Source organism: Manihot esculenta, chromosome 7 (assembly GCF_001659605.2).
Source record: "Manihot esculenta cultivar AM560-2 chromosome 7, M.esculenta_v8, whole genome shotgun sequence".
NCBI lineage: Eukaryota > Viridiplantae > Streptophyta > Magnoliopsida > Malpighiales > Euphorbiaceae > Manihot > Manihot esculenta.
In genome coordinates, this window is record NC_035167.2 from 16,695,400 (window position 1) to 16,839,578 (window position 144,179).

The 144,179-nt window shown below is 39.8% G+C and overlaps 2 protein-coding genes across 2 annotated transcripts; both read left to right on the plus strand.

The window, feature by feature from the left end:
- The first annotated feature begins 37,322 nt into the window (after nt 1-37,322).
- LOC122724073 (cyclase-like protein 2) lies at nt 37,323-39,821 on the plus strand. Its single transcript, XM_043958562.1, has 6 exons — nt 37,323-37,818; nt 38,740-38,784; nt 38,955-39,027; nt 39,187-39,284; nt 39,369-39,439; nt 39,525-39,821. Exons 1-6 carry the CDS (start codon nt 37,401-37,403, stop codon nt 39,648-39,650), a joined length of 831 nt encoding a protein of 276 aa, XP_043814497.1. The 5' UTR covers nt 37,323-37,400; the 3' UTR covers nt 39,651-39,821.
- Nucleotides 39,822-41,496: 1,675 nt separating this feature from the next.
- On the plus strand, nt 41,497-116,098 carry LOC122723987. Its single transcript, XM_043958131.1, has 4 exons — nt 41,497-41,552; nt 83,115-83,268; nt 83,590-83,680; nt 115,623-116,098. Exons 1-4 carry the CDS (start codon nt 41,497-41,499, stop codon nt 116,096-116,098), a joined length of 777 nt encoding a protein of 258 aa, XP_043814066.1.
- The last annotated feature ends 28,081 nt before the right edge of the window (nt 116,099-144,179 follow it).

Sequence of the window (144,179 nt, forward strand, 5' to 3'; positions counted from 1 at the left end):
GAGAGGTTGGGTCTGATGATCTCTGGGTTAGAGTGTCCTCTCTGGGTCAATGGACCCAAGTGTGATCCATCAGTGGCAGAGTCAGTCTGCCAGTGCAGTCCAGTCTTTGTTGAGGGAAGATGCCTTTCCGCCGACCTTGTGGTTCTAGACTTGACAGATTTTGACGTCATTCTAGGGATGGACTGGTTATCTACCCATGGTGCTACCCTGGACTGCAGGGATAAGGTAGTCAGGTTCAGAGATCTGGATGGGTCAGAGGTTGTCTTCAGGGGAGACAGGAAGGGTACACCTAGAGGTCTGATATCAGCTCTTCAGGCTCGTAGGTTGCTTAGGAAGGGATATCAGGGGTATTTGTCTCATGTGAGAGAGCTCAGCAGTCAGGTTAGAGAGCCCGTCTCGGTGCCAGTGGTTAGAGAGTTCCTAGACGTCTTCCCAGACGAGCTGCCAGGTTTACCACCTGCTAGGGAGATAGAGTTCGAGATAGAACTGATGCCTGGAACCCGACCGATCTCTATCCCTCCCTACAGGATGGCTCCAGCTGAGTTGAAAGAATTGAAGGAACAGTTGCAAGAGCTGGTATAGAAAAGGGCTTCATCCGACCGAGCACCTCACCTTGGGGTGCACCAGTCTTGTTTGTCAGAAAGAAGGATGGATCCCTTAGACTTTGTATCGACTACAGGCAGTTGAAAAAAGTCACTATCAAGAATAAATACCCATTGCCAAGGATCGACGATCTATTCGACCAGCTAGCAGGAGCGGGTTGTTTCTCCAAAATAGATCTGAGATCTGGGTATCATCAGCTGAGGATCAGAGAAGAAGATGTGCCAAAGACAGCTTTCAGGACCAGATATGGGCATTTTGAGTTCCTTGTAATGCCGTTCGGGTTAACCAACACCCCTGCAGCATTCATAGATCTCATGAACAGAGTGTTTAGCCAATACCTGGATCACTTTGTTATTGTCTTCATAGATGATATCTTAGTGTATTTGATAGAGCATATTTTAGTCCATATTTTCATGATCTTATTGATGTTTATTTGCACCTATCCTACCTAATTTTGTGGTTTTAATCATGTTTTGCAAATATTAGGTGTGAAGAAACAATTTGAAGAAAATGCTCTTAAAAGTGCCAAAGAATGCCCAAAAACAGCCACTTTCGGAAGCACTTTCGGAAGCCAAAACTCAACCACTTTCGAGGGCACCTTCGGAAGCACTTTCAGAAGCCGAAAGTCACCCACTTTCGGGGGCACTTTCGGCGGCCTAAAGTCCAGTCCAGAGGCGAAAGTCACCCACCTTCGGGGGCACCTTCGGCCGCCGAACCTTGGCTCCAGAGACGAAAGTCCTACCCCCGAAACTTAACTTAGGCGGCCGAACTTGCCCCCGAACATGCTCTTCCCTATTTAATGAGCCAAATCTTGAAGATCACATGTTTCCTACATAGTGCCATGCTCATTCAAAATTCAAATCAAGGCTCCACCTTCCTCTTTAGTGCATGAATCTTCTTGGACACACCTTGGACATCAATCAAAAGACCAAAAAGGGCTTGCAACTCCACACATGCACAAAGAAAACTCAAGGGCACTATGGGGCAATCACTCAAAGATACATGGACACTAAAAAGGAAAAAGGCAGCCTCTCAAGATCTATTTAAAGGCCTCAAGAAGACCAAGAATCATAATCTTTCATCAAGGGATTGATCAAGGCTCTCCAAAGGCTCCTCCACCTTAGTTCTTCATCTTTTCTTCTTCTTTTCTTTTATTTTCTGTTTTGGTTCTGCCATGAGTGGCTGAAACCCTATTTCTAGTTGAAGTTTGGTTGAAACTAAGGTTGTTTAAAGGGTTGTGAGATCTGAACAAAAACTTTTGTCTTTGATTTTATTCAATATTCATGCAATTGTGCTTAATTCTAAAGATTGCTTTGTTGTTTTGATCAAATTAGCCACTTGATTCTTGATTGCAAAGTTAATTGATTGTTGATTAGGATATTTGTTAGTCCGTAATTGCTGGAAATATTCTGATCTTAGAACACTTGGTGTAAAAATCCAAGAAATTGCATGATCTAGCAACATCTCATGCGTTTGAGTAGTTAGGGTTTGGATCTTTCTTGTTCTTTATGCAATTGGCAATTATTTTGATGCCTATGGCCCAAGGACGTTCCTTGGCAATTTGTTGATTAGTAATTGGTTAGAGGACGTTCCCTAATCAATTTGTTCATAAGGAAAGACATGGTGGTGAGAAGCGTCTTCCACCCCCATAACCAACCTATTGAATCAATCAAGGTAACCATGTTTCAATGATCAACCCAAATAACCAAAGTGGATCCATATCTTCAACTAGACCTTTCTCTTACTGATTTCCTCTCTTATTTTAGATTACTTGCTGTTTCAATTACTTTCATTAGTTGTTAATCAAATCATCTCAAAACCCCCCTTTTTACTTTTCTTGCACTTTACTTTTGTTCTATTTGCAATCACTTGCTTTCACTTGTGCTTTCAATTGGTTTGATTGGTCTTGATTAAGATAAATAAATAGGTAATCAATTCTCTGTGGATACGATCCTTCACCACTGTCTACAGTTGTATTTGTAGGTAACCAAGAAGGTTATTTTTGACCGGCTTCGACAACCGCTCCTGTCAAAAATTGGCGTCGTTGCCGGGGAATTGATTTCACTTGTTTGTTTATTTTCTTTCATGACCAGATCTGATTCATGGATAAGGCTCGACGACTTCAGCAATCTCAACCATATGGAGGATTCTATGAACAGCCAAGACATGATCCCCACCATGGCTCATACAATCCATATTGGGGAGACCCTCAGAATTATGGCTATGCAAGAGATCAACCAGTTCATGCATATGGAGGATTCTATGAATAGCCAAGACATGATCCCTACCATGACACATACAATCCATATTGGGGAGACCAACCGAACTATGGTTATGCTGAGGCTAACAACTACCAGGATTATCAAGGATATCAAGCCCAACCAGAACCTTCAAATCCATATCAGCACCTTGAAAAGATGATGGAAACGATGATGGAAACAATGGTAAGTTCCATGCAAAGCGTGCGACAGGACATAAGACAGCTGACTGCGTCAATGAATGCACTCATGTTAAGAAGAGAGCAAGAACTTCAAGATATGGAGGATGATGAGGAAAGTTGGCAAGTACAAGAGCAAGCTGCTGAAGAGGCACAACCAGAATACTGTTTGTCCAAACAAACGGATCAAACAGAACTCGTTGATAATTCAAATATCATTGATTGTTTGAGCAAAGATAATTTTGATATAAAAGATGATATTCTAACCAATGATTCATGAAGCATCCAGCAGATTGAGGTTGTGCAGACAGAAGACATTCGGCCGCCGAACATGGACAACTTTCGGCCGCCAAACCCTACTGCCCTTCAAACACCAGATTCTGTTGCACCACCTCAGGAACACATTGAGCAAGACGTCCTTCGGCCGCCGAACTCAGACACTTTTCGGCCGCCGAACCTTGTTCCACAGATTCCAACACAGATCAATCTTCCACTTCAGTTAGGTCCTATGCAAAAGGAGGATACTGAACCCAATTACACAATTCATCCAATGCAAACAGCCCATGCTCACAAGGAACAAATGGCGTTCCAAGAGCCAAAACCAAAGGAGCATGCAGATCAATGTCTTCCCAAACCCCCGGATAAGGTAGAGTTTGTTTTGCCAGATTTTAGTACTAAATTACAGCTACACATGGAGAAACATGAATTGGAATTCAAAGTTTTGCCCAATCATCTCCAAAGTACAAACATAAAGGCTAGAGGCACACCTCATCTAAAAGAGGAGAAGCTAATCATGTTACTTCATGAGTACATGGAGAAAATAGGATGGTTCATGACCAAATCAAAAAGAGTGCTACACTTTTTGCTCAATGAAATTGGGACTCTTTTCCCTTCCCCAATTACTTGAGCCTTGATCAAGAGGATCGCACAATGCACACCACACCCAGGGAAGTACTCAGTTTCCTTTGTTCTTTTATGTTTCTTATACATTGAGGACAATGCATGATTTAAGTGTGGGGGTGCATATCTCTGAATTTTTACTTTTAAGTTTATTTTCGCTTTAATCTTTTTTAAGTTTATTTTTCGCTTTAATCTTTAGTTTGCTTGCATTAGGCAAAAATTTTTTCATTTTTGTTATTTTTATGCTTTCAATAAAACACACACAACCACAACCTTCTTCTTCCTTTTTGTTTTGCTCTACTCAACTGATGAACTATGTTGGATGAGTTTTTCTTTCCATGACCCCATTAATGTGATAACTCTTTAAACTTATGTTGAATCAATTGCAGTGAGTTGTATTCATGTTTGAGAATTGCCTTTTGAATTGAATCTTTGAGTTTGCCATGGTGAAAAATATATTGATGACCCTCAATCGATTGAGAAAAATTAAAATTGTGTGAATAAACTTAATGTGACTTGATTTAGCAATTGGTGTTAATTTGCCCAAATCATTGAGAGAAAGAAAATTCAGCAAAGGCAAAGACCTCAAAAGCACAAATTGAAAATTGTTCTAATGGTCAAAAGACTATGAACAAGGCTAGTAGCCACTTGGATAGGGGACCAACTGAAAATCTAAACCTTCAAATCAAAAAAAGGTTAGTGACCTTTCCAAGCAAAATCTAAAGTGCAAAAGACTGAATAAAAGTACTTCAAGGTAAGGGCAAGTCAATCCAAAAGTTAGAAAAAGTCTTAACAAATTAATGTGCATGTCTCTCTTGAGGAAAACCATTCCTAGCCATGGTAAGCAAAGGGAAACAAGGAAAAGAGGTAAGTAATCTTCATGCATATATTCTTCACTGCAATGCTTCAAAATAAGGGTCTAGAGTATGAGCTTAAGTGGAAATAAGGATCTAGAGCAAAGAAAACTTATTTGACTATGTTTGTTTGCTTGAGGACAAGCAAAAGCTTAAGTGTGGGGGTATTTGATAGAGCATATTTTAGTCCATATTTTCATGATCTTATTGATGTTTATTTGCACCTATCCTACCTAATTTTGTGGTTTTAATCATGTTTTGCAAATATTAGGTGTGAAGAAACAATTTGAAGAAAATACTCTTAAAAGTGCCAAAGAATGCCCAAAAACAGCCACTTTCGGAAGCACCTTCGGAAGCACTTTCGGAAGCCAAAACTAAACCACTTTCGGGGGCACCTTCGGAAGCACTTTCGGAAGCCAAAAGTCACCCACTTTCGGGGGCACTTTCGGCGGCCTAAAGTCCAGTCCAGAGGCGAAAGTCACCCACCTTCGGGGGTACCTTCGGCCGCCGAACCTTGGCTCCAGAGACGAAAGTCTTGCCCCCGAAACTTAACTTAGGCAGCCGAACTTGCCCCCGAATATGCTCTTCCCTATTTAATGAGCCAAATCTTGAAGATCACATGTTTCCTACGTAGTGCTATGCTCATTCAAAATTCAAATCAAGGCTCCACCTTCCTCTTTAGTGCATGAATCTTCTTGGACACACCTTGGACATCAATCAAAAGACCAAAAAGGGCTTGCAACTCCACACATGCACAAAGAAAACTCAAGGGCACTATGGGGCAATCACTCAAAGATACATGGACACTAAAAAGGAAAAAGGCAGCCTTTCAAGATCTATTTAAAGGCCTCAAGAAGACCAAGAATCATAATCTTCCATCAAGGGATTGATCAAGGCTCTCCAAAGGCTCCTCCACCTTAGTTCTTCATCTTTTCTTCTTCTTTTCTTTTATTTTCTGTTTTGGTTCAGCCATGAGTGGCTGAAACCCTATTTCTAGTTGAAGTTTGGTTGAAACTAAGGTTGTTTAAAGGGTTGTGAGATCTGAACAAAAACTTTTGTCTTTGATTTTATTCAATATTCATGCAATTGTGCTTAATTCTAAAGATTGCTTTGTTGTTTTGATCAAATTAGCCACTTGATTCTTGATTGCAAAGTTAATTGATTGTTGATTAGGATATTTGTTAGTCCGTAATTGCTGGAAATATTCTGATCTTAGAACACTTGGTGTAAAAATCCAAGAAATTGCATGATCTAGCAACATCTCATGCGTTTGAGTAGTTAGGGTTTGGATCTTTCTTGTTCTTTATGCAATTGGCAATTGTTTTGATGCCTATGGCCCAATGACATTCATTGGCAATTTGTTGATTAGTAATTGGTTAGAGGACGTTCCCTAATCAATTTGTTCATAAGGAAAGACATGGGGGTGAGAAGCGTCTTCCACCCCCATAACCAACCTATTGAATCAATCAAGGTAACCATGTTTCAATGATCAACCCAAATAACCAAAGTGGATCCATATCTTCAACTAGACCTTTCTCTTACTGATTTCCTCTCTTATTTTAGATTACTTGCTGTTTCAATTACTTTCATTAGTTGTTAATCAAATCATCTCAAAACCCCCCCTTTTTACTTTCCTTGCACTTTACTTTTGTTCTATTTGCAATCACTTGCTTTCACTTGTGCTTTCAATTGGTTTGATTGGTCTTGATTAAGATAAATAAATAGGTAATCAATTCTCTGTGGATACGATCCTTCACCACTGTCTACAGTTGTATTTGTAGGTAACCAAGAAGGTTATTTTTGACCGGCTTCGACAACCGCTCCTGTCAGTATTCAAGGAATGCAGAGGAGCATGCCCATCATCTGAGGTTGGTTCTGCAGACCTTGAGGGAACATGGCTTGTATGCCAAGTTCTCCAAGTGCGAGTTCTGGCTGAGGAGCATTTCATTCTTGGGGCATGTGGTGTCAGAAAATGGGATAGAGGTGGACCCCAAGAAGGTAGAAGCTGTGGCTAACTGGCCTAGACCCACTTCAGTGACAGAAATCAGGAGTTTCTTGGGTTTGGCAGGTTACTACAGGAGGTTCGTTCAGGACTTCTCAAAGATTGCAGCTCTTCTGACCAGGTTAACCAGGAAGAATCAAAAGTTTGTGTGGACCGACCAGTGCGAAGAGAGTTTTGAAGAGCTTAAGAAGAGGTTGACTTCAGCACCAGTGTTAGCTCTGCCATCTAGTGATGAGGATTTTACAGTCTTTTATGATGCGTCCCATGTGGGACTGGGTTGTGTACTAATGCAGAATGAGAGGGTGATTGCTTATGCTTTCTAGACAGCTGAAGAAGCACGAGTTAAATTACCCCACGCATGACCTAGAGATGGCAGCAGTAATCTTTGCACTCAAGATGTGGAGGCACTACCTCTATGGGGTAAAATGTGAGATCTTTACAGATCATAAGAGCCTGCAGTACATCCTGAGTCAAAGAGATTTGAACTTGAGACAGAGAAGGTGGGTAGAGCTGCTGAGTGACTATGATTGCAAGATTCAGTATCATCCGGGTAAGGCGAATGTCGTGGAAAACGCCCTAAGCCAGAAGTCACTAGGCAGTCTATCCCACATTACGGCAGAGAGGAGACCAGTGGTGAAGGACTTTTACAAGCTCATTGATGAAGGTCTACAGTTGGAGTTGTCTGGTACAGGTGCTTTAGTGGCCCAGATGAGAGTGACACATGTGTTTCTGGAGCAAGTGGCTCAGAAACAGCATGAGGACCCAGAGTTAATGAAGATTGCCAGGACTGTTCAGTCAGGCAAGGACAGTAAGTTCAGATTTGACAGTAAGGGGATCCTCCGCTATGGGAGCAGACTTTGTGTACCAGATGACATAGGGCTAAAAGGAGACATTATGAGGGAGGCTCATAATGCAAGATACAGCGTTCACCCCGGAGCCACCAAGATGTATCAAGATCTGAAGAAAGTTTATTGGTGGCCAGCGATGAAGAAAGAAGTGGCACAGTTTGTGTCAGCCTGCGAAGTGTGTCAGAGGGTGAAGCTGGAACATCAGAAGCTGGCTGGAATGCTTAACCCGCTACCTATTCCAGAGTGGAAATGGGAGAATATAGCTATGGACTTCGTAGTGGGGTTACCGGCGATGTCCAACAGATTGGACTCCATATGGGTGATTGTGGACAGACTCACCAAATCTGCTCACTTCATCCCTGTCAGGAGTGGCTATTCTGTGGACAAGTTGGCGCAGGTGTATGTAGATGAGATCGTCAGGCTACATGGGGTTCCTGTTTCAATAGTGTCTGATAGAGGGCCCTAGTTCAACTCCAGGTTTTGGCGGAGTCTGCAGAATGCCATGGGTACCAGGTTGGATTTCAGTACTGCCTTCCACCCCCAGACGGACGGACAGTCCGAAAGGACCATCCAGACTATCGAGGATATGCTCAGAATGTGTGTGCTGGATTTTGGCGGTTCTTGGAGGCAGCATCTACCTTTGGTGGAGTTTGCCTACAATAACAGCCATCATGCTAGCATCGGGATGGCTCCTTATGAAGCTTTATATGGAAGGAAGTGCAGGTCACCTGTTTGCTGGGAGGAAGTTGGAGAGAAGGCCTTAGCAGGGCCTGAGCTAGTAGAGATTACCAGCAGGGTGGTACCCATAATCAGAGAAAGGATCAAGACTGCTGCAAGCAGACAGAAGAGTTATGCAGACATCCGCAGACGGCAATTAGAGTTTCAGGAGGGAGATCTGGTATTGCTCAAGGTGTCTCCAATGAAAGGAGTGGTTCGCTTTGGGAAGAAGGGTAAACTAGCCCCAAGATACATCGGACCCTTTGAAATCTTGCAAAAGGTTGGGAATGTGTCGTACAAGCTGGATTTACCTGCTTCAATGGAAAGAATCCATCCGGTTTTCCATGTTTCAATGTTGAGGAAGTTTGTGTCAGATCCGAGCAAGGTTCTTAGTGAGCCTGATGTGGAGGTCCAAGAGGATCTCACCTATGTTGAACAGCCAGTACGGATCATAGACACCCAGATCAAAAAGCTAAGGAACAAGGAAATCCCGATGGTGAAAGTCCTGTGGAATCACCACAATATGGAAGAATGTACTTGGGAGACACGGGAGTCCATGCTCCAGCAATACCCTTATCTTTTCTGAGGTTTGTTCCTTGTGAGTTTTATGTGCTTTGTATGTATGATATGTGTATGCCATGCTATGTGTTAGTTGAGGAACATTCGGGGACGAATGTTCTTAAGGGGGGGAGAATGTAATACCCGGCTAGACTCCAGTATCGGGATTCCTACCGTCCGGTGGAATCTCGGATGTCGGAAACCTCTAGAAGGGGTAAAACCATGTTTTCATAAAATGTTTTAAAGTGTTTTATGGTTTTTAAGAGAAATAAATCCAAGTTTTTTAGTGTAGAGGGCTTTGGAGACTTTGCCAGGTTCGGCCGCCGAAAGTCATGATCGGCAGCCGAACATGGGGAGGTTTTGGGAGCGCTTTTGGCCTCCGAAAGCCTTGTTTGAATAAGCCAAGGTTCGGCCGCCGAATCTCATGTTCGGCCGCCAAACTTGCATGCGTTGTGGGGGCACGTTAGGCCACCGAAAGGTGGTAAGGACAACCCTATAAAAGGACCCCATGGCCGAAACGGACAAGCTTTTCTTCCCGTTTTCGGCCAAGGTGAGTTCTCCACCGCCCTTCCTCTGTTTTGAGCTTCTCCCTTCGAGTTTTCATGTTTTTCTTATGAGTTTTCACCTTGTTTTGAAGATTTTCGAGTTTAAAGCAAGTTTTGGAGCTTTGAGGTTCAAGAACTCAAATCTCTCCCATCTCCAAGCTAGGGTCGTTTTCCTCTCGATCTACAAGAGGTAAGGGTCGATCTTGAGCTCACTACATGTTTTTAACAAGTTTTAAGTTGATTCTTGAAGTAGAAATGCATGTGTAGGGTTTTATGAGTTTTTGGGTTGATGTTGGTTTATGGGCAATGTATGTTGGATTTGTGTTGTTTGATGTGTTGTAGATGGGGTTTAAGATAGTTTGAAACCCCTAGGAGCTTGTATGCTTGAGTATGTGTGTTGTAGAATAGGATTATGCATGTTTAGAAGGTTTGGGAGGCATTGGAGGCAAGAGGAGCCAAGTTTCTGCCCTTTGGCAGAAACTAGGTTCGGCAGCCGAAGGACTTTCGGCCGCCGAACATGGCTGGGGAGGCAAGCCTTTCGGCTGCCGAAGCCTGCCCCCGAAAGGAGACTTTCGTCTCTATCTGGGAGTTTCGACCGCCGAAGGTGCCGCCGAACCTGCCTGACTTTTCGGCTCTGGAGGGACTTTCGGCCGCCGAACCTGCCGCCGAAAGTGCCCTGTTCAGCCTTCCTTTGCATGTTTTTGCATGATTGTTTTGAGGTATTTTAGGGGGTTTTTGGGGGATGTTTTTAGAATTATGTTCTAGTTGTTTGGTCCCTCATTTGAGTCCACCTGTGTAGGTTCGGACCTGAGGAACCGAGGACCCCAGCAGTGAGTCAGCTGCTTCAGTCATTGTCAGAGCTAGCCAAGAGGTGAGTAGAACAAACCTTTATGATTGAAAGCAAATAAATTATAAAGTTTTGAGCATGTTCATGCATCATGAATGCCATGTGATGAATTAGGTTGTTTACATTAGAATTCACGAATATGTTGCATTGCATTTATGATATTGATGTGGATTGGTTATTGGATGATCCTCTAGTCCTCATATGATATGATGATGTTACGGCATGATACGGTATGGAAGTCTAGGTTGTACCCATTCTACGTCCCTGGCACGATGTAAGAGAAAGTCCAGGTTGTACCCATTCTACGTCCCTGGCACATTGGAATGCTATGTTATGTTATGTTATGTTAAGAGAAAGACCGATTGACCCATTCTACGTCCCGGCACTTTGGAATGTAAAGGACCATTGGGGACAATACCATCCGAGATGTGATTTGTTGTGATGTGTTGCATTACATGATGGCATGGGATTTTAAATGTTGTTTTTCATTATTCTGCTCACTGGGCTCTTGTAGCTCACCCCTCTCCCTTAACTTCCAGGCTTGCAGGTACGGGCTAGACAGAGAAGTCAAGGAGAGTAAAGTCATGTATTTGTAATAGATAGGAAGTGGACATGATAAATTGTAAGATGATGTAAAGTTGAATAGTCATGTTATGTATAATGATATTGAGGATTAGAAGTTGTGCTTGACTCTATGGGTATTGTTATCCCCTTTTATTACATGATCTCAGATGTTTTATGATGTATATGTGAACCAACTCAACGCATGTTATGTCGCCCATTGGGGCTTTGATGAGATCCCACAGAGGGGTCAATGTTATGGTTATGTTTATGTTTAGTGCATGCACAGGTTGAGATTGGTACATGAGAAAATGAATGAAAGAAAAGTTTTAATTTTTATGTATATTGTCGATCATGTATGGGATTAAACAGATTAACAGGATGCATGTTAGGCTTGCTACGGGTCCCGGCGGCCTTAAGCCGACCTGGATCCTAGCGCCGGTAGCGGTCCGATTTTCAGGTCGTTACAAACACATAAAAGAGAAAAGAAGAAAAGTAAAGAGAGAGCTGTTGTGTTGCTGCCGAAAATCTGAAGGTACTACTGTTTGGTTGATGTCCCTCTTTATCGGTGAGAAGTCCTAATCCTTCTTGGAATTGTAATCCTATTTTGACTTGGTCTTTTGATGGTCTTTTAATTCCTCCTTTGCATTTGTATTTTATCATGAATAAAACTCCTTTGGTGAAAAACTTTCTTTAGCGTGACTCTTGGAGTTGTCATAGGATTAGTCTTGTGGTGTTTGAAGTAGGATAGGACTCTAACACTTTTGGAATTTTGATTTTTCTACTTTTCCCGCACTGCTATAATTTGCTGGAGTCATTTTGATTTGCACAGTTGATTTGGACAAATCACTTGCCCAAATCATTTCTGCGAGTTACTTCCAGTCTTCAGCTTTCTTCAGGTGATTTGGCCAGTCGATCTGGGCAAATCGTTTTGAGCATATCAAGTCTTGAGTGTGAAGCTTCCTTCTCCTGCAGCTGCGTCAGTCATCCTTTGGGCTTGATTTGACTAAATCACTTTGGCCAAATCGATTTTCTAGCTTTTCTGCAAATTTTTCTCTAAGTATTCATTTTTCTATTTTTCTCCAAAAACATCATAAAAACATAAATTAGACTAGAAAATACATATTTAAACAGTAATAAAGATAATAAAAATGTGGCTAAATTATGCTTGATCAAATACCCCCACACTTAGCTTTTTGCTTGTTCTCAAGCAATGAATAACTTAGTTAATTAAGCCCCCTTTTATTTTGAGCCTAAATACCACTTAATCAGCCTTTCCTAGACTCACAAATTAAAACACCGCAGTGTAGAATACATGCACTTAGGTTGTCCTCTCCTTTTCTTGTCTCCCCTCACCTACCGTGGCCAAGAGAGTGATTTGATCATGCTCTTTCTTTAGTTTTTGGCGTTATGCAACCCTAAGAGTGACTTGCCCTTCTTTTTAAGCATTTTTATTCAGTAGTATTTTTTTGTTCTTACTTGAAAAAGTCACCAACTTTTTTACGCGAAGATGCATATTGGTGATATCCACCCCCGGTTGCTCAATTGATCACTTGTTCAAGTGGCTACTAGCTCTGTTCATAGTTTTTGACCATTGGAATAGTTTTATGTTTATGTGCTTTTTAATTTTGCAGAGTTTCTCTTTTTTTTTTTCATGACAGTTTGGACAAATCAACTCACAGAGTGCTGCACTAGCTTTCTTTCCTTTTACATGCATTTTTAGATTTTATTTTTCTTGACCACAGCAAATTTAAAGATTCAATTCAAGAGAAAAATGCCCTAAGTAAAGGTAACCCACAGCAAATGATTCAATTTAGGCTTAAAGGGTTGGAAAATCAATGGGGTCATGAGATAAGCTCTTTCAACTTTGTCATCTATGCTAAGTAGAGAAAAAGCTAAAACAAAATCTATGTGTATGAAATCTATGTGTATGTGCATGTGTGCAGAAGTAAATAGGTGCGCAAAAAGAATTGTGTGAGAAAAAAAATTTTGGTGTAACAGGGTAAAAGGATGCAAAAAGGGGCGAAAAGATAGCAAAAGATAGTGCAAAAAATATTTCCCCAGTACCCCCACACCTAGTCTAAGCATTGCCCTCAATGCAAAACATATAAAGAGAAAACTAAGAGAGAAAGGGACTTCCTGGCCAGTAGGTGATTTGTCAGTGATTTGGGCAAATCACTTGGCCAAATCACTGGTGGTGATGGTCTGTGGACAGGTAATTGTCCACCAACAGTTGCAGCAGGTGTTCCATGTGTTGCATCCAGTCTTCAATCTTGATCAGACCAGCCTCCACCGAATGGTCTTGAGGTGCTTCAGCAGGTGCCTCGTCTACGGCTTGTTGTGGGGCTATTGGTGGGGCAGGCAGCTGAGAAGTTGTTTCCTGATTGGCTGCCTTCTTCCTGAACACATGCTCATTATGTGGTATTATAGGTCTTGCAGGTGCAAGAGAGAAAACTCCTTCCATCTTGCGAAGTAACCCCGTATCATCCCAAGTGTGAAGGTCCAGGGGGGTTAGTTCGTCAATGGGGGTAAGGTCAGTATAGGTAGGATGCAATAATTTCAAATTAACTGCAATGGAAGTGATCAAATGCCCAAGGATCAAAGGGCGGTGGTATGTGATTGTGCTAGAGAGCTATGTGGAAACCCAGTATCCCAAGTGAATTTTCTGTTTTGTGGACATGCTCCACAGGATGTATAACTCAGTTTTGGTCAGGATGTTGGGTGCATCCTTCCTCCCAAAAAAGGTATATTCTAGAAACCTGTGTAAGTACTTCATGCAGGGGTCTTTTAGGTACAGGTCCTTGGATTTGGTGGGTGAGTATGTGTCGGGTGGGTTATCACACAATTCTACATAGGCAGTGCTAGGATTGAACCCAGTAGGGAAATCCCAAATGGAGTCAGGGCATTCACAACCTAGAGTAGCACCGAATTCGTGCAGGGACAAGCGAAATCACTATCCTAACAGCCTAAAACCCACAATATCTGGTGTGTGCTGGGTGGTCAGGGTTGCTTTGTCAAAATAGAACGTGCTGAAGAACTCATGGGTGAGCTCAGTGAAGGCAGGCATGTGTAAGTAAAAGAAGGTGCCCCACCTAATTTCATCAACAAGATATCTTACTTCTTCCCGAAGTCCTAATGCTTCAAGGGTGCAATGGTGGAGGATCTTACCTGGGTGGTATGGTAGAGAAAAGACCTTGTCCAACCTGGAGCGTTCGGATTGCTTATTGAAGGTCAGTGCCTTTGTTACATGGTCTGGGTTTGCTGGTTTGGGCAAGTCACTGGGCAAATTGCCTTCATTGTGGTTCACTGGAGATGTGTCCGGTGTATCGATGGGGCTTTCTGTCCAGCGCTTTAGGCTCGACAGTGGTGAGGATGAAAGCATCATTGGCCGTTTCTGTCCATGGCTAGTGGAAGGGGTAGCCTCTGGAAGCGTTGCATCCCCGGGGCTGTCTGTTGCAACTGTCTGAGTTGCAGGTGATGGAACCATCGTCGATGCCCTAGTTCATCGGTGATAGGTCTGGATGTCTGGTCTTTCGATGTTCCTGGTCTCTGTTTCCTCGGCTGTCCCTATGTCGGTGTCATCGGTGATGGGGGAAGGGTTGTTCATGACCTCCTTGTCACTGTTAGTGGGAATGTGTATGGGCCTGGGCATTCCTTACTTCCGCCACATGCCAGGCTCGAAGGTGGCTACTTTCTTGGTTCTGGCCATGGTGATTGATGTCGTCGGTGAGGAAAGCTTGAGGAAGAAGGAAGAGATGAAGTAGACAGAAATAGCGTGAGGAGGAGAAAAAAAAGAAAAAGGAAAGAAAACCATTTAAAGTGATTTGGGGAAGTTGAACTACCCTGATCATTAAATGCAAAGTCTCTGAGCAAATCACTTGGCCAAATCAAATCCTTGATGTAATTGCTCTATTGGCCCTAGTCATGCCTTTTCTATTGATGGTCGAGTCTTGTCGATTTGGCCATCGATTTGGGCAAATCACTTGCCCCAATCACTTGCGACTATGGTACAGTCAATCAATTTGCCCAGTGATTTGGGCAAATCACTTTAGCTGGACTGCCTCCCAGTAGTGCCCTAATTTTCTGTTGTGGCCTGGACTGTTTTGTCTTGATCAGCAGGATGAGGAAAGGGGATCCAAGGGTACCTCCTCCACAAGGTGCACAGTAAATCCTTCATAGAATGGCTTTAGCCAATGCCTATTAACTTTGAAAATCTTGCCTGTTTCCGGACTGCGTATATCCATAGCTCCATGTGGATAGACGTGCTCCATCAAGAATGGTCCAATCCACCTAGACCGTAGCTTTTCTGAAATTAATTTAAACCGTGAGTAAAAAAATAAGACCTTATCACCAACCCGAAACTGTTTTCTGGAGATATGTTTGTCATGGAAGGCTTTGGTCTTTGCTTTATAATCCCACGGGGCTTCATATGCATCACGTCGGATTTCCTCTAACTCTTGAAGTTGTAATTTTCTGTGGGTTTCAGCTTCTTTTTTATCAAGATTACAGCTTTTAATAGCCCAATAGAAAATAAAAATTAGATAAAGAGTTATCTAACCAACAAACTAAAATGATGTAATATCCTTCCACTCAGAGCTTAATCTTATTAATTGATGTCTCTACCATTAGTTTCTCAAAGTTCGTTATTTATATCTCTTTGAAAGATATAGTTGTACACAAGTTATCAATTTGACAAGAGTTGTCAAAATTAAATTTCTTAATATGGTATTAAGAAATATATAATATTGAAAATGTTCCAATAAGTTTTAGCTAAAGGGATTCTTAGAGTTCTTAAAATAAATTATAAGAAACTAAAATTATTATCTAATATAAAACCATAAAAGTTTATTTTATGGAATTATCAAGAATGACAAGGTTCTATGATTATATTATAAGGTTAGTGGGAGCTACATTATAGAATGTACAAAAGATATATTTTATTAATAAGATATGACAATGAGCAAATTAGTGCTTCTAAGAAAAAGTAGCTTTGTCTTTTTTTATTAAGACCTAAGGATTTAAGAATTAATTATTAATTTCTTGTGCCTAATGAGTTAGAGCAAAAATGAATAAAGATTTTGTCTTAAGTGCCCGTTATTGAGTAGATATTAAAAGGTACAATGTGTCTTATTCTTGATAACGCATCATGTTTACTAGTAGTGACTAACATATAGAAATAACACCTAGGTTTGGAACTGCGAGTACTTGTTTAGAATGTCTATAAATACTTTGGAAGTATTTTGTAATATTATTGATATAAGAGAAAGGAAGAATAACTACTAAAACTTATAACTTTGAACATTAGTTATATGATTGAATTAGAAAGTTTATTTCTGATTTTATATGCAATATGTAATGGTAAAGCAATCTGTTTGAAAAGGTTCTAAAAGATTAATGATTGTACACTCTAATACAAAAAATCAGGCAATTTATTGCATGGGATGCTTCAAATAATCTATCATGGATTCAAATGTCCCTAGTGAAAATCTATTAATGTCCTTGATTGCATCAACATTTTTCTCTTAGTTATGACAACAATGTCTTGTCTAAGACAAACAAACGATGGTCTCACAAAATGAGTCCAAATATCTAGAAAAACCTAAGCTCATTATTAGAATATCATTTGGAAATAAAGAAGAATAACTTCAGCTATGAAACAGATGTGACATGACTATTCCATTCACTAAAATCATAAAATTACCATAGTTATACTGTCATTTTTGGAAGATGGACACCGTATATTTTTATGATGATGGCTCTAATACAAGTGGGAGTTTGTTGGAAATATGTACTCTAGAGCGATACACTATAATATTGATTTAATATAACCTTACATCCCTATATATAAATAATAGATAATTTAATTAATTAAATATAATCTATTGTCCATTAACTTTTAGCAGTAATTTCATGCTCAAGGAGTTGAGACGGGACATAGTTGTACAAAATACTATAAACATTCACAATCGTAGGATGTCTCATTGGGAATGATTCATCTAGTATAGACTGTCACCTCTATCTATCTCTACTAATTAGTATAACAATATTATGAAAGTAGAGTGGTGAATCTCATACCATAAGATACGTGATGTCTCGTATATGGGTGCTCATAGTGATGAGTGGACCGAGCTAGTTGTACTTAGATGAAGAACACATGGAGTTTACTCCTATCAATGTTTGTTCATCTAGATCATATACTGCATATAATCCTTAGATCTGAGACTATGCTTATCTTATGTGCAGTTTTGAGTTTGATACCGCTTACATACTTATACAATGCGTGGTATATAGCGAGTATTAACTCGAGTTAGCTGTACATTGAGGTAAGAGGTCAGTCAAGATGAGATCTTCACCCTAAGTAAAAGGGCAGAGTCCTATGACTGAGTTAATCATTCTTGATAATAAGCCATTGACCGAGGCAATATGATTTAATTAGAAAGGATTTCTTATGTAAGTCTTACTAATTAAGAATTAGAATTAAATAAGGTCATATGATCCATAGTATTGGGGTTTGACACTTACCGTGACCCCTAACTTGGATTGGGATTATGTAACGTAAGGATTCTAGTGCGTAATAATTTATAAACATGGTTTGTATTGAATGGAATAATATATTTGTTAATTGGGTAGCCATAGCGCGTTATGCTAGACACGAACCATGATTTATGAGAACTGATAATGCATGAGATGTTAGCCGAGATGTGGGAAAAGACTGTTTCCATTCCCATTGCCAATTGACTATGGACCTAGAAAGTCACACATAAAAATTAATCTTGGCAAGATTAATTAATTGATTAATTAATTAAATGTCTTTAATTAATTACACTAATTAATAAATTTAGTTCATGACTTAAGTTGAAACTCCCTAACATGATTTTAAGTAAATTCAACCATGACAAGTTAAAATCATTAAGATAATGAATTCATTTGATGAATTCTATCCATGAAGGACATGGATCTTAAATAAGAAAAATAAATTTATATGATAAATTTCATCCATATAGGAAATGGATCTTAAAGAAGACAACTAATTCATTTGATTAATTAAAGCCATGTAGTAAATGGGCTTGGAAAAAGATAAAATATTTTGTTGGATCATATTTGATATGGACTTAATTTAATATGATATGAGTCTTAAATATATTTTGATGGAATTAAGAGATTAAATCTTATTTTCTTAAAGGACCTAAGACTAAATATTGATCTAGTCCATATTCAATTAATATGATTAATTGATAAGAGAATAATCAATTAAATTAATATGATTAATTTAATTAATTTAGATTTAATAATAGATATGTGTGTGACATATGCAGAAATCATCCAAAATTAATATATAGGCCAAACTCTTATTCAAGTGGGTTTAAGTTATTTGATAGATATTTGTACTCTAATAATTTATTAATAGTAGTTAATGGATTTGATTAATTAAATTAATACAAATTAATTTTATTATTTATAGTTATGAGATTGATTTACTAAATTTATGAAGATTAATTTAATTAATTATGATTAAGCGATTAATTGATTAATTAAATAATAGAGATTAATTTAGTTAATTAAATTAAAGAATTAATACATGTATGTGATACATGAAAAATTCACTCTAGCCTAGAATAATATTATATAGGGTTTAAGTGTTAAGAAATTAAATCCCTAATTACTACCCATCCATTCTAAGGCTATATAAAGGGAAAGAGGCAAGGGAAGAGAGGCATGGCCTCATTTTCCTCCCTTGACCAAAATTGAAAACTTTCCTCTCACCTTCTTTTCTCTTCTTCCATTTTAGGTTCATCTCTTTCTTTAGTTGGGAGAAATCTTTTTATTTATGAGAGTTAATTGTTAGCTCTCCAATTCATTCCACCTAGCCTATGAGGAAAATCTTGATCTCCTATTTTCTTGCATTTAAGAGAAATTTGGAAGCGAAAGATTTCGGTCATGGTGGATCGTGCCGAGATTGATTCTTATAGATGGATAAGAGAGTCTACTTTTGGAGACCTAAATTCCACCAAGCAAATATTAGATCTGTGCTATAAGAGATAGTATCCTATCTTTAAGATAGTTAATCTCTATTTTTCTCCATATTGGTCAATGAATTAATTTCTTAGACATAATTATTGTGTGATAATTTATTTATATTGATACTTGAATTAATTAAATAAAATTAGAACTGAGCATGAAATTATAGTAATTAAGAAAAATTTTAAAATTCTGTGGTTTTGCCCAAAACTAATTTTGCTTTCGCTGTAGATGTTGGGCAAGGTCATATGAGTCTTTCAAACTCGACCCAAGTTTTCTTAAATTAGTTCTGAATACCAAGAAACTCTTTTAGGCCTTTAATACATTGCTAAAAATATTGCAACAATTTTCTCCATATTAAGTGCATTTAAGTATAGAGTACAAATTATAAAGTCTCAAGTTCTTATTTTTATTTTTATTTTTTTAGATTACTTGTAACGACCTTAAATTCGAAAGATCATTACCTAAGATGAGAGAATATTCTAGAGCTTGAGAAATGATTCATAAAAAAAAAAATTAAATTTCAACCAACTTGGCCTCACAGTTTCCGCAAATTTTTCTTCATCAATCACCCAAAATTGAGTAGAGATCAAAGGGAAAGAGAGCATGTGAAGGTTTGGTAGCAATTAAGAGAGCAAGGAAGGAAGAATTGAAATGAAATTGAAGCTTTAGAATGAGAGAGAAATTCAGCTAATAAAGGGTAAGTGACTTCCAACCTTCCTTGAGCTCTTTTCTTCTCTTCTATGTTTAGAGATGAGGAGGAATTATAAGAAAGATTAGGGAAAGTTAAAGATCAAGCAATTGAAGGAAAGGCAGAATTGGAAGTCTAGTGTGGCAATTATAAAAGAAACAACTTTGGGTAATTGAAATTTATATGGAGAGTAAGTAGGACTTGTTCCCTAGCCTTGCATGAATTGAAAACAACCTTGAATGGAGTTTAATATACTTAAATGTAATGTTTCAGTTACCAGAATTATAAAGAGAGAAGCTTCCCAAAGCTCTAAGATAAAGGGGAAGGAGAAAGAAGTCAACGAGGAGCAACTAGCTACTTTGGTTTATGCTCACTTAAACTCTATTCTTATATATGCTAATTAATTGTTAGTTTTCAAATGTATATTATGTTGTAATTGAGTGATTGGTGTTGAATTAGAATGAAAATGTCATAAAAATATGAAGTTGAGTTAAGTTGCTAAAATTGGTGAGTCTATTTTGATCAGTCCGTGTTTTGCTTGCTATAGCTAGTGCTGGAGGTGCCCAATTGCTATGAAAATATACCAAACTAATCTAGAGACATAAGGCTAAAAGTTTCATGAAGACCAAAGTATAAAATTCTAGGATTTAGAGATCGTAAAAATAAAGTTAAAATTGACTTAAAGAACCATATCGTTATTGAACCTGTTTTAAGTTTTCTGGCAGCCTAGGTTAAAATACTTATAAGTCAAGTTTTAGATGTCCAATTTGAGTGATTCTTAATGCATTAGAAAGATAAAACAATAGTTAAAAAAATTTATAAGGGGATCTAATTCTAGTTATGTATCAATTATTACATATATTAGATTTAATTTACTATTAGTATTGTATTTTTAACTTGTTAGCAGTAATTGAAAAATAAAGTATAATTTGAGCTAAAATTGCCTGAATAATCTGATACTTATACCAAATGAACCTTAAGACGTTGTATTACAACTTTATAGAATGACATTTGGCCTAATTCTTCTTGCAATTGCTCTTTAAACTAGAATGTACAGTATATATAAACATTACAAAAACAAAAAATTAAGTTTGATGATGATGGGCAATTAAGAGATAAATGAGTACAACTAGAGTCAGGAATACAATTAACTTTCGATTTGTCTCAAACAAAAGCTAAGAAATAAGAATAAAAGCTTGTAGAAGGCCAGTTTACCAAATTGCATTTTTAATCTTGAGTTTAGAACTCTTTAAAATAGAACTAATACAAGAACCATACTAGGGCGGTTAGTTGCATCATTAGAAGCCTAGAGAAAGCTCATTGTAACTTGAGTTTTAATTATCCAAATGAGGTAGTTTTTTAGAAAGATAAGGCACAGAGGAATAAATTTTATGAAGAAAGTATGAGCTAAATATGCCTCAAATCTTACTAAATCTTAGTTATAAAATTGGTTAGAAATCTGCCTATAGGTCAAAATGTAAAGTTGACTTATTGAACATATTTAATTGTTGTTCTTTTATACTATGCTCTATTTATATGCATTATGAATCATATTCTTATTGTTAAAACTATAATAATATTATTTGTAATGCTAAATTGTGAATGAAAATTCGAAAAGTATTAATTATATTATATGTTTTGTATTGTTAAATAGTATGTAAGCATAATGTACCAATGTAAATGATTAGTGTATAAGTAATTTGACTATAATTTCAAATACATATATAAGTATCTTTAACATGAAAATTGATAAAAAGAAATTGGCGTGCTAATTGTAGATGAAAAATACAAAGTATTGAACATGCAATTATACTCATTTAAATTAATATTTTAAATAAATATTATTGGCTCTAAGAAGTTTGATAGGAATCGAGAGTTAGTACAATGATATGGCATGCCATACATATTAATAATACTACGCTATAGTTTATATGGTTATAGGGCCAAATTGAGGTACTTTCTGGTACGACAACAACGCCTACCACTATACTTAGAATTCACCAATTGGCCCCACAGTTAGCATACAAATATATATATTCCTTATCTACCTATTCGAATCTATTAAATTTGTAGGGGCTAATATTTAAATAATAATTATATTGAAATATTAAGTTTTAATTTATGCCATAATTTATCTTGATGATTAATGTGACTTAATTTACGTGTGGTGTATTTGTGACTAAAAGGATTTAAGTATTTGGATTTGCTTGTTAAAGTATGGTTAAGCATGTCTTCTATTATATGCTTGATATATGTCCTATTAGGTATTAAGTGAGCACCACTAAGCAAATAATTTAGTGCGTGAAATATTTTCTTTTCCTCACTCCAGGTTAAGTTAAACTTACAGTCGAAAAAAAAAGTGATATACTAACTATTTATAGTTACAATAGTAAAAACCTTGTATTATTAACTTTATAATTTCTTTTGTAACCTTTTGTATAGAAGGCATGTATATATGCATATGCTTAAAATAGGGATAGATTAAACCTTTGAGATTTAAGATAAGAGGTAAGCCTAATCTGTAAATTTATAAATATACAGTATATTTTTTATGTGTATTTTATATTAATTTGGACCATGTGAAAAATATAATTTTTCTTATAAATGAACTTGTAATAAATATTAATATGAATTGTGAAGAACTGGACCATGTATGCTAATCAATAAACTTCATATATTTGTTAATTAATTAATAGTAAAAGAAGATAGTTTACCAATAATAGCATTTGAATATAGAATGTAATTTTCCCAGTTTGGTTAAATATGTTAATCAGGCTAGGGGTGTAATATTACTACAACAATCAATTAAATTTTTCAATCTACTACAACAACATCTACTATAGCATCAATTTTTTTGATAAAAAAGAAAAAAGAAAAAGAAAATCAATTGATCTACTATAGTTTCAATCTCGACAGCAATGAAAGCTAAGAAGGGAGGATTAAGATTACTTGTAACAAATTGCAATTGAGGCTTCCAATCTTGCAATTAATTAACTTAACCTCAGAGGCTAATAATAAATTACTGAAATCTGTCTGCCAAGAGTAATCCGAAGATGAAGATGATTAACGGTTATGTCGTCAATCCTTAAAGTTTCAAGAATCCCAAATCTCAATCTCAACAGCAGGTGGAGGCTTCCAAGATCTCCACAATTTCTGACTTACAATCTCGTTAGCAACGAGCAATTGCTAAATGCAGGTTTAGGCTTTGATTTTCGGTGAAATTTGGTTATCTATAATTTGGATTTTGTAAGCTTTGATTATCTACAATAATGGAAAAGAAATCAATGGAGAACACTAAGGAAAGGAGATTATGATTCCTAAAGAGAGAAGATTAAGATTATAATAAAAAATAATGATAATTAACAAAAGTGCGAAAAATAAAAATTTATATTTAACCATCCTTTTTATGTAATGAAATTATAAAAATAAAATTTTATATTTAACAACTTTTTATTTTTAATAAAATAAATATGATAAATTATATTACTTGAAAAATTTTTAATTTTATCATTAACTTTAATCGTTAAAAATCATATTTGTTGTAAGAATTATATATAGATCATACGTCTTTAAGATAGATCTCTTTTAAATCAGTTCCTATCATGGATCAGGAACTAGAAGCAATAGGAACTGATTTAAGTTTTTGATTCAGCCCCAGGAACTGAAAGTCAAACTCCACTCGTATTTGGTTTAGTCTTTTCTAATGTAAAATAGTTAATATTAGTTTATTGAACTTTATAATATAGTTGAAAATCAGTTAAATTGAACTTTTCTAAATAAATATAAGAGTTAAATCGAATACTGAATATCCTTTTAGTATTTTTTTAAGTATAAAACTTATGTATTCAAATAAACTTTTAATATATTAACAAAATATTTATAATTGTAAAATAAATAAATATATAATATTATATAAATAATTACATTAGTTATAATATTTAATTTTATATAATAAAAAATATATATATACACATAAAAAAATAAATTATATTTTTAAATTTTATATATATTTTAATAATAAATAAATAATATAATATATACTTTTTTTTTGAATCAAAAATAATATAATATATACTATTATTTATCATTTTACATATTTAACATCAAGCATTTGATAAAGTTTATTAAACTCTTAGAATACCTATGCGTTTGATAAACTCTTTAAAAAGATAATTGATAATTGATAGATACCTTAACATCTGTTTTTTCAATCAGACACTATTTTAAATTTTTTATTATTATTATTATAGGCTAATAGCTTATGAGACTTTATTTTTCTATTTAGATTATATTATTTTTTTAATATTATTAATTGTAAAATTTTTATAGCAAAATAAATTTTAATATATATTAATAAATTATTTATAAATATAAATTAAATACAAATATTATAAAATAGCTATATTAGTTATAATGTCTATTTATTTTAATACATTTTATTAATAATTATACTTTTAAAATTTATACATATTATGTAATAAATTATTAATTTATATATATTTCAATAATAAACAAATGATACGATATATATATCTTTATTTATCATTTAACATATTAACAATAACTATATATATAGTTTATAAAAAATTTGTAACGTTTGAATTATAATTAGAAATCATTTATCAGTTATCAACTATCAGTGCATCTAACAGTTAAAATAAACACGCCTTTAATTTTTTATATGTTTTTCTTTAGATTTACATTTAGTTATTTTTGTTTATTTATTTATTTTAATTTTATTTTTTATTTTTAAATGTTTACTTAGTAAAAATGTATTATTTAAGTGATATTTTGATACTGTCTCTATATATTTTAAAGACGTTTTAATGATATTTTATAAATATTCTATTTAGAGACGATATCACTAAAATTAATCATTTTTTAGAAATTATTTAGATGAATTCATTTTTTAGAGATTATTTAGATGAATGCATAAATAAGGTGCTCTTCAAGGTTATGTTGATGTTGTCTTTAAAATTTTCGAGAATAGTTTAGAGGAAGGTCACTAAATAAATTACTTTTTGAAACGGTTTTATGATGTCCGTATTGATAAATATTTTTATAAATAAAATAAAAATATTATTATAAAGCTTAGGGTCAATTCCAAATCGGTGAAAAGAAAATTAATAATTTTTATGTGATGATTTTGCAAAATATCATAAATAATGTACTATTGAGGCATATTTTGATATTATTTCTAAATTTTTCAAGGACGGTTTATAGGAATATATAAATAAATTACTATTTATAAATTTTTTTATGACGTTATTGCCGGTAAATATTTTATAGACAAAATGAAAAGTCGCTATAAATTTTGGTGTCAATTCTAAATTAATGGATGGAAAATTAATCATCATTCAGAGATATTTTAATATTGTCTTTAAATTTTTCAGAGATTTGTACTGGTCAGCTACCTGCTTTCACTGCGGAAGCCATCCTATATGGGAATATTATAGAAAATTAGAATTGTATATAATAGTTAGCACAAAACTACTAAATGACTTGAGTTAACTATTTTGGACCAAGTAAAAAATGAGTCCAAAAATTATTTGGGCCAGTTTAGACCGGACTGTTTCAATGGATATCAGAGCCACCCTGAGTTAAACAAATTGTGTAGAGTTAGTGGGCCTGCGAGGAAAGGGCTACCTGTGAGAGACGAGATAGAACCCCACCCGAGATACTAACAAACCACAATACTCGAGGGTCCGATTTTGATTAACAATTGTATCCAATTCAGTTGCGACGAGGACGTCGCAAATTTAGCGGGTCGGGACCGAGTGTTTCTGCTGCGGAAGCCGTCCCACATTGGGAAGTTATAGAAAATTAGAATTATATATAATAGTTATCACGAAACTACTAAATAATTTAAGCTAATAATTTTAGACCAAATAAAAAGTGAGTTCAAAAATTATTTGGCTGAGTTCAGCTATTTCACAATTTACAGAAACATCACCAATAAATTACTGTAAATATTTTATAAACCAAATAAGAATATGTAAAACTTGGCGCCAATTCCAAATTTGTAGAAGAAAAATTAATCCTCTTTTAAGTGACATTTTAGAGAAATATCACAAAGAAAGTAGCTAATTAGAGGTATTTGGATGCTGTTTTTAAAATTTTCTAAGACGATTTATAGGATTATCCAAAATAAATCACTATTTAGAGATTTTTTATAACATTGCTATTAGTAAATATTTTACGAATAAAATAAGAATATCGCTATAAAGCTTGGCATCAATTCAAAGGAAAATTAATAATCTTTTAGTTATATTTTAGAGAAATATTATAAATAAGGTGTATTAAGAGATATTTTGATATTCTCTCTAAATTTTTTAAAAATAATTTGAAGAAATGTTTTAAATAAATTAGGACATTTTGGCGCTGCTATGGATAAATATTATAAATGAAATAGGAATGTTAGACGTAAAACTTGGTGGTCAATTCCAGACTAGTGGAGACAAAATTAATCGTCTTTCAAATACATTTTATACAAATTTCATAAATAAAGTGTCATTTATAGATATTTTTATACTGTTTTTAAGTTTTATAGAGATGATGTGGAAAAATATTACAAATAAATTATTATTTAAAAACGTTTTCATAACGTTGCTGCCGGTAAATATTTTATAAATAAAATAAGAATGCCACTGAAAAGCTTAGCGTCAATTCTACAATGGTGAAGGGAAAATTAATTGTTTTTTGATGATGTTTTAGAAAAATATCACAAATAAAATACTATTTAGAATTATTTTAGCACTGTGTTTAAATTTTTCAAAAATAATTAAAGAAATATTATAAATAAATTACTATTTGGAGAAATTTTTCAAATAAATATTCCTGATTAACTTTTCCGGTATTTTAAAATTTATTACTTAAAAAAAAAATTCGTTTTCTATATAGTTTATAAAGGTAAGAGCCTCTGCTTCTATATAAATAAAGAGGCAAAAGCATAATTAATCTACTTATGACTTAAGAATTATTATTCTTTCCTTTGGAATTAAGAATTTTACAACAATTCAATCTAATTAATTTTTTTTCTAAAAGTTCTCTTATTTGATTGGAAAATTTTTAATTTTTTTTAATATTAAAAATTTTTATATTAAAAAATCTTGAAAGCTTACATGTTTTTACAAGAATTTTTTTTTTAAATTTTTATCTTATAAAATAAATAATACCAAATAAAGAAAGATTTTCAAAGATTACTAATAGAATTTTCTGCTAGTGGTCCTTCAAAATCTGTTTGATAACATCTTATTCTATGACCTTATTGGTATTTTTCATTAATGGATTTAATATCCATTGATAATTACTAACAGAATTTTAATCTATTACTAAATTGAGTGAAAAATGAAAAAGGAAAAACAAAATATTATTGGCCTTTGGTAAATTCATTGATAATTTTACCATTGGTAATTTAAAAGATTAAAAAAAATTATTTTCAATTTGTATACTGAATTTAATTATTATTTTTATATTAATTGTTTTGATCTAATTATTTTTTTATTATAAATATATTTTTATTTCTGATGAAATAATTATTAGAAATACAACAAATGAGTAGGAAAATAGTATTTCAAATTTAAAAGAAAAAAGAGATGATGAAATGATGATAAAAAAAATAGAGAAAATAAAAAAATAGAAGAAAATGAGATTAAAGAGAAAAAAATAATATAAAATAAAAGGAAAATAATATAAAAGGGAAGAAAATAAAAGAAATAGAAAAAATAAGAGAAAAGCAATTAAGAGAAAATAAATAAAAAATGAGGAAGAAAAAAAGGAGAATTATAGAAAAGGGAAAGGCAATAATTTACATGGTATTTGTTAGGGGTGAGCACTGTTCGGTTTGAACCGAAATAACCGACCAAACCGATTTAATTTAATAGTTTGGTTCGATTTTAAAATAAAATCGGTTCGGTTCGATTTTAATTTTTAAAAATTTCGGGTTGGTCGGTTCGGTTCGGTTTTGGAGACAAAATAGTTCGGTCGAACCGAACCGACCGAATTTAACGTTAAACGCTCCGTTTTATTTTTCTAGAATTATTTTGTAAGTTCCTTTTGGTTATATATCAAAACTGTTAAACCCACATATTCAAAGCTGTTGTTGTTTTCTTATTACTATATTTCTGAATGTGGGAGCTCCTTTATTATAAGAAATTTATGGGTCGTTGCAAGATTGTGGTGAGCAAAACGGTAATGTGCAATAGAACTGTAATTTAGTGCAAAACCTGAATCGTCATCTGTTGGACAGTGTAAGGAGATACAGACAAAAATCGATTTCGAACCGAACCGAACCGAACTAGTTCGGTTCGGTTCGATTCGGTTTTCTATTTTATTTGGTTCGGTTCGATTTACAATTTGAAATAATTCGGTTAAATCAGTTTTGGCCGATTCGATTCGGTACCGAACCGAACCGACCGATGCACACCCCTAGTATTTGTAGGTGATGGGTAGGTGAAATATCAATTCAAAAATAGTTAATCTCCCTCTAAAAATGGGCAAATAATTTATTTTTATTCATAAAGAATACTCTTAACAGTGATGTTTGGAACTCAAGCATATTAATAACCTGAAAACACCTTTCATTCATTCTACTGCTAATCAATACAACTTCCATTTTCAAGGAGAAAAATGTTATTTGCTTTATAAAGTGTTCTTGCCGTTTAAAACATTATTTAACTTAAAACTATGATACTCAGATTTCTAATTTTATTCACTCTTATCTTTTTTAATAACTCTAATGATTGTTACACTTAAAAAAATGGCATAACAGAATTTTTTTTAAAAATGTCTTTTTATTTTTTAAATTTAATATTAATTCTTTTTTTTGAAGGGTGAATTAGAATTGGAAAAATTTAATATTAATTTCTATATTTCAACTTTTATTGTTCTTTCATTCAATTTTTTATTAATTATATTTTTTTTTTTTGAAATGAGAATTAGAATGAGAGAAATAGATTATCAAATTTTTCGGATACACTTATCATCAGACTAAATTTTATGAGTGTTTTTATTAATTGTATTTAAAATTATCAAAATACTCTTAAATATATATAGTATTATTTAACCATTGAATTATGTCAAAATTAATATTTATATCTCTAAATATTTTAAAAATTAAATAATTTAGTCTATGTATTATAATTTTATTAAACTAAAAAAAGATGCTATGCTGATGGAGGAAACTTTAATTTGATGAAAAAAAATATATATTGAGATGAACTGTTGAATGTTATAAATAAATAAATATATATATTAATTTTGAGAGGGATGTAAATATAATTTTTCCAGAAAATCAATTACAAGTTAGTTTTTAGATCAATTAGAAGTCAATATTTACATTTTTTAGATATCAAATTGTCAAAATTGATTTGAAATAATTATTTATTCTTAATCAAATTTTAAATAATTATAATAAAAAAGTATCCTGTATACACCACTAATCATATTATTGAAATATATAATTATTAATTAAATATAAAACACTAAAATAGTTTATTTTAAAATAATTAGTTTAAATTGAAGTGCAATGCACGTCATCATAATCATTTATTTTTTTTATCAGTAATATTATTTAATATTACATATCATTATGTTATTAAAAATTCAAAAAATAATATAAAGTAATAATATATTTTTATTCTAAATAAGTATAATAAAGCATAATAGTCATATTAAAGTAGAACAATTTAATTTTTGTAATTAAATTGAAATTACACGTAATAATTATATTATTTTTAAATGATTTGATCACACACTATGTTTGGATACTGAACCCATTGATTTTCCTTTATTTAAAAATTAAAATAATTTACTTGAAAAATACACCTAAAAGTATGCAATATGCATATAAATTTAATATTACATGTTTCCATTAGCACAATAATATTACATATAAATTAAAATACACCTAAATCTAAACTTTATATTCCATATATATTTTTTTGAAATTTTAATTCCATATAAATATTAATAAATAATTAAAGTACATTTTAATTTAATAAATATTAGTTAGTATTAGAATATAAATTAGATAATTTTTCATGTTTAAATAATAATTGTAACGACCCGAAAATCGGACCGCTACCGGCGCTAGGATCCGGGTCGACTTAAGGCCGCCGGGACCCGTAGCAAGCCTGACATAAAACCTATAAACCTGTATAATCCCATACATGATCAACAACATGCATAAAAATTAAAATTTTTCTTTCCATTGAACATCAACCAAACTCAACCTGTGCATAACATAAACATAATATCGATCCCTCTGTGGAATCTCAACAATGCCCCCAAGGGGTGACATAACATATGCTGAGTTAGTTACATAAACATCATAAAAATCTCTAAGATCATGTATTAAAAGGGATACAACATTCTATGGTCAAGCAAACCACTAACATCCATGAACCTCATTACATAACTATACTGTACTTTTACATTACAATCCGATCATGTCCATTGCTAGCTATTACATAAACATGACTTCTTTACTCTATCCGGACTCCCGCACTATATTGTAGCTGCAAGCCTGGGGGAAAGGGAGAGGGGTGAGCTAAAAGCCCAGTGAGCTGAACTATTAAAACACATTATTACTATGCTCTATGAAATGCATCATAACACAGACAATTCACATAAGGGTTGGGTGAACTTGTCACCAATTAGTCCAAGTTAACTCTGTGCCAGGCCTGTAGAATGGGGCCCTGGTCTTTCCTGTCAGAACATACATTACTTACCATTTTCCCAGGGCCTCCTCTGGCTCCTGGTCTTCAAGTCCCACAACCGTACTAGACCATAGGATGGGATCCTGGTCTTTCCTTACTCTGTGCCAGGCCTGTAGACTGGGGCCTGGTCTTTCTTACTCTGTGCCAGGCCTGTAGCATGGGGCCTGGTCTTCCTGTCATGGACTAAATGGATCATCCGACATTCACCCACATCAACAACAATTTATGCAATGCGGCATATTCGTGAATACTAATGCAATCATCCTACTGCATAGTCATGATGCATGAAACATGATAAAACATTTAATTTAAAAGATTGAGTTTAGTTCCACTCACCTCTGGCTGACTCTGACAACACCGAAGCAGCTGAACTCACTGCTGGGGTCCTCGGTTCCTCGGGTCCGAACCTACACAGGTGGACTCAAATGAGGGACCAAACACACCTGAGCATAACTATAAACTACTCCCCAAAAACCCCCTAAAACATCATGAAAACATCATAGAAGAACATGCATGAAATGGCTGAACAGGGCACTTTCGGCGGCAGGTTCGGCGGCCGAAAGTCCCTCCAGAGCCGAAAGTCAGGCAGGTTCGGCGGCACCTTCGGCGGCCGAAACTCCCAGACAGAGACGAAAGTCTTCTTTCGGGGGCAAGCTTCGGCAGCCGAATGCTGCCTCCACAAGGGGGTTCGGCGGCCGAAACTCCCTTCGGCGGCCGAACCTGGTTTCTGCCAGAAGGGCAGAAACTTGGTTCACATGAACCCCTTGCCTCCCAAAACCTCAATTCATGCATAAATCTCAACCAAAACATGCATACAAGTTCCTAGGGGTCTCAAGCAGTCATATACCCCAACTACAACACTTCAAACACACAAAATCCACACACATTGTTCAAAACATCAACATTAATCCATAACTCAACATATAACCTAACATGCATTTCTACCCATAGATCTTGCATAAAACTTATTTAAAACACATAAGGAGCTTAAGATCGGCCCTTACCTCTTGAAGATCGAGAGGGAGACGACCTAAACTTGGAGATCCACGAAAATGAGCTCCTGAGTTCCCAAAGCTCCAAAACTTGGTTTAAATGCTCAAAACTTGCAATGTGAGTTTAAAACTCAAGAAAAATGGAAGAGATTTGGAAGAAGAACACAAGAGTTGCAAAGGGAAGGTCGGAAGCTTGCTGTGGCCGGAAATGGGAGAAAACTCACCCATTTCGGCTAAGTGCCTCTTTTATAGGTGGCTGGCCAGGCCACGTTCGGGGGCCGAATGTGCCTCCGCATCCATGCAATGTTCGGCGGCCGAACTTGACTTTCGGCGGCCGAAACTGGACTTCCCCAACTCATGCTTTCGGGGGCCTAACGTGCCTCCAAAACGCATGCATGTTCGGCGGCCGAACTTGACTTTCGGCGGCCGAACCTGGGTTTTCTTCCAAGGACTTTTCATGCAAAAACTCATTTAATTTCATACTTAAAATCATAAAACACATTAAAACATTTTACAAAAACATGATTCTACCCTTCTAGAGGTCTCCGACATCCGAGATTCCACCGGACGGTAGGAATTCCGATACCGGAGTCTAGCCGGGTATTACATTTTAATTTAATAAATATTAGTTAGTATTAGAATATAAATTAGATAATTTTTCATGTTTAAATAATAATAAAATTTTAAATTTTAAATTTATTATATGATATCTTAATATTATTCTAATAATCTAACATTTAATATATTTTTATAAATTAAATAAGTTTATTATTTAAATTAGTTAATATTTTATTATTGTCTTTTAATAAATTGAGTAATACTGTAAATTCTATTTAATAAATATTACATTATTTTTTAATACTATAAAATTAAATTTTAAAATTAATAGAGTAAATTTTTACAACTTTCTATAAGATAAATAGTGAATTTTATTGCACTTAAATTATAGATTCATACATTCTTAGTTAAAATTATTAATATTTAAAATTAAGTTAATTTTTGATATAATATATAATTTTTTTATTTTAACATTAAATATATTATTAATAATTAACACAACAATATATTATCTAAAAAATCTATATTATCAAATTATTTATATTTTGGTTTTCTTTTAATTATCAAATTATTTGTAACATTATTTAATAATTTTATATCATCAAATCATCATTTTAATAATTTATAAATTTTTTTCTTACAGTTTGATTGAATTATCAGCCACTTTAAAATGTAAATATCATTGTTAATAATTTTAAAAGTATATATATATATATATATATATATATATAAAATTTTAATCTTATAAATTTAAATATTTATTTATAATAAATATTAATTTTTCGCTTTAATATTCAAATATAAATATTGATAATTAAAAGAAAATTATATTATTTAATAATTTTATATTATCAAATTATTTATATTTTCATAATATTTAATCTTTAATTTAAAATTAAAATATTTATTAAAAATTATATTTTAATTAAAATTAATAATATATAAATAATCTAAATTAAGATGCAGTGCAAATCAACAAATAAAAAGCTCATCAAATCATTGATAAATGAGAGCCGAAACTACTAAACACTTATCTAATTATTAATCACACTCCCTTACAAATATTATTGATTATAGAATAATTAAAGCACTAAATTTATTAAAAATTAAAAAATTATGAGCTTTTAGACAGTTCATATAGGATTAATAGAATATTATTTTATTTAAAAAATATATATCATTAAATTATTATCAGTTCAATTTTAATTTAATAAATATCTATTTAAATATTTTTTTGTATTTTTAGTCTCAATTTTAAATTCATGTATTTATTTCATCCATTCATCAAAATAAAAATCAATATAAATGTAGTTATTTGGACGATTTCAATTCTTATTAAGTATATAATTATATTTTTAAAATACTTTGCATGATAATAAAACATAATTTTGACATTATTAAATTTATTATTATTACTAAATAATAGTTCAATTGAATTTTTTAAATGTTAATATTCATTCAAATTTAATAACTTATTATCATAATAAAAAAAATAAATTTCATAATTTTTTTAAAAATAATAATAAATATTTATCTCACTTTTATTTATATTATAAATAACTTCTATTCTAAATAAATATAATAAATCATAGATAAATTAAAAATAAATATTAAATAAATCAATTTCATAATTATTAACTATTAGAATTTATAAAATAATATTAACAAGAGCTTTTATATAGAAATTCTTAAAATCTTTAATTGTACATAGCTCTATTAATAGTGTTATTAATATTCTTTAAGTTTATATGATAAGAAAATTAATAAAAAATATATATTTTTTAATTTTAAGAGAGAAAACATTACTCGAAAAGATATATATTTAGAATTTTGATTATATAATTTTTTTTAAATAATTGATGCGGTCAAAATGAAAGTTATGCTTTGATGAGCTAAAATTGTAAGAAAGAGAATGTTAGGTGGTTGACACCGATTGTAGTCATTCCGACGCTCAAATCAATAAATTGGAGAATAGAGCGAGTATAAAGAATAGCTTAGAATACTAGAATAGTTAGTATAAAAATTGCGTCTCTTTATCTCTGTGATAGTTCATTTTTATACTATAAAAAGATAAAATCAATATAGTATTTTCTGAAAATTCAGCTATGATGTGACCAGCTATTTAATAAGGGATTATGCCAGTTAATCAGTTGATGATCTCGCGATTACTAGCGTAATAAAGATACGTTGGCTTATGCCTGCTAACGATAACTTTATGCTGAGCCTCGATCTCTTCAGGGAAGAGCGAGTCTTGGTGAGGAACCGGGTTCAAATCTTCTTTTTCTTGGGTGAAATCGGGTACAAGCTTATTAAATTCTCGCCACATGACTCTATCTTGCAGTGACAATTCATATTGCACTTTGGGTGATTCTTGTGTAGGATTAGAGGTCCCTCCGTTGATACTTGATTCTTCATATTCGAAGGTGATAATTATCTCCATAATCTAGGGCACGTGGCTAACTTGGACTGGCCTTACCTGCTTAGTCACTTCGCCTGCTTCTATACATTAATAACTGCCATGTTTCTTGAGCAGCTTTTAAAGCCTGCCGTCGAAACCATCATATATGAATCCTTTTTCTTCCCCAAATATCACTTTTACTTGTAACCATAGTTTCTGCTTTTAGGAAGACTCGGTCTAATCCTCTTTTTATTCATTCCTCCTTGCTTTCATGGTAATTCCTACTTGCTTTTTCTTTAAAGATGAATAGGGATACTTTTTCTTCTTCTCTTACCTCTAGTGAAAGCTCTGCCTCGAGTTCCTCTTTTGACGGCTCCATTTGCACCCTGCTCCCATTATTCCATCGAGGATGGCTCGCGAAAACAAGGGCAGTCAGATCAGCAACGTCCCTTTCATATTAACGGAGCAAGATGTAGATCATCTTCACGACTAATATCAAATTTCTCAAGAGACTTTTCATGTCTTTGCTCCTTCCTTGGATTTTCGCGTGAATGATCAAATCCCTACAGAGAATACTATCATAATCTACGAAGAGCAGTTGAAGTTGGATCTTCGGTTCCCCATGGACTCATTTTTTGCTAAGGTCCTACGGTTTCATAAACTTTCGATCGCTCAGCTGCACCCCAATAGCTGGAGAATCCTGGTAGCCTTCCAGTTTGTTTGTTGTATAATAACATCTAGTGTGGCCCTCTTCTCTCAACTGTACTAGCTGAGCACTCATAGAAACAAGGAATTCTGATTTTTCAATGGGAGGAAATGCCAGATGATATTTGATCGGATACCTTCTTCTTTAAAGCGATAGAAGAACAAGTTCTTTTATCCTTCATCACTGGACGTTCGAAGGTTTTGGACACCTCTGGACGAGCTGAAACATGTGGGTGGAGTTGAAGAAGGATGGAGTCTAGTCGTGGAGGGATGAGGATGAGACTTTAGACTTTCTTTTGATTATGGCTAAGTTCCTGTAGAAAATGGACATCACCAAAGTGGTGAGGAACACCGTCTTATCTTGGCAAAGCTTTTCTCAGGCGAACCAGGCTCGGGTTTCTCACCTGCCCAGCCTTCCCTGTCTTGGGAAAGTGCCTCCCTAGTAAGCGAGCAAGGCATTTTTCTTTCCATCCTACCTGACTTACTAACTTTTTATTCTATGTAGATATGGCTGGAAAGAAAAATAAATTTGTTGAAGTAGCTTGTGCTGCCTGCAAGGGCAAAGCTGTTGCTGGAGCAACCGGTCCCCCTCCCAAATGTGCTTGTCAAGCTGAAGAAGTAATCACGCTTCCTCCTCTTCCTCCCCCACCTACGATCAAAGAGTTGGCTCATTCACTGCCTGGGTGCCTCTGCATCTGTCCAAGTCTCCGAGCCTTTTGCTGTAGTCCCCACTTCTATTGAGCCCATTCTTGCGAACGTGGGGGTTGATTCCTCATGGCCTTCTAGCATCCAATGCCTAACGCTGGTCCTCACCTGAATGCCCTCTCTCCTTGAAGATCCCAGTCTAGCTGTCCTATTGACTAAGAATGCTCTAAGGCTTGGAGACTGTCGTCGCTTGAGCGAGGTCGAGAACGATGAGCTTTTTGACAACATTATGCATTTTGCCTTAGAAAGTGCCCTCTATGCCTATATGGCTAAAGAGCGTAATAAATTTCTGAAGTGGGAGTTTGGTGCTCAAGAAATAGACAGAAGGCTCCTAGCAGAGGAATGCTCAAGGCTGAAGATTCGAGTTGATGAAATGGAAGGCATGATGAAAGAGACTATAGAATCAGTAGACAAAATCCAGGTAGACCGGGGTGAGGCCGATGCTTCCTGACTTGCCCTTGAGAATCGAGCTAAAAGTGCTGAGGATACTTGCAACTTTCTAACGTACTAGAGTATTTTCTCAATGCTTAGATTTTTGGGATCTGTTTCGTTGACCATAGAGGGTGTGTTTTGTCCACTGTTAGAGGTGAAAGAAATGATAGCACCTTTATTAGTAGCAACCTTAGTAGAATTTTTAACCATTTCAAGAGAAAAAGGAGAGAATTTTTTTTAAGAGAAAAGAGAATAAGAGACCGATTTTAATCCAAATGAATAGAGAGAATTCAATGGATTTTCCGGCAATGGAATCAAATGATGCGGCCGAAATGAGAGTTGTCCTGTGATTGGTTAACCTTGTAAGAAAGAAAATGTGAGGTGGTTGGCATTTACAGTAGCGACTTTGACACTCAAATCAGTAAACTGGAAAATAGGGCGAGTATAAAGAATAACTTAGAACACCAGAGCAGTTGTGTAAGAATTACGTCCCTTTGTCTTTATGATCGTTTGCTTTTATACTGTAAAAAGATGAAATCAATATAATATTTTTTGAAAATCCGGTGATAATGTGGCTGATTATTTGATAAAAAATTACGCCAGTTAATCGGTCGGTGATCCTGCGATTACCAGCATAATGGAAATACATTAGCACAATTGTGCCTGTTAATGATAACTTTATATCGAAACTCAACCTCTTCAGTAAAAGCGAATCTTGGTAAAAAACTGAGTGTAACGGTGTACGAATTTTTCTTTTTTCGGATGGGACTAAATACGAACTCATCGGCTCTATTTTATGGTGACAAACTCATGATTCACTTTAGTCGATTCTTGTGAAGCATTAATAATAAAATTATATATTTAATTAATAAAATTTTAAATTTTTATAAAATAAAATTTATATTAAATAGAAAATATTTTAAACCAATTAAATTAAAATTTTAATTATAATTATCAAATTTAACTAAATATTAGAAATTTTATTATTTCTTCTCTTTTCACTTTTATACAGTCATCTCACTTATTTTTTTTATTAATTATATTTTATGAGATAAAATAATTTAAATCTGAAGTAAAAGTATTAATTTAAAATATAGAACTAAAATATTAAATTTTGAAAATAAAACTAAAATATGTGTTAATTTTAACATATTTCAGGAATATAAAAGAAACTTTCCTTAATCAATTACTGGATACATCTATTCTTTCTCTATACGACTCTATCCTCTGTATATAGTGCTGCATAGTTGCAGCTAAAAGCAGATAAACACAAATTTGCTTGATACTAAAAGAAGCCATCAATCCTTCCAATGGCTGGAAACAGGAGAGATGTCCTCCAACTCATGCTTCTGTTGCAAATATGGGCTGCAGTTTTAACACTGGCAAAGGCAGTGCGTTCTCTGGATGAAGAGGTACTAACTCTGACAACTCCGGCGAGCTCAAGGGACTATCCCAACCCGCCGGCGAGAAGAGATGTTTATTCTCATGGTAAAATCCATGACATCACCCATTTGATCAATCCTAGAATGCCAAAATGGGGGAGTCCTGATGGAATGGGAAAAGTGGTAACCATTATTGACGACATGAAAAAGGGAGCAGTAGCTTATACTTCAGAGATGGATCTTCCTTCTCACACTGGAACACATGTTGATGCTCCATCTCATTTTTTTGAAGAATACTTTGAACGAGGCTTTGACACTAGTACTCTTAGTTTGAAAACTCTCAATGGTAATTTCTCCTATTTTTTTTCTTTTTCTTTATATTTATTTTGAGTTTCCTATATTAATAAATTGCTTATTAATGGTCTATTTATTTTCTGTTGAAACCTTTCGATGATTTGGCAAAGCATACAAGAGAGTCTCTCCCTATCCAGGATTCAACTCCCATCACCCAACTTACTGACAAAAAAAAAAAATTCTTATTAATTCAGTCCTTTTGAATAGTAGGTATATAGTTTTTGTGCAGTCAAATACGCTTTGCTTTTTCTTTGCCACTTTTAGTTAACTAATGTCAAAATTTACTTTAAGAAAAATTATAAAAAAAATATTTCCTAGTATAAAAGTGTCTGAAACTCAAAATTCGAAATGGTTATTTTTTGATATTATTTCTTAAAAAATTATTTAAAAATACTGTATTATTTCAAAACCAATTTGTTACGCAAGTTCAAGGGTATCCTAAAACCAATTTTCACATTCTTAAAGACGCATTATTCTTTCACATTGGTCTGATAAATTAACAATATTGTTATGCTTTTAACTTTGTCAAATCCTAATTAATAAGGAAGCAGAATTTTCATCCTCAAAGAAATAAAGTTGTGAAGTTGTAATAAAAATATTTTTATAATATTATCTAATGTTTCAACAAAATAATATTAATAATCATAATAATATCTTAAGAATAAAAGTTTGCATTTAAAAGAAAAGAATTTTGCACACTGGTGAAGGCTAATGCCATAGTTATCTTCAGCGTCTGCCTTTAATTGATTGAATATCCATTAACTTTATATTGCATATTGCACTATTTCAAGAAAAAAAAAAATTGTCTCATTTGCATTATTTTAAGGAAAAAAAAATATTTTCTTGCTATTATAATCTAATCTAAATGATAACTAATTATGTGCAGTTTTTGTGTGTAATTTTGTTAAAATAGGTCCAGCGCTGGTAATTGATGTTCCTAGAAATAGTAACATAACTGGTACGTTTTACTTTGTTTTCCTTTCTGCATTAAAAAAAAAAAAAAATTCTTTAAATTAAGTAGATGTAATTAATATATATATATATATAGCTTTTTCTTCAGCCAAGAAAAGGCTTAATTCCTACAGTATTATATTAATTCTACTAAATATACTATACTTGTTATTACAGCTGAAGTAATGAAGAACTTGCAAATTTCTCAAGGAATACATCGTGTTCTTTTCAGAACTTTAAACACTGACAGGTAAATTCTCAAATTTTTTATTTTATAACCTGAAATAATGTCTAATATGTCCAGATAATTTTTTTAATTATTGTTATTATATGAAAATTTTTATTATTTTTAAAATTCCCAAACGCAATTTAGTTTATTTTTCAATTTTTTTTAATTACTCTTTCTCAGGAAGCTTATGTACACAAGGAAGTTTCATTCGGACTATGTTGGAATCGTGAAGGATGGAGCAAGTTGGATTGTTGATAACACAAACATCACGCTTGTTGGTAAGATTAAATTAGATTCTTTTTAGAACATATGAGTATTCATGAATGTGCTGATTCTGATGAATTTTCTATTACAAAATGTAGGCATTGATTACTTATCTATTGCTACCTATGACGATGCCGTTCCGACACATCAAACTTTATTGAAAAGCAGGGTAATAAATCTTATGATACATGAAGAATTTTATTTTACTTTTAAACTTGACATATAGCTAATTAAATATGTGAAAAATATTTCAGAAAATTGTAATTGTGGAGGGGCTAAAACTTAACAAAGTTCCAGCAGGAATATATGATCTCCATTGCTTGCCTATAAAGGTGCTTGGTGCTGAGGGAACACCTGCAAGATGTATTCTCATGTCTTAAAATTTATGTGGAAGGACTTTGTTCCTTCATTATAGAAATAAATTAAGGAGTTGTGTGCCTTTATTACCAAATTCGACACATTACCAACTATGTGATATTAATAATACTTTATATATATGGACTGGCGTATAATGCAAGCATGTTGCTCCATGCTGGTTCTACTAATCTCCATCAATTTCTCTTGGCCTTTTTTTTTTACCTTGCCAAATCTTTAAATCTCATCACATTTGGCATACCAAGACGAGATCACATAGAAAATAATTCTAAGGCTTTTAGATGAATAAAAGTACGGCCTAAGGAAATGATTTTAACTACTTTATAATTATAACCCTTTGAAGTGAAATAATAATCTATTTTATTATTCCATTCCCCAAAAGCAAATAAAGGAACCACAATTATATTAATCTACTAGTCCACGTCATTCAACAACTTCAAAATAAAAGCATGACGTAAATTATAAATATTTTCCATAAACATCTCTTGTTTGTAATATATTCAATTTAAAATATATCATATTTCAAAATAAATAAAATGGATATACGATTAGGGGTAATCGAATCGAGTCGAACCAAACTTTATAAAACTCAAACTCGTTTATTAAAAAAGTTTGAAAGCTTAAGCTCGAGTTCAACTCGAGAATTAAATATTATAATCGAGTTCGATTCGAGTTTGACTTGTGAAAGGCTCGTTCAGTATAATAACGAGCTTAATTTGAAATCCTACCACCAAGATAATATGACCTCTTGAATATCATCTTTATCCTTTAATAATAATAAAAGAATAAAAAAAAGTTAATTACATATTATTATTTGGAGATAAAATAATAATGTGTTATTGAACTTACCTTCTTTTTTCTTTTGATGCTATAAAAGGCTCGCAACCAATCAGCTCCACCAATTAAAACTTGAATAGTTTCTGCTCTCAATAATACTCTATGTGGATCGATAATTTTACCTCTAGTACTAAAAGCAGATTCTGAAGCACCAATCGTTATAGGAATTGATAATATGTCACAAGCCATATTTGATAATATCTTAAATTTCATGTTGTTCATCTTCTACCATTCTAAGACATCAAAGTTAGAATCATCTTAATAAATATAAACACATTCTTCCAAATACACATTTAATTCAAACTTTACTTGCTCAATCACAAAATCAACATTCCTAATATAAATATAAAATTGTGCTCTTCTTCTGATTTTCCTTTTCTCACTTATAGTACAACTAGATTCTTTTTTTTTTAAGTTTCATTACTATTAATTTGTGATCCAATACTTTTCGCTTTACGAGCATTTATATAGTCATTATAGCGTTATAGAGGGCATGCGCAATGTCTCCGTCATTGTAATATGTTCATCAGAATCAAACTTGAAATATATTTTTGAAAAACACCATTCAATCAATTTCATCTTATTCATTGGATCTAATACAGCTGCTAGAGAAATCAACAAATTACAATCACTCCAATACTTGTCAAATTTAGATTTCATCTTATCAACCAAGGCTTTCATATAAATATCCCTTCAACAAATATTACACTTGAATAAGCTTACTGGTTAACTGCAGAGGTGTGGGCATGCGGCGGGACCGCGGGGCGTGGCTACAAACGACAGTCACCGGTGTCTCATGAGCGCGAGATGCAACAGAATGGCAGGGCGTGGCTGCAAACGACCGTCGTCGGTGGCTGAGGAGCACGAGATGCAAAGCGAGATGCGGCAGAATGGTGGGGCGTGGCTCACAAGCGGTCGTTGAAATGCACGATGCGGCGGTGGAGCTGTGATTTCAGGTTGTTGACGGCGACGGGCCTCCAGCGATGTCGACAGGTCTGTAGGAGGCAATGGTGAATGGCGATGCGGCAGCAGCAGAGGGTGATTCGGCAATTGGGTGATTTGGGAATTAGGTTATTATTATTAGTTAGGTTACTATTAGTTACACATCAAAACTATTTTAATGAAAATATATTTATTTATAATTAATTAATTACATAATTTAATTAATGGATTATAAAAGTATTTTTTTTATATAATTATAGGATTTCATTTAAAATTATATTATTTTAATTAAAATTATAAATTTTAGTAATAATTATATAAATATATTACCAATGATTAATTAGATATTTATAGTAGTATCTAGTTTAAAAAGATTTTTATAATTATACTTTAATTTTAAAAAGTATCTAATTTTATAATTCAATTTATCATATAATACTATTTGAATAATAATATTAAAAGTGATTATATTATTTGTGATTTCTACAAATTTGATTTTTAATTATTTTTAATATTGATATACGACTGATTAGATTTCGTTAGAAGTTTTAAATTAGACTTTTAATTAATAATACTTGGTTAATACGAAATTTGAAAACAAAAGTTAGAAGTTAAAAACTCTTATTGATAATTATTATTTTTAACCAATAATGTTTGGTGGAACATTTAGATATAAATCATATGTCATAACCATTATGTCTTTAGTGGACCATTTCTTATTGATTATTTGACAATTCAAGCACAAAACATAAACTAAAGTAGGTTATCTTACCTTTTGAAGTAAAAAATTGAGAAGCCTTTCTTCATGTTAGACTCCTAAGTATTAGTCCTCTAGATTGCCTACACGAACCTGACATACAAGAGATCCCATGTACTCCTTTATTCTTTGTGCTCCCTTAAGCATCGATCATCAAATTGCCCAATATTAGAGTCTCACTCTCAACAAAAGAATAGGGTACTTAGGTTCGGAGAAACAATTCCTCTAGCTTTTGAACTGAAGGATAAAAATTTCTAATTTCCTTTGAGCTTTAGAAATAAATAAATGAAAGGTACAAGGAGAGAAAAGAAGAACATGAAATACATACTTTACTCATTCATGCAAACCTCCATTGATGGAGCTTGAGATTAAGTAAAAGAGAATACTACTCTATGTGATGAGTGTCGAGTTCACCAAAAATATATCATGTTCTTTAAACAAATATGAACTATAGATATGACAAGTGAGGTAGAATCTACAACAAATGATTTAATTTTAATTTTTAGGAAAACAAATCAATGACAAAGAAAATTAAATTTTAAAACAAAGCGGTTTTAAATTGATAAAAATTAATTAAAATAAAAATGTAAACTAATTGATCAACAAATAATTAAAGTGATTAATCAAATTAAGAAAACCTCTAATTTCAGAAATATCTTGGCATTAATTTTTAGGATTGGTTATAGATGCAAATATTTCTATTTTAATTTCTTATTAGCTATAGTCATTGATATAGTCTAACAACCTAATCTTCTCTTAGTTAATAGACTAAAAAGGATCAGCTCACTATCCAGTTCTAATTGATAAATAACTCTATAATCAACTCTATAAGATTTAATTTGCCAATAAAGTTGGAAAATTAAAAATATTTGACTCTAACTAAGAAGTTTACATAAGCTGACTAATAAAATTAGAATATATTATTCCAATAATATCTAAGCTTGCTTGTCATAAGTATCAAACTAATTAAGTGATTACAGATTTAATAAATTCAAATGACAATATATTTATTACCCACTCAATTGAACAATTGATTAGATTGAATTAATCAAATAAATAATAATTTCAAGAATCCGGACCAGCCCAAACGCAGCCATTGGATGGCAAAAAGCGTTGTGCCTATAACTTTTGCTATGGGTGTCAGAATCATTGTTAAAAACCTAATTCAGAAAGCTCGTTCAAAGATCTACATTTGTTATATGCCTTTGAGGTTGTAGTGATCCACACAGAAATACCAACTATAGTCTCTCTTTTTTACTAGAAAGACATGGTTAGCAAATAGACTCGTGCTAGGACATATCACTCTTGCTGCCAACATTACCTCTACTAAGCATTTAATCTCAATCTTCTGAACTAAACCATATTGGTAAGACCAAGTATTTACAGGATTGGTATAAGGCAGTAAAGGAATTAATGATCAATAGGCCAAAAAGGAGGTAAGATTGCACAATCTTCAAAGACTAATTAAAAATTATGGAGGAAGTGTAGAGGGGTTGGAGGGTGGTGTTGGGAACTCAATTTGAAAAAAGAGAACAACATTGAACTAAACCTCAGTAGTTTTAAGGATGGAATGAAGGGAAACAAGGGTATGTTGAAGGGATGAAGGGCTGGTAAGGGTGAAAGTCCGGTTGTTGTATTGGAAGGTTATGGTTAATTTCTGCCAAGTTAATTAGACATCTCCCAATGAAGCCAACCATGATACACCTAAAGTAACATCAACACCTGCAAGGGAAATGACATAGCAATATGGATGGATAAAAAGAGAACCCATATCCATTGATAACTGAAAGCAATACTTGACAGATAATGAATGGTGGCCATCGCTTTATTTAACTCTAAATGGCTCTGGCATTGTAATTGGTAAAAAGAGCTGAGAAACAATGGCATGTGAGATAAAACAATGAGTACCTCCACTGTCCACCATTAATACAATCTTTTTGTTGTGGGTCTAACTTTTCAGTTTTGGCATTTAAAGATGGGTAATACCACCTACAGCATAAAAGGGTAAGTCAAATTGATCGAAATGGCCCTCAAGAATTTCAAATGAAAAGGATGCAGTATCAGTGGAATTTGGGGAACTTAAGTTAGGAGGGTCACTAGTATCCTCATCCTTAGTGGTGATTAAAGATCGCAAGGTTTTGAGTGGGCCTTCCAGGAGAGGAGAATAGGGTTGCTTATAGCAAAAATAGAAACTCTTGGCTTGCAAATCTTGGTGCTCTTAGTGGGAATAATGGTAGAGAGCTTGTGCTTTAGGAGCCTGAAGGGAAGTGGGTTTGTGGGAGGACAAGAGGAAGAAAGGTCTTTTAGGGTGGAGACAGAAGATGGAGAAGACGATGATTGAAAGGCAGTCAATGATTTTTGTTGAATGGGCTGGGCTTGTAACACTATAGCCTTAGGATGGGAATGGGTAAAATAAGAGGAAGAGGTGGGAAAGGTTTTGGACTCTAGATAAAATATTTATTCTCCTCCATAATTGTGAGGCTAAAGCCCACCGGTCAAATGAAGCTCTCTTTCCATTCTTATGCCAAATTCATTGCATGAAAAACCTCAGTGGCCTCATGGTATCTAAGACGAAGTAAAATTTCATTTTTGAAACAGTTGAGAAAATAACTCGAGTAGTATTGCTCTATTAATGGTGGGATTCGTGATGCACAAGCTACAAATTAGTCAATATATGTATCCACAGAATCAACTTGATGAATGGATGCCAACTATTCAAAAGGATTCTCCATCGCATTTGGGCTATAATGTGCCAACAACTCATGGGAAGCTGCTTCTAAGTGAGCGTGGGGTAACACTGCCGAAGCCACCACAAATAATGGAGAGCACCTCCTTTCATAAAGATTAAGGCCATTGGAACTTTTAAATCTATTTTAGTATAATTTACCTCAAAATATTACTCCACAAGAGCAAACCATCTCACAATATCGGTACCATCAAATATAGAGAACTTTAAATTCTTGGAAGGAAGGGTTGTATCATCGATAGGGAAAAGTGTTGATATAGGCATAGGGGAAGAAACAGTTAGAGGAAGAGGGCGGATAGATGAATGACAGTGAGTTTGGCCTACATATGCTCATTTTCTAGATGAAGTTTAGCAACCCCATCATCAATAATAGCTAGGTTCTTCTCCATCATTTCCACACATGATTCCGTTCTGGTATTTAGTATTAGACAACAAGTCGAACTAATATGGTAGAGTAAAGAACTTAAATCTCATAAGCAATGAAAATTAGGGAAAATAATTAAGAAATATAGACAAAGAGAAGTGGAATTTGATTAATGCCAAGGAACTCTCTTATAAACAGGAACTAAGAATCCCCAATCCCCACAACTTAAAAGCTGCAATTACAAGAATAATTCCTTTCCCCTAAGCTATATGTTGGAAATACAGAGAATAATCCAGATATCATATATCTCCCATACATTTCCCTTTCTTGATAGCGTATATTAGTGTGCTACTCCTATTTTGTATTCATTTGTAACTACCTTCCCCTTCATTGATCTTCTAGAATAGACTTTCCATTTAAGCCTGCATGATTGGCCTTGGGTAGCATTCGTATCAGACTATGAGATACTAATCTATGAATTTATGTCAGACAAAGTCTTAGGTTCTTTTCTATTCAATTTATCAACTTTAATACTCTTTAATGTCCTCCTTTAACTTCCACTACTTATATAAATATTCAAGATTAAGAATAATTCAGTAAGCATCCTTACATAAATAGTAAGAATTCTCATTCAATTTGACATTATCTATAAGTTTATAAGATTTTTCTTCATCCTACATGTGCATTGTGCAATTTAACTATAGACATTGCCTATGCTATTGGGAGTTATTTTTGGCATGGGAGCTATGTAGTGAATACAGTGATAGATGTAACGCCCCGGAAATCCGGACCGCTACCGGCGCTAGGATTCAGGTCGGCTTAAGGCCGCCGGAACCCGTAGCAAGCCTACATGCATCCTGTTTACCTGTTTAATCCCATACATGATCAGCAAACATACATAAGAATTAAAACTTTTCTTTTTCTTCATACACCAAACTCAACCTGTGCATGCACTATATTCATCATATACATAAACATTAATCCCTCTGTGGGATTTCATCAAAGCCTCAAGGGCTATACATCATATGGTGAGTTGGTTTACATCAATATCAAAACACAAGATCATGTACATACCAAGGGATTAACATATACTATGGTCAAGCACAACTCTATCCTCAATAACATAGTTACATAAACTTTACATTACATTCTTATCATTTGTCATGTCCACATACTCTAGCTATTACATACATATGACTTTTCTCTTCTTTTCTTCTCTATCACTCCCGTACCTGCAAACCTGGGGGTTAGGGGAGAGGGGTGAGCTAAAAGCCCAGTGAGCAGAAACTAAAAACATTATATTAAAATTCATACTTTCATGAAATGCATCATATCACAGACAATTCACATCAAGGGTGAACCTGTCACCAATTAGTCCCAACATAGTCTCGTGCCAGGCCGTAGCATGGGGTCCTGGTCTTCCTGTCATAACATACATAAAGTCTCGTGCCAGGCCGTAGCATGGGGTCCTGGTCTTCCTGTCATATCATGTATTAAGCCTCGTGCCAGGCCGTAGCATGGGGTCCTGGTCTTCCTGTCATAACATACATAAAGTCTCGTGCCAGGCCGTAGCATGGGGTCCTGGTCTTCCTGTCATAACATACATAAAGTCTCGTGCCAGGCCGTAGCATGGGGTCCTGGTCTTCCTGTCATAACATACATAAAGTCTCGTGCCAGGCCGTAGCATGGGGTCCTGGTCTTCCTGTCATACATAAAGTCTCGTGGACTAATTGGATCATACAGCATTCACCCACAACCACAAAATAAAATGCAATGCGACATATTCGTGAACTAATGCAATCAGCCTATTACATGTCATCATGATGCATGAAACATGCTCAAAACATTTAATTGCTTGATTTAAAACATTAAGCTTGTTTCCACTCACCTCTGGCTAGCTCTGACCAGACACTGAAGCAGCTCACTCACTGCTGGGGTCCTCGGTTCCTCGGGTCCGAACCTACACAGGTGGACTCCAATGAGGGACCAAACATATATAAACATAACTCTAATATATCCCCCAAAAACCCCCTAAAACATCATGAAAACATCACAGAAAATATGCATGAAACAGCTGAACAGGGCACCTTCGGCGGCACCTTCGGCGGCCGAAAGTCCTGGACAGAGACGAAACTCAGCTAGGTTCGGCGGCACCTTCGGCGGCACCTTCGGCGGCCGAAAGTCCTGGACAGAGACGAAACTCAGCTAGGTTCGGCGGCACCTTCGGCGGCCGAAAGTGCCAGACAGAGACGAAAGTCTCTTTTCGGGGGCACCTTCGGCAGCCGAAAGCTGCCTTCACAAGAGGGGTTCGGCGGCCGAAACTCCCTTCGGCTGCCGAACCTGGTTTCTGCCAAACGGCAGAAACTTGGTTCAAATGAACCTCCTGCCTCCCAAAACCATAAATCATGCATATTTCTCAACTAAAACACACATACAAGTTCCTAGGGGTCTCAAACATGCATATACCCCATCTACAACACTTCATTCACACACAATCAAGCTACATTGCTCAAACATCATCAAAACCCATAAACTCAACATATGTCCTAACATGCATTTCTACCCATAGATCTTACTTAAAACTTGTTTAAAACATAAAAAGGGTTCAAGATCGACCCTTACCTCTTGAAGAAACGAGAGGAAAGCGATCCTAGCTTGGAGATGGAGAGATTAAGCTCTTTGAACCTCCAAGCACTCAAAACTTGCTCAAAGCTCACAAATCTTCAAAACAAAGTTATAAACTTGTTAAAACCATGAAAGATCTAGAGGAAACACTCAAGATCGAGGGAGGAACGGTGGAGACTCACCTTGGCCGACAATGGGAGAGAAAAAGCTCGCTCGTGCGGACCAAGGGGACCCTTTTATAGTGGCTGGCCAGGCCACGTTCGGGGGCCGAATGTGCCTCCGCATCCATGCAATGTTCGGCGGCCGAACATAAGGTTCGGCGGCCGAACCTGCACTTCCCTCACTTAGACTTTCGGGGGCCTAACGTGCCTCCCAAAGTCCATGCATGTTCGGCGGCCGAAAGTGAGTTTCGGCGGCCGAACCTGGGTTTTTCCTTAAAGAATTTTCATGCAAAAACTTATTTAAAATCATACTTAAAACATTTTATAAAAACATGCTTTTACCCTTCTAGAGGTTTCCGACACCCAAATTCCACCGGACGGTAGGAATTCCGATACCGGAGTCTAGCCGGGTATTACATTCTCCCCCCCTTAAGAACATTCGTCCCCGAATGTTCCTCAACTAGTACATGCATACTATAAACATAACATACACACATATAGCACATGGAACACATCTCAACTAACCTTAGAAGAGGTGGGGGTACTGCTGGAGCATGGACTCCCGGGTCTCCCAAGTGCATTCTTCCAAATTGTGGTGGTTCCAAAGGACTTTCACCATCGGGATTTCCTTGTTCCTCAACTTTCTGATCTGAGTGTCAAGAATCCGCACTGGCTGTTCAACATAAGTGAGATCCTCTTGGATCTCCACATCAGGCTCGCTAAGAACCTTGCCCGGATCTGACACGAACTTCCTCAACATGGAAACATGGAAAACCGGATGGATTCTCTCCATAGAAGCAGGCAAGTCCAGCTTGTACGATACATTCCCAATCCTTTGCAGGACTTCAAAGGGTCCAATGTACCGCGGAGCTAGCTTACCCTTCTTACCAAATCGAACCACCCCTTTCATCGGAGACACCTTGAGCAATACTAGATCCCCCTCCTGAAACTCTACCTGTTTCCTGCGGATGTCTGCATAACTTTTCTGCCTGCTGGTGGCAGTCTTTATCCTTTCTCTGATAATGGGCACCACCCTGCTGGTGATCTCAACAAGCTCAGGCCCTGCTAAGGACCTCTCTCCAACCTCTTCCCAGCAAACGGGTGACCTGCACTTCCTCCCATACAAAGCTTCATACGGAGCCATCCCTATGCTAGCATGATAGCTGTTATTGTAGGCAAACTCCACCAAAGGTAGATGTTGCTTCCAAGAACCGCCAAAATCTAGCACACACATTCTGAGCATATCTTCTATGGTCTGGATGGTCCTCTCTGACTGTCCATCAGTCTGTGGATGGAAGGCAGTGCTAAAATCCAACCTAGTACCCATAGCACTCTGCAGACTCCGCCAAAACCTGGAGGTAAACTGGGGCCCTCTATCTGACACTATAGATACCGGGACCCCATGTAGTCTGACAATCTCCTCAACATACACCTGCGCTAACTTATCCACAGAGTAGTTGCTCCTAACTGGAATGAAGTGAGCAGATTTGGTGAGTCTGTCCACAATCACCCATATGGAGTCTAGTCTGTTGGATGTTGCCGGTAACCCCACTACAAAGTCCATAGCTATGTTCTCCCATTTCCATTCTGGAATAGGTAGCGGGTTAAGCATTCCAGCCGGCTTCTGATGTTCCAGCTTCACCCTCTGACATATTTCGCAGGCTGACACGAATTGTGCCACTTCCCTCTTCATAGCTGGCCACCAATAAACCTTCTTCAGATCTTGATACATCTTGGTGGCTCCAGGGTGAATGCTGTATCTTGCATTATGAGCCTCTCTCATAATGTCTCCTTTAAGCCCGATGTCATCTGGTACACATAGTCTGTTCCCATAGCGGAGGATCCCCTTATCATCGAATCTGAACTCACTATCTTTGCCTGACTGAACAGTCCAGGCAATCTTCACTAACTCTGGGTCCTCGTGCTGTTTCTGAGCCACCTGCTCCAGAAACACGGGGGTTACTTTCATCTGTGCAATCAAAGCACCTGTACCAGACAACTCCATCTGTAGACCCTCCTCAATGAGCTTATAAAATTCCTTCACCACCGGTCTCCTCTCTGCCGTGATGTGGGATAGACTGCCAAGTGATTTCCGGCTTAAGGCATCAGCTACTACATTAGCCTTACCCGGATGGTACTGTATCTTACAATCATAGTCACTGAGCAGTTCTACCCATCTCCTCTGCCTCAAGTTCAAATCTCTCTGACTCAAGATGTGCTGCAGGCTCTTATGATCTGTGAAGATCTCACATTTTACCCCATAGAGGTAATGCCTCCACATCTTGAGGGCAAAGATAACTGCTGCCATCTCCAGATCGTGTGTGGGGTAATTCATCTCATGCCTCTTTAGCTGTCTAGAAGCATAAGCGATCACCCTACCATTCTGCATCAACACACAACCCAAGCCTACTCTGGATGCATCACAGAATACTGTGAAGTCCTCATTGCTGGTTGGCAGAGCTAACACTGGTGCTGAAGTCAACCTCTTCTTGAGCTCCTCAAAGCTTTCTTCACATCGATCGGTCCACTCGAACCTCTGATTCTTTCTGGTCAATCTGGTTAAAGGAGCTGCAATTTTGGAGAAGTCCTGTACGAACCTCCTGTAATAACCAGCCAAACCCAAGAAACTTCTGATCTCTGTCACTGAGGTGGGTCTGGGCCAGTTAGTCACAGCCTCTACTTTCTTGGGGTCTACCTCTATTCCATTCTCTGACACTATATGCCCCAAGAATGATATGCTCCTTAACCAGAACTCACACTTGGAGAACTTGGCATACAAGCCATGTTCCCTCAAGGTCTGCAAAACTATCCTCAGATGATGGGCATGCTCCTCTGCATTCCTGGAATACACTAGGATATCATCTATGAAGACAATAACGAAGTGATCCAGGTATGGTCTGAATATTCTGTTCATGAGGTCCATGAATGCTGCAGGGGCGTTGGTTAACCCAAACGGCATTACAAGGAACTCATAGTGCCCATATCTGGTCCTGAAGGCCGTCTTTGGTACATCCTCTTCCCTGATCCGCAACTGATGGTACCCCGATCTCAGATCTATTTTGGAGAAACAACCCGCTCCTGCTAGCTGGTCGAATAGATCGTCGATCCTTGGCAATGGGTACTTATTCTTGATGGTGACTTTGTTCAACTGCCTGTAGTCGATACAAAGCCTGAGGGATCCATCCTTTTTCTTCACAAAGAGTACTGGAGCACCCCAAGGTGAGGTACTCGGTCGGATGAAACCCTTGTCCACCAGTTCTTGCAACTGTTCCTTCAACTCTTTCATCTCGGCTGGTGCCATCCTGTAGGGAGGGATAGAGATCGGTCTGGTACTAGGCATTAACTCAATTTCGAACTCTATCTCCCTAGCAGGTGGTAACCCTGGCAGCTCGTCTGGGAAAACATCTAAGAACTCACTCACCACAGGCACTGAGGCGGGCTCTCTAACAAGACTATCCAACTCCCTCACATGAGCTAGAAACCCCTGACATCCCCTCCTAAGCAACCTACGAGCCTGAAGAGCTGAAATTAGACCTCTAGGTGTACCCCTCTTGTCTCCTCTGAAGACGACCTCTGACCCATCCTGATCTCTGAATCTGACTACCTTGTCTCTACAGTCCAAGGTAGCACCATGGGTAGATAACCAATCCATCCCTAGAATGACGTCAAAATTTGTCAAATCTAGAACCACAAGGTCGGCGGAAAGGCATCTTCCCTCTATGAAAACTGGACTACATTGGCAGACTGACTCTGCAACTGACGGGTCACACTTGGGTCCACTGACCCATAGGGGACACTCTAACCCAGAGACCATCAATCCTAACCTCTGAACGGCTCTCGGTGCAATAAAAGAGTGAGATGCACCCGGGTCCATTAATGCATACACATCAGAACACCCAATGATGAGATTACCTGACACCACGGTGTTGGATGTGTTAGCCTCCTGCTGCGTCATGGTGAAGATCCTGGCTGGAGCTGACGGACCCTCACCTCTGAACCCTGCTGAAGAAGAGGCTGACCCTCTCCCTCTGCCTCTGCCACTGGCCTGTGTAGCAGCTGGAGCTACTGGCTGTGCCACACTTCCTGAAGCTGTCTGCTGTGTCTGTGCCGTAGGAACTGCTTTAGGGCATTGCCATGACATATGCCCCTCTTGCCCACATCTGTAGCAGGTCGTCGTCCCATACCGGCATAAACCCCTGTGTGGTCTACCACACTTCGCACAAGCTGCATTATCTGCCCCAGAACTAGAACCACTGCCAAATCCCAGACTAGACTTGACCTTGTTCCAGAACTTATTCTTCTTACCCTTGGGCTTACCCCATCTCTTACTGCCTGAAGCTGCTGCACTCAAGGTAGAGGGATCTAACCTTCCCCCTCCCGGAGTTTTAGAACCAGAAGCTTGTGCCACTGTCTGTTTGACTGTCCCCTGAACGATGGCACTAGCCTCCATTCTCCTAGCCATGTCTACTATGGCGTGAAAACTCTCTCTATCTGCTGACTGTACCAAGGAGGAATACCTGGGATGGAGCTTCATGATATACCTCCTCGACTTCTTCTGGTCTGTGCTAAGGTCTTGCCCAGCAAAAGGCAGCAACTCCATAAACCTGTCAGTATATTCGTCTACACTCATGTCATCGGTTTGCCTCAACTGCTCGAATTCTATCATCTTTAATTCCCTTGAACTATCAGGGAAAGCCCATCCTGCAAATTCATTAGCGAACTCCTCCCATGATAGGCTATCCACCCTCGGCTTCACATAGTTTTTGAACCATTCACGGGCCTTTTTGCATTTCAAGGTGAAACCAGCCATCTGAATGGCTCTACTATCATCAGCTCCGATCTCCTCTGTGATCATCTTGACCTTCTCCAAATATACGAACGGGTCATCACCTGACTCAAACTGGGGAGCACCCAACTTCATGTAATCTGTCATTTTAGCCTTACTTCCCCCAGATGAGCTAGGCTGAGGTATCTGGGTATCTGGGCATGTAGGTGCTGGTGGTGGTGGAGGTACAGCATCCCCCGGAGTGGGGTTTGCTGGATTTGGATAGTATGGTGGAGGTGGGTACACTGGGTACTGTGGATATGGTGGGTAGTATGGTGGGTATGGCATCTGTGTGGGGTAGGGGTTAAAACTAGGGTTGTAACAGCCCGCTTACCGGACCATCACCGGCACTAGGATCCAGATCGGCTTAAGGCCGCCGGGACCCGTAGTAAGCCTACTGTCAACTCTGTGTACCTGAGAAATCCCATACATGATCACACTTAAACTTAAAACTGTTACTTACTCGTCTCTTTTATTTTCTTTTCTTGAAACTTTTCTCATCCACTAAGCCTGGACTATGCATGCTCTGTCTGTATGCACTCGAAGAGTGATACCTGCTATGGTACCATACAGTAACTACAGAGATAGAAAGACTACCATGCACCAAGCCTAGCACATCATAACAACATTATCTCAATCATACATAACATAAAAGGATCATGTGCAAAGGGATAACAAGCACTAGGGCCAAGCACAACACTATAACTCACTATATAACTTGCTATTACATCATTTCTATACATTACATAAACTCTGTACTGTACATCATTATCATGTCCACTATTCTATACTATGACATATGCCTTTACCCTTGCTTTCTCTTTCTCTTTCTCTTCTCTGAGGCCCTGAAAAATGGGGTTAGGGAGAGGGATGAGCTGCTAAAGCCCAGTGAGCGGAATCTATAAAAAATCACATTTAAAACATGCTATCATATGATGCATCACTGCACAAACATTTCACACTCGGATTGGTCATGATCCCAAAACTCCCTCTGTCAGTGCCCGGCTCCCAAAGGAGCTCACACAGGTCTTTCACTAACTACTCATGGTGCCCGACCCTATAAGGGCTCTCACAGGACTCATCCAAGGTAAATGCCCGGCCCCAAAGGAGCTCACACAGGACATACAATAATGACAGACTTATGGGCTATTGAGATCGCCTCGGTCCAATCCACATATACAAGTAATAATGCAATGCATCAACTTGATGAATACTAATGCAAAGCCTCGGGCAAAAGGGGCTTTTGTGGTGGCCAACCGACTCTTCCTTCGGCGGCCTAACATGCATGCAAAACCATGCAACTTTCGGCGGCCGAACTTCACCTTCGGCGGCCGACCCTGGCTTTTGTCCCCTTGGCCTTTTCATTTCCAAAACTCAATTTCCTTAACTCAAAACATGCAAACATGGTAAAAACACTTAAAAAACCTCTTAAAAACCTTTCTTCTACCCTTAGGGCAAGCTCCGACATCCTCGAATCCCGACTTCCAACGGAAAATCCGCCGGAACGTAGGAATTCCGATACCGGGGTCTAGCCGGGTATTACATTCTCCCCCCCCTTAAGAACATTCGTCCTCGAATGTTCCTCTCTAACTCAAAACAAAGTACAAACAGAACAGAACATAAAGCACATAAAGAACAAAAGAAGCTAACACTCACCTCAAAAGAGATGGGGGTACTGTTGGAGCATAGACTCCCGTGTCTCCCAGGTGCACTCTTCGATGTTATGGTGGTTCCAGAGGACTTTCACCATCGGGATCTCCTTGTTCCTTAGCTTTCTGATCTGGGTGTCAATGATCCGCACTGGTTGTTCTACATACGTGAGATCTCCTAGGATCTCCACATCTGGTTCACTGAGAACCTTACTCGGATCTGACACAAACTTCCTGAGCATCGAAACATGGAAGACTGGATGGATTCTTTCCATAGACATAGGCAAATCAAGCTTATACGACACATTTCCGACCTTCTGCAAAATCTCAAAAGGTCCAATGTACCGCGGAGCCAGCTTACCTTTCCTCCCAAAACGAACCACCCCTTTCATTGGAGACACCTTCAACAAGACCAGATCCCCCTCCTCAAACTCTATGTGCTTTCTGCGAACGTCTGCATAGCTCTTCTGCCGACTAACAGCAGTCTTGAGCCTCTCTCTGATAATGGGCACCACCCTGTTCGTGATCTCTACTAACTCAGGCCCTGCTAGGGACCTTTCTCCAACCTCTTCCCAACAAACTGGTGACCTGCACTTCCTCCCATACAGAGCTTCATATGGGGCCATCCCTATGCTAGCATGATGACTATTGTTGTAGGCAAACTCCACTAGGGGTAGATGCTGCCTCCAAGATCCGCCAAAATCTAGCACACACATTCGAAGCATATCTTCTATGGTCTGGATGGTCCTCTCTGACTGTCCGTCAGTCTGTGGATGGAAAGCAGTGCTGAAGTCTAATCTTGTGCCCATAGCCTCTTGCAGACTTCGCCAAAACCTGGAGGTAAACTGGGGTCCTCTGTCAGACACTATAGAAACAGGAGCCCCATGCAACCTCACAACTTCCTCAAGATACACCTGCGCTAGCTTGTCCACAGAGTAGCCGCTCCTGACAGGAATGAAGTGAGCAGATTTCGTCAGTCTATCCACTATCACCCATATGGAGTCTAGTCTGTTGGACGTCGCCGGTAAGCCCACTACAAAATCCATGGCTATGTTTTCCCATTTCCATTCTGGAATCGGCAGTGGGTTAAGCATTCCAGCCGGCTTCTGGTGCTCTAGCTTCACCCTTTGACATATCTCGCAGGCTGACACAAACTGTGCCACTTCTCTCTTCATTGCTGGCCACCAATAAACTCTCTTCAGATCTTGATACATCTTGGTGGCTCCAGGGTGAATGCTATATCTCGCATTATGAGCTTCTCTCATAATGTCTCCTTTCAAACTGATGTCGTCTGGTACACATAGTCTATGCCCGTAGCGGAGAATCCCTTGGTCGTCGAATCTGAACTCTTCGCTCTTGCCTGACTGAACAGTCCTGGCAATCTTGACCAACTCTGGATCCTCATGTTGTTTCTGAGCCACCTGCTCCAGAAACACGGGTGTAACTTTCATCTGTGCAATCAAAGCACCTGTACCAGTTAACTCTAACTGTAGCCCTTCCTCGACTAACCTGTAGAAGTCCTTCACCACCGGCCTCCTCTCTGCTGTAATGTGAGATAAACTGCCTAGTGATTTCCGGCTCAAGGCATCGGCTACAACATTTGCCTTTCCCGGATGATACTGGATCCTGCAATCATAATCACTAAGCAATTCCACCCACCGTCTCTGCCTCAAGTTTAACTCTCTCTGACTCAGGATGTGCTGTAGGCTCTTATGATCTGTAAAGATCTCACATTTCACCCCATAGAGGTAATGCCTCCACATCTTGAGTGCAAAGATAACAGCTGCCATCTCAAGATCGTGTGTCGAATAGTTCAGCTCGTGCTTCTTCAGCTGTCTAGAAGCATAAGCTATTACTCTGTCATTCTGCATTAACACACAACCTCATCCCACTCGGGACGCATCACAGAACACTGTGAAGTCTTCATCACTAGTAGGCAGAGCTAACACCGGTGCTGAAGTCAATCTTCTCTTTAACTCTTCAAAACTCTCTTCACATTGGTCAGACCATGTGAATCTCTGGTTCTTTCTGGTTAATCTGGTCATAGGAGCCGCTATCTTGGAGAAGTCCTGAACGAACCTCCTGTAGTAGCCTGCCAAACCCAAGAAACTCTTGACCTCTGTCACTGTGGTGGGTCTAGGCCAATTGGCTACAGCTTCTATCTTCTTGGGGTCCACTGCTATACCTTGATCTGACACTACATGCCCCAAGAATGAAATGCTCCTTAGCCAGAACTCACACTTGGAGAACTTGGCATATAAACCATGCTCTCTCAAGGTCTGCAGGACTATCCTCAGATGATGGGCATGCTCCTCTGCATTCCTGGAATACACCAAGATATCATCTATGAAGACAATAACAAAGTGATCTAGGTACTCTCTGAAAACTCGGTTCATGAGATCCATGAATGCTGCAGGGGCGTTAGTCAACCCGAACGGCATCACTAAGAACTCATAATGCCCATATCTGGTCCTGAAAGCTGTCTTAGGGACATCCTCTTCCCTGATTCTCAGCTCTGAGTGCATACCTACTATGGTACCATACAGTAACTACAGAGATAGAAAAACTACCATGCACCAAGCTTAGCTAAACATAAAATGATCATGTGCAAAGAGATAAACATACACTAGGGCCAAGCACAATTCTATAACTCAATACATAACTTGCTATTACATCATTTCTATACATTACATAAACTCTGTACTGTACATCATTATCATGTCCACTATTCTATACTATGACATATGCCTTTACCCTTGCTTTCTCTTTCTCTTTCTCTTCTCTGAGGCCCTGAAAAATGGGGTTAGGGAGAGGGATGAGCTGCTAAAGCCCAGTGAGCGGAATCTATATAAAAAATCACATTTAAAACATGCTATCATATGATACATCACTGCACAAACATTTCACATCTCGGATTGGACATGATCCCAAAACTCCCTCTGTCAGTGCCCGGCCCCCAAAGGAGCTCACACAGGTCTTTCACTAACTACTCATGGTGCCCGACCCTATAAGGGCTCTCACAGGACTCATCCAAGGTAAATGCCCGGCCCCAAAGGAGCTCACACAGGACATACAATAATGACAGACTTATGGGCTATTGAGATCGCCTCGGTCCAATCCACATATACAAGTAATAATGCAATGCATCAACTTGGTGAATACTAATGCAAAGCATCCTACATAAACATGGCATTAATGATGCATGAATCATGCTAAAACAGTTCTTAACTTTTAAAATAAAGTTCTGTTCCACTCACCTCTGTCAACTGCTGGGCAGTCTCTGTAACTCTAACTCTGTGGGCCTCCTTGGTCTCTCGGGTCCGTACCTACACAGGTGGACTCAAATGAGGACCAAACTTACTTAAACATAACTCTTACTATCTCCCCAAAACCCCTCTAAAACATCATAGGCATGCATGGAAAAATGGGCAAAAGAAGGCTGGACTGGGCACTTTCGGCGGCTGGTTCGGCGGCCGAAACCTCCCTCCAGAGACGAAACTCATGCATGTTCGGCGGCACCTTCGGCGGCCGAAAGTCTCGTCCAGAGACGAAACTCATGCACTTTCGGCGGCCGAACTCCCTCTTTCGGCGGCCGAAAGTCTCTTTCTCACCCAAAAGCCTAGCTTTCGGGGGCAAGGTTTGGCAGCCAAAACTGCCTCCACAAGGGGTTCGGCGGCCGAACCTTACTTTGGCGGCCGAACCTGGATTCTCCAGAAAGGCAGAATCCGAGCACAACTTATGCTCTCAGCCTCCCAAAATCCTATCAAACACCCATAACATGCATACCAACACTTCTCAACTCACAAAGAACATAACTCATGCATATAGGGGCCTAAAAACTAGCTCAAACCCCAAAAACAACAACAAAACTCATACTAACTCATATGATTAACATATGCTCAAACTCATGTTTATACCCCCAAAACATGCCATAAAACTCTCTAAAACTCTTAAAACTTGCTTGAAACATAAGGGGAGGTGAGGATCCATGCTTACCTCTTGAAGAACTAGAGGATTGATGATCCAAGCTTGGAGATAGGGAAAAACTCACTCAAAATCTCCAAGTGCTCAACTTTGCTTCCTTTTGCTCAAAACTCTAAAACAAAACTCAAATCAAGTTAAAACATGCAAGATTTGAGGAAAACATAAGAAATCACACCAAGGAGAGCTTGAACCTACCTTTGACCCAAAAACAGAGTGTTTCACACTCAAGTCTCGGGCAAAAGGGCTTTTGTAGTGACCAACCGACTCTTCCTTCGGCGGCCTAACATGCATGCAAAACCATGCAACTTTCGGCGGCCGAACTTCACCTTCGGCGGCCGAACCTGGCTTTTGTCCCCTTGGCCTTTTCATTTCCAAAACTCAATTTTCTTCACTCAAAACATGCAAACATGGTAAAAACACTTAAAAACATCTTAAAAACCTTTCTTATACCCTTAGGGCAAGCTCCGACATCCTCGAATTCCGACTTCCAACGGAAAATCCGCCGGAACGTAGGAATTCCGATACCGGGGTCTAGCCTGTTGTTAGTCGATACAAAGTCTAAGGGATCCATCCTTCTTCTTGACAAACAACACTGGAGCACCCCAGGGTGAGGTACTCGGACGGATGAAACCCTTGTCTACCAACTCCTGTAGCTGCTCTTTCAACTCCTTAAGCTCTGCTGGTGCCATCCTGTAGGGAGGAATAGAGATCGGTCTGGTACCAGGCACTAACTCAATCTCGAACTCTATTTCCCTATCAGGTGGTAGTCCTGGAAGCTCATCTGGAAACACATCTGGGAACTCTCTGACTACGGGCACTGAACTGGGGTCCCTAACCTGACTGTCTAGCTCTCTCACATGAGCTAGATACCCCTGACATCCCCTCCGGAGCAACCTACGAGCCTGTAGGGCTGATATCAGACCTCTAGGCGTGCCCCTCCTGTCTCCTCTGAAGACAAACTCAGATCCATCCTCATCTCTGAACTTAACTACCTTGTCTCTGCAGTCCAAGGTAGCACCATATGCAGATAGCCAATCCATCCCTAGAATGACGTCAAAATCTGTCAACTCTAGAACCACAAGGTCAGCTGGAAGGCATCTACCATCTATAAACACTGGACTATGTCGACAGACTGTCTCTGCCAACGATGGATCACACTTAGGGCCACTGACCCATAGGGGACACTCTAACCCAGACGTCATCAAACCCACTCTCTCTATGGCTCTGGGAGCAACAAAGGAATGCGAAGCACCAGGGTCTAACAAAGCATACACCTCAGAACACCCAACGAGAAGGTTACCTGACACCACGGTGTTAGAAGTGTTTGCCTCCTGCTGTGTCATCGTGAAAATCCGCGCCGGAGCTGACGGACCTCCACCTCTGGGACCTGCAGATGAAGAGGCTGACCCTCTCCCTCTGCCTCTGCCCTGTGTCATAACTGATCCTGGTGGCTGTGGCATGCTAGCTGGAGCTGTCTGCTGGGATGGTGCCGTGAAAGATGCCTGAGGGCACTCACGAGCCATGTGTCCCTCCTGGCCGCACCTGTAACATCCTGTAATCCCAAAGCGACAAACTCCTCTGTGCGCTTTACCGCACCGACCACACACTGGAACCTCTGAGCCTGAACTCATGCCACTGCCTAATCCCAGACCTGCTTTAATCTTGTTCCAGAACTTATTCTTCCTCGACTTCTGAGTGGAACCACTCCACTTCTTACCACTGGAAGTTGCTGCACCCTGTGAAGAGGGATCTGACTTACCCCTACCTGGGGTCTTAGAACCAGAAGACTGTGCCGGCTGCTGTTTCACTGTACCCTGTATAATGGCACTAGCCTCCATCCTCCGTGCTAAATCCACCACGGTGTGGAAACTCTCCCTCTCGGCTGCATGGATCAAAGAGGAATACCTGGAATGCAGTTTCATAGCATACCTCCTAGCCTTTTTCTGTTCAGTATCATAGGCCTGTCCTGCATACCGCAGCAACTCTATAAACCTATCAGTAAACTCATCAATACTCATATCCTCAGTCTGCTTGAGCTGCTCAAACTCTATCAGCTTTAGCTCTTTCGAACTATCTGGGAATGCCCATCCGGCAAACTCATTAGCAAACTCCTCCCAAGACATGTTATCCAACCTAGGGTCCACATAGACGCCAAACCATTCCTTCGCCTTCTTACATTTTAAAGTGAACCCTGCCATCTGAATGGCTCTGGTATCATCTGCCCCTAACTCATCTGCTATCATCTTGACTGCTTTAATGTACTCAAACGGATCATCTCCTGATTGGTACTTAGGAGCATCTAACTTTAGGTAATCAGTCATCTTTACCTTGCTCCTCACAGATGGGCCAGGTTGAGGTGTTTGGATAACTGGGGCTTCTGGTTGTACCACTGGTGGTGGTGGAGGAGGTGCAGAACTCTCTGGTGTAGAGTATGCTGGACTGGGGTAAAAAGGTGAGGGTGGATACATGGGATATGGTGGATATGGGGGGTAATACGGTGGATAAGGCATATATGTGGGATATGGGTGAAAACTCGGATAATCCGATGTACCTCCCATCGAATATCCTGGGCCCTGTGGGTAGGGCTGATAGTGGGGTGGATAACCATACCCTGAGGCCTGACCGCCTCCCTGTGATGATCCCACATCCTCCTCTGTAGTGCCAACACCTAACCCTCCATCCCTTCTTGGATCCACATCCATCTCTTCCCTTGTATCACTCGATCTTCTTCTCTGTTCTGTCTCCCTCCTGCTTTCATCAAACGACCTTCTAGGGTCCCTTGATGATCTTTCTCTGCCTGCCCTTTGGGACATAGCTCTTGGCAAAGCAGGGGGACGCCCTTCCATACCCTCATTCTCGGGCGGAGCTCCAGTCAATCTAGCTGATCGACGGGTTCCTCTCATTTTAGCTTCTGAAAACATAACATACACTTTAGCATCATATGATCCATGTAAAAACATGAACCCAACTCATAGCATAGCATGTCATAGCAAGCATTAAATGCACATGCATAAAATCATGGCATTACACATCAAGACAGGACTCAACATCCTATCCTAGTGGACATGATCTTCCTATTGTGCTTGCCCCCGCTAACACAACCTCTTTCCGATGTGAGATATCTCTAATCCCTGAGCATCTTAGCTCAGCACACCGTACTCTAGAGGCCCTATGCTCTGATACCAATCTGTAACAGCCCGCTTACCGGACCATCACCGGCACTAGGATCCAGATCGGCTTAAGGCCGCCGGGACCCGTAGTAAGCCTACTGTCAACTCTGTGTACCTGAGAAATCCCATACATGATCACACTTAAACTTAAAACTGTTACTTACTCGTCTCTTTTATTTTATTTTCTTGAAACTTTTCTCATCCACTAAGCCTGGACTATGCATGCTCTGTCTGTATGCACTCGAAGAGTGATACCTGCTATGGTACCATACAGTAACTACAGAGATAGAAAGACTACCATGCACCAAGCCTAGCACATCATAACAACATTATCTCAATCATACATAACATAAAAGGATCATGTGCAAAGGGATAACAAGCACTAGGGCCAAGCACAACACTATAACTCACTATATAACTTGCTATTACATCATTTCTATACATTACATAAACTCTGTACTGTACATCATTATCATGTCCACTATTCTATACTATGACATATGCCTTTACCCTTGCTTTCTCTTTCTCTTTCTCTTCTCTGAGGCCCTGAAAAATGGGGTTAGGGAGAGGGATGAGCTGCTAAAGCCCAGTGAGCGGAATCTATAAAAAATCACATTTAAAACATGCTATCATATGATGCATCACTGCACAAACATTTCACATCTCGGATTGGTCATGATCCCAAAACTCCCTCTGTCAGTGCCCGGCTCCCAAAGGAGCTCACACAGGTCTTTCACTAACTACTCATGGTGCCCGACCCTATAAGGGCTCTCACAGGACTCATCCAAGGTAAATGCCCGGCCCCAAAGGAGCTCACACAGGACATACAATAATGACAGACTTATGGGCTATTGAGATCGCCTCGGTCCAATCCACATATACAAGTAATAATGCAATGCATCAACTTGATGAATACTAATGCAAAGCATCCTACATACACATAGCATAATGATGCATGAATCATGCTAAAACAATTCTTAACTTTTAAAATAAAGTTCTGTTCCACTCACCTCTGTCAACTGCTGGGCAGTCTCTGTAACTCTAACTCTGTGGGCCTCCTTGGTCTCTCGGGTCCGTACCTACACAGGTGGACTCAAATGAGGACCAAACTTACTTAAACATAACTCTTACTATCTCCCCAAAACCCCTCTAAAACATCATAGGCATGCATGGAAAAATGGGCAAAAGAAGGCTGGACTGGGCACTTTCGGCGGCTGGTTCGGCGGCCGAAACCTCCCTCCAGAGACGAAACTCATGCATGTTCGGCGGCACCTTCGGCGGCCGAAAGTCTCGTCCAGAGACGAAACTCATGCACTTTCGGCGGCCGAACTCCCTCTTTCGGCGGCCGAAAGCCTCTTTCTCACCCAAAAGCCTAGCTTTCGGGGGCAAGGTTTGGCAGCCGAAACTGCCTCCACACGGGGTTCGGCGGCCGAACCTTGCTTCGGCGGCCGAACCTGGATTCTCCAGAAAGGCAGAATCCGAGCACAACTCATGCTCTCAGCCTCCAAAATCCTATCAAACACCCATAACATGCATACCAACACTTCTCAACTCACAAAGAACATAACTCATACATATAGAGGCCTAAAAACTAGCTCAAGCCTCAAAAACAACAACAAAACTCATAGAAACTCATATGAGCAACATATGCTCAAACTCATGTTTATACCCCCAAAACATGCCATAACACTCTCTAAAACTCTTAAAACTTGCTTGAAACATAAGGGGAGGTGAGGATCCATGCTTACCTCTTGAAGAACTAGAGGATTGATGATCCAAGCTTGGAGATAGGGAAAAACTCACTCAAAATCTCCAAGTGCTCAACTTTGCTTCCTTTTGCTCAAAACTCTAAAACAAAACTCAAATCAAGTTAAAACATGCAAGATTTGAGGAAAACATAAGAAATCACACCAAGGAGAGCTTGAACCTACCTTTGACCCAAAAACAGAGTGTTTAACACTCAAGTCTCGGGCAAAAGGGGCTTTTGTGGTGGCCAACCGACTCTTCCTTCGGCGGCCTAACATGCATGCAAAACCATGCAACTTTCGGCGGCCGAACTTCACCTTCGGCGGCCGACCCTGGCTTTTGTCCCCTTGGCCTTTTCATTTCCAAAACTCAATTTCCTTAACTCAAAACATGCAAACATGGTAAAAACACTTAAAAAACCTCTTAAAAACCTTTCTTCTACCCTTAGGGCAAGCTCCGACATCCTCGAATCCCGACTTCCAACGGAAAATCCGCCGGAACGTAGGAATTCCGATACCGGGGTCTAGCCGGGTATTACAAGGGTAATCCGATGTACCTCCCATCGAATACCCGGGATTTTGGGTGTAGGGCGGATAGTGAGGTGACTGAACAAATCCCGAGGCCTGAGTGCCTCCTTGGGATTCTCCCATACCCTCTTCTGACATACTGACGCCCAAACTGCCATCCCTCCTTTGATCAACATCCATCTGATCCCCCATATCCTCTGACATACCTCCCTGCACTGTTCCTCTGACTGATCTGCTTCTTCCCAGATCTAAAGACCTTCTAGGGTCTCTCACTGCTCGGTCCCTGTTGGACCTACTTGACATTGCCCTAGGCAATGTTGAAGGACGGGCATCAGTGCCCTCGTCCTGAGGTGGTATTCCAGTCAATCGTGCAGATCGACGGGTTCCTCTCATCCTGTTTTCTGAGAAACAGTAAACATCACATAAACATCAGCATTAAATGGTTCATGTCGGCAAACATGAACCTACCAGCTACATTACACACATAGCATATCATCATGGCATATCATACAATCATAGCAAGACAGGACTCTACATCCTATCCTAGTGGACATGATTTTTGCCTATTGTGCTTGACCTTCTATAACTTCTATGAGCCCGACACTCTAGGTCCGACCATATGAACCTAGGGCTCTGATACCACTCTGTAACACCCCGGAAATCCGGACCGCTACCGGCGCTAGGATTCAGGTCGGCTTAAGGCCGCCGGAACCCGTAGCAAGCCTACATGCATCCTGTTTACCTGTTTAATCCCATACATGATCAGCAAACATACATAAGAATTAAAACTTTTCTTTTTCTTCATACACCAAACTCAACCTGTGCATGCACTATATTCATCATATACATAAACATTAATCCCTCTGTGGGATTTCATCAAAGCCTCAAGGGCTATACATCATATGGTGAGTTGGTTTACATCAATATCAAAACACAAGATCATGTACATACCAAGGGATTAACATATACTATGGTCAAGCACAACTCTATCCTCAATAACATAGTTACATAAACTTTACATTACATTCTTATCATTTGTCATGTCCACATACTCTAGCTATTACATACATATGACTTTTCTCTTCTTTTCTTCTCTATCACTCCCGTACCTGCAAACCTGGGGGTTAGGGGAGAGGGGTGAGCTAAAAGCCCAGTGAGCAGAAACTAAAAACATTATATTAAAATTCATGCTTTCATGAAATGCATCATATCACAGACAATTCACATCAAGGGTGAACCTGTCACCAATTAGTCCCAACATAGTCTCGTGCCAGGCCGTAGCATGGGGTCCTGGTCTTCCTGTCATAACATACATAAAGTCTCGTGCCAGGCCGTAGCATGGGGTCCTGGTCTTCCTGTCATATCATGTATTAAGCCTCGTGCCAGGCCGTAGCATGGGGTCCTGGTCTTCCTGTCATAACATACATAAAGTCTCGTGCCAGGCCGTAGCATGGGGTCCTGGTCTTCCTGTCATAACATACATAAAGTCTCGTGCCAGGCCGTAGCATGGGGTCCTGGTCTTCCTGTCATAACATACATAAAGTCTCGTGCCAGGCCGTAGCATGGGGTCCTGGTCTTCCTGTCATACATAAAGTCTCGTGGACTAATTGGATCATACAGCATTCACCCACAACCACAAAATAAAATGCAATGCGACATATTCGTGAACTAATGCAATCAGCCTATTACATGTCATCATGATGCATGAAACATGCTCAAAACATTTAATTGCTTGATTTAAAACATTAAGCTTGTTTCCACTCACCTCTGGCTAGCTCTGACCAGACACTGAAGCAGCTCACTCACTGCTGGGGTCCTCGGTTCCTCGGGTCCGAACCTACACAGGTGGACTCCAATGAGGGACCAAACATATATAAACATAACTCTAATATATCCCCCAAAAACCCCCTAAAACATCATGAAAACATCACAAAAAATATGCATGAAACAGCTGAACAGGGCACCTTCGGCGGCACCTTCGGCGGCCGAAAGTCCTGGACAGAGACGAAACTCAGCTAGGTTCGGCGGCACCTTCGGCGGCACCTTCGACGGCCGAAAGTCCTGGACAGAGACGAAACTCAGCTAGGTTCGGCGGCACCTTCGGCGGCCGAAAGTGCCAGACAGAGACGAAAGTCTCTTTTCGGGGGCACCTTCGGCAGCCGAAAGCTGCCTTCACAAGAGGGGTTCGGCGGCCGAAACTCCCTTCGGCTGCCGAACCTGGTTTCCGCCAAACGGCAGAAACTTGGTTCAAATGAACCTCCTGCCTCCCAAAACCATAAATCATGCATATTTCTCAACTAAAACACACATACAAGTTCCTAGGGGTCTCAAACATGCATATACCCCATCTACAACACTTCATTCACACACAATCAAGCTACATTGCTCAAACATCATCAAAACCCATAAACTCAACATATGTCCTAACATGCATTTCTACCCATAGATCTTACTTAAAACTTGTTTAAAACATAAAAAGGGTTCAAGATCGACCCTTACCTCTTGAAGAAACGAGAGGAAAGCGATCCTAGCTTGGAGATGGAGAGATTAAGCTCTTTGAACCTCCAAGCACTCAAAACTTGCTCAAAGCTCACAAATCTTCAAAACAAAGTTATAAACTTGTTAAAACCATGAAAGATCTAGAGGAAACACTCAAGATCGAGGGAGGAACGGTGGAGACTCACCTTGGCCGACAATGGGAGAGAAAAAGCTCGCCCGTGCGGACCAAGGGGACCCTTTTATAGTGGCTGGCCAGGCCACGTTCGGGGGCCGAATGTGCCTCCGCATCCATGCAATGTTCGGCGGCCGAACATAAGGTTCGGCGGCCGAACCTGCACTTCCCTCACTTAGACTTTCGGGGGCCTAACGTGCCTCCCAAAGTCCATGCATGTTCGGCGGCCGAAAGTGAGTTTCGGCGGCCGAACCTGGGTTTTTCCTTAAAGAATTTTCATGCAAAAACTTATTTAAAATCATACTTAAAACATTTTATAAAAACATGCTTTTACCCTTCTAGAGGTTTCCGACACCCAAATTCCACCGGACGGTAGGAATTCCGATACCGGAGTCTAGCCGGGTATTACAATAGAGGCATAGAGTTGATGGATCCAACTTTGGATGAATCGTGCCCTCATATTGAAGTTCCCATATGCATTTTATAACGACCTGGAAACCGGACCGCTACCGATGCTATCAGATCGACTTAAGGTTGCCGGAACCCGTAATAAGCCTACCATGCATCCTGTATACCTGATAAAATTCCAAACATGAACGTACATTTTCATAAAAAAACTTTAAACTTTTCATATACCAAGCTTGACCTGTACATACATCATAACTGTATATATAAAAACCCCATACTAGAGCCCTCATCAAATGCTCCCGTATGGTCAACATCATAAACATCAAACTTGGTTCAACATATCTCATCATTAAAACTTTTACATAAAAACATGTTCATTGGGATTTACAACATAAACTAGGGCAAAGCACAATTCTAATCCATTACATATTACATGTCCACTACTAACTATTACAAAAACATAAACATCACCCTTGCCGATTTCCCGTGCTATCTCTGACCTGCAAACCTGAGGGTTAGGGAAAAGGGGGTAAGCTACAAGAGCCTAGTGAGCAGAACAGTAAAAACAGTTTAATAAATTATGCTCATATGGAATGCATCACAACACAAACAACACACATCAAGGATGGACTTGTCACCAGTAACCCTCTACATATCCAAATAATGCACGGCCCTCGATGGAGCTCCTCAAGACTTCCTCTTAAACATAACATAACATGTCCAACTGTGCCAGGGGTGTAGAATGGACAACCCTGGTCTTTCCCTTACATCGTGCTAGGGGCGTAGAATGGGTAACCCTGGACTTCCATATTATATCATATTGTATCATGTCATATCGAGGGCTAGTGGGTCATCCAATATCCATCCACATCAACAGTAAAATATGCAATGCATCATATTCATGAATTCTAATGCAACAACCTATAAACATGGCAATCGTGATGCATGAACATGCTTAAAAGTTTAGTTACTTCAAAACATAGTTCAGTTTTACTCACCTCTGGCTGACACTTAACTGACTCTGAAGCAGCTTACTCACTGCTGGTCTCTTCGGTCTCTCAGGTCCGATGCTACACAGGTGGACTCAAATGAGGGACCAAACATACTCTATAAGGACTCTAAACATCTCCCCAAAAACCCCTCAAAACATCATAAAACATGCATCGAAAGCAGGCAAAGGAAGGCTGGGCAGAGGACTTTCGGCGGGAGGTTCGGCTGCCGAAAGTCCCTACAGATCCGAAAGTCAGGCACTTTCGGGGGCAATGTTCGGCGGCCGAAAGCCTTCACAGACCCGAAAGTCACTAACCTTCGAGGGCAAGTTCGGCGGCCGAAACTCCCCTCCAGAGCCGAAACTCCTTGCTTTCGGGGGCAGTTTAGGCGGCCAAAGGCTGCCTCCCCAGGCAGGTTCGGCGGCCGAAACTGGCTTCGGCGGCCGAACCTGGGTTCTCCAGAATGGCAGAACCCGATTCCGCCCTATGCATTTCAGCCCCAAAACTCTCCAAAACACATACTTAGCTTCCTAAAACATGCATTCTCACACCCACATGCATAAGGGGCACAAAACTAACTTAAGCCCTAACAACCAACAACAAAAACATCACAAGGGCATACATTTAGCATAAAGCTAACATAAACCCTAAAACATAGATCTAATCAAAACACGCATTAGAACCCCTTAAACCTTCATAAAACTTAATTAAAAACATGAGAGAGGCAAGGATCAAGGCTTATCTCTTGGAGATCTAGGAGTGACAGCAACCCCAACGTGGAGATGAGTCAAACGGTCTCCAAAGCTTCAAAACTTCGATTTAAGCTTTAAAACTTCAAAAACAAGATAAAAACTCATAAAAAACTTGAGAGATTTGAAGAAAAAACACAAGATCACCAAGGGGTGGTGGAGACTCACCTTGCCCGAAAATGGAGAGAGAAAACTCGCCTATTTTCGGACAGAGGGCCTTTTATAGGTGGCCGACCAGACCACTTTCGGGGGCCAAAGGAGCTTCCGAAATCGCCCCATGTTCGGCGGCCGAACCTGGGCCTTTCCCTCAATCTCTTTTCTTTTCTTCTTTAAAACTTTTAACTCAAAACCAAACAATAAAACCATGAAAATCATTTTGTAAAAACATATTTTACCCTTCTAGAGGTTCCGGTATCCTAGATTCCCGATCCCAACGGAGATTCCGTTGGAAGATTGGAATTTCGACACCGGAGTCTAGCCGGGTATTACATTCTTCCCCCCTTTAAGAACATTCGTCCACGAATGTTCAAACAACACACATGCAAACATAGACATCAAGAAGCACATAAAGACATAACAACACTCACCTTTGGAGCATGGACTCCCGGGTCTCCCAGGTGCACTCTTCCATGTTGTGGTGATTCCAAAGGACTTTCACTATCGGGATTTCCTTGTTCCTCAGCTTTCTGACTTGTGTGTCAATGATCCGCATTGGCTGTTCAACATAGGTGAGATCTCCTGAGATTTCTACCTCTGGTTCATTAAGAACCTTACTCGGATCCGACACGAACTTCCGTAACATGAAAACATGGAAAACTGGATGGATTCTCTTTATTGAAGCAGGTAAATCTAACTTGTAGGATACATTCCCAATCCTTTGCAGGATTTCGAAGGGTCCGATGTATCTTGGAGCTAGTTTACCTTTCTTTCCAAAACGAATCACCCCTTTCATAGGAGACACCTTAAGCAATACCCTTTCCCCCTCCTGGAACTCTACATGCTTCCTGCGGGTGTCTGCATAACTCTTTTGCCTGCTCACCGCTGTCCTGATTCTTTCTCTGATAGTGGGCACTACCCTGCTGGTGATCTCAACTAACTCTGGCCCTACTAGAGCTCTTTCTCCCACTTCTTCCCAGTAGACAGGTGACCGACACTTCCTCCCGTATAGAGCTTCATAAGGAGCCATTCCCATGCTAGCATGATAGCTGTTATTGTAGGCGAACTCCACCAAGGGTAGATGTTGCCTCCAAGAACCGCCAAAATCTAGCACACATTCTCAACATGTCTTCTATGGTTTGGATGGTCCTCTCTGACTGTCCGTCAGTCTGTGGATTGAAGGCAGTGCTAAAGTCTAGCCTCGTGCCCATAGTATTCTGCAGACTTTGCCAAAACCTGGAGGTGAACTGGGGTCCTTTATCTGACACAATACTTACTGGAGCCCCATGAAGCCTGACGATCTCTTCAACATAAACCTGTGCCAGCTTGTCCACTGAGTAACCACTCCTGACAGGGATGAAGTGAGTAGATTTGGTCAGTTTGTCCATAATCACCCATATGGAGTCTAGTCTATTGGACGTGGCTGGTAACCCCACTACGAAGTCCATCGCTATATTTTTCCATTTCCACTCTGGAATCGGTAGTGGGTTGAGCATCCCAGCTGGCTTCTGATGCTCTAGCTTCACCCTTTGACAGATCTCACAAGCGGACACAAATTGCTCCAATTCTCTCTTCATAGCTGGCCACCAGTAAACTCTCTTCAGATCCTGATACATCTTGGTGGCTCTAGGGTGAACGCTATACCTTGCATTATGAGCTTCTCTCATAATGTCTCCCTTCAGACTCACGTCATCTGGTACACATATCTTGTTCCCATAACAGAGGATCCCTTTGTTGTCAAAATGAAACTCCTCATTCTTGCCTGACTGAACAGTCCTGGCAATTTTCACTGACTCAGGATCCTCATGCTGTTTCTGCGCCACTTGCTCCAGAAACACGGGTGTCACTCTCATCTGAGCCACTAGTGCACCTGTACCAGACAACTGTAGCTGTAAACCTTCATTGATGAGCTTATAAAATTTCCTCACCATCGGTCTTCTCTCTGCTGTGATATGGGATAAACTGCCAAGTGATTTCCGGTTGAGGGCATCTGCCACTACATTTGCCTTCTCCAGATGATACTGAATCTTACAATCATAGTCACTAAGCAGTTCTACCCATCTTCTCTGCCTCATGTTCAATTCCTTCTGACTCAAGATGTACTGCAGACTTTTATGATCTGTAAAGATCTCACATTTTACCCCATATAGGTAATGCCTCCACATCTTGAGTGCAAAGATCACGGCTGCCATCTCTAGATCAGGGGTGGGGTAATTCAACTCATGCTTCTTTAGCTGTCTAGAAGCATAAGCAATTACCCTCTCATTCTGCATCAACACATAACCTAATCTGTAATACCCGGCTAGAATCCGGCATCGGAATTCCTGCCCTCCGGCGGAATCTAGGGTGTTGGATCTCTCTAGAAGGGTAAAATGTATTTTCTAAATGTTTTTATAATGATTTCAATGGTTTTAATTGAAAAAGAATTGAGTTTTGAAGAGAAAAGACCAAGGAGGAGTCTGCCAGGTTCGGCCGCCGAAAGTGATGTTCGGCCGCCGAACATGGTTTGGTTTCGGGTGTGCCTTTGGCCTCCGAAAGTTGAGTTGGGCAGAAACCAGGTTCGGCCGCCGAATCTCCATGTTCAGCCGCCGAACTTGCATGAGTTTTGGAGGCACGTTCGGCCTCCGAAGGTGTTTTTGGCCAGCCCTATAAATGGACGCCATGACCGAAACAGGGAGTTTTCTCCCCATTTTCGGCCACGGTGAGTCCCTACTCTCCCTTGGTTCTTTTTTTAGCGATTTCTCCTCAAATCTTGTAAGATTTAACGAGTTTCAACTTGGTTTTGAAAGATTTGAGCTTTGGAGCAAGGTTTTTGGAGCTTGGAGGTTCAAGAACCAAATCTCTCCAACCCCCGAGTTTAGGTCGTCTTCCTCTCGATCTTCAAGAGGTAAGGGTCGATCTTGAACTCTTTTTATGTTTTAAATAAGTTTTATGAAGATCTATGGGGGGTTAAAGGCATGTTTAGTTCATGAATAGGCTTATGGGTTTATGTTACGATTTGAACAATGTATGTTGGAAATGGGTTGTTTGAAGTGTTGTAGTTGGGGTATATTAGAGTTTGAGACCCCTAGGTGTGATGTATGATGTGTATGCATGTGTAGAAATAAGTTTATGCATGATTTGAGGTGTTGGGAAGCAAATGTGCATGAGGAGCCGAGTTTCTGCCCTTTGGCAGAAGCTCAGGTTCGGCCGCCGAAGTGACTTTCGGCCGCCGAACCCTCTTGTGAAGGCAGTTTCGGCTGCCGAAGCCTGCCCCCGAAAGTGGAGTTTCGGTTCTGTCTGGGACTTTCGGTCGCCGAAGGTGCCGCCGAACCTGCCCGAGTTTCGTCTCTGGAGGGGACTTTCGGCCGCCGAAGGTGCCGCCGAAAGTGCTCTGTCCAGCCTTTTTCTTGGGTGTTTTCCATGCATGTTTAAGTGATGTTTAGAGGGGTTTTTGGGGGTATGTTTATGAGTTGTTAGAGTATGTTTGGCACCTCATTCGAGTCCACCTGTGTAGGATCGGACCCGAGAGACCGAGGAGGCCATTAGTGCTAGCAGGTGCAGAGTCAGTCGGCGTCTGCCAGGAGGTGAGTAGAACTAAACTTAATGTTTTATTTTAAGAAATTCTAATGCCTAAAGCATGAGCATGCATCATGATTATGTATAGTAGGTTGATTGCACTAGTTCACGAATATGTTGCATTGCATTATTTCATGTTGATGCTGAGGTAGGTTTGGACCAAGGCGACTCCAATAGCCCATATCTGTCATTGAGTCTTGTCTAAGTCCTTTGAGAGCCGGACGAGTACCTGTAGGAAAGTCCATGTGAGCTCTCTATGGACCAGACACCATGTTATGTCTATGTTAGTCCTGTGAGCTTCTTTGGGGAGCCGGGCACCGACAGAGGGATTTTTGGGGTCATGTCCGATCCTTGAGAGTAAAGATGCTAGCAATTCAAGAGTACTCTCAGAAAACACTCCGTGGGGAATAGTTATCTGCATGAACCCCGAGACGGACCAGAGAAAGTTATGTGATTTACTTGTGTTATGACGCATTTCATGAACGCATGTAATTAATGAATGGTTTTTTTCTGTTTCTACTCACTGGGCTTTTTAGCTCACCCCTTTCCCCTAACCCCAGTGTTGCAGGTTTAAGTCAGAGTCCAGAGGCTGCAGGGTAAAGTCAAGGTTAAGATATGCATGTTGTAATAGCTTAGATTATGTTTATGTTTAGTATGTTAGAGTGGACATGTATTATAAATTCATGTAAGATAATGTAATGTTAAGTAAAGTTGCGTCTATGGATTAGTTGTGCTTGGCCCTATAGACTGGTTAGTCCCTGTTAATGCATGGTTATGTTTATGTTATATGTTGAGTTGAGAACCAAACTTAAGGCATGTAATGTTACCCCATTGGAGTATATGATGAGGACTCCAGTGGAGGTTTTATGATTTTATGATTTTGTGATGTATGTTTCATGTCAGGATACATGCACAGGTCAGATTTGGGTTCAACAGATGTTCAGTTTTCATGTTTTTATGGTTAAGTTTTAATCATGTATGGGATTTGACCAGGTAATAGTATGTATGTTTGGCTTGCTACGGGTCCCGGCGGCCTTAAGCCGATCTGGATCCTAGCGCCGGTGGCGGTCCGGTTTCCGGGTCGTTACAGAGTGGTATCAAAGCTTAGGGCCTCAAGAGTACGATGTGTTGAGCGATGTGCTCAGGGATTTGAGATATCTCACATCGGAAAGAGGTTGTCATAGAGGTTGTGTTAGTAGGGCAAGCACATTAAGAAAGATTAAGAGTAAGAGCATGTCCACTAGGATAGGATGTCGAGTCCTGTCTTGCTATGATGATGTGATATGCCATGATTTCATGCATGTGCATAAATGCTATGATGTATGACATGTTATGTATGCTATGTATGTATGATGTAGGTTCATGTGTTTCCACATGGACCGTATGATGCTGATGTTGTTTGCATGCTTGTGTGTGTGCTTCAGAGGAGTCAGGATGTGGGGTACTCGTCGATCTGTGGAATCGACAAGAGTTCCGTCAGAGAGGGAAGGTATGGACACCTTTCCCCCTACCCTGCCGAGAGCGCAGTCGTGGGGAGTCAGTAGATGGAGGACATCAAGGGACCCTAGGAGGTCTTTTGATGCAAGCAGAGAAGGTATGGATCTAAGGAGGATGTCAGCTAGTATGAGAGAGCCTGAGATGGATGTTCAGAGGAGAGATATGAGTTTGGATGTGGCTATGTTTGGAGAAGGTATGGGAGATTCCCAGGAAGATGCTCAGACCCAGGATTCTAGAATCTCGGGTTCAGGAGGGATTGATCCCTCCACTCTGAGTACAGCTGCCACGAGAGGTAAGAAATGGAAGAGAGGTCTCCGGAAGTCGCAGAAGAAGTTTTGGCAGAATTTGAAGGCCAGTCTGGGTTTTGGTGGTTCGAGCTCTGGTTCGGGTGCAACTCGTTGCAGGAGGTGTGGTAAGACACACCAGGGAGTTTGTCTGGCTGGGACGACAGTGTGTTTTAGATGCAGACAGGAGGGGCACATGGCATGTGAGTGTCCTAATAAGCTCCGGTCAGCTCAGTCTCAACGGGCAGCTTCAGGTGGAGCGACTCAGCCAGCAGCTCAAACCATGTTTCAGGCTAGTGGTCGAGGCAGAGGGAGAGGGGCAGCCTCTTCTTCAGCAGGTTCCCTTAGAGGAGGTCCGTCAGCTCCGGCTCGGATCTTCGTCCAGGCTCAGCAGGAGGCAGACACATCGAACACGGTGGTGTCAGGTACGCTCACTTTGATGTTCTGATGTGCATGCTTTTGTGAACCTTGGTGTTTCTCTTTCCTTAGTTACTCTAAAGAGTCGTCGAGGGGTTGGGTTGATAACTTCTAGGCTAGAGTGTTCTCTCAGGGTTAGTGGACCCAAGTGTGATCCATCTGAGGCAGAGTCAGTCTGCCGGTTCAGTTCAGGTGTCAACTGAGGGTAGAATCCATCCACCCGATTTTGAGGTCTTGGACTTGAATGTTCAGACGTCACTCTCGGAATGGATTGGGTTTCTACTTGTGGTGCTACCTTGGTCCGTAGAGACTAGGTGGCCAGGTTCAGAGGACAGGATGGGTCAGAGGTAGTCTTTTGAGGGGACAGTGTAGGTTGCCTAGAAGTTTGATGTAAGCCTGTCAGGCTCATAGGGTGCGTAGGAGGGGTTGTCAGAGGGTTCTAGTTCTTGCTGGAGAGTTAGTAATTGGGTCGGGAACCAGCCTCAGTGATAGTAGTAGTTAGAGAGTTCTTAGATGTCTGCCTAGACGAGCTGTCAGGTTTACCATCTGTTAGGGAGTTAGAGCTTGGAATAGGAGTGGTGTCTGGACCCAGAACCATTTCTATCCTTCCCTACAGGTTGGCACCTGCAGAGTTTTGAGTTGGAGGAGCAACTGCAGGAATTAGTAGATGAGAGTTTCATCCGACCTAGTCACTCTCCTTGGGGTGTTCTAGTGACGGTTTTTTGTGGAAAAGAAGGATGGATCCTTGCGGATCAGAAGAGAAGATCAGAGTAGCGCAGTGGAAGCAGGAGGAGTTCAGGAGGAGGTTGAGGTATTGCTTGAGGTGTTTTCTTTGAGAAGGGTGATTCATAAGGGAGAGAATCCATTCGGATTTCCACGTTCCACTTTATGAAAGTTCGTGTCAGATCCAAGTAGGGTTCTTGAGGAACCAGAGGTGGAGGTCCCAAGGGATCTCACCTGAGTTGAGCAGCTATTGCGGATCATGGACACATCAGTTAGTTAGTTTTGGAACAAGGAGATTCAGATGGAGAGGTCCTGTAGAATCACCCCAGTTTGAGGAGTGTTCTTAGGAGAACCGGGAGTTTTGACTCCGGCAATGCCGTGTCTCTTTTAGGAGAAAGTTTAGAGGTCTTGCTTGCTTGATTGCTTGCTTGATGTGTATGTACGATGATATGTTCTTATGTTATGTTTTTATGCATGAGTAGTTGAGGAACATTCGGGGACGAATGTTCTGTAAGGGGGGAAGAATGTAATACCCGGCTAGAATCCGGCATCGGAATTCCTGCCCTCCGGCGGAATCTAGGGTGTTGGATCTCTCTAGAAGGGTAAAATGTATTTTCTAAATGTTTTTATAATGATTTCAATGGTTTTAATTGAAAAAGAATTGAGTTTTGAAGAGAAAAGACCAAGGAGGAGTCTGCCAGGTTCGGCCGCCGAAAGTGATGTTCGGCCGCCGAACATGGTTTGGTTTCGGGTGTGCCTTTGGCCTCCGAAAGTTGAGTTGGGCAGAAACCAGGTTCGGCCGCCGAATCTCCATGTTCGGCCGCCGAACTTGCATGAGTTTTGGAGGCACGTTCGGCCTCCGAAGGTGTTTTTGGCCAGCCCTATAAATGGACGCCATGACCGAAACAGGGAGTTTTCTCCCCATTTTCGGCCACGGTGAGTCCCTACTCTCCCTTGGTTCTTTTTTTAACGATTTCTCCTCAAATCTTGTAAGATTTAACGAGTTTCAACTTGGTTTTGAAAGATTTGAGCTTTGGAGCAAGGTTTTTGGAGCTTGGAGGTTCAAGAACCAAATCTCTCCAACCCCCGAGTTTAGGTCATCTTCCTCTCGATCTTCAAGAGGTAAGGGTCGATCTTGAACTCTTTTTATGTTTTAAATAAGTTTTATGAAGATCTATGGGGGGTTAAAGGCATGTTTAGTTCATGAATAGGCTTATGGGTTTATGTTACGATTTGAACAATGTATGTTGGAAATGGGTTGTTTGAAGTGTTGTAGTTGGGGTATATTAGAGTTTGAGACCCCTAGGTGTGATGTATGATGTGTATGCATGTGTAGAAATAAGTTTATGCATGATTTGAGGTGTTGGGAAGCAAATGTGCATGAGGAGCCGAGTTTCTGCCCTTTGGCAGAAGCTCAGGTTCGGCCGCCGAAGTGACTTTCGGCCGCCGAACCCTCTTGTGAAGGCAGTTTCGGCTGCCGAAGCCTGCCCCCGAAAGTGGAGTTTCGGTTCTGTCTGGGACTTTCGGCCGCCGAAGGTGCCGCCGAACCTGCCCGAGTTTCGTCTCTGGAGGGGACTTTCGGCCGCCGAAGGTGCCGCCGAAAGTGCTCTGTCCAGCCTTTTTCTTGGGTGTTTTCCATGCATGTTTAAGTGATGTTTAGAGGGGTTTTTGGGGGTATGTTTATGAGTTGTTAGAGTATGTTTGGCACCTCATTCGAGTCCACCTGTGTAGGATCGGACCCGAGAGACCGAGGAGGCCATTAGTGCTAGCAGGTGCAGAGTCAGTCGGCGTCTGCCAGGAGGTGAGTAGAACTAAACTTAATGTTTTATTTTAAGAAATTCTAATGCCTAAAGCATGAGCATGCATCATGATTATGTATAGTAGGTTGATTGCACTAGTTCACGAATATGTTGCATTGCATTATTTCATGTTGATGCTGAGGTAGGTTTGGACCAAGGCGACTCCAATAGCCCATATCTGTCATTGAGTCTTGTCTAAGTCCTTTGAGAGCCGGACGAGTACCTGTAGGAAAGTCCATGTGAGCTCTCTATGGACCAGACACCATGTTATGTCTATGTTAGTCCTGTGAGCTTCTTTGGGGAGCCGGGCACCGACAGAGGGATTTTTGGGGTCATGTCCGATCCTTGAGAGTAAAGATGCTAGCAATTCAAGAGTACTCTCAGAAAACACTCCGTGGGGAATAGTTATCTGCATGAACCCCGAAACGGACCAGAGAAAGTTATGTGATTTACTTGTGTTATGACGCATTTCATGAACGCATGTAATTAATGAATGGTTTTTTTCTGTTTCTACTCACTGGGCTTTTTAGCTCACCCCTTTCCCCTAACCCCAGTGTTGCAGGTTTAAGTCAGAGTCCAGAGGCTGCAGGGTAAAGTCAAGGTTAAGATATGCATGTTGTAATAGCTTAGATTATGTTTATGTTTAGTATGTTAGAGTGGACATGTATTATAAATTCATGTAAGATAATGTAATGTTAAGTAAAGTTGCGTCTATGGATTAGTTGTGCTTGACCCTATAGACTGGTTAGTCCCTGTTAATGCATGGTTATGTATTGAGTTGAGAACCAAACTTGAGGCATGTAATGTTACCCCATTGGAGTATATGATGAGGACTCCAGTGGAGGTTTTATGATTTTATGATTTTGTGATGTATGTTTCATGTCAGGATACATGCACAGGTCAGATTTGGGTTCAACAGATGTTCAGTTTTCATGTTTTTATGGTTAAGTTTTAATCATGTATGGGATTTGACCAGGTAATAGTATGTATGTTTGGCTTGCTACGGGTCCCGGCGGCCTTAAGCCGATCTGGATCCTAGCGCCGGTGGCGGTCCGGTTTCCGGGTCGTTACATAATCCCACTCGGGACGCATCACAAAACACCGTGAAGTCTTCATTACTGGTAGGCAGAGCTAACATCGGTGCTGACGTCAACCTTCTCTTCAGCTCTTCAAAGCTTTCCTCACACTGTTCTGACCAAATGGATTTCTGATTCTTTTTGGTCAACCTGGTCATAGGAGCTGCAATTCTAGAGAAGTCCTGAACGAACCTCCTGTAGTAACCTGCCAAACCCAAAAAGCTTTTGATTTCTGTGACTGTAGTGGGTCTGGGCCAGTTAGCTACCGCTTCTACTTTCTTAGGGTCCACCTCGATTCCCTTTTCTGATACCACATGCCCTAAGAAAGAAATGCTCCTCAACCAGAATTCACACTTGGAGAACTTGGCATACAAGCCGTGTTCTCTCAAGGTCTGCAACACTGTCCTCAAATGATGGGCATGCTCCTCTGCATTTCTGGAATACATTAAGATATCGTCAATGAAGACAATAACGAAGTGATCCAGAAACTGGCTAAAAACTCTGTTCATGAGGTCCATGAATGCTGCAGGGGCATTGGTTAACCCGAACGGCATCACTAGGAACTCATAGTGCCCATATTTGGTCCTGAAAGCTGTCTTTGGCACATCTTCTTCTCTGACCCTCAACTGGTAGTACCCGGATCTCAGATTTATCTTGGAGAAACAACCTGCTCCTGCTAGCTGATCAAATAGATCATCAATCCTGGGTAACGGATATTTATTCTTGGTAGTGACATTGTTCAACTGTCTGTAGTCGATACAAAGTCTGAGGGATCCATCCTTCTTTTTCACAAACAGGACCGGAGCACCCCAAGGTGAGGTACTAGGTCGGATGAAACCCTTATCTACCAACTCTTGCAACTGCTCTTTTAACTCTTTTAACTCTGCAGGTGCCATTCTATAGGGAGGAATAGAGATGGGTCTAGTTCCAGGCATCACTTCAATTTCAAACTCTATCTCCCTAGCAGGTGGTAAACCTGGCAGCTCATCTGAGAAAACATCTAGGAACTCTCTGACTACGGGCATTAAGGCTGGTTCCCTAACCTGACTGTCAAGCTCTCTAACATGAGCTAGATACCCCTGACAACCCCTCCTAAGCAACCTACGAGCCTGTAGGGCTGATATCAAACCTCTAGGCATACCCCTCCTGTCTCCCCTGAAGACAACCTCTGACCCATCCTGTCCTCTGAACCTAACTACCTTGTCTCTGCAGTCCAAGGTAGCACCATGAGCAGATAGCCAGTCCATCCCTAGAATGATGTCAAAATCAGTCAAGTCTAGAACCACAAGGTCGGCTGGAAGGCATCTACCCTCAACAAAAACTGAACTGAACCTGCAGACTGACTCTGCCACAGATGGATCACACTTGGGTCCATTGACCCAAAGGGGACACTCTAACCCAGAAGCTATCAAACCCACTCTATCTACTACTCTCGGAGCAACAAAAGAATGAGAAGCACCGGGGTCTATAAGACCATACACATCAGAACATCCAATGATGAGATTACCTAACACCACGGTGTTTGACGTGTTAGCCTCCTGCTGAGTCATAGTGAAGATCTGAGTTGGAGCTGACGAACCTTCTCCGTGGGAACCTGCAGAAGAAGAGGCTGACCCTCTCCCTCTGCCTCGACCACTGCCCTGAGTCACGGCTGGAGCTGTTGGTTGAGCCACACTACCTAAAGCCGTCTGCTGGGACTGTGCCAACAAGGTCGCTGTGGGACACTCACGTGCCATGTGCCCCTCCTGTCCGCATCTAAAGCAGGCTGTAGTCCCAAACCGACAAACCCCTTTGTGCGGCGTTCCACACCTCATGCATCCTGAACTGTCTGAACCAGAGCTCGAGCCACCACCTAATCCCATACCAGACTTCAACCGTGTAATACCCGGCTCGTTCAGGCATCGGAATTCCTACCGTCAGGTGGAATCTTGGATGTCGGATTCGTGTTGCGGGGTTTTCTCAAGGTTTTCTAGCATGTTTTTTTTGTAAGTGTTTTATGGTTTTGAAGGAGGGAATGAGTTTTGAAGAGAAAAGACCAAGGAGGCAGAATGCAGGTTCGGCCGCCGAAGGTCATGTTCGGCCGCCGAAAGTGCGATAGGTTCGGCTTCCGAAACTTCACGTTAGGCCGCCGAACGTTGCATAGTTTTGCATGCAGTTTCGGCAGCCGAAGGAAGGGCGGTTGGCCACCTATTTAAGCCCCGTTGACTAGCCATGGAGGGTGCTGGAAGCTCTCTTTGTGGGCAAGGTGGGGTTTAGGGTCTCCTTGGATGTTTTTATGATGTTGCCTCAAAGCTTTCAAGGTTTTTATGAGTTTTCACTTGGTTTTGAAGGTTGTGAGAAAAAAAGAGGAAGTTGTGGAGCTTGAAGCTTGAGGAGCTTGGTTTCTCCATGTTTTGAAGCTAGGATCACACTAGCCAAGAGGTAAGTGTTGATCCTTATGTTTTATAGTGGTTTTCAGCAAGTTTTATGGGGGAAAGGGAAGAGTTGCATGGTGAGGTGTAAAAGGAGGTTTTTGAGGGTTTTTATGCATGAGTATGTTTATGTGTTATGGGTGTTGTTTGTTGGGGTGTTTAGGTAGTTTTGGACCCCTTTGTGCATATAGTTGAGTATATGCTTGTTATGTGTGTTGAGATGCATGTTGAGTGAGGTTTGGGGGAAGTTGAGTATGAGGTGAGCGAGGTTCTGCCTAACTGGAGAACCCAGCTTCGGCCGCCGAAAGAAGGTTCGGCCGCCGAACGTGGTGAGGAGGTGGTTTCGGCTGCCTCAACCTGCCCCCGAAGGATTGGACTTTCGTCTCTGGAGGGGAGGTTCGGCCGCCGAAGGTGCCGCCGAAGGTTGGAGACTTTCGTCTCTGGAGTGTGGTTTGGCCCCCGAACCTTACCCCCGAAGGCTTCGGCCGCCGAAAGTGGAGATTCGGCCGCCGAAAGTAGGCGAGTTTCGTCTCTGGAGAGGACATTCGGCCGCCGAACCTGCCGCCGAACGTGTCCTGCCCAGCCTTCTTTTGCCTGCTTTGCATGATTGTTCTAGGATCTTTTAGGGGGTTTGTGGGAAGGTGTGTAGGGAGTTGTGTTAGAGTTATGTTAGCACTGTTCGACACCTCATTCGAGTCCATTTGTGTAGGAGTGGACCCGACAGTTCAGGGAGGTCGTCAGGATTAGCAGTTGCAGAGTCAGTACAGTTTCTGCCAGAGGAGCAGAGGTGAGTAGAACTAAACTTAATCTGTTATTAAAGAAACATAATGCTTTAGCATAGTTCATGCATCATGAATGCTATGATATGTATTAGGGTGATTGCATTAGAATCACGAATGTGAAGCATTGCATATTATGTGATCAGAGATTAGGTGGACCCAGGCGACTCCAATAGCCTAAGCTTCGGCTCCTGTCATTGTGTCAGGTCAGTTGGGCAATTACTTGTTGGAATGCCCTGTGTAGCTCCTTTGGGGGGGCTAGTGTTGACAGAGGGTATTTTTGGGGTCATGTCTACCTTAGTGGGGATTGGACCAAGGCGACTTCAATAGCCCGTCGAGGGAGTTTTGGGGTCATGTCTAATCCAAGATATATTGAGATGTTTGTGTTGTGATGCATTTTCATATATAGTGCGTATGAATGAACTGTTTTCAGTGTTTCTACTCACTGGGCTTTAGAAGCTCATCCCTTTCCCTTAATCCCAGTTTTGCAGGTTCAGAGTAGCTGGGAAGGGTAGAAGCATCAGAGTTGCTAAAGGATTGTATATGTATAGAGGAAGCTTAATGTAATGTTTAAGTAAGATGATGTAAAGATGAAGGATGATATGATGTGTTTGTATAGTATAGTTGTGGACATGATGTATGGAGATACTGTGTATACAGGTTATGCATGGAAAGAGCTTGTGGTAAAGAGATAGAGTATAATGAGATAATGTCTAGAGTTGTGCTTTGCCCAGTATGTGCTGAATCCCTTGTCTACGCATGTATCCTGTTTTTAGTTTCTTGGTGAGAAATGAGTCAAACCAGGCTTACTAAATGTTGTGTTGCGAAAACCCAGTGAATTATAACTGTGAGGGAAGACAGGGTTTAATTCCCTTGACCCAAGACCAGTGCGGAGGAAAGACCAGGTTTGAGTCCTGTGATCCATAGAGAGGCCACTAGAGAAGACCAGGTTTGATTCCTGTGACTCTATGGTAGCCAAGGTAACTTATGATATGCTGACCTTTACAGAGTGGGTTCTATGACACAGCGCATAGTGCATGGAGGTTACTTGGTAACGTGTCACTGGTGTATTACAGATAGCCCTAAGGGCTATTTCAGATTAGTTTATCTGAGTGACTTTTCAGTTAAGTCTGGTAGTCTTTCAGAAAATGTTTAAACAGCTAGTAGTCAATTTGGATCATGTATGGGATTTTCTCAGGTACACAGAGTTCATAGCAGGCTTACTACGGGTCCCGGCGGCCTTAAGCCGATCTGGATCCTAGTGCCGAGCAGTTTGGAGCCGTTACAGAGAGGTACCGATTTCCGGGCTGTTACAGATGGTATCAGAGCATAGGTCCTCTTAAGTACGGTGTGTTGAGCAGTTTTGTTCAAGGATTAGCGAGGTCCCACATCGGAAAGAGGTTGGTTTAGATGTTCTAGGAAGGCAAGCACAATAAGTAAACTCATGTCCACTAGGATAAGACAGATAAGGTTTGTTTTGAGGATGATGTGATATGCCATGACTATATGCATGTGCATAAATATTGTACTGTGTATGCATGTATACATTTTGTAGGTTCATGTGTTTTCATATGAACTCTATGTGTGCTAATGATTGTTTCTTGTGTGTTGGTCTTCAGGAGAGCTAAGATGAGTGATGCTGGTTACCTTGTGGAATCAGATCCGTCTGAAGAGTCTGTTGAGGAGAGTAGAGAAGGAATAGATCTAGGAAGAATGGGAGGAAACAGGAAAGAGACAGGAGGAGATGTGCAAAGAAAGGATGTAGGTATACAGGTGCATTTGAATGAAGAGGTTTTAGAGGATGCTCAGACCAAGGACTCTAGGATAGGAGAGAATGAACCCTCCACTTGGAGTACAGCTACCGCGAAAGGAGTGATGTGGGGGAGAACCATGAAGAAAAAGGTTAGAGGCTTGAGACGGTCAAAGAAAAATAAGAGTCTAAGTTATGATGTTGGTGCAAGTTCTGGTAGAGGCAGAGCAAAATGTTTGAGGTGCGGAAGGTTGCATAAGGGAGTTTGTCTTGTTGGTACGACAGGATGTTACAGGTGTGGACAGGAGGGACATGTGATGCGTGAGTGTCCTTTTACGTCCCAGTTGGTTCAGTCTCAGGGAGCAGATACAGATAGAGCAGCTCAGGCTGATAGGCAAAGAGGAGAGGCTGACACATCTGACACCTCTGTGCCAGGTATGCTCATGATTGAGTGATCTGATATGTGTTTGTATGAACTATAGTAGGATATCAGTTATGTGATAAAAGGAAGTAAGATCGAGCAGAAAAGAATACATAAGAGTAGGAATAAGGTCAGAAAGAGGTTAGAGCCAGTCTGAGATTGGGTGGTAGTTGAGGCAGAGAAAAGGGTCAGCTTTTCTTTAGGACGTTTCCTAGAGAAGTTCCATGAGCTTTAGCGTGGATCTTCATCCTGACTTTCTAGGAGGCTAACACATCGAATACGGCGACGTTAGGTACGTTCGTTTGTAAGTATTCGGATGTGTATGCTGTTTGTGTTAGACCCCAGGGTTTCGCTTTCCTTGTTGTTGTGCGCTGTTGGTCGGATGGGTTTGATGACTTCTGGGCTTAGAGTGTGTTTCTTGGGTCAGTGGACCTAAGTGTATGATCCATCTGAAGCAGAGTCAGTCAGTGCAGTTTAGAGTTTGTGGTGAGTAGATGCGATTCAGCTGACCTTATGGTTCTAGAGTTGACTGTGTGATGTCATTCTAGGGCGGATTGGCTAGTTACTCACAGTACTACCTGTGTCAGCAGCGACAAGGTAGGAGAGTTCAGGGTATAGGATGGATCGGTGGTAGTCCTTGAGAAGGACAGTGTATAGCGGTGCCTAGAAGTTGATGTCAACCCTACAGGCTCACAGTTATTCAGGAAAGGTTATCAGAGGGTTGTTATAGCTCTTGTGAGTAAGTTTGTCAGGATAGGGACTCAGCCTCAATGCCATTGCTAGTGGGTACGAGTAGCCTGTCAGGTTTACCATCTGTTAGGAAATGTGAGAGGGGAGTGAAAATGGTATCTGGACGCAGAACCACTTCTTTCTTTCCTTTCCCTACCGAATGGCACCTGCAGAGAGAGCTAAGAGTTATCAGAATAGTGGAAAGTTGGGGTAGATAAGGTTTTATCTGACTTAGTACTTCACCCTGGAATGTTTCCAGTGCTGTTGTGGGAAACGAAGGATGATTCCTTAAGTTTTGATTGTTACAGATTCGTAGTCCTAGTGAGAGGTGCATAAAGACTGAAAAGTGAAGAGTAAGGATCAGAGTAGCGCAGCGAAAGCTGTGGAGTTTAGAAAACTATTAGGAGACTAAGGCTGGAGTATGGACTCAGATCAGGAACGTAGAGTTTCGGCAAGTCTCTTTTTGAAGACGTGTTAGGCTTTACTTGCCTGTGTTTTTTGTTTGTTTGGTTTTAAACATTCGGGGACGAATGTTGTTATAAGGGGGGTAGATTGTAATACCCGGCTCGTTCAAGCATCGGAATTCCTACCGTCAGGTGGAATCTTGGATGTCGGATTCGTGTTGCGGGGTTTTCTCAAGGTTTTCTAGCATGTTTTTTTTGTAAGTGTTTTATGGTTTTGAAGGAGGGAATGAGTTTTGAAGAGAAAAGACCAAGGAGGCAGAATGCAGGTTCGGCCGCCGAAGGTCATGTTCGGCCGCCGAAAGTGCGATAGGTTCGGCTTCCGAAACTTCACGTTAGGCCGCCGAACGTTGCATAGTTTTGCATGCAGTTTCGGCAGCCGAAGGAAGGGCGGTTGGCCACCTATTTAAGCCCCGTTGACTAGCCATGGAGGGTGCTGGAAGCTCTCTTTGTGGGCAAGGTGGGGTTTAGGGTCTCCTTGGATGTTTTTATGATGTTGCCTCAAAGCTTTCAAGGTTTTTATGAGTTTTCACTTGGTTTTGAAGGTTGTGAGAAAAAAAGAGGAAGTTGTGGAGCTTGAAGCTTGAGGAGCTTGGTTTCTCCATGTTTTGAAGCTAGGATCACACTAGCCAAGAGGTAAGTGTTGATCCTTATGTTTTATAGTGGTTTTCAGCAAGTTTTATGGGGGAAAGGGAAGAGTTGCATGGTGAGGTGTAAAAGGAGGTTTTTGAGGGTTTTTATGCATGAGTATGTTTATGTGTTATGGGTGTTGTTTGTTGGGGTGTTTAGGTAGTTTTGGACCCCTTTGTGCATATAGTTGAGTATATGCTTGTTATGTGTGTTGAGATGCATGTTGAGTGAGGTTTGGGGGAAGTTGAGTATGAGGTGAGCGAGGTTCTGCCTAACTGGAGAACCCAGCTTCGGCCGCCGAAAGAAGGTTCGGCCGCCGAACGTGGTGAGGAGGTGGTTTCGGCTGCCTCAACCTGCCCCCGAAGGATTGGACTTTCGTCTCTGGAGGGGAGGTTCGGCCGCCGAAGGTGCCGCCGAAGGTTGGAGACTTTCGTCTCTGGAGTGTGGTTTGGCCCCCGAACCTTACCCCCGAAGGCTTCGGCCGCCGAAAGTGGAGATTCGGCCGCCGAAAGTAGGCGAGTTTCGTCTCTGGAGAGGACATTCGGCCGCCGAACCTGCCGCCGAACGTGTCCTGCCCAGCCTTCTTTTGCCTGCTTTGCATGATTGTTCTAGGATCTTTTAGGGGGTTTGTGGGAAGGTGTGTAGGGAGTTGTGTTAGAGTTATGTTAGCACTGTTCGACACCTCATTCGAGTCCATTTGTGTAGGAGTGGACCCGACAGTTCAGGGAGGTCGTCAGGATTAGCAGTTGCAGAGTCAGTACAGTTTCTGCCAGAGGAGCAGAGGTGAGTAGAACTAAACTTAATCTGTTATTAAAGAAACATAATGCTTTAGCATAGTTCATGCATCATGAATGCTATGATATGTATTAGGGTGATTGCATTAGAATCACGAATGTGAAGCATTGCATATTATGTGATCAGAGATTAGGTGGACCCAGGCGACTCCAATAGCCTAAGCTTCGGCTCCTGTCATTGTGTCAGGTCAGTTGGGCAATTACTTGTTGGAATGCCCTGTGTAGCTCCTTTGGGGGGGCTAGTGTTGACAGAGGGTATTTTTGGGGTCATGTCTACCTTAGTGGGGATTGGACCAAGGCGACTTCAATAGCCCGTCGAGGGAGTTTTGGGGTCATGTCTAATCCAAGATATATTGAGATGTTTGTGTTGTGATGCATTTTCATATATAGTGCGTATGAATGAACTGTTTTCAGTGTTTCTACTCACTGGGCTTTAGAAGCTCATCCCTTTCCCTTAATCCCAGTTTTGCAGGTTCAGAGTAGCTGGGAAGGGTAGAAGCATCAGAGTTGCTAAAGGATTGTATATGTATAGAGGAAGCTTAATGTAATGTTTAAGTAAGATGATGTAAAGATGAAGGATGATATGATGTGTTTGTATAGTATAGTTGTGGACATGATGTATGGAGATACTGTGTATACAGGTTATGCATGGAAAGAGCTTGTGGTAAAGAGATAGAGTATAATGAGATAATGTCTAGAGTTGTGCTTTGCCCAGTATGTGCTGAATCCCTTGTCTACGCATGTATCCTGTTTTTAGTTTCTTGGTGAGAAATGAGTCAAACCAGGCTTACTAAATGTTGTGTTGCGAAAACCCAGTGAATTATAACTGTGAGGGAAGACAGGGTTTAATTCCCTTGACCCAAGACCAGTGCGGAGGAAAGACCAGGTTTGAGTCCTGTGATCCATAGAGAGGCCACTAGAGAAGACCAGGTTTGATTCCTGTGACTCTATGGTAGCCAAGGTAACTTATGATATGCTGACCTTTACAGAGTGGGTTCTATGACACAGCGCATAGTGCATGGAGGTTACTTGGTAACGTGTCACTGGTGTATTACAGATAGCCCTAAGGGCTATTTCAGATTAGTTTATCTGAGTGACTTTTCAGTTAAGTCTGGTAGTCTTTCAGAAAATGTTTAAACAGCTAGTAGTCAAGTTGGATCATGTATGGGATTTTCTCAGGTACACAGAGTTCATAGCAGGCTTACTACGGGTCCCGGCGGCCTTAAGCCGATCTGGATCCTAGTGCTGAGCAGTTTGGAGCCGTTACAGAGAGGTACCGGTTTCCGGGCTGTTACAAACCGGTTCCAGAACTTGTTCTTCTTTGGCTTGGACCTGTTCCACTTTTTGCTACCTGAGGCTGCTGCACTCAGAGAAGACAGATCAAACTTTCCTGAACCTAGGGTCTTAGAACTCGAGGGCTGTGCCACCTGCTGTTTCACTATTCCTTGGATGATGGCACTAGCCTCCATCTTTCTGGCTGCATCCACTGTGGTGTGGAAGCTCTCTCTCTCTGCTGCTAGGATTAGGGAGGAATACCTAGAGTGAAGTCTCATGGTATACCTCCTGGCTTTCTTCTTATCAGTATCATATGCCTGACCCACAAACTGCAGTAACTCTAGAAATTTATCCGTGTACTCATCGACACTCATGTCTTTCGTCTGCCTCAGCTGCTCAAACTCTATCACTTTCAGCTCCCTTGAACTGTCTGGAAAAGCCCATCCAGCAAACTCCTCCCAAGATAGGCTATCCAGCCTTGGGTCCACATAATTTTTAAACCACTCCTTTGCTTTCTTGCATTTTAATGTGAACCCCGCCATCTAAATGGCTCTACTGTCGCTTGCTCCTAGCTCATCTGTTATCATTTTCACCGTCTTGAGATACTCAAACGGGTTATCACCTGTTTTGAACTTGGGAGCATCCAACTTTAGATAGTCGGTCATCTTCACTTTACTCCCAACTGATGAGCTAGGTTTGGATGCTTGGGCTTCAGGGACTATTGGTTCTGTTGGTGGAGGAGGAGATGCAGCATTCCCTGGGTTAGGGTTTGCTGTATTTGGATAGAAGGGTGAGGGTGGAAACATGGGGTACTGTGGATATGGTGGGTAAAAAGGAGGATAAGGCATGAAGGAGGGATATTGGTGAAAGCTGGAGTAATCCGATAAACCCCCCATCGGATACCCTGGGCCCTATGGAAAGGGTTGGTACTGGGGTGGGTGAACATAACCTGAGGCTTGAGCGCCTCCTTGTGACTCTCCCATACCCTCTTCTGACATACTCATGCCCAGACTACTATCTCTTCTCTGTTCATCCTCCTCTGATTCCCTCACATTAGCTGACATCCTTCCCGGATCGGTTCTCCTCCTATTCACATCAAAAGACCTTCTAGGGTCCCTTGATGTCCCTTCTCTACTTGATCTACTTGACCTTGCCCTTGGCAGAGCAGAGGGAAGGGCATCCATGCCCTCATTCTCAGGTGGAGCTCCTGTCAATCTAGTGGATCAACGTGAGCCTCGCATCCTGTTTTTTAAAAAACAACACACACATATAGCATTAGCATCATATGGTTCATGTGGAAACACATGAACCCTCATCATATACATCACATATCATTAATGCACATGCATGTAGTCATGGCATTACACATCATCATCAAGACAGGACTCTACATCCTATCCTAGTGGAAATGATTTTTCCTATTGTGCTTGTCCTTCTATAACATCTATGAGTCCAACACTCTAGGTCCGACCATGTGAACCTAGGACTCTGATACCACTCTGTAACGATCCGGAAACCGGATCGCTACAGGCGCTAGGGTTCAGATCGACTTAAGGTCGCCGAAACCCGTAGCAGGCCTACTATGCATCCTGTATACCTGATAAAATCCCAAACATGAACGTACATTTTCATAAAAAACTTTAAACTTTTCATATACCAAGCTTGACCTGTACATACATCATAACTTTATACATACCCATACTAGAGCCCTCATCAAATGCTCCTATAGAGTCAACATTATAAACATCAAGTTTGGTTCAACATATCTCATCATTAAAACTTTTACATAAAAACATGTTCACTGGGATTTACAACATAAACTAGGGCAAAGCACAATTCTAATCCATTACATATTACATGTCCACTACTAACTATTACAAAAACATAAACATCACCCTTACCGATTTTCTGTGCTATCTCTGACCTGCAAACCTGGGGGTTAGGAGAAAGGAGGTAAGCTACAAGAGCCTAGTGAGCAGAATAGTAAAAATAGTTTAATAAATTATGCTCATATGGAATGCATCACAACACAAACAATACACATCAAGGATGGACTTGTCACCAGTAACCCTCTACATATCCAAATAATGCCCGGCCCTCGACGGAGATCCTCAGGACTTCCTCTTAAACATAACATAACATGTCCAACTGTGCTAGGGGTGTAGAATGGGCAACCCTGGACTTCCATATCATATCATATCGTATCATGTCATATCGAGGGCTAGTGGGTCATCCAATATCCATCCACATTAACAGTAAAATATGCAATGCATCATATTCGTGAATTCTAATGCAACAACCTATAAACATGGCAATCGTGATGCATGAACATACTTAAAAGTTTAGTTACTTTAAAACATAATTCAGTTCTACTCACCTCTGGCTGCCGCTTGACTGACTCTGAAGCAGCTGACTCACTACTGGTCTCTTCGGTCTCTCAAGTCCGATCCTACACAGGTGGACTCAAATAAGGGACCAAACATACTCTATAAGGACTCTAAACATCTCCCCAAAAACCCTTCAAAACATCATAAAACATGCATCGAAAACAGGCAAAGGAAGGCTGGGCAGAGGACTTTCGGCGGCAGGTTCGGCGGCCAAAAGTCCCTACAGATCCGAAAGTCAAACACTTTCGGGGGCAAGGTTCGGCGGCTGAAAGCCTTCACAGACCCGAAAGTCACTAACATTCGGGGGCAGGTTCGGCGGCCGAAACTCCCCTCCAGAGCCGAAAGTCCTTGCTTTTGGGGCAGTTTAGGCAGCCAAAGGCTGCCTCCCCAGGCAGGTTCAGCGGCCGAAACTGGCTTCGGCGGCCGAACCTGGGTTCTCCAGAATGGCAGAACCCGATTCCGCCCTATACATTTCAGCCCCAAAACTCTCCAAAACACACACTTATCTTCCTACAACATGCATTCTCACACCCACATGCATAAGGGGCACAAAACTAATTTAAGCCCCAACAACCAACAACAAAAACATCACAAGGGCATACATTTAGCATAAAGCTAACATAAACCCTAAAACTTAGATCTAACCAAAACACGCATTATAACCCCTTAAATCTTCACAAAACTTAATTAAAAACATAAGAGAGGCAAGGATCAAGGCTTACCTCTTGGAGATCTAGGAGTGACAGCAACCCTAACGTGGAGATGAGTCAAACGGTCTCCAAAGCTTCAAAACTTTGATTTAAGCTTAAAACCTTCAAAAACAAGATAAAAACTCATAAAAAACTTAAGAGATTTGAAGGAAAAAAACAAGATCACCAAGGGGTGGCGAAGACTCACCTTGCTCGGAAATGGAGAGAGAAAACTCCCTATTTTGGGACATGGGGCCTTTTATAGGTGGCTGGCCAGACCACCTTCGGGGGCCAAAGGAGCTTCCGAAACCACCCCATATTCGGCGGTCGAACATGAGGTTCGGCGGCCGAACTTGGGCCTTTTCCTCAATCTCTTTTCTTTTCTTCTTTAAAACTTTTAACTCAAAATCAAACAATAAAACCATGAAAATCATTTTGTAAAAACATATTTTACCCTTTTAGAGGTTCCGGTATCCGAGATTCCAGATCTCAACGGAAATTCCGTCGGAAGATTGAAATTCCGACGCCGGAGTCTAGCCGGGTATTACACATTTGCATCGGATTGCTGTGCATGCTGAAGTTAATCATATTAGAAAACAATGGAATTTCAACTCGAAAATAAAAAGTAGTCCCTGGTGTCGGATGACTGCTATATGATAGAACTATTGTAAAAGTAAGTTTATTTCTTTTTATTTTTGTCAAAAAAAGTAAGTTTATTTAGAAACCTTTTTCTTAACCTACCTTATTTTTATAACAATCTTACAAATTTATTTTGCAATATTCTAAGATGAAACAACTTCTGCACTGGTTAATTTCTAAAATCATAATAGGAAGATTTAATAGCTAAATGGATACTTACACACTTATATTTTAATACTTTTGCCTATTAAACACTTCAATTTTAATTTAATAAACACTTAAATTTAAAAAATATATATTACTTTCAAACACAATTTTATCAAATTCATCGTTATAAAGTTGTATTTAAAAGTAAATTTTCAAATTTATTGTTAAATCCGTAATTTTAAAGTTGTGTTGAAAGTAATTTTTCAAAATCATAATTTTAAAATTGTGTTTAAAAGTATTTTTTTAAAGTTTTGTTTAAAAATATATATTTTTTTAAGTTTAGATATTTAAAATAATAATTTTTAAAAGTTTAGGTATTTAAGAGTAACGTTTTTTAAAATTTGAGTGTTTATTAGGTTACAATTAAATTTGATGTGTTTGATAGATAAAAATATTAAAGTATAGGTGTGCAAGTATAAGTTGTTCCATGATTTAATTTTAGGGTAATTTACATGAACATTCCTGAATTTTGATAAAAACCCACAAAATAATCCTTCATTAAACTTTTGGTAACAAATGAATTCTTAAATTTAATTTTTGTCTAACAAAATAGTCATTCCATTAATAAACATAGAAATTACTATTAGTTAGCTATTAACTAGAGGTTTTATATTTTTTAATATCCAAAATACTCCTTCATTAGCTAATATTTTTTATAATAAAAAATTAATTTTATCTTTTATCTATTAATTTTAATAATAAAAAATTAAGAAATTGCTATTTTAATCTCGTAGATTAGTGAACTTGTTGGTTTTATTCATTATTTTTTAATTTATTATCATAGTAAATAATTTTAATTTTTGAAATATAAAAATTTTTATACTTATAAAAGTCAATTTAGAAGTACTCCAACTATTGTCTGTAAGTATAAAAATCAATTTTAATTTTTAATCAAGTATAAAAATTTTTATATTTATAAATTCAAGTTAGATAGGCTTCCAAGTATAATTTTAAATCTGCAATTTTTTACTCAAGGATTTTAGAAATTAAATTCTAAGAAAAATTAAAATTATTAATTTTTATACTTATAGAATATTAATTTTTATATTTTATAAAATAAAAATATTTACTGTAATAATAAATAAAAAATAATAATGTATAAAATCCAAAATAATGTATAGAATCGGATTTAAATATAAAATCTACAATAGCAAAATTGGTTGCATAAAATATGATAAAAATATAAGAAAATCAAATATTTAGTTTAAAAGATTTTGATGGGTCAAATTTGGCTTTTTTACAGTTAAGGTTTGAAATTATTTAAAAATAAAATTTAATTTAAATGAAAAGAAACAATTCAGGTAGGTTGTATTATGCTTACTCGCAACAGGAGCAAATTGATTGATTTGAACCAAAATTAAAACTCTTTTCAAATGCAAGATATATTTAATCACTTTAATCATTTCAAATTTTATTGTTTTCAAATAATTTTAATATATTAATCTTTACATATAATAATTTAAATTCTAATACTTTTAAAATAAAATATCAAAATAAAAAAGGTGTTAAAATTTTTTAATAAGAGAAGCTTTGTAAATATTATGTTTTAATATATTAAAATAAAATTATTGTTAACAAAAAAATATATATTTTGAAAAATTAATGCTATCTTTTAAATTATAAATGAGTGGACATAATTTACTTTTGAAAAAAATCTATAATTTGAAGCAAAATAAAAACTAAAATTAATAATTTTAAAAATTTTATTACCTTAGGATAAAGTTAAGCAATAAATTACTTTTTAATCCACAATTTATACTATAATTAGACTATAATAATTTTCTTAAAAATATATATTAATAATAATTTTATTAAAAATAAATATTAATGAATAAAATCAAAAAATGTATATACTACTACCATGTTAATAATTTTTTCATTTAGAATAATAAAAATTGAAAGTATATCTTTTTAATTTTATTTCATGATAATCTTTCTAATAAATTGTAATTAGATGTAAAGTACAATTATAATAATTTTGTATTATGATAATGGAAAACCAAATTTAATTAGTTACTCATAATATTATTATATTGTATGTAAAAATTAATAGAATATATATATAATTAATCAACATTTATAATGAGTAATGATAATAGTGTTATAACAAAAATTAATCAAATTAAAAGAAATAAAGAATAGGTGCTCCAATTTACAAAGGGAACATAGCCAAGCAAAATAAAAAATCAAAATCAAAACTATACTATCTTATTCTCTAGGATCTAATATGACATATGAATTAGTAAAATCCAAACATCTTCTACTAATAAATTCGAAAGAAGGAACTATATTATCCGAGAATACCAACAAATATCATGAGATTCACCGTTCTGCGAAGCTCATTGAAGCATTTTCATACCTTGAAATACCATATTGAAAAATATTACTAAACCTTGTTTGATCCTAGTTTATTGGACCTAAAGTCACCTAATTAGCAAGTTGTAAAGTTTATTGGACCTAAAGTCACCTAATTAGCAATTTGTAAAATCTATTATATATGTTTTATTTTTCAACCATAATCATAATGATATCTTAAGAATAGAAATTTGTATGAGTTGAGACCCAACACCATAGATTAGTTTTTGATTGATTGATTGAATTCAACCACTTGGTTTGATTGATTGAATATTCAATGAATTTATATTGAATGCATTATGAGAAAGGGAATGAGAGAAAGTTTGTGTTTTTTGACTCCTCTACCTTTAGGGATAGGGGATCACTATTTTTGCTCTTGCTGAGAAAGAGACTATTCCTCCATGATCTCCTTAGTTGGTTATTGTATATTGTGTTTTACTTGCAAACCAAAACTAAAGCGTGACGAGGGATATTTTTTTCTAGAGATATGACTTGTGCGTTTATTTGGATGTTAGGTCCTATCTCCTGTTTTTGGTCAACCATTTGCAGAGGTGGCAGAAGATGGTGTCTTGGCGCTGGAGAAATAATGGACTCTTAATAATTGCTCCATAACTAGAATAGACTAAAATTACCATGGGTCTACTTCTTCTCTACTTATAGTTTGGCGTTAAGTCTAAAATTTTAGGTTGTAGTTGCTCTTGGGTTTTTTTGGTGGTTTCTTTAGTTCTCCTATTGTGCTTGCATTTCTTAGTGCGAACAAGTGTTAAAAGCATGTCCTTCAGATGTTGAGCCTTGCTACCTAGTTATTGTTTTGGACATGCAAGGAATGTTGCTACTTTTATCCTCTTTTTCTAGTTGTTGGATGCTCTTGATGATGGCGATGTTGACTATGGTTGGAAAGATTCCAAATAATTATAGGATGATGAGGTATGTGGAGTTATGACTCTTTAGATTTTGTGGGCATTGGGGGGAGTATTAATACAGGATGGTCATCCAATTGCATTTGAGAGTCGCAAGCTGAAAGATGTAGAGATTCAATACATCATCCAAGAAAAGAAGTTGTGCCTAGGGTACATTTTTTGCATACGTGGAGACACTATTTATTGGGGTTGAAGTTTGTGATAAAGACAAACAACACTGGAGTCAACTATTTTTTTCACAATCAAAATTGTTGCCTAAGTAGGCCAGGTGGTAGGAGTGCATAGCTAAATTTGATTTTCAATTTGAATACAAATATGAGAGTTCTAATAGAGTTGCAGATTTATTAAATAGAAAGTTGAAAGTGTTGGCACATAGCTGAATCGCTCATCTATCCTCAAGCCAAATTGAGAACTAAGTGAGCGATCAAATCCGAGAAAATTTGAAGAAGGATCCTCAAGTAGTGGCTTTATGGAGATTAGCCGAAGATGGAAAAACTTGACAATTTTGTATAGATAATGATTTATTTCTGGTGAAGGCTAGCCAAGTATATCTAGCAAAAGTAGGGAATGTCAGGAGATTGCTGTTAAAGGGGTGCTATGATACTTTTTGTGCCGGAAACTATGGTTGGAGGCGAATGCTAGCTTTGCTAAAACATAGCTACTATTGGTCTCAAATAGAAGATGATGTTAAAGAATGCATAAAGACATACTTAGTGGACCAGCAAGACAAAGTGGACAGATAGAAATTGGCAGGTCTTCTGCAATCCTTACCAATTTCAAGCAGACCATAGGAAAGTGTTTCCCTTGATTCATTGCTGGCTTACCAAAAGTGGGAGAGTATGACCATATCTTGGTGATTATAGATAGGTTTTCAAAGTATGCACCTTTATACCGATATCAATATATTGTTCAGCTGAAGAAACAGTCCAAGCTTTCTTTAAAAATGTTATGAAGTACTGGGATGTTCCTCAAAGCATTGTCAATGACAGAGATAGATTGTTCGTTGGTACCTTCTAGTCTGATCTGTTTAGCATCTTAGGCACAAAATTGAATGTGTCAACAAGCTTTCATTCTCAAACTAACCTGCAGACAGAGCAGTGTAATGGATTGTTGGAGTACTTGCAACACTTTGTCAATACCAATCAAAAGAATTGGGTCTCATTGCTTGATGTTGCATAATTTTCTTTTAATACTTTAAAGAGCTCTGCTACTAATAAAATCCCTTTTGAGATTATTATAGGTCAACAACCATTGGCATGTCATACAATTGATCTACTATACACAGGGAGAAACCTCAAAGCATATCAGTTCACAAAGGAGTGAAAATGAAATGCAAATATTACATGAGCTTAAATATAGAAAGCATCCAAGAACATGAAGAATATGGCCAATGAACATCGAAGGCCTCAGGAGTTTACTATTGGAGACTTAGTGATGGCCAAGCTACTACTAGACCAATTACACTTCCTCTACAATCGAGATAGAAGATTAGTGCGAAAATATGAAGGGTCAATTCCAATTGTTGCTAAAGTTGGGCCTGTTGCATATCAAGTTGAGCCACCACAATGGATGAAGATCCACTCAGTTCTTCATATGAGCGTACTAAAACCATACCATGCAGATGAATCATATCAAAGCTGAAAAAACCCTCAAGACTAGCAGTTACACGAGCAGCACTAATGCGTCAAAGCGTTAAGAAATCCTAGTTGAACAAGTTGTCAAAACCACCAAGCATCCTTCTTACAAAGCATAACTTGTCAAATGGAAAGGTTTGAGTGCAGAAGGAATCAATTGAGAGAAAGAGTAAAGCCTCCGGTAATATTTATAGAGGATTGAAGAGTTCCCATAAGCTTAATCGACGAGGACATCAATTGCTTAAGTAGGGGGAGAGTGTTAGGGGTCTAAAATCTTAGTGTACTAAAATATAATTTTTCTAATATAGGACAAAAACGAGATGAGTAAAAATTAGTATTAAATAGTAGTATTGAAAGGGTTGTTTCAGTTTCTTGTAAATTTTTTTTTATGTATTTATTTTAAAGGATATCACTTTAAATATATTGATATCTCATCGTAAAATAATAAATATTATTAAATACTTATAAAAAGGATTTCTAAAAATTATTTAAAAAATTTATATCACTGATCTACAGTTTTTTTTAACTGCATCACTGATCTCCATTTGTTTATCAATTTGGACAAGAAATTTTATCAATGATATAATATATATGTCTATTATTTTTTTACTTTAAAAATTAAAAAATTAACAAAAGAGCATGCCTGAGTAGCTATTATTTTTTTACTTTAAAAATTAAAAAATTAACAAAAGAGCATGCCTGGGTAGCTAGGCCCAGCACTGAGGCGAGGCTTAGCTCGCGCTTGTGCTAGGCTTATGGCAGGCAATGCATGCTTATGCTTGTACCCGGAACGTGCGTGCAGGGCCTGTGGCCTAGCGCCTCACACTTAGCCAAGCCTGGTCCTGCTAAAGCCTTCTCTCCAACTTCCTCCCAGCAAACAGGGGACCTGCACTTCCTTCCATACAAAGCTTCATATGGAGCCATCCCGATGCTAGCATGATGGCTGTTATTGTAGGCAAACTCCACCAAAGGTAGATGCTGCCTCCAAGAACCGCCAAAGTCCAGCACACACATCCTAAGCATATCCTCGATGGTCTGGATGGTCCTTTCTTACTGTCCGTCCGTCTGTGGATGGAAGGCAGTACTGAAATCCAACCTGGTACCCATGGCATCCTGCAGACTCCGCCAAAACCTGGAGGTGAACTGGGGCCCTCTATCTGACACTATAGAAATGGGAACCCCATGCAGTCTGACTATCTCATCTACATATACCTGCGCCAACTTGTCCACAGAATAGCCACTCCTGACAGGGATGAAGTGAGCAGATTTGGTGAATCTGTCCACAATCACCCATATGGAGTCCAATCTGTTGGACGTCGCCGGTAACCCCACTACGAAGTCCATAGCTATATTCTCCCATTTCCACTCTGGAATAGGTAGCGGGTTCAGCATTCCAGCCGGCTTCTGATGTTCCAGCTTCACCCTCTGACATACTTCGCAGGCGGACACAAACTGTGCCACTTCTCTCTTCATCGCTGGCCACCAATAAACCTTCTTTAAATCTTGATACATCTTGGTGGCTCCGGGGTGAACGCTGTATCTTGCATTATGAGCTTCTCTCATAATGTCTCCTTTTAGTCCGATGTCATCTGGTACACATAATTTGTTCCCATAGCGGAGGATCCCCTTACTGTCAAATCTGTACTCGCTATCATTGCCTGACTGAACAGTCCTGGCAATCTTCACTAACTCCGGGTCCTCATGCTGTTTCTGAGCCACCTGCTCCAGAAACACGGGTGTCACTCTCATCTGTGCAATCAAAGCACCTGTACCAGACAACTCTAACTGTAGACCTTCATTCATGAGCTTGTAAAACTCTTTCACCACCGGTCTCCTCTCTGCCGTGATGTGGGATAAACTGCCTAGTGACTTCCAGCTTAGGGCGTCTGCCACAACATTCGCCTTACCCGGATGGTACTGGATTCTGCAATCATAGTCACTGAGCAGTTCTACCCATCTCCTCTATCTCAAATTCAAATCTCTCTGACTCAAGATGTGCTGCAGGCTCTTATGATCTGTGAAGATCTCACATTTTACCCCATAGAGGTAATGCCTCCACATCTTGAGTGCAAAGATGACTGCTGCCATCTCAAGATCGTGTGTGGGGTAATTCAACTCATGCCTCTTCAGCTGTCTAGAAGCATAAGCGATTACCTTGCCATTCTGCATCAACACACAACCCAAACCTACTCTAGAAGCATCACAGAACACTGTGAAGTCCTCATTGCTAGTTGGCAGAGCTAACACTGGTGCTGAAGTCAACCTTTTCTTAAGCTCCTCGAAACTCTCTTCACACTGATCGGTCCATACGAACCTCTGGTTCTTTCTGGTCAATCTGGTTAGAGGAGCTGCAATCTTTGAGAAGTCCTGAACGAACCTCCTGTAATAACCAGCCAAACCCAAGAAACTTCTGATCTCAGTCACTGTGGTGGGTCTAGGCCAGTTAGTCACAGCCTCCACTTTCTTGGGGTCTACCTCTATTCCATTCTCTGACACTACATGCCCCAAGAATGAGATGCTCCTCAACCAGAACTCACACTTGGAGAACTTGGCATACAAGCCATGTTCCCTCAAGGTCTGCAGAACTATCTTCAGATGATGGGCATGCTCCTCTGCATTCCTGGAATACACTAAGATATCATCTATGAAGACAATAACAAAGTGGTCCAGGTACTGTCTAAACACTCTGTTCATGAGGTCCATGAATGCTGCAGGGGCGTTTGTTAACCCGAACGGCATTACAAGGAACTCATACTGCCCATATCTGGTCCTGAAAGCTGTCTTTGGTACGTCCTCTTCCCTGATCCTCAACTGATGGTACCCTGATCTCAGATCTATCTTGGAGAAACAACCCGCTCCTGCTAGCTGGTCGAATAGATCGTCGATCCTTGGCAATGGGTACTTATTCTTGGTAGTGACTTTGTTCAACTGCCTGTAGTCGATACAAAGTCTAAGGGATCCATCCTTCTTTCTTACAAAGAGTACTGGAGCACCCCAAGGTGAGGTACTCGGTCGGATGAAGCCCTTATCTTCCAGATCCTGTAACTGTTCTTTCAACTCTTTCAACTCAGCTGGGGCCATCCTGTAGGGAGGGATAGAGATCGGTCTCGTTCCAGGCATTAACTCTATCTCGAACTCTATCTCCCTAGCAGGTGGTAAACCTGGAAGCTCGTCTGGGAACACATCTAAAAACTCATTAACCACTGGCACTGCGGCGGGCTCTGTAACCTGAATGTCTAGCTCTCTCACGTGAGCTAGAAAACCCTGACAACCCCTCCTGAGCAGCCTACGAGCTTGTAGGGCCGATATCATACCTCTAGGTGTACCCCTTTTGTCTCCTCTGAAGACGACTTCTGACCCATCCTGACATCTGAACTTTACTACCTTGTCCCTGCAGTCCAAGGTAGCACCATGGGTAGATAACCAGTCCATCCCTAGAATGACGTCAAAATCAGTCAACTCTAGAACCACAAGGTCGGCGGACATGCATCTTCCCTCCACAAAAACTGGACTACATTGGCAGACTGACTCTGCCACTGACGGGTCACACTTGGGTCCACTGACCCATAGGGGACACTCTAACTCAGAGACCATCAACCCTAACCTCTGCACGGCTCTCGGAGCAATGAAAGAATGAGATGCACCAGGGTCCATCAATGCATACACATCAGAACAACCAATGATGAGATTACCTGCCACCACGGTGTTGGATGTGTTAGCCTCTTGCTGCGTCATTGTGAAGATCCTCGCTGGAGCTGACGGACCTTCACCTCTGAAACCCGCTGAGGAAGAGGCTGCTCCTCTCCCTCTACCTCTGCCACTGGCTTGAGTTGGTGCTGGAGCTACTGGCTGAGCTACACTGCCTGAATCTGTCTGCTGGGGCTGTGCCATAACAGCTGCTCTAGGACAATCCCGAGCCATATGTCCCTCCTGCCCACATCTGAAGCAGGCTCTGGACCCATAGAGGCACACTCCCCTGTGTGGCTTACCACACTTCACACATGCTACATTGTCTGCACCTGAGCTCGAGCCACTTCCTAATCCCAGACCTGACTTGATCTTGCTCCAAAACTTGTTCTTCTTCTGCTTCTTGGTGGTACTGCTCCACCTCTTACTGCCTGAGCTTAAGGAAGAAGGATCCTCTTTCCCCCTACCTGGGGTTCTCGAACCGGAAGGCTGTGCTGCTGACTGTTTGACTTTTCCCTCGACGATAGCACTAGCCTCCATTCTCCTAGCCATATCGACTATGGTGTGAAAACTCTCTCTATCTGCTGACTGCACCAAGGAGGAATACCTGGGATGGAGCTTCATGATATACCTCCTTGACTTCTTCTGATCTGTGCTAAGGTCCTGCCCAGCAAACGGCAGCAACTCCATAAACCTGTCAGTATACTCATCTACACTCATGTCATCAGTCTGCCTCAACTGCTCGAATTCTACTATCTTCAATTCCCTTGAACTATCAGGGAAAGCCCATCCTGCAAACTCATTTGCGAAATCCTCCCATGGAAGACTGTCCACCCTCGGTTTAATGTAGTTCTTGAACCACTCACGGGCCTTCTTGCATTTTAGGGTGAACCCAGCCATCTGAATGGCTCTACTGTCATCCGCCCCTATCTCGTCTGTTATCATTTTGACCCTCTCTAGATACATAAATGGGTCATCACCACTATCATATTGGGGAGCACCCAGCTTCATGTAGTCGGTCATCTTGACCTTGCTCCCTCTGGATGAGCTAGGGTTAGGAGGTTGAGTAACTGGGGCTGCTGGTTCTGCAGGTGGTGGAGGTGGTGCAACATTTTCTGAGGTAGGATTTGCTGGATTTGGATAGTAGGGTGGTGGATACACAGGATACTGTGGGTATGGTGGGTAGTATGGTGGGTATGGCATCTGTGTGGGGTAAGGGCTAAAACTAGGGTAATCCGATGTACCTCCCATCGAATACCCGGGATTCTGTGAGAAAGGTGGGTAATGAGGTGGCTGAACAAAACCCGAGGCCTGAGTGCCTCCTTGGGACTCTCCCATACCTTCCTCTGGCATACTCATCCCCAAACTGCCATCCCTCCTCTGTTCTACGTCCATATCATCCCCCATATCCTCTGACACTCCTCCCTGAACTGTCCCTCTGACTGATCTGCTCCTACCCAGATCCAGAGACCTTCTAGGGTCTCTTGCTACTCTGTCCCTGTTGGACCTGCTAGACATTGCCCTAGGCAATGCTGGAGGACGGGCGTTCATGCCCTCATCCTCTGGTGGCACTCCAGTCAATCTTGCTGATCGACGAGTTCCTCTCATCCTGTCTTCTGAAAACAGCACATAACACATAGAACATCAGCATCATATGGTTCATGTGGGCACACATGAACCCGCATCACATACATCGCATACATAACATATCATTTATGCACATGCATATAATCATGGCATATCACATCATCATGTAAGACAGGACTCCACATCCTATCCTAGTGGACATGACCTTTCCTATTGTGCTTGACCTTCTATACTTCTATGAGCCCGACACTCTAGGTCCGATCATATGAACCTAGGGCTCTGATACCATTCTGTAACAGCCCGGAAATTGGACCGCTACCGGCGCTAGGATCCAGATCGGCATAAGGCCGCCGGGAACCGTAGCAAGCCTGACATAACCTGTAATCCTGTTAAATCCCATACATGATCAACAATACTCATAAACCTGTAAACATTTTCATATAACAACCAAGCTCAACCTGTACATAAACATAAGCATAACATAAACCTCCACTGGAGCCCTCATCAAATGCTCCAATGGGGTACCTCATCATACATAAGCTTGGTTGAAACATAACCTCATATCTCATATCATAAAGACCATGTACATACAAGTGGGATTAACAATCTGTATTGGTCAAGCACAACTCTATCCTCAATATTCAAATTACATAACATAACTTAAAACTCTTTTACATTACATCATAATACAATTTTTTTCATGTCCACAATCTAACTATTACATAATATCACTTCATACTCTGGCTAACCTCCTGGTCTACCCTGTACCTGCACATCTGGGGTTAGGGGAGAGGGGTGAGCTATAAAGCCCAGTGAGCAGAATAGAGAAAACATATATTAAATAGTTCATGCTTCCATGAAATGCAACACATCATAAACATATCACATAAGGATGGTATTGTCACCTATAGTCCTCAACATAGTCCAATCGTGCCAGGGGCGTAGAATGGGCCTCACTGGTCTTCCTCTTACATACATAACATAACATAACATTCCAATATGCCAGGGGCGTAGAATGGGCCTCACTGGTCTTTCTCTTAACATAGTCCAGGGGCGTAGAATGGGCCTCACTGGTAATCCGTACCGTATCATCATCATATCATATCATACCATAGGAGGACTAGAGGATCATCCAATAGCCAATCCGCATCCACATCATATTATGCAATGCAACATATTCGTGAATACTAATGTAAACAACCTAGAATATCACATGGCATATATGATGCATGAACATGCTCCAAAAAGTTATATTTCATTTATTTAAAAACTTAAGGTTCATTCCACTCACCTCTGGCTGAAGCTCTACAGACTCTGAAGCAGCTATCTCACTGCTGAGGTCCTCGGTTCCTCGGGTCCGAACCTACACAGGTGGACTCCAATGAGGGACCAAACATACATAAACATAACTCTAGTAAACTCCCCAAAAACCCCCTAAAACATCCTGAAAATATCACATAGAGATATGCATGAAGTGGCTGAACAGGGCACTTTCGGCGGCACCTTCGGCGGCCGAAAGTCCTAGACAGAGACGAAACTCAGGTAGGTTCGGCGGCACCTTCGGCGGCCGAACGTCCCAGACAGAGACGAAAGTCTCTTTTCGGGGGCAACTTCGGCAGCCGAAAGGCCTGCCTCCCCAGCCATGTTCGGCGGCCGAAAGTGCCTTCGGCTGCCGAACCTGGTTTCTGCCAAAGGGCAGAAACTTGGCTCCTTTGTGCATTTTCGCCTCCAAACTCATAAATCATGCATACCACTCAACCAAAACATGCATACAAGCTCCTAGGGGCCTCAAACAAGCATATACCCCAACTACAACAATTCAAACATACTCATAACAAGCTACATTGCTCAAAAATTACATAAAACCTAACATAGCTCAACTAACTTAAACATGCATTTCTATCCCATAAAACTTCTTAAAACTTCTTTAAAACATATAAGGAGTTTAAGATCGGCCCTTACCTCTTGAAGATCGAGGGTTGAGGAGATCTAAACTTGGAGATGGGAGAAGTTCCAACTTTTGGTCTCCAAGCTCCAAAACTCGTTCTAAGCTCAAAGATCTTCAAAACCAAAGTTATAAACTTGTAAAGATCATGGAAAAAGGAAGGAAAAACTCAAGATTGGGGAAAGATGGCGGAATGCTCACCTTGGCCGAAATGGGGAGAAAAAGCTCGCCCATTTTCGGCTAAGGGACCCTTTTATAGGTGGCTGGCCAGGCCACGTTCGGGGGCCGAATGTGCCTCCGCATCCATGAAATGTTCGGCGGCCGAACTTGACTTTCGGCGGCCGAACCTGGGTTTTCCTCCAATGCTATTTTCATGCAAAAACTCATTTTCTTTCATACTTAAAACATTAAAATACATGAAAACCTTTTAATAAAACATGTTCTTACCCTTCTAGAGATTTCCAACGTTCGAGATCCCACCGGACGGTAGGGATTCCGATACCGGAGTCTAGCCGGGTATTACATTCTCCCCCCCTTAAGAACATTCGTCCCCGAATGTTCCTCAACTGATACATGCATAGCAAACAACATAACATACATACATACATACATATAAAACACGTGGGGACTAACCTTAAAAGAGGTGGGGATATTGCTGGAGCATGGACTCCCGTGTCTCCCAAGTGCATTCTTCTATGTTGTGGTGGTTCCAAAGGACTTTCACCATCGGGATTTCCTTGTTTCTCAACTTTCTGATCTGAGTGTCAAGAATCGGCACTGGCTGCTCTACATAGGTGAGATCCTCTTGGATCTCTACATCAGGCTCACTAAGAATCTTGCTCGGATCTGACACGAACTTCCTCAACATAGAAACATGGAAAACCGGATGGATTCTTTCCATAGAGGCAGGCAAGTCTAGCTTGTACGACACATTCCCAATCCTTTGCAGGACTTCAAAGGGTCCGATGTACCGTGGAGCCAGCTTACCTTTCTTCCCGAAGCGAACCACTCCCTTCATTGGAGACACCTTGAGCAATACCAGATCCCCCTCCTGAAACTCTAACTGTCTCCTGCGGACGTCTGCATAACTTTTCTGTCTGCTTGCAGCTGTTTTGATTCTCTCTCTGATGATGGGTACCATTCTGCTGGTGATCTCAACTAACTCTGGCCCTGCTAAAGCCTTCTCTCCAACTTCCTCCCAGCAAACAGGGGACCTGCACTTCCTTCCATACAAAGCTTCATATGGAGCCATCCCGATGCTAGCATGATGGCTGTTATTGTAGGCAAACTCCACCAAAGGTAGATGCTGCCTCCAAGAACCGCCAAAGTCCAGCACACACATCCTAAGCATATCCTCGATGGTCTGGATGGTCCTTTCTGACTGTCCGTCCGTCTGTGGATGGAAGGCAGTACTGAAATCCAACCTGGTACCCATGGCATCCTGCAGACTCCGCCAAAACCTGGAGGTGAACTGGGGCCCTCTATCTGACACTATAGAAACGGGAACCCCATGCAGTCTGACTATCTCATCTACATATACCTGCGCCAACTTGTCCACAGAATAGCCACTCCTGACAGGGATGAAGTGAGCAGATTTGGTGAATCTGTCCACAATCACCCATATGGAGTCCAATCTGTTGGACGTCGCCGGTAACCCCACTACGAAGTCCATAGCTATATTCTCCCATTTCCACTCTGGAATAGGTAGCGAGTTCAGCATTCCAGCCGGCTTCTGATGTTCCAGCTTCACCCTCTGACATACTTCGCAGGCGGACACAAACTGTGCCACTTCTCTCTTCATCGCTGGCCACCAATAAACCTTCTTTAAATCTTGATACATCTTGGTGGCTCCGGGGTGAACGCTGTATCTTGCATTATGAGCTTCTCTCATAATGTCTCCTTTTAGTCCGATGTCATCTGGTACACATAATCTGTTCCCATAGCGGAGGATCCCCTTACTGTCAAATCTGTACTCGCTATCATTGCCTGACTGAACAGTCCAGGCAATCTTCACTAACTCCGGGTCCTCATGCTGTTTCTGAGCCACCTGCTCCAGAAACACGGGTGTCACTCTCATCTGTGCAATCAAAGCACCTGTACCAGACAACTCTAACTGTAGACCTTCATTCATGAGCTTGTAAAACTCCTTCACCACCGGTCTCCTCTCTGCCGTGATGTGGGATAAACTGCCTAGTGACTTCCGGCTTAGGGCGTCTGCCACAACATTCGCCTTACCCGGATGGTACTGGATTCTGCAATCATAGTCACTGAGCAGTTCTACCCATCTCCTCTGTCTCAAATTCAAATCTCTCTGACTCAAGATGTGCTGCAGGCTCTTATGATCTGTGAAGATCTCACATTTTACCCCATAGAGGTAATGCCTCCACATCTTGAGTGCAAAGATGACTGCTGCCATCTCAAGATCGTGTGTGGGGTAATTCAACTCATGCCTCTTCAGCTGTCTAGAAGCATAAGCGATTACCTTGCCATTCTGCATCAACACACAACCCAAACCTACTCTAGAAGCATCACAGAACACTGTGAAGTCCTCATTGCTAGTTGGCAGAGCTAACACTGGTGCTGAAGTCAACCTTTTCTTAAGCTCCTCGAAACTCTCTTCACACTGATCGGTCCATACGAACCTCTGGTTCTTTCTGGTCAATCTAGTTAGAGGAGCTGCAATCTTTGAGAAGTCCTGAACGAACCTCCTGTAATAACCAGCCAAACCCAAGAAACTTCTGATCTCAGTCACTGTGGTGGGTCTAGGCCAGTTAGTCACAGCCTCCACTTTCTTGGGGTCTACCTCTATTCCATTCTCTGACACTACATGCCCCAAGAATGAGATGCTCCTCAACCAGAACTCACACTTGGAGAACTTGGCATACAAGCCATGTTCCCTCAAGGTCTGCAGAACTATCTTCAGATGATGGGCATGCTCCTCTGCATTCCTGGAATACACTAAGATATCATCTATGAAGACAATAACAAAGTGGTCCAGGTACTGTCTAAACACTCTGTTCATGAGGTCCATGAATGCTGCAGGGGCGTTTGTTAACCCGAACGGCATTACAAGGAACTCATACTGCCCATATCTGGTCCTGAAAGCTGTCTTTGGTACGTCCTCTTCCCTGATCCTCAACTGATGGTACCCTGATCTCAGATCTATCTTGGAGAAACAACCCGCTCCTGCTAGCTGGTCGAATAGATCGTCGATCCTTGGCAATGGGTACTTATTCTTGGTAGTGACTTTGTTCAACTGCCTGTAGTCGATACAAAGTCTAAGGGATCCATCCTTCTTTCTTACAAAGAGTACTGGAGCACCCCAAGGTGAGGTACTCGGACGGATGAAGCCCTTATCTACCAGATCCTGTAACTGTTCTTTCAACTCTTTCAACTCAGCTGGGGCCATCCTGTAGGGAGGGATAGAGATCGGTCTCGTTCCAGGCATTAACTCTATCTCGAACTCTATCTCCCTAGCAGGTGGTAAACCTGGAAGCTCGTCTGGGAACACATCTAAAAACTCATTAACCACTGGCACTGCGGCGGGCTCTGTAACCTGAATGTCTAGCTCTCTCACGTGAGCTAGAAAACCCTGACAACCCCTCCTGAGCAGCCTACGAGCTTGTAGGGCCGATATCATACCTCTAGGTGTACCCCTTTTGTCTCCTCTGAAGACGACTTCTGACCCATCCTGACATCTGAACTTTACTACCTTGTCCCTGCAGTCCAAGGTAGCACCATGGGTAGATAACCAGTCCATCCCTAGAATGACGTCAAAATCAGTCAACTCTAGAACCACAAGGTCGGCGGACATGCATCTTCCCTCCACAAAAACTGGACTACATTGGCAGACTGACTCTGCCACTGACGGGTCACACTTGGGTCCACTGACCCATAGGGGACACTCTAACTCAGAGACCATCAACCCTAACCTCTGCACGGCTCTCGGAGCAATGAAAGAATGAGATGCACCAGGGTCCATCAATGCATACACATCAGAACAACCAATGATGAGATTACCTGCCACCACGGTGTTGGATGTGTTAGCCTCTTGCTGCGTCATTGTGAAGATCCTCGCTGGAGCTGACGGACCTTCACCTCTGAAACCCGCTGAGGAAGAGGCTGCTCCTCTCCCTCTACCTCTGCCACTGGCTTGAGTTGGTGCTGGAGCTACTGGCTGAGCTACACTGCCTGAATCTGTCTGCTGGGGCTGTGCCATAACAGCTGCTCTAGGACAATCCCGAGCCATATGTCCCTCCTGCCCACATCTGAAGCAGGCTCTGGACCCATAGAGGCACACTCCCCTGTGTGGCTTACCACACTTCACACATGCTACATTGTCTGCACCTGAGCTCGAGCCACTTCCTAATCCCAGACCTGACTTGATCTTGCTCCAAAACTTGTTCTTCTTCTGCTTCTTGGTGGTACTGCTCCACCTCTTACTGCCTGAGCTTAAGGAAGAAGGATCCTCTTTCCCCCTACCTGGGGTTCTCGAACCGGAAGGCTGTGCTGCTGACTGTTTGACTTTTCCCTCGACGATAGCACTAGCCTCCATTCTCCTAGCCATATCGACTATGGTGTGAAAACTCTCTCTATCTGCTGACTGCACCAAGGAGGAATACCTGGGATGGAGCTTCATGATATACCTCCTTGACTTCTTCTGATCTGTGCTAAGGTCCTGCCCAGCAAACGGCAGCAACTCCATAAACCTGTCAGTATACTCATCTACACTCATGTCATCAGTCTGCCTCAACTGCTCGAATTCTACTATCTTCAATTCCCTTGAACTATCAGGGAAAGCCCATCCTGCAAACTCATTTGCGAAATCCTCCCATGGAAGACTGTCCACCCTCGGTTTAATGTAGTTCTTGAACCACTCACGGGCCTTCTTGCATTTTAGGGTGAACCCAGCCATCTGAATGGCTCTACTGTCATCCGCCCCTATCTCGTCTGTTATCATTTTGACCCTCTCTAGATACATAAATGGGTCATCACCACTATCATATTGGGGAGCACCCAGCTTCATGTAGTCGGTCATCTTGACCTTGCTCCCTCTGGATGAGCTAGGGTTAGGAGGTTGAGTAACTGGGGCTACTGGTTCTGCAGGTGGTGGAGGTGGTGCAACATTTTCTGAGGTAGGATTTGCTGGATTTGGATAGTAGGGTGGTGGATACACAGGATACTGTGGGTATGGTGGGTATGGCATCTGTGTGGGGTAAGGGCTAAAACTAGGGTAATCCGATGTACCTCCCATCGAATACCCGGGATTCTGTGAGAAAGGTGGGTAGTGAGGTGGCTGAACAAAACCCGAGGCCTGAGTGCCTCCTTGGGACTCTCCCATACCTTCCTCTAGCATACTCATCCCCAAACTGCCATCCCTCCTCTGTTCTACGTCCATATCATCCCCCATATCCTCTGACGCTCCTCCCTGAACTGTCCCTCTGACTGATCTGCTCCTACCCAGATCCAGAGACCTTCTAGGGTCTCTTGCTACTCTGTCCCTGTTGGACCTGCTAGACATTGCCCTAGGCAATGCTGGAGGACGGGCGTTTATGCCCTCATCCTCTGGTGGCACTCCAGTCAATCTTGCTGATCGACGAGTTCCTCTCATCCTGTCTTCTGAAAACAGCACATAACACATAGAACATCAGCATCATATGGTTCATGTGGGCACACATGAACCCGCATCACATACATCGCATACATAACATATCATTTATGCACATGCATATAATCATGGCATATCACATCATCATGTAAGACAGGACTCCACATCCTATCCTAGTGGACATGACCTTTCCTATTGTGCTTGACCTTCTATACTTCTATGAGCCCGACACTCTAGGTCCGATCATATGAACCTAGGGCTCTGATACCATTCTGTAACAGCCCGGAAATCGGACCGCTACCGGCGCTAGGATCCAGATCGGCATAAGGCCGCCGGGAACCGTAGCAAGCCTGACATAACCTGTAATCCTGTTAAATCCCATACATGATCAACAATACTCATAAACCTGTAAACATTTTCATATAACAACCAAGCTCAACCTGTACATAAACATAAGCATAACATAAACCTCCACTGGAGCCCTCATCAAATGCTCCAATGGGGTACCTCATCATACATAAGCTTGGTTGAAACATAACCTCATATCTCATATCATAAAGACCATGTACATACAAGTGGGATTAACAATCTGTATTGGTCAAGCACAACTCTATCCTCAATATTCAAATTACATAACATAACTTAAAACTCTTTTACATTACATCATAATACAATTTTTTTCATGTCCACAATCTAACTATTACATAATATCACTTCATACTCTGGCTAACCTCCTGGTCTACCCTGTACCTGCACATCTGGGGTTAGGGGAGAGGGGTGAGCTATAAAGCCCAGTGAGCAGAATAGAGAAAACATATATTAAATAGTTCATGCTTCCATGAAATGCAACACATCATAAACATATCACATAAGGATGGTATTGTCACCTATAGTCCTCAACATAGTCCAATCGTGCCAGGGGCGTAGAATGGGCCTCACTGGTCTTCCTCTTACATACATAACATAACATAACATTCCAATATGCCAGGGGCGTAGAATGGGCCTCACTGGTCTTTCTCTTAACATAGTCCAGGGGCGTAGAATGGGCCTCACTGGTAATCCGTACCGTATCATCATCATATCATATCATACCATAGGAGGACTAGAGGATCATCCAATAGCCAATCCGCATCCACATCATATTATGCAATGCAACATATTCGTGAATACTAATGTAAACAACCTAGAATATCACATGGCATATATGATGCATGAACATGCTCCAAAAAGTTATATTTCATTTATTTAAAAACTTAAGGTTCATTCCACTCACCTCTGGCTGAAGCTCTACAGACTCTGAAGTAGCTATCTCACTGCTGAGGTCCTCGGTTCCTCGGGTCCGAACCTACACAGGTGGACTCCAATGAGGGACCAAACATACATAAACATAACTCTAGTAAACTCCCCAAAAACCCCCTAAAACATCCTGAAAATATCACATAGAGATATGCATGAAGTGGCTGAACAGGGCACTTTCGGCGGCCGAAAGTCCTGGACAGAGACGAAACTCAGGTAGGTTCGGCGGCACCTTCGGCGGCCGAACGTCCCAGACAGAGACGAAAGTCTCTTTTCGGGGGCAACTTCGGCAGCCGAAAGGCCTGCCTCCCCAGCCATGTTCGGCGGCCGAAAGTGCCTTCGGCTGCCGAACCTGGTTTCTGCCAAAGGGCAGAAACTTGGCTCCTTTGTGCATTTTCGCCTCCAAACTCATAAATCATGCATACCACTCAACCAAAACATGCATACAAGCTCCTAGGGGCCTCAAACAAGCATATACCCCAACTACAACAATTCAAACATACTCATAACAAGCTACATTGCTCAAAAATTACATAAAACCTAACATAGCTCAACTAACTTAAACATGCATTTCTATCCCATAAAACTTCTTAAAACTTCTTTAAAACATATAAGGAGTTTAAGATCGGCCCTTACCTCTTGAAGATCGAGGGTTGAGGAGATCTAAACTTGGAGATGGGAGAAGTTCCAACTTTTGGTCTCCAAGCTCCAAAACTCGTTCTAAGCTCAAAGATCTTCAAAACCAAAGTTATAAACTTGTAAAGATCATGGAAAAAGGAAGGAAAAACTCAAGATTGGGGAAAGATGGCGGAATGCTCACCTTGGCCGAAATGGGGAGAAAAAGCTCGCCCATTTTCGGCTAAGGGACCCTTTTATAGGTGGCTGGCCAGGCCACGTTCGGGGGCCGAATGTGCCTCCGCATCCATGAAATGTTCGGCGGCCGAACTTGACTTTCGGCGGCCGAACCTGGGTTTTCCTCCAATGCTATTTTCATGCAAAAACTCATTTTCTTTCATACTTAAAACATTAAAATACATGAAAACCTTTTAATAAAATATGTTCTTACCCTTCTAGAGATTTCCGACGTTCGAGATCCCACCGGACGGTAGGGATTCCGATACCGGAGTCTAGCCGGGTATTACAAATCAATTAAATTAATATTAATTTAATTAATTTAGATTTAATAATAGATATGTGTGTGACATATGCAGAAATTATTCTTGGGACAATAAAATTAATATAAAGGCCAAACTCTTATTCTAGTGGGTCTAAGTTATTTGATAGTAGAATTTCTTATTGGCCCCAAGATTAGTCAAGTCTAATAATTTATTAATAGTGATTAATGGATTTGATTAATTAAATTAATATAAATTAATTTTATTATTTATAGTTATGAGATTGATTTATTAAATTTATGAAGATTAATTTAATTAATTATGATTAAGCGATTAATTCATTAATTAAATAATAGAGATTGATTTAGTTAATTAAATTAAAGAATTAATACATGTATGTGATATATAAAAAATTCACTCTAGCCTAGAATAATATCATATAGAATTTAAAGGTTAGGAAATTAAATTCCTAATTACTACCCATCCATTCTAAGGATATATAAAGGAAAGAGGCGAGAGAAGAGAGGCATGGCCTCATTTTCCTCCCTCGACCAGAATTGAAAGCTTTCCTCTCACCTTCTTTTCTCTTCTTCCACTTCAGGTTCATCTCTTTCTTTAGTTGAGAGAAATCTTTTTATCTCCTTTGTTACGAGAGTTAATTGTTAGCTCTCCAACTCATCTCACCTAACCTATGAGAAAAATCTTGATCTCCTATTTCTGCATTTAAAAGAAATTTGAAAGCGAAAGATTTCGATCACGGTGGATCGTGCCGAGATCGATTCTTATAGATGGATAAGAGAGTCTACTTTTGGAGACCTAAATTCCACCAAGCAAATGTTAGATCTGTACTATAAGAGATAGTATCCTAAATTTTCTTTAAGATAGTTAATCTCTATTTTTCTCCATATTGGTTAATAGATTAATTTCATAAACAAAATTGTTGTGTGATAATTTATTTATATTGATACTTGAATTAATTAAATAAAATTAGAACATTGAGTATGAAATTATAGTAATTAAGAAAAATTTTAAAATTCCTCGATTTTGCCCAAAACTAATTTTGCTTTCGCTTTAGGTGTTGGGCAAGGTCATAGGAGTCTTTTAGACTCGACCTAAGTTTCCCTAAATTAATTCTGAATATCAAGAAACTCTTTTAGGCCTTTAATACATTGCTAAAAATCTTGCAACAATTTTCTCCATATTAAGTGCATTTAAGTATAAAGTACAAATTATAAAGTCTCAAGTCCTAATTTTTATTTTTATTTTTTTGGATTACTTGTAACGACCTTAAATTTGAAAGATCATTACCTAACTTGAGAGAATATTCTAGAGCTCGAGAAATGATTCATAAAAAAAAAATAAATTTCAACCAACTTGTCCTCACAGCTTCCGCAAATTTTTCTTCATCAATCACCCAAAATTGAGTAGAGATCAAAAGGAAAGAGAGCATCTGAAGGTTTGCTAGCAATTAAGAGAGCAAGGAAGGAAGAATTGTAATGAAATAGAAGCTTTAGAAGGAGAGAGAAATTCAGTTAATAAAGGGTAAGTGACTTCCAACCTTCCTTGAGCTCTTTTCTTCTCTTCTATGTTTAGAAATGAGGAGGAATTATAAGAAAGATTAGGGAAAGTTAAAGATCAAGCAATTGAAGGAAAGGTGGAATTGGAAGTCTAGTGTGGCAATTATAAAAGAAACAACTTTGGGTAATTGAAATTTGTGTGGAGAGTAAGTAGGACTTGTTCCCTAGCCTTGCATGAATTGAGAACAACCTTGAATGTAGTTAATATACTTAAATGTAATGTTTCAGTTACTAGAAGTATAAAGAGAGAAGCTTCCCAAAGCTCTAAGACAAAGGGGAAGGAGAAAGAAGTCAACGAGGAGCAACTAGCTACTTTGGTTTATGCTCACTTAAACTCTATTCTTGTATATGCTAATTAATTGTTAGTTTTCAAATGTATATTATGTTGTAATTGATTGTACTTGAGTGATTGGTGTTGAATTAGAATGAAAATGTCATAAAAATATGAAGTTGAGTTCAGTTGCTAAAATTGGTGAGTCTATTTTGATCAGTCCGTGTTTTGCTTGCTATAGCTAGTGCTAGAGATGCCCAATTGCTATGAAAATATACCAAACTAATCTAGAGACATAAGGCTAAAAGTTTCATGAATACCAAAGTATCAAATTCTAGGTTTAAGAGATCTTAAAATAAAGTTAAATTTGACTTAAAAAACCATATCGTTATTGGACCTGTTTTAAGTTTTTTGGCAGCCTAGGTTAAATTACTTATAAGTCAAATTTTCGATGTCCAATTTGAGTGATTCTTAATGCATTAGAAAGATAAAACAATAGTTAAAAAATTTTATAAGGGCATCTAATTCTAGTTATATATCAATTATTACATATATTAGATTTAAGTTACTATTAGTATTGTATTTTTAACTTGTTAGTAGTAATTGAAAAATAAAGTATAATTTGAGCTAAAATTGCCTGAATAGACTGATACTTATACCAAATGAACCTGATGATTTGAGATCCAGAAAATAGGGTTTTACAAGGGTTCTGTAAGTTTGTGAAAAAACTTGCTTAGAGGAGGGTACTCCTCCCCTTTTTATCTGTTTCCTTTTGTCTGCTAGTGACGTATAACAAACTGCCCGTCATTGGGCCACCTATCTCTGCCATATTGATTCGGACGTACGAGGATATCAAATCCCTGCTCCATGCGTAACGGCCATCTGATATTCCCCTGGCACGCATGCGGATGGGCCCACAAGACGGATGGGTTGGTCACCTTCCTGATTCCGAGCCGGGCCGGAAGATGAAATTAAAACTGAGCCTAGAGAGGATCTGTTCGTTGGGCCGAAAGAGCTGGGCCGGCCGGGTTCATGTGGGAGACTTGAGGGCCTCCAAGTAATGGGCTGGTATCATGGGCCTGGCCCAGATTGGGGTGGAGAAATCCAGCAGTCATCAATTACCCCTTTACCTTCTCATCAGTTATTATCTGACTGATGAGGGGGTAAATATCGAGAGTAATAATGATCGTGCCGCCCCAGGACAAAACTGTTCAGAACATCTTTTCGTCTCATTATTGTTTCAAATTTCACATTCTCACCATCTTTTCTAAGTTCTTGCATTCCTCTGTTCTTCGTGCGCACTGCTATCTTTGCCTCCCTGTCTTTATTTTCAAGGTACACTTCTCTTCCCTCTATGGAAGGCCCAAAGCTTCCTGAAGTCTTTAATCTAGAGTCTAGTATCACCCCTTCCAATCTGACAAACTTCTTCTCTCGAAAATACTTGGACACCCCTCTTTATCATATCCGAGCTCCTTACCGGAATGAGAGGACCGGAATGAGAGGATCATTCTTCGCGATCCTCCCCCTCCCGGTTTGATAGACCCACAGAAAGACCTTAGCCTAATCTTTTTTGTTAAACAACGAGACTTTGGCTTAACATTTCCTTTCACTCCCTTCTTTATCGAGGTCTTTCAGGACTTCAAGATAACCCCTCGAATGTTATCTCCCAACTTCATTTTATTTATGTGTTCTTTCGAGTCCATTTGTCTGAGTTGGGGGTTTATGCCCACGGCGCGTCTGTTTGTGACCTTTTTCCGTCTCGTCCGGGCAAGTCAGGGCTTCTACTATTTTGCCCCCCGTGGTGGCTTATCCATTTTCACGGGCTATAAGGACTCAATAAAGGGCTGGGTAGAGGGCTTTGTTGTGGTGGAGTTGAAAGAAGACCTCGATTTGTCCTGGGGGTAGAACTCGACTGGGAAGACGTCTCGTTGGGTTGCAACGACCTGCCCCAGTTGAGCCTTACCGAGCAGGTAGGGTTTGTTTGAATGACTTCTATCGAAAGGAAGTATGATGTCGAGAGGTGTATGTTTGTGTCCAGTCTTCGAGATATCCAGGATGCGGGTACTCTATTTCATTTACCCGTTTTGCTTTATTTTTGTGATTTTTGTTGAGGATTGCTCTAACTTGCCATGATTTTTGGATCTTTGTAGCTTCCAAGGTGAAAATGGACCAAATCAAGCCTCCCAAGAATCTTATACTGTCCCGGGAGAGCATGAACGCTGCTCTGGATGCCCTCCTAGCTGGGCAATCCGTGGGGGAGGCTACTCAAAGGGTGGCCGAAGTTATTTCTTCCAGGTCGGCTACCCGACCTCCTCCTCCTCCGGCCTCCTCTCAGGCTCCCAGACCGAGTTCCCGACGTAGCAAGTCATCCCGGCCATCCAGCCGCAGCAGATCGAGCTCGGCTTCTCAGTCTTCTCAAGCCCCCCAATCTCGACGGGCTTCTAATGAGGGGACGAAAGAGGCTCCAGGGGTCATCTCTGGGCTGGTCAAAGACACCGAACCGGCTAGGACGGATCCTGTCCTTCCTTTCGAGGAGGTTCTTGAGGTGAGGGTTGAGGCCCCTGCCGTTGAAGAGAGGGCTCCGGACAAAGAAATGGAGGTTATTCCGGCGGGCGAAGGTGCCTAGGAGGCCCCTCTCGGGGTTGCCCCTACTTCTGAGGGAATGGGACCCAGTCTTGTTGATGGTGGGGGTGTTGTAGAGAAGGTCGGGGACAAACTTCCTGCCCCCACCGAAGTGCCTGCCCCAGTTCCTGCCCCGAAGAAGTCCAGGGCTTCTAAGGGATCAGCACCAGCTCTGCCTCCTCTCGAGAAGGAGAAGGAAACCGTCGTGGTGCCTCTGCTGTCTGCTCCTGACAATGACATTTTGAGCGCAGAGGACATCACCCATCAGTCCCCTGCGAGCACTGTTGCAGAGATTATTAAGGAGCGGATGTTTGGCGGTGTCACGGAGGCTTCGGACCCACGTTTGCTTGCTCTCACTGGTCTCTTAGCTAGTTCTACTAGGGAGCAGGCGGCGTTCCGGTCTTGACCTCGAGGAGAGCTAGGAGATAGAATCAGGGAGATGCTCTTGATGGTAAGTTGTCCCTTTTGTTTTCATTTTAGCTTTCTTGGTTCCTTTGTCTTAGCGGTCGTCTCTTTGTACTAGGTGATGAGCCTCTTCATGGAGGTGGATGCTCGTGACCACTCTCTCCGGGAGTCTGTAGATCGCCAGATTGAGGAGGCATGCCTGGAGGAGAACCTATCTGCAACCAGCGACGCCAGGGGTAATCTTGCAGCTGCCCGAGAGCATTTCAGGTCCCTCCAGATAGAGCTGCACACTGCGCTGGAGGCCCTCAAAAGGGCTGACGGGAGGACAGTTGAGGCGGAGGATCAACGTGACAAGGCTTTAAAGCAGCTGTCCTCCTTGGAGGAGATCCGGCGAGAAAAGAATGAGGCCCTGAGCCAGAAGGACGAGGCCCAGCACCAGCATGAGCTACTGAAGGCAGATTTTGATGCCGTGCTGGCGCAGAAAGAAGAAGCCCTGGCTCGGGTTGTGGTCCTCGAGCAACAGTTGACCAAGCGGGCTGATAATGAGAGGGACTCGGCCCTGGCAGTAGAGACGGCTAAACTTCAAAATCAGCATCTCTGCCAAGAGGTCGAGATTCTCAAGAAAAGATGTGCAGCCTTGCTCGAGGACGCCAAGCATGCTGAGGATAGAGTTCAGCTGGAGTGCGAGGAGCGTCTAAGGGAGTATAAGGAGTCGGCTGAGTTGAAAAAGGAGATCTAGCAGGCCTGTGAAGCTTATCTCCAAGATTATAAGGACTCTTCGGAGCTGAAGACCAGAATAGCTGAGGCCTGCGAAGAACGACTTGTGGAATTCAAAGGCTCTGGTGAGATGAAGACTGCTATATGGAATAAGAGCTTCCGCATGTTCGTCTCTGGATATAATCGAGGTCTGAGGACTGCCAGATATAACCCTTCCACTCCTTTAGCCAAACTCCGAGGTGCTGAAGAAGACTCCGATGGAGAGGACGTACTTTATGGGGAGGATGATAGACCCCTGCCCAAAGGAGTTTCTCGTACTGCAGCTGGGCCTTTTGAGGCAGATGCCGAGCTAGGGAATGAAAATGCTGGGCCTCAGGGGCAGGAGATCGTACCTTTTGTGGGTACTGAGGGGTCTGAGCAAGAGGGTGCTGGGCCTCCCATAGATAGCAATATAAATAGCATTAATGTAGATAAAGATACATAGATGATAGTGTACCTAGGCATGTAAATTTTTCCTTCAGTAGAATAGACTGTAAAATAGGCTGTAATCACCTTTCTTTTTAATGAAATTTAATTTTCTAACTGTGTTTGTACTTTTTGTTATTTATTTTTTCTGGCCTCATCAGATTACTTAATTTGTCAAAAACCTATTATGCCAATGTATTAAGAATAAAACACTTAAGCCTTATGCCCAGTGATTTTTCTAAGGCCCTTAAGCTAATCAGAGCTGACAATTTAGCAAGAGACTTGCCCTCTGACTTATGAATTTTTCCAATTTCTCGAGGATCTTCCTATCTGCAGGCCTTTTCCGAACTGGATCTGCCTTAAGGATAAAGATTTTTTAACTACGTACATAATTAATCTTTGACAGGATTCAATCACATTAGGTTGTTATCCTGAATTCGATTTTTAACAGTTGATGGGGTATTATTTCACAAATATGAGCTCGGATCTATAGCCTTCATATAACCAAAGTGAAATGGATCATGTATCTTTTAAAGTGATGAGCAGGGCTGGCCTTCTTATTTTTAGTTCTGTTCTAATAGGAATTGAGGCTGGAGCCTTATCTGCTTATGCCATTGGATTTCCTCTTGGATCATAGGAGGTTTGTTGCCTTCAGTTTGCCTTTGAGCTTTCTGAGCTTGGTTTTCCGAGTTTATATTTGCGTGTTTTCAGGTCGGCACTTTTGCCCTCTTGTTGCCTTTGTCTTCTCAGCTCAGCTTGTGGTGCCAGGAGATCTTGGGGATCCTGGTCTTGTGGCTCCGGGAGATCTTGGGGATCCCGATCTTGTTGTGCCAGGAGATCTTGGGGATCCTGGTGCTGGGAGATCTTGGGGATCCCGGTCTTGTTATGCCAAGAGATCTTGGGGATCCTGGTGCCGGGAGATCTTGGGGATCCCAGTCTTGTTATGCCAGGAGATCTTGGGGATCTTGGTGCCGGGAGATCTTGGGGATCCCAGTCTTATTGTGCCAGGAGATCTTGGGGATCCTGGTGCCGAGAGATCTTGGGGATCCCGGTCTTGTTGTGCCAGGAGATCTTGGGATCCTGGTGCCGGGAGATCTTTGTAACGACCCGGAAACCGGACCGCTATCGGTGCTAGGATCCAGGTCGACTTAAGGTCACCGGAACCCGTAGCAAGCCTGCTATACTCTCTGTGTACCTGTAAAATCCCATACATGATTTAACATTTTCTATAATAATTTAAAATTTTGCTCTGTACCAAGGCTCAACCTGTGCATGCACTATCTCTGTGCACAGACCCTCTTACTAGAGCCCTCATTAAATGCTCTAGTTAGGTCCACACAATATGTTAAACCTAGTTTTTCACATACTCATACATACATGTACATAAAACAAACCATGTAAACAAAAGGGATTTCAAATACAAATAGGTCAAGCACACTACTAAACAACTCCATACAAAGCTAACACATCTCTTTACAAGATTACATGTCCACACTATGCTATTACAAAACTCTTTACTCTTCCTGTACCCTGCTAAACTTCCCTTGACCTCTGATCCTGCAAAACTGGGATTAAGGAGAGGGATGAGCTACAATAGCCCAGTGAGTAGAACCAATAAAATCATGTTAATAAACATGCTCACATGAAATGCATCACATCACAAGTAAATCACCCATCTCAGACGGACTGATTCAAAAATCCCTCAACTGTGCTCGGCCCGCATAGGAGCTCCTCAGGACTTTATTACGCACCCTAGGGTGCCCTGTGCCCGGCCCTCTCAGGGCTCCTCAGGACTTTACTACGAGGGCTAATGAATCCACTATGTCTGATCCGTACAAGCACTGAAGAATGCAATACATCATATTCGTGTATTCTAATGCACTCGACCTATTATACATATCATGATGCATGAACCATGCTAAAAGCATTTAATTTCTCAATTTAAAACCTTTAAGTTTAGGTCCACTCACCTCTGGCTGACTCTGAATACTCTGAAGCAGTGCTCACTGCTGATCTCTTCGGTTCCTCTGGTCCGTTCCTACACAGGTGGACTCAAATGAGGGACCAAACTAGCTCAAGAACAACTCTATAAAACTCCCCAAAAACCCTTTAAACCATTCTAAAACAATCACATAAAGCATGCAAAAGAAGGCTGGACAGGACACTTTCGGCGGCAGGTTCTGCGACCGAAAGTCCTCTCCAGAGCCGAAACTCATGCACCTTCGGCGGCCGAACTTCACTTTCGGCAGCCGAACCCAACTTCGGGGGCAAGGTTCGGGGGCTGAAAGGCACTCCAGAGCCGAAAGTCTCTAACCTTCGGCGGCACTTTCGGCGGCCGAAACCCCCCTCCAGAGCCGAAAGTCTAAACTTTCGGGGGTAAGCTTAGGCAGCCGAAACCACCTCCTTAGCATGTTCGGCGGCCGAAACTGGATTCTCCAGTAAGGCAGAAACGTGCTCTGCTTCATGTAAACAACCTCCCAACTCCCTCAAACATGCAATCCACAACTCACAACCTGCATATACTCAAGTATAGGCACAAAGGGGTCCAAAACTAACTTAAAACCCCAACAAACATCACAACTCAACACATAAACATGCTTTGACCAACAATCAACCAAAAACCCTACTAACCTCATCATGCATATCTACCCATGCAAACCCCATAAAACCTTATGTTGCCCCGGCATTTTTCAATCCGAAAGGCATGGCTTTATAGCAATAGGTGACGCGGAACCCTATGGCACAAGCCTCAAACTCACACGCACAAGTAGATACGGAATCCAAAGAGCTGATAAACCCACTGTAATACCCGGCTAGACTCCGGTATCGGAATTCCTACCGTCCGGTGGAATCTCGGATGTCGGAAGCCTCTAGTAGGGTAGAAACATGTTTTCATAAAATGTTTTAAGGTATTTCATGGTTTTAAGTATGAAAACTAAATGAGTTTTTGCATGAGAAGTCTTTGGAGGAAAATCCAGGTTCGGCCGCCGAAAGTCAAGTTCGGCCGCAGAACATGCATGCGTTTTGGAGGCACGTTAGGCCCCCAAAAGCATGAGTGAGGGAAGACCAGGTTCGGCCGCCGAACATGGCATGCATGCGGAAGCACTTTCGGCCCTCGAACGTGGCCTGGCCAGCCTCTATAAAAGGGTCACTTAGCCGAAATGGGCGAGCTTTCTCCCATTTTCGGCCATAGCTAGCTTCCGACCTCCCTCTCCCCAGATCTAGTGTTTTTCCTTCAAATCCCCACCATTTTTCTTGAGTTTTAAGCTTGCATTGAAGATTTTGAACTTTTGAAACAAGTTTTGGAGCTTTAGGAACTCAGGAGCTCATTTTCGTGGATCTCCAAGTTTGGGTCGTCTTCCTCTCGATCTTCAAGAGGTAAGGGCCGATCTTAAGCTCCTTATATGTTTTAAAGAAGTTTTATGAAGTTTTATGGGGTAGAAATGCATGTTTAAGTTAGTTGAGCTATGTTAGGTTTTATGGGATTTTTGAGCAATGTGGCATGTTTGAGTATGTTTGAAGTGTTGTAGTTGGGGTATATGTTTGTTTGAGGCCCCTAGGAGCTTGTATGCATGTTTTGGTTGAGTTTATGCATAATTTGAGCTTGGGAGGCGAAATGTGCGTAGGAGAGCTGAGTTTCTGCCATTTTGGGAGAAACCAGGTTCGGCCGCCGAAGGGACCTTCGGCCGCCGAACCCCCTTGTGGAGGCAGGCCTTTCGGCTGCCGAAGTTGCCCCCGAAAGGAGACTTTCGTCTCTGTCTGGGACTTTCGGCCGCCGAAGGTGCCGCCGAACATGCATGAGTTTCGCCTCTGTCTGGGAGTTTCGGCCGCCGAACCTGCCGCCGAAAGTGCCCTGTTCAGCCATTTCTTGCATGTTTTTCTATGATTGTTTCATGATGTTTTAGGGGGTTTTTGGGGAGTATATTAGAGTCATGTTTATGTATGTTTGGTCCCTCATTGGAGTCCACCTGTGTAGGTTCGGACCCGAGGAACCGAGGACCCCAACAGTGAGCCAGCTGCTACAGAGTTTGTCAGAGCTAGCCAGAGGTGAGTGGAATAAACTTTAAGTTTTAAAATAAATGAAATATGAATTTTGAGCACGATCCATGCATCATGAATTGCCATGAGATATAGTAGGTTGCTTGCATCAGTATTCACGAATATGTTGCATTGCATTTAGGATGTTGATGTGGATTGGTTATTGGATGATCCTTTAGTCCTCATATGATATGATGATGTTATGGCATGATATGGTATGGAAGTCCAGGTTGTACCCATTCTACGTCCCTGGCACAGTTGGACTGTATGATATGTTATGTTAAGGGAAAGACCGGTTGTACCCATTCTACGTCCCGGCACAGTTGGACTATGTAGAGGACTATTGGTGACAATACCATCCGAGATGTGATTTGTTGTGATGTGCTGCATTTCATGAAAGCATGAAATTTTAATATATGATTTCACTATTCTGCTCACTGGGCTTTGTAGCTCACCCCTCTCCCCTAACCCCAGATGTGCAGGTACAGGGTAGACCAGAAGGTTAGCCAGAGTTTTGAAGTATGTCTTATGTTGTAATAGTTAGATTGTGGACATGACAAATGTATTATGATGTAATGTAAGAAAATTCAGTATGTTATGTAATGAGGTATTATGAGGTTATAGATGTGCTTGACCCTATGAGTATTGTAATCCCTTTTGATACATGATCTATAGAAATGTTTTATTATGTTCATGTTAGCCAACTCATCTCATGTTGTATCGCCCGTTGGGGCATTTATGAGATCCCACAGAGGGATCATGATTATGACCATGACTATGTACATGTATGTTCAGGTTGAGTTGGTGTATGAGAAATGAATGAAAGAAAAGTTTAAATTTTTATGCATGTTGTTGATCATGTATGGGATTATACAGGTTTACAGGTTAAATGTCAGGCTTGCTACGGGTCCCGGCGGCCTTAAGTCGACCCGGATCCTAGCGCCGGTAGCGGTCCGATTTTCGGGTCGTTACACCCACCTCCTATGGCACCCCAAACTTAGAGAAGCTGAAACACCAATGATCGAAGGATTTAGATGAGAATCCGACAAACGCCACAACGAATAGTTGATAAGTTAGCCAAGATTCCTGGTGCAATTGATGAAAGCAAATCCTCACTCTCACTCAAAGCAATACACGCCAAAGGCATGAAAGAAATTCTGAAAAGTTTGATTAAAAGCTGCCTCTTACAATTGTTTCTTATCCTTATATAGTAAGGAGAAAAACAAATAAAACCCTAAGACACTCTTCTTGGGCCTGACTTAAACACATAAGAACCAAGCCTAATCACACACTAAAATAACACATAGGTATTAAAATATAAGCCCACAACATGGCCCAACACTCTAAAACTTAAAAGATAAAATATGGCCAGAATACAAGCCCAAACAAAACTAAAATAAAACAAGTGTTTAAATAATAAAACTAGCAAGCCCATCATAACAAAGTTGAATCTTCACAAAAGCCTTACTTGATCTTCACTTTAGGCTTTCCTTTATGTAGTTTTAGCCCATGGGTTTGATTAGGCTCCCTCAGCCTATGATTGCAAGTGTTGCACCAAATCTGTCCCATATGAATTAAAGCACGCCCCAAATATATATGGATTATATGAATATGATTTTGAACTACTCTTGAATCCATTGGAATGATATAAGTTTGCTCCACACCATTGTTAGAAATTTGTCCTATTGGATCCGTATCATTCCCTCTTTCTTTAGAAAAGATTCGTCCTCGAATCTTGCTGATATTTATGTCAAGAAGGAAAGCTTTAGGCACCCATGTATCTTCAAAGACCTCCTTTTGAATAGGTGGAAATAGTATAAAACTTTCATCATGCATGTTTTCATCAACAACCTGCACATCAAGAACAAATGAACTAGACATAAAAATATTAGTCATAGAAAGATCATGTGGATGTGACCCATTCTCCTCTACAACTTCCAAAACAGTCTTATTCACCTCCTCCACCTCATCAATCATGTGCTCCCCATGTCCACCATCATTCACAACCTCTTCTATAAGCTCATTAATGGAATTTTCAAGAACAACTACATTAGATGATTGCATTACAACTTCCTCTTCAATTTGAATCTCTATGGAAGTTGATATTGGAACTTTAGCCTCTTCTTTCTCCTTTTCTTTCTCCATCTTCCCTCCTTGAACTAGTCTTGATTCTTTTCCAGCCTCGTTACCCTCAAACTCACTCTTTTCTTTCATTTTTTCCACAGAACTCAAGCTCTCACTCACCTTTGTAGCCAAGGCCGAAGCCTCCCTCTCCCTCTCCAGCATTTTTATGTGATCGGCATATACCTCTTGAGGTGATAAAGGAGCGAGTATAAGCTTCTGTCCTTCATGAGTGAAGGAGTACTTGTTATTGAGCCCATCATGTTGCACCTTTCTATCATATTGCCACGGCCTACCCAACAATATATGGCTTGCCTGCATAGGTACCACATCGCACAAGATCTCATCCTTATACCTACCAATAGAAAATGGTATAACCACCTGGCGTGTAACTCTGACCTCACCACAGTCATTCAACCATTGCAATCTGTATGGCTTAGGGTGTTTAATAGAAGCCAAGCCCAATTTCTCCACCATATACACACTAGCCACATTTGCACAACTACCTCCATCAATAATGACAGTACACACTTTTCCATTAACCAAACACCTAGTGTGAAATATGTTTTCCCGTTGTTTCAGGCTTTCTTCCTTAACCTGCATATTCAGAGCACGCCTAGCAACAAGCATCTCACAATGTGCAGCAAGCAACACATTATTAACAAACACATCCGAATCATCACAGTCATTATTGCAATTATGAGTTCTTTGAGGTATTCTTGTAGATGTGGACGCTGGTGAGACATTCTGATCTTTACTCATCCTACCTTTAATCAACAAAGAACAAAGAGAACTAGCAAATATTGTGTTAGAAAAGAAAGAACTCAAGTGTTTGCACACTTACCACTCTTTTGCTGATTCTTCAATTGCACTTCAAAAACTAAGGTCAACCAACTAACCACAAGGTGCGTTTAATGAAACAAAAAAAAGAAAACCTAAAGAAAGAACGAAGAGCGCAAAAACTAGAAAGAAGACACTGACAATTTGGAAAGTAACACACGAACTAGGTTTTGTGCTACTTGAAAATATCACCTAGAGTATAGACCCAAGCAAACAATACTCCAGCAATGTCAAGGAAGCAAAAGCAAGTTTAAATCAAAAAAGAAACTTTGAATTCAAATAAAAACGAACCTGGACAAAAGTTTGAAATTAATTCACTTCAAAGCAAATTAAATATGGATCTAATTAAATCTACCCAAAAAGGAAAGTATCAAAACACTGCAAATAGAATCAGAAAAAAAAATGTAAATTTCTCTAGATCAGAGACATGGACGAAAATTCTGGTGTTAAAAGAAGGATTTGACATCAAATCAATGTAGATGCAATTGCCTTAAATGTGCACTTTAGGCAATAGGCAGAATTTCTTTTATCTCATAATCTGGATTCAACCCAATTCAAAATTCAAAATTCAAAATTGATTCCTATAATTTACTGCAATAAATTGAAATAGGTAAGGCAATATGGACGAAAAAGGAAGTATATCACAATTTCGGCCAGAACAAGATAAGGCAAAGGGAATTTTTTTTTTTTCGTTTTTTTTTTTTGTATTGCGATTTTTTTTTTTTTTGTGATGCACGAAGAAAAGGAAAACTCAGAAAAAAAAACTCAGAAAAAAAGGAAAACTCAGTAACGAAGAAAAGGAAACTCACAGAAATCAATAACGAAGAAAAGGAAAACCCAGAAAAAAAACTCTAGATCCTGAGATAAATAAGAATTTACCTCACTTTGGCTCTGATACCAACTGATGCGGAACCCTATGGCACAAGCCTCAAACTCACACGCACAAGTAGATACGGAATCCAAAGATCTGATAAACCCACCTCCTATGGCACCCCAAACTTAGAGAAGCTGAAACACCAATGATCGAAGGATTTAGATGAGAATCCGACAAACGCCACAACGAATAGTTGATAAGTTAGCCAAGATTCCTGGTGCAATTGATGAAAGCAAATCCTCACTCTCACTCAAAGTAATACACGCCAAAGGCATGAAAGAAATTCTGAAAAGTTTGATTAAAAGCTGCCTCTTACAATTGTTTCTTATCCTTATATAGTAAGGAGAAAAACAAATAAAACCCTAAGACACTCTTCTTGGGCCTGACTTAAACACATAAGACCCAAGCCTAATCACACACTAAAATAACACATAGGTATTAAAATATAAGCCCACAACATGGCCCAACACTCTAAAACTTAAAAGGTAAGATATGGCCAGAATACAAGCCCAAACAAAACTAAAATAAAACAAGTGTTTAAATAATAAAACTAGCAAGCCCATCATAACAAAGTTGAATCTTCACAAAAGCCTTACTTGATCTTCACTTTAGGCTTTCCTTTATGTAGTTTTAGCCCATGGGTTTGATTAGGCTCCCTCAGCCTATGATTGCAAGTGTTGCACCAAATCTGTCCCATATGAATTAAAGCACGCCCCAAATATATATGGATTATATGAATATGATTTTGAACTACTCTTGGATCCATTGGAATGATATAAGTTTGCTCCACACCATTGTTAGAAATTTGTCCTATTGGATCCGTATCAATAGGTCCCATCTTCTATTATGAACGAGGTTTTTTCTTCATCCGACCTGTCTATTGGAATTTGGTGATAACCAGACATAGCATCCAAAGACGACATATAATTAAAACCGGCCGTAGAGTCAACCATTTTATTAATATCAGGGAGGGGGTAACAATCTTTGGGGCATGCTTGATTGAGGTTAGTGAAGTCTATACACATCCTATATTTGCCATTGGCTTTTTTGACTAATACAGGATTTGATAGCCACTGTGGGTACATAACCTCCCTAATAAATCCGGCCTCTTCTAGTTTTCGGACCTCCTCCCTGGTGGCCTGTTGCTTCTCCCTTCCTACCACTCTCTTCTTCTGCTTCACCAGTCTGGCCTCGGGGAGAACATTCAGCTTGTGTGTCATCACTTTAGGGTCAATCCTGGGCATGTTAGAAGGCTTCCAGGCGAAGCTTGATGCGTGACCTCAGATCAGGGCCATGACCTCCGTTTTTTGCTCTTCAGTGAGACCGACATTAAAACTGAAGACCTTATCTGTCTCTGCTTCTGATAAGGAAAAAGTCTCCAGCTCTCCGACTGGCTCTGTTCTAGCCTCTTTCTTCTTGTCCCTGACCTCTAGAACCTCTGAGTTGAGCTTCTCTCCTGCCGAGCTCGATTTTGACACCGTGGCTAGGTACACCACTCTTGCCTCTTCCTGGCTTCCCCTGACTACTCCCACTCCTGCCTCTGTTGGGAATTTCATAGCCAGGTATCTGATACTGGTGACGGCCTCGAAATCAAACAGCGCAGGTCTTCCCAATATCGCGTTGTAGCTCAAGGGGAGTTTGACCACTAAGAACATCGCATAATGAGTGCGAGTCCTTGGCGCTTCGCCTAGAGTGAGAGCCAGCTTTACTTTCCCCTCCACGGGCACTAGGACTCCTCCAATCCCTTTGACCAGTGCCTGGTCCCGAACTAACTGCTCCTCGGGGATTCCCATTTGCTGGAAGACCCTATAGGGCAATAGATTCACCTTACTCCCGTCATCCACCAAGATCTTCTTAACCCAGTAGTTGTGGATGACGGCTTTAATAACAAGGGCGTCATCGTGAGGCATCTGAACACCTTGGGTATCCTCCGGAGAGAAGGTGATTGGGGTCATAAATCTAACCCAGCTAGAGACTTCCGACATCCTGAACTCCATCGGAAAGTAGAATTCCGATGCCGAACTCTCGCCGGGTATTACAGTGATGGTTACTGGAGAGTGCTTCACCACCTTCATGACCTCGACGCTGCTGCTTTCCCCCTCTCGACTCCTCTTCTTTCCCCTTCGGCTCATCCGACCTCCTGTTCCTCCGACAATCATGTTGATGGTCCCACTGGACCTATCATTCACCGGTCCTGCTCCCGTTCTCCTGGGTGTTTGCGCTGCTGGGTTCGGCTGAGGCCTTTGTCCCTCCGGCTTCTTCACAAAGTTCCTAAGGTGTCCCCTCTTTATCAGCCTCTCAATCTCAGTAATCAATTGGTAGCAGTTGTTGGTATCATGGCCATGTGTATGATGATACTGACAGTATTTGTCAGGATCTCACTGGTCTGCTTTGGACCTCATAGGCCTGGGCCATTATAGGAATTCCTTACCCTGAACTGCTATGAGCACCTCGGCTCTGGATGCGTTGAGCGGTGTCAGATTCTCTGGAATCCATGGAGGGAGTGACTTCTATTCTGGGACCCGAGGAGGGAGGGGTCTTTGGTCCCTTCGCTCCCAAGGTTGTCTGTAGGTTTCAGGCCTTCTGCCTTGCTTTTTCTCCTGCCTTTCCGGCCTCCTTTCCTCCGGGGCTTTCCCCTTATCTGCCGTTCCTTTGGTGAATCTGCTCGTCATCAAGGCATCATCCTGCCTTATGTACTTCTCCGCCCTCTTCATTAGCTCTGCCAGTGAGGTGGGAGGCTTCCTACTCAACGAGCCAAAGAACTCGGGCGAGGTCGTCCCTTTCTGCATAGCCTCCACTGCTCTGCCCTCATCCAGCTCGGGGATCTGCAAGGCCTCCGTATTGAAACGGGCGACATATTCCCCGAGCGATTCATCTCTTCTCTGCCTGACCGTCTTCAGATAACTCATCTTCCTGTCTGCAGGCACTCTAGCAATGAACCGGCTAATGAAGAGATTGGCCAAATCTCCAAAACTTCTGATACTTCCGGCCTCAAGACTGTTAAACCATGCCCTTGCTGGTCCCGAGAGCGTTGTGGGGAATACCTTACACATCAAGGCATCCGATAGAGTTTGCAGCTCCATGAAGGTTTTATAGTTGAGGACATGCTCCCTTGAGTTTCCAGCTCCATTATAGGCCGCCATTGGTGGCATCATAAACTTCTTGGGAACCGTCTCCTGCTGTACCCATTTTGAAAAAGGCGAAGAGGCCCCAGCTTGGCCAAGAGCTGCTCCCTCATTCTTTGCAGCTTTTGATCTACACTTTCTTCCTCCTGTCTGGGCTTCTTCTCCAGGCGGTATTCCTCCTCCCACGCCTCACTTCCCGTTCTTCTGGTTGTTCCGGCAGAATAACTGTCGGCTTCGTCGTTTTCTATCAACTCCCTCACCCTCCTTCCATGAACCCTAGCTTCCGGTTCTTCTTCTTCCCCAACTCTTCTCCCCCTTTCTCCGATTTCTCGGCTGTTAGTTTGAGGGCGGTTAAAGGTAGGCTGGAGTTCATTGGTTTGGGGTTCTTCTACCACTGGCAATACATTTACTAGGGTACTGAGGCCCCGTTGTTGCATTAGCTGCCCCAGCCAGTGGGCAGTATTTTGTAGTTGAAGGGCAATGGTTTGGAGGTCCTGGTTGGACAAGGCAGCTCCGGGCACATTCCCTGCCAAGCTTGGGGAGGGGTTGAAAGGGATTGGTGGTTGGTTGTTTGGAGTTGTGGGACTGGAAAAAGAGAACTGCTGCCCCTCTTGGGTAGAGCTCAGGTCGTTGGGAGTGTTAACGACGTTGTTCTCATTATGGTTAGCCATTATGGATCTTAGTGGGTATTGTAAGAATGGAACTCCAGTGATGAGAAGATCTCCTTCGTTCCCACAGACGGCGCCAATTGATGATCTGAGATCCAAAAAATAGGGTTTTACAAGGGTTCTGTAAGTTTGTGAAAAACTTGCTTAGAGGAGGGTACTCCTCCCCTTTTTATCTGTTTCCTTTTGTCTGCTAGTGATGTATAACAAACTGCCCATCATTGGGCCACCTGTCTCTGCCATGTTGATTCGTACGTACGAGGATATCAGATCCCTGCTCCATGCGTAACGGCCATCTGATATTCCCCTGGCCCGCATGCAGATGGGCCCACAAGACGGATGGGTTGGTCACCTTCCTGATTCCGAGCAGGGCCGAAAGATGAAATTAAAACTGAGCCCAGAGAGGATCTGTTCGTTGGACCGAAAGAGCTGGGCCGGCCGGGTTCATGTGGGAGACTTGAGGGCCTCTAAGTAATGGGCTGGTATCATGGGCATGGCCCAGACCGGGGTGGAGAAATCCAGCGGTCATCAAAACCTTAAGACGTTGTATTACAACTTTATAGAAGGACATTTGGCCTAATTCTTCTTGCAATTGCTCTTTAAACCAGAAGGTACAGTATATATGAACAGTACAAAAATAAAAAATTAAGTTTGATGATGATGGGAAATTAAGAGATAAATGAGTATAACTAGAGTTAGGAACCCAATTAACTTTCGATTTGTCTCAAACAAAAGCTAAAACATAGGAATAAAAGCTTGTAGAAGGCCAATTTACCAAATTGCATTTTTAACCTTGAGTTTAGAACTGTTTAAAATAGAACTAGTACAAGAACCATACTAGGGCGGTTAGTTGCATCATTAGAAGCCTAGAGAAAGCTCATTGTAACTTGAGTTTTAATTATCCAAATGAGCTAACCTTTAGCTTTTTAGAAAGATAAGTAACAGAGGAATAAATTTTATGAAGAAAGTATGAGCTAAATGCACTCATAGGCTTAGCCTGATGGTAAGTGTATTTGAGTAAATCTGAGAGGTCTCATGTGCTACTCTCCCAATCCCTGATCCCCATTTCAAGAAAAAAAAAGTATGAGCTAAATATGCCTCAAAACTTGCTAAATCTTAGCTATAAAATTAGTCAGAAATCTGCCTATAGGTCAAAATGTAAAGTTGATTTATTGAACATGTTTAATTATTGTTCTTTTAGCTATGCTCTCTTTATATGTATTATGAATCATATTCTTATTGTTTAAAACTATAATAATATTATTTGTAATGCTAAATTGTGAATGAAAATTCGAAAAGTATTAATTATATTATATATTTTGTGATTAGTTGTTAAATATTATGTAAGCATAATGTGCCAATGATTAGTGTATAACTAATTTGACTATAATTTCAAATACATATATAAATATATTTATCATGAAAATTGATAAAAAGAAATTGGCGTGCTAATTGTTGATGAAAAATACAAAGCATTGAACATGCAATTATGCTCATTTAACCTAATATTTTAAATAAACATTATTGGCCTGGGAAGTTTGATAGAAATCGAGAGTTAGTACAATAATATGGCATGCCATACATATTAACAATACTGCATTACAGTTTATCTGGTTATAGAGCCATATTGAGGTGCTTTTTGGTACAACAACAACGCCTATCACTATAGTTAGAATTCACCATCTAGTCCCACAGTTAACATACTTGTCTAGCTATTTGAATCTATTAAATTTATAGGGGCTGATATTTAAATAATAATAATATTAAAATATTAAATTTTAACTTATGCCATAATTTATCCTTGATGATTGATGTGACTTAAGTTACGTGTGGTGTATTTGTGACTAAAAGGACTTAAGTATTTGGATTTGTTTGTTAAAGTATGGTTAAGCATGTTTTCTATTAGATACTTAATATATGTACTACTAAGCAAATAATTTAGTGCGTGAAATATTTTCTTTTCCTCACACGAGTTAAGTTCAAGTGACAGTTGAAAGCAAAAAGTGACCTAGTAGCTATTTATAGTTACATTATATTAACTTTGTGATTTCTTTTGTAACTTTTTGTATAGAAGGCATGTATATATGCATATGCTTAAAATAGGGATAGATTAAACCTTTGAGCGGTAAGATAAGATGCAAGTCTAATCTGTAAATTTGTGAATGTACAGTACATCTTTTGATGTGTTTTATATTAATTTGAACCATATGAAAAATATAAATTTTCTTATAAATGAACTTGTAGTAGATACTAATAACTGCTAATCAATAAAATTCATATATTTATTAATTAATTATAATAAAAGAAGATAGTTTACCAATAATAGCATTTGAATATAGAATGTAATTTTCCTAGTTTGGTTAAATATGTTAATCAGGCTAGGGGTGTAATATTACTACAACAATCAATTAAATTTCAATCTACTACAACAACATCTACTATAGCATCAATTTTTTTGATTAAAAAAAAAAAGAAAAAGAAAATCAATTGATCTACTATAGTTTCAATCTCGACAGCTAGCAATGAAAGCTAAGGAGAGAGGATTAAGATTACTTGTAACAAATTGCAATTGAGGCTTCCAATCTTGCAATTAATTAACTTAACCTCAGAGGCTAATGATAAATTACTGAAATCTGTCTACCAAGTGTAATCCGAAGATGAAGATTAATGGTTATGTCGTCAATCCTTAAAGTTTCAAGAATCCCAAATCTCAATCTCAACAGCGAGTGGAGGCTTCCAAAATGGCGACAATTTCTGACTTACAATCTCGATACAAACGAGTCATTGCTAAATGCAGGTTTAGGCTTTGATTATCTACAATAATGGAAAAGATATCAATGGAGAACACTAAGGATAGAAGATTATGATTTGTTTATGGAAGTGACTAATTGCATATAAAGCGTTAGGATACTGAAGCCTCCCGCTGGAGGTAAAAGAATTTTCTAAAAAAAAAATTTAATTAATAAAAAATAATGATAATAGAATTTTGGATAGTAATAAAATTTTAAAAGTGCGAAAAATAAAAATTTATATTTAACAATCCTTTTTATGTAATGAAATTGTAAAAATAAAATTTTATATTTAACAAACTTTTATTTTTAATTTATAATAATCCTTATAGACATATAAGTATGATAAATTATATTACTTATTATTAATGAAAAATTTTTAATTTTATCGTTATCTTTAATTGTCCAAAACCATATTTGTTGTAAATTATATATAGATCATACATCTTTGACATAGATCTCTTTTAAATCAGTTCCTATCATGGATGACGATGAGGAACTAGAAGCACTAGGAACTGATTTAAGTTTTTGATTCAGCTCCAGGAACTGAAAGTAAAACTCCACTCTTTAATTAAAAGGTATTTGGTTTAGTCTTTTCTAATGTAAAATAGTTAATATTAGTTGATTCAACTTTATAATATAGTTGAAAATCAGTTAAATTTTAATATATATTAATAAATTATTTATACATATAAATTAAATACAAATATTATAAAATAGCTATATTAGTTATAATGTCTATTTATTTTAGTACATTTTATTAATAATTATATTTTTAAAATTTACACATATTATGTAATAAATTATTAATTTATATATATTTCAATAATAAATAAATGATATGATATATATATCTTTATTTATCATTTTACATATTAACAAAAACTATATATAGTTTATAAAAAATTTGTAACGTTTCAATTGTAATTAGAAATCATTTATCAGTTACCAGCTATCAACATTAGTTGTCGGTTATCAATTATCACTTATCAGTGCATCTAACAGTTAAACTAAACACGCCTTTAATTTTTTATATGTTGTTCTTTAGATTTACATTCAGATATTTTTGTTTATTTATTTATTTTAATTTTAATTTTTTTTATTTTTAAATGCTTATTTAGTAGAAATGTGTTTTTTAATGATGTTTTGATATCGTCTTTATATATTTTAGAAACGTTTTAATGGTATTTCATAAATAAATTACTATTCAAAGATGATATCACTAAAATTAATTATTTTTTAAAAATTATTTAGATGAATGCATAAATAAAATGCTCTTCCATGTTATATTGATGTTGTCTTTAAATTTTTTATGAATAGTTTAGAAGAATGTCACCAAATAAATTACTTTTTGAAATGGTTTTATAGTGTCCCTATTGATAAATATTTTTATAAATAAAATAAAAATAAAATATTATTATAAAGCTTAGATCCAATTCTAAATCGGTGAAAAAAAAAATCTTTTTATGATAATTTTATAAAATGTCATAAATAATGTACTATTCAGGAAATTTTGATGTTGTCTCTAATTTTTTAAAGACGGTTTGTAGGAATATTATAAATAAATTACTATTTATGAATTATTTTTCATAACATTGTTGTCGATAAATATTTTACAAATAACATAAAAAAATTGTTATAAAATTTGATACCAAATCTAAATTAATGAAAAGAAAATTAATTATTTCGGTGAAATTTTAAAAATGTTATAAATAAAATATCATTCAGAGATATTTTAGTATTGTCTTTAAATTTTTTAGAGACAATTTATGAAAATATCACCAATAAATTACTATCTAAAGACATTTTCATGATGTGACTAAGAGTAAATATTTTATAAACCAAATAAGAGAATCACTGTAAAGCTTGGCGCCAATTCCAAACTTGTAGAAGAAAAATTAATCCTTTTTAAGTGACATTTTAGAGAAACGTCACAAACAAAGTAGCCAATTAGAGATATTTGGATGCTGTTTTTAAATTTCTCTTGAACGATTTATAGGATTGTCCAAAATAAATTATTATTTAAAAATTTTTTGTAAAGTTGCTATTAGTAATTATTTTACGGATAAAATAAGAATGTCGCTATAAAATTTGGCATCAATTTAAAATTGTAGGAAAAATTAATCATTTTTCAGCAATATTTTAAAGAAATGTTATAAATAAAGTGTCATTCAGAAATATTTTGATGCTCTCTCTAAATTTTTTAGAGATCGTTTAAAGAAATACTTTAAATAAATTACTATTTAAAAATATTTTGGCATTGTTATGGGTAAATATTTTATAAATGAAATAGGAATATCGATGTAAAATTTGGTGGTCAATTTCAGACTAGTGCAGAGAAAATTAATCGTCTTTCAAATACATTTTATAGAAATTTCACAAATAAAGTGTCGTTCATAAATATTTTGATACTATTTTTAAATTTTATAGAGATGGTATAAAAAATGTCACAAATAAATTACTATTTAGATACATTTTCACACGTTGCTGCCGTGAATATTTTATAAATAAAATAAGAATGCTGCTGAAAAGCTTGGTGTCAATTCTACAATGATGAAGGAAAAATTAATTCTCTCGATGACATTTTAGAGAAATATTATAAATATGCCATTTGGAGATATTTTAATATTGTTTCTGAATTTTTCAGAAATAATTTAAAGAAATATTATAAATAAATTAGAGACATTTTTTAAATAAATATTTCTAAACGTGACCTTTTATGATATTTTTAAATTTATTATTTAAAAAAAATCCCTAGCATATAGTTTTTTATGTAGTTTATAAAGGTAAGAGCCTATTCTTCGTATAAATAAAGAGGCAAAAGCATAATTAATCTACTTAATATGACTTAAAAATTATTATTATTTCATTTGAGATTAAGAATTTTATACAAATTCAATTCAATTAATTTTTTTTTAAAAATTTTATTTGAATTGAAAATAATTCAATTTTTTTTAATATTAAAAATTTTTGTATTAAAAAATCTTGAAAGCTTACATGTTTTTACAAGAATTTTTTTTGAATTTTTACGTTAGAAAATAAATAATGCCAAATAAAGAAAGGTTTTCAAAGATTACTAAGGGAATTTTCTGCTAGTGGTCCTTCAAAATCTGTTGATAACATCTTATTCTATGACCTCATTGGTATTTTTCATTAATGGATTTAATATCCATTGATAATTACTAACAGAATTTTAATTTATTACTAAATTGAGTGAAAAATGAAAAAGAAAAAGAAATATTATTGGCCTTTAGTAAATTCATTGATAATTTTATCATTGGTAATTTAAAAGATTAAAAAGAAAAATTATTTTCAATTTGTGTACTGAATTTAATTATTATTTTTATATTAATTTGTTTTGATCTAATTATTTTTTATTATAAATATATTTTTATTTCTGATGAAATAATTATTAGAAATACAACAAATGAGTAGGAAAATAGTATTTCAAATTTAAAAGAAAAAAGAGATGATGAAATGATGAGAAAAAATAGAGAAAATAAAGAATAGAAGAAAATAAAGAAATAGAAAAAATAAGAGAAAATAAATAAAAATTGAGGAAGAAAAAAAAGGGGAATTATAGGCAATAATTTTCATGGTATTTGTAGGTGATGGGTAGGTGAAATATCAATTCAAAAATAGTTAATCTCCTTGTAAAAATGGGCAAAGATTCCTCATTTGATTTATTTTTATTCATAAAGAATGCTTTTAACAGTGATGTTAACCTGAAAACACATTTCATTCATTCTACTGCTAATCAATACAACTTCCATTTTCAAGGAGAAAATTGTTATTTGCTTTATAAAGTGTTCTTGCCGTTTAAAACATTATTTAACTTAAAACTATGATACTCAGATTTCTAATTTTATTGCTCTTATCTGTTTTACAACTTTCTATAAGATAAATAGTGAATTTTATTGCACTTAAATTATAGATTCATACATTCTTAGTTAAAATTATTAATATTTAAAATTAAGTTAATTTTTGATATAATATATAATTTTTTATTTTAACATTAAATATATTATTAATAATTAACACAACAATATATTATCTAAAAAATCTATATTATCAAATTATTTATATTTTGATTTTCTTTTAATTATCAAATTATTTGTAACATTATTTAATAATTTTATATCATCAAATCATCATTTTAATAATTCATAAATTTATAAATATCATTGTTAATAATTTTAAAAGTATATATATATATATATATATATAATTTTAATCTTATAAATTTAAATATTTATTTATAATAAATATTAATTTTTCGCTTTAATATTCAAATATAAATATTGATAATTAAAAGAAAATTATATTATTTAATAATTTTATATTATCAAATTATTTATATTTTCATAATATTTAATCTTTAATTTAAAATTAAAATATTTATTAAAAATAATATTTTAATTAAAATTAATAATATATAAATAATCTAAATTAAGATGCAGTGCAAATCAACAAATAAAAAGCTCATCAAATCATTGATAAATGAGAGCCGTAACTACTAAACACTTATCTAATTATTAATCACACTCCCTTACAAATATTATTGATTATAGAATAATTAGCACTAAATTTATTAAAAATTAAAAAATTATGAGCTTTTAGACAGTTCATATAGGATTAATAGAATATTATTTTTAAATTATTTTATTTAAAAAATATATATCATTAAATTATTATCAGTTCAATTTTAATTTAATAAATATCTATTTAAATATTTTTTTGTATTTTTAGTCTCAATTTTAAATTCATGTATTTATTTCATCCATTCATCAAAATAAAAATCAATATAAATGTAGTTATTTGGACGATTTCAATTCTTATTAAGTATATAATTATATTTTTAAAATACTTTGCATGATAATAAAACATAATTTTGACATTATTAAATTTATTATTATTACTAAATAATAGTTCAATTGAATTTTTTAAATGTTAATATTCATTCAAATTTAATAACTTATTATCATAATAAAAAAATAAATTTCATAATTTTTTTAAAAATAATAATAAATATTTATCTCACTTTTATTTATATTATAAATAACTTCTATTCTAAATAAATATAATAAATCATAGATAAATTAAAAATAAATATTAAATAAATCAATTTCATAATTATTAACTATTAGAATTTATAAAATAATATTAACAAGAGCTTTTATATAGAAATTCTTAAAATCTTTAATTGTACATAGCTCTATTAATAGTGTTATTAATATTCTTTAAGTTTATATGAAAAGAAAATTAATAAAAAATATATATTTTTTAATTTTAAGAGAGAAAAAATTACTCGAAAAGATATATATTTAGAATTTTGATTATATAATTTTTTTTAAATAATTGATGCGATCGAAATGAAAGTTATGCAGTGATGAGCTAAAATTGTAAGAAAGAGAATGTGAGGTGGTTGGCACCGATTGTAGTCATTCCGACACTCAAATCAATAAATTGGAGAATAGAGCGAGTATAAAGAATAGTTTAGAACACTAGAATAGTTAGTATAAAAATTGCGTCTCTTTATCTCTGTGATAGTTCATTTTTATACTATAAAAAGATGAAATCAATATAGTATTTTCTGAAAATTTAGCGATGATGTGACCAGCTATTTAATAAGGGATTATTCCAACTAATCAGTTGATAATCTCGCGATTACTGGCGTAATAAAGATACGTTGGCTTATGCCTGCTAACGATAACTTTATGCTGAGCCTCGATCTCTTCAGGGAAGAGCGAGTCTTGGTGAGGAACCGGGTTCAAATCTTCTTTTTCTTGGGTGAAATCAGGTACAAGCTTATCAAATTCTCGCCACATGACTCTATCTTGCAGTGACAATTCATATTGCACTTTGGGCGATTCTTGTGTAGTATCAGAGGTCCCTCCGTTGATACTTGATTCTTCATATTCGAAGGTGACAATTATCTCCATAATCTAGGGCACGTGGCTAACTTGGACTAGCCTTACCTGCTTAGTCACTTCGCCTGCTTCTATACATTAATAACTGCCATGTTTCTTAAGCAGCTTTTAAAGCCTGCCGTCGAAATCATCATATATGAATCCTTTTTCTTCCCCAAATATCACTTTTACTTGTAACCATAGTTTCTGCTTTTAGGAAGACTCGGTCTAATCCTCTTTTTATTCATTCCTCCTTGCTTTCATGGTAATTCCTACTTGCTTTTTCTTTAAAGATGAATAGGGATACTTTTTCTTCTTCTCTTACCTCTAGTGAAAGCTCTGCCTCGAGTTCCTCTTTTGACGGCTCCATTTGCACCCTGCTCCCATTGTTCCATCGAGGATGGCTCGCGAAAACAAGGGCAGTCAGATCAGGAACGTCCCTTTCATATTAAAGGAGCAAGATGTATGTAATACCCGGCTAGACTCCGGTATCGGAATCCCTACCGTCCGGTGGGATCTCGAACGTCGGAAATCTCTAGAAGGGTAAGAACATGTTTTATAAAATGTTTTCATGTATTTTAATGTTTTAAGTATAAAAGAAAATGAGTTTTTGCATGAAAATAGCACTGGAGGAAAACCCAGGTTCGGCCGCCGAAAGTCAAGTTCGGCCGCCGAACATGCATGCGTTTTGGAGGCACGTTAGGCCCCCGAAAGCATGAGTGAGGGCAGTCCAGGTTCGGCCGCCGAAAGTCAAGTTCGGCCGCCGAACATGGCATGCATGCGGAGGCACATTCGGCCCCCGAACGTGGTCTGGCCAGCCACTATAAAAGGGTCCCTTAGCCGAAAACGGGCGAGTTTTCCCCATTTTCGGCCAAGATGAGCTTTCCGCCGCCCCTCACCCATTTTTGATGTTCTTCCTCTAAATCTTTCAAGATTTTCACTTGTTTTCCCTTGGTTTTGAAGATTTAAGCTTTTGAAACAAGTTTTGGAGTTTTGGGAACTCAGGAGCTCATTTTCGTGGATCTCCAAGTTTAGGTCGTCTCCCTCCGGATCTTCAAGAGGTAAGAGCCGATCTTAAGCTCCTTATGTGTTTTAAATAAGTTTTATGCAAGATCTATGGGTAGAAATGCATGTTAGAGTATATATATTGAGTTTATGGGTTTTGATGCTTTGATGAACAATGTAGCCTGTTTATGTGTTGTTTGAAGTGTTGTAGATGGGGTATATGATAGTTTGAGACCCCTAGGTGTAATGTATGTGAAGTATGCATGTGGTATAGCAAGTTTTTGCATGATTTAAGCTTGGGAGGCGAAATGGGCATAAAAGAGCTGAGTTTCTGCCCTTCGGGAGAAGCTCAGGTTCGGCCGCCGAAGTGACCTTCGGCCGCCGAACCCCCTTTGTGGAGGCAGCATTCGGCTGCCGAAGTTGCCCCCGAAAAGAGACTTTCGTCTCTGTCCAGGACTTTCGGCCGCCGAAGGTGCCGCCGAAAGTGCCTGACTTTCGGATCTGTCCAGGACTTTCGGCCGCCGAAGGTGCCGCCGAAAGTGCCCTGTTCAGCCATTTCATGCATATTTCTATGTGATGTTTTCCTGATGTTTTAGGGGGTTTTTGGGGAGTTTATTAGAGTTATGTTTATGTATGATTGGTCCCTCATTGGAGTCCACCTGTGTAGGTTCGGACCCGAGGAACCGAGGACCTCAGCAGTGAGACAGCTGCTTCAGAGTCTGTAGAGCTTCAGCCAGAGGTGAGTGGAATGAACCTTAAGTTTTTAAATAAATGAAATATAACTTTTTGGAGCATGTTCATGCATCATATATGCCATGTGATATCTTAGGTTGTTTGCATTAGTATTCACGAATATGTTGCATTGCATAATATGATGTGGATGCGGATTGGCTATTGGATGATCCTCTAGTCCTCCTATGGTATGATATGATGATGATGATACGGTATGGATTGCCAGTGAGGCCCATTCTACGCCCCTGGACTATGTTAAGAGAAAGACCAGTGAGGCCCATTCTACGCCCCTAGCATATTGGAATGTTATGTTATGTTATGTATGTAAGAGAAAGACCAGTGAGGCCCATTCTACGCCCCTGGCACGATTGGACTATGTTGAGGACTATAGGTGACAATACCATCCTTATGTGATATGTTTGTGATGTGTTGCATTTCATGGAAGCATGAAATATTTAATATATGTTTTTCTCTATTCTACTCACTGGGCTTTATAGCTCACCCCTCTCCCCTAACCCCAGATGTGCAGGTACAGGGTAGACCAGGAGGTTAGCCAGAGTATGAAGTGATGTTATGTAATAGTTAGATTGTGGACATGAAAATTGTATTATGATGTAAAGTAAAAGAGTTTTAAGTTATGATATGTAATTTGAATATTGAGGATAGAGTTGTGCTTGACCAATACAGATTGTTAATCCCACTTGCATGTACATGGTCTTTATGATATGAGATATGAGGTTATGTTTCCACCAAGCTTATGTATGATGAGTTACCCCATTGGAGCATTTGATGAGGGCTCCAGTGGAGGTTTATGTTATGTTTATGTTTATGTACAGGTTGAGCTTGGTTGTCATATGAAAATGTTTACAGGTTTATGAGTATTGTTGATCATGTATGGGATTAAGCAGGATTACAGGTTATGTCAGGCTTGCTACGGTTCCCGGCGGCCTTATGCCGATCTGGATCCTAGCGCCGGTAGCGGTCCGGATTTCCGGGCTGTTACAGAATGGTATCAGAGCCCTAGGTTCATATGGTCGGACCTAGAGTGTCGGGCTCATAGATGTTATAGAAGGTCAAGCACAATAGGAAAGGTCATGTCCACTAGGATAGGATGTAGAGTCCTGTCTTGATTGATGATGTGATATGCCATGATTATATGCATGTGCATGAATGATATGTTATGTATGCGATGTATGTGATGAGGGTTCATGTGTGCCCACATGAACCATATGATGCTGATGTTTGTGCTATGTGTGGTTTTTCAGAAGACAGGATGAGAGGAACTCGTCGATCTGCAAGATTGACTGGAGTGCCACCTGAGGATGAGGGCATGAGCGCCCGTCCTCCAGCATTGCCTAGGGCAATGTCTAGCAGGTCCAACAGGGACCGAGCAATGAGAGACCCTAGAAGGTCTTTGGATTTGGACAGAAGCAGATCTGTGAGGGGAACTGTACAAGGGAGAATGTCAGTGGATGTGGAGGACAGTGTGGATGTAGAGCAGAGGAGGGATGGCAGTTTGGGGGTTAGTATGTCAGAAGAGGGAATGGGAGAGTCCCAAGGAGGCACTCAGGCCTCGGGATTTGTTCAGCCACCCCACTACCCACATTTCTCACAGAATCCTGGGTATTCGATGGGAGGCACGTCGGATTACCCTAGTTTTAGCCCTTACCCCACACAGATGCCATACCCACCATACTACCCACCATACCCACAGTATCCTATGTATCCACCACCACCCTATCACCCAAATCCAGAAAACCCTACCACAGAAAATGTTGCCCCACCTCCACCACCTACAGAACCAGCAGCCCCAGTTACTCAACCTCCTAACCCTAGCTCATCCAGAGGGAGCAAGGTCAAGATGACCGACTACATGAAGCTGGGTGCTCCCCAATATGATAATGGTGATGACCCATTTGTGTATCTGGAAAGGGTCAAAATGATAACAGACGAGATAGGGGCGGATGACAGCAGAGCCATTCAGATGGCTGGGTTCACCCTAAAATGTAAGAAGGCCCGTGAGTGGTTCAAGAACTACATCAAACCGAGGGTGGACAGTCTTCCATGGGAGGATTTCGCAAATGAGTTTGCAGGATGGGCTTTCCCTGATAGTTCAAGGGAATTGAAGATAATAGAATTCGAGCAGTTGAGGCAGACTGATGACATGAGTGTAGACGAATATACTGACAGGTTTATGGAGTTGTTGCCATTTGCTGGGCAGGACCTTAGCACAGACCAGAAGAAGTCGAGGAGGTATATCATGAAGCTCCATCCCAGGTATTCCTCCTTGGTGCAGTCAGCAGATAGAGAGAGTTTTCACGCCATAGTCGATATGGCTAGGAGAATGGAGGCTAGTGCTATCATCGAGGGAAAGGTCAAGCAGTCAGTGGCACTATAACGACCCGGAAATCCGACCCGTTACCGGCGCTAGGATCCAGATCGGCTTAAGGCCGCCGGGACCCGTAGCAAGCCTACATACCTCCTGTAAACCTGTGGAATCCCATACATAACAACATATACATGATCTGTAAAATTTTCTTTTCTCTTATCCAAGCAAAACATGTGCATGCACAAAATCATACATAAACCCCACACTGGAGTCCTCATCAAATACTCCAATGGGGTATCATCATCATACATATCAACTTGGATAATCATGGTCATTAACATCATTACTCATTAAACACTCTGTACATAATGGGGATTCACACACCTCTAGGTCAAGCACTACTATAATCCTCAATACATCATCAAAACATTCATTACGTTACATTACATGGTCATAAATACTCATTACATCATGTTCATGTCCACTACTATCTATTACAACATACATGACTTGACTTCACTCTAGCCGACTTCTTGATCTATCCTGTACCTGCAACTCTGGGGATAAAGGGAGTGGGGTGAGCTACTAGAGCCCAGTGAGCAGAAACTAAAAACATTTGTTTTAATTCCTCCATTTTTAGGTATATTATTATTCATTTTATTATTATTATCATTTAACTTTTTCTTATTCATGCTTTCATGTATGCGCCATAACACAAACATTTCACAACAAGGATGAACTTGTCACCATTTAGCCCCTATCATTCTTACTATACATGCCGGGGGCGTAGAGCCGTAGCAGGCACACCCGGACTTCCATAATCTGTCATAGTGCCAGGGGCGTAGAGCCGTAGCAGGCACACCTGGACTCACATAGGCTATCATGACATACAAGGGCTAATGGATCATTCAACATTCATCCACATCAACAACAAAGTATGCAATGCAACATATTCGTGAGTTCTAATGCAAACAACCTAATATTGCATGGCATAATGATGCATGGGCAATGCTTTATGATTCATTCATTTATTCATTTACTTTAAAGCTTAAGGGGTTGTTCCACTCACCGGGTAACTGAAGCTTTAACAACGAACTCTGAACGACTATCTCACAACCGGGGGTCTCGGTTCCTCGGGTCCGAACCTACACAGGTGGACTCAAATGAGGCACCAAACATACATGAACAAGACTCTAAAATACTCCCCAAAGACCCCCTAAAACATCCTGAAAACATCACATGAAATCATGCAAGAAACGGCTAAACAGGGCACTTTCGGCGGCAGGTTCGGCGGCCGAAAGTTCCTCTGCAGCCGAAAGTCATGCAGGTTCGGCGGCACTTTCGGCGGCCGAACCTCCCAGACAGAGACGAAACTTGAGTTTCGGGGGCAGGCTTCGGCAGCCGAAACTGCCTCCACAAGGGGGTTCGGCGGCCGAAAGTCACTTCGGCGGCCGAACCTGAGTTTCTGCCGAAGGGCAGAAACTTGGCTCCCTTGTGTCCACAGCCTCCAAAACGCCTCAAAACATGCATAAACTTGTTTATACACATGCATACACATCATACTTCACACCTAGGGGTCTCAAACTATAATATACCCCAACTACAACACTTCAAACAACACATTTCCAACATACATTGTTCAAATCACAACATAAACCTAACAACAAGCCTAAACATGCATTCTACCCCCATCAACTTGCATAAAACCTTCATAAAACATAAAAGAAACATAGATCGAAGCTTACCTCTTGAAGATCTAGAGGAAGAACGACCCTAGCTCGGAAAATGGAGGGATTTAGCTCCAAGACTTCCAAGCTCCAAACTTGCTTAAAAACACTCAAAAACTTTTGTGGAACCTTAAAACTCAAAGAAAATGGTGGGGATTGAAGGAAAAACACAAGATTTGGGAGAGGGAGGTCGGAAGCTCGCTGAGGTCGAAAATGGGAGAAAACTCTCCCATTTCGGCTAAGTGCCCCTTTTATAGGTGGCTGGCCAGGCCACGTTCGGGGGCCGAAGGTGCCTCCGCATGCATGCAAGGTTCGGCGGCCGAACTTGGAGTTCGGCGGCCGAA

What these genes read in the sequence shown, in the direction of transcription:
- LOC122723987 (XM_043958131.1), top strand. Translation starts at nt 41,497, where the DNA reads ATGGCGATGCGGCAGCAGCAGAGGGTGATTCGGCAATTGGGTGATTTG. An exon ending in TTGGGTGATTTGGGAATTAG is followed by an intron (nt 41,553 to 83,114) that starts GTTATTATTATT and finishes GTTGGTCTTCAG; the next exon opens with GAGAGCTAAGATGAGTGATG. An exon ending in ATCTGACACCTCTGTGCCAG is followed by an intron (nt 83,681 to 115,622) that starts GTATGCTCATGA and finishes GGATCTTTGTAG; the next exon opens with CTTCCAAGGTGAAAATGGAC.
- LOC122724073 (XM_043958562.1), top strand. Translation starts at nt 37,401, where the DNA reads ATGGCTGGAAACAGGAGAGATGTCCTCCAACTCATGCTTCTGTTGCAA. An exon ending in TAGAAATAGTAACATAACTG is followed by an intron (nt 38,785 to 38,954) that starts GTACGTTTTACT and finishes TTGTTATTACAG; the next exon opens with CTGAAGTAATGAAGAACTTG. An exon ending in AAACTTTATTGAAAAGCAGG is followed by an intron (nt 39,440 to 39,524) that starts GTAATAAATCTT and finishes AAAATATTTCAG; the next exon opens with AAAATTGTAATTGTGGAGGG.